The sequence below is a fragment of the Micromys minutus genome, assembly GCF_963924665.1.
Source record: "Micromys minutus genome assembly, chromosome: 18".
In the NCBI taxonomy this organism is placed as follows: Eukaryota; Metazoa; Chordata; class Mammalia; order Rodentia; family Muridae; genus Micromys; species Micromys minutus.
In genome coordinates this window covers 729,960-851,803 of record NC_137953.1, presented here as the reverse complement: position 1 = coordinate 851,803, position 121,844 = coordinate 729,960, and the positions used below count along the sequence as shown (strand labels likewise).

The 121,844-nt window shown below is 46.5% G+C and overlaps 4 protein-coding genes and 2 pseudogenes across 6 annotated transcripts in view; 4 read left to right on the top strand and 2 right to left on the bottom strand.

The window, feature by feature from the left end:
* Positions 1-3,277: 3,277 nt before the first annotated feature.
* On the bottom strand, positions 3,278-45,949 carry CFAP92 (cilia and flagella associated protein 92 (putative); the record flags this gene model as incomplete). The annotated part of the gene is made up of 15 exons (XM_080932116.1): positions 3,278-3,498; positions 7,152-7,308; positions 7,390-7,596; positions 9,129-9,293; positions 16,233-16,530; positions 20,496-20,690; positions 22,986-23,890; positions 25,920-26,104; positions 30,807-30,953; positions 34,954-35,075; positions 36,128-36,200; positions 37,097-37,240; positions 40,732-40,936; positions 41,780-41,967; positions 45,685-45,949. The coding sequence occupies 15 exons, from the start codon at positions 45,947-45,949 to the stop codon at positions 3,278-3,280; spliced, it is 3,477 nt and encodes a 1,158-aa protein (XP_080788242.1).
* LOC308432265 (heterogeneous nuclear ribonucleoprotein A3-like) lies at positions 12,396-13,533 on the top strand (annotated as a pseudogene). Its single transcript has one exon. The product of its transcript is annotated as a heterogeneous nuclear ribonucleoprotein A3-like (transcript).
* Positions 45,950-55,372: 9,423 nt separating the features above from the next.
* On the top strand, positions 55,373-84,648 carry EFCC1 (EF-hand and coiled-coil domain containing 1; the record flags this gene model as incomplete). The annotated part of the gene is made up of 8 exons (XM_080932052.1): positions 55,373-56,020; positions 57,053-57,315; positions 76,301-76,458; positions 77,753-77,891; positions 78,862-79,027; positions 81,035-81,172; positions 83,562-83,625; positions 84,512-84,648. The coding sequence occupies 8 exons, from the start codon at positions 55,373-55,375 to the stop codon at positions 84,646-84,648; spliced, it is 1,713 nt and encodes a 570-aa protein (XP_080788178.1).
* Positions 62,534-62,786, top strand: LOC308432276 (cytochrome c oxidase subunit 7A2, mitochondrial-like; annotated as a pseudogene). Its single transcript has one exon. The product of its transcript is annotated as a cytochrome c oxidase subunit 7A2, mitochondrial-like (transcript).
* Positions 84,649-104,246: 19,598 nt separating the features above from the next.
* GP9 (glycoprotein IX platelet) lies at positions 104,247-104,780 on the top strand (the record flags this gene model as incomplete). Its single annotated transcript, XM_080931833.1, has 1 exon — positions 104,247-104,780. One exon carries the CDS (start codon positions 104,247-104,249, stop codon positions 104,778-104,780), a length of 534 nt encoding a protein of 177 aa, XP_080787959.1.
* A 7,029-nt stretch (positions 104,781-111,809) lies between these two features.
* RAB43 (RAB43, member RAS oncogene family) overlaps positions 111,810-121,844 on the bottom strand; it is a 21,291-nt gene continuing 11,256 nt past the window's right edge. Inside the window, exons 2-3 of the mRNA XM_080932179.1 lie at positions 117,107-117,290; positions 111,810-115,410 (exon numbers count right to left, since the gene is read on the bottom strand). Coding sequence (XP_080788305.1) covers positions 115,160-115,410; positions 117,107-117,290 — 435 coding nt within the window. The 3' untranslated portion in view covers positions 111,810-115,159. The remainder of the gene's footprint in view (positions 115,411-117,106; positions 117,291-121,844) is intronic.

Here is a 121,844-nt window from a genome sequence, read left to right as displayed (position 1 = left end):
GACCTATCAAGACAAGAGACTTCCCCCAGAGAGACTTCACAGTCCTATCATCTTACTGAAGCAACTAGAGCCTCAGCAGTAATGGGCAGGGCCACACCTTGACTGGAGATGGCTCAGATATTCAAACGCTGGCCCCCTCTTTAAACCTTAAAGTTACTTTAGGAGGCTGAGGGTGGACTTGAGGGTCCCTGGTGCCCTTTGTCCCTCTTCCTAATCAAAACTCCCATGAAATCCGATACAGAACCAATAAACCAAAATTAACTTGGGCTTGCATTTGTAGCCCATCATGAGGGGAAGTCGGGGCCAAGAACTCCAGGCAGGAACTGATGCAGAGGCTGTGAAGGAATGTTGCTTTTTCTTACAACACCAAAGACCAGTTAGTTGCCCAGAAGTAACACCACTCCCAGTGGGTGGGTGGGGCCCTCCCGCAACAGCAACAACTGTTAATCAAGAAAATGCCCCGCACAGTTGCCTATTTTCTCTATGTAATTCCCTTTTCCTCCACAACCCCAACTTGTGTTATGCTGACAAAAAGTCTAACTAGGGCCCTAACCCTAATCTCTCATTCTTATCCCTGATCCTGTCCGTGACTCAAACATTTCCCATAACTATGGAGATAGTTTTGGGGCCACTTACTTCTAGACACTTGATGGAAATTTGACAGGCCAGGACAAAGAAGTAAGCTCAAGGCAGGAATCTGGTTTTGGGCCAGGACTCAGGAAATAGGCCCAGATTAAGAACATTTACATTTGAGTTAATGCAAAGCTCAGAGCTGTCTCTGGAGGCAATTGTCTTTTGTCTTTGTCATCCAGATTAGCTCCTAGGAAGGTGTTTATGAGATTTTGTTTATTACCTTGCTTGTTCCTTGACCCAGAATAGATCTTATTATTTTGCATGTAATTAAAGTGGTATAAAAGCAGACTGGAAAATAATAAACCTGCTTCAGCCTCAGAACCAGCTGAGGTCTTGCTACAGTGTTGTCTAATTGTCTTTTTCTTTTTAATCCTCATTCTGACCCCCGAGAACTTGTTGACTGAGCTGGCTTGTTCACATAACCATGATGGGCAGTCGGTGAGTGGTAGACTGCAGACAGTGGTCAGCACTAGGTCGATATGAAGTGAGAAATTTTTTCTGCGTTTGTTAATCTGTCCTGCTTGTGGACTGGTTCATTTAGTGGGAAAGAGTAAGAAAGGGGATTCAAAGGGTGGATGGGATGGTTAGGAAAACAAGCAGCCCGGGGAAGAGCTCTGCTGACATAGGACTTCTGGAAGCCATAGGTGGTGCTGAGCATGAAATGGCTTGGGCCCTCCTGTTGGAGGCAGGAACTGAAAACAAGGTGGATTCACAGTAATCATGTGTAGGTTTATGTTAAGGTGATACATGATTGGACGTGAGAGAGGTAGGCGGGGAAAGGTCTAGGAAAGCAGAAGTGGAGGCAGTAGGCAGAGATTCCAGGAGGAACGAAGATGGAGGCACATGTGTATGATTCTCTCTGCGCATCTCCTCATAAATAAGGTTGTTATGAATGTTATAAGGGATGCAATTGTACAAGATCATTTGACTTATCTAGGTTGGCAAATTATATTATACCTTTTGGATCAGAGTAGTTTGGTGTGACTACTTAATTGAGTTCAAAGGGTATAGTGGTAGAACTCATAAGGCCCACCACAGAGTTGGGATGTGTGTGTCTAAAGATTGGCAATAACACGCCAAGGGGAAGTGAGTGAAAACAACACTCCAGGGCAGATGTTTCCACCCAGGACAGAAGCAGCAGGGGCAGTGGAGTGAACCGCACCTGGGTTCTTAGAGGCGGCCTGGAGCGCCAAGACAGAGATCCCCATAGTGGTCCTGAGGGAGCCGGCACTAGTGTGGGATAAAAGGTTAAACCGTCATTTAATATCTACCACAACAGTCATGGAGTATGCTGCAGTCAGTGAGAAGGTTGAGCCGCACAGCTAGTCAAGAATGACAAAAATCCCTCCTGCTTTAGGTTTGTCCCAAGGCCATTTCCCCAGTGGAAAGCCTACACCACACACACACACACACACACACACACACACAGAGAGAGAGAGAGAGCATATATTCCATATGGCTGTATCTCTCTGATAGGCTGAGAGAAGTGTGTTATACAGAAGGAGCCCACACGCCCAACATAGGTGAACACAGAGCTCCATGCTTCGGTCACAACACTGTGAACTTCCTGCGGAGAGCTTAGAGGAGGCTTGGTGAATGAAGACATCATTGCCGGAGCTTCGAGATTTACTCAGCTGAATGTTAGACTTGGGGGTGAGAGGCACTCTTGGTGTTTGTACACCTCATATTTGGATTCCCTTCTCATATTCCTAGTACAAGTAGGCTTCTCCAGGGATATTGGAAGAGCACTTCAGTGCCTGACTCCATCTCTGTCCTGTCTCTCTGGAAACCCCTGGCTGTGTCAAGTGGGTCAAGTAGGGTATGGTTGGAAGAGGTACTGAGTAACTGTTTTCTGCCCTGTTAGGACAGTGTGAGCAAGCTAGAAGTGAACGTGTATTAATTTAGCCAAACTGTTCAGGTGCTATTTGATTGTGGAAGATAAGTATGCCCCACTGGCCTGGGACACCGCATTCACCATCACTTAGCAGCCAGCAAACATGGGATTATTTTGTGCCTACTCTCCACCTTTGTGACCATGAACAGAAACCGTGATCGCCATGGGCTGGGGCAGCTGGCCTGCAGTACCTGCACGTTGAGGGTTCTAGAGTCTCCTTCTGGAGTCTCCAGGTGGGGAAAAGCTCCCTGAAATGAAGAGGAGCTGCCCAGCGAGGGTTAGATTCAGGGACTGCTGTATGGAGCTCTTGTTACCAAAAGCAGCATTGAGCCCATTGAATGCTGGCCTAGGGTCTTAGACAAATTCCTGGGTCTTGGTGTTGCATTGACAGATCACCTGACAGCAGACTCCCATGATACTAAGGGAGAGTCATCATAGGTCTCAGTTGCTGAAGAGCAAAACGTGATTAAGACAGCAGAGGTGCCGTTCAGAAAGGGCCGTGGCAGTAGCAGGGGTCTACTCTGAGCATCTGCTCCAGACCTCTGTGAGAAACAGTAGTTGTTAAAGTGACTAACCTTCTCATTCACCTATAGGATACGAAAGCCACGCTATCGAGTGCCAGCTGCTCCATCCACACTGGGCTCTGGGATCATAATCACCAGGTGAGTCCCACATCCCCCACATTAAAACACAAAACAAAACAGGCCAGACACACAGAACAGCTTGCATTTGGAACAGGGTTATGGGTGCCTAGCTAAGCCCCTTGGTTATACTAGTGAATCCAGCGGCTGTGGAAAGTGGACTTGAAGATTCATGAGACACGGAGGCCAGGTGAGACAGAGTCTTTTGTATCAGATGGTCACTGAGAGAGAATAAGTCTTGGGGTTGCATCGAGAAACTGTCACGGGAACTAGGTGGCTTTGGTGTGACTTGTCGTTCAGAAGACCGGGTGTTTGCCTTTCGCCTCCTACCTGAGAGAAGACAGGTGGGTGAGCAATGAGCCCATGAACCAACCACCCTTACCCATCGTTTGCCTGTATGTTCCTCACCCTGCCCAGGGAGCAACATGGTCACTTAACACCTACTGTGTAGTAAGCTGTTCACATAGCATCCCAGAGCAGCCAACAGGCATCCACCGCACAGAGGAGGACATGGCCTCACAAATGTTAAGCAACCTGTTCCTCGAGACAGAGGAAGCTTGGTCAGGGTATTATGTACCCTTTAAGTCAGGCATTCTGACCCCGCCCAGTGTTCAGAGGTCACTTTAGAGCTCTCGGTGGTCTCTGACCTCAGCTCTGCTGTTTCTGCTGGACGGTGTGTTCTACATGGAAGGCTATGTCCAGAGTTTCTTCACTGTGTTCCAGCTGGACAAACCTGGTTGAGACAATGCTTGAGAGGGTAAAGTTCAGGCACTGTCTGTGAGGCCATTTTAGCTCTGCTTCCAGAGCTCGCTACCAAAAGAGCAGTGGTGATCACAACACCAAGGCCCAGGAGCTCAAGTTCACCTCTCTAGATGGAAGCACCCTCAGTAGGCCCTGCTGATGTCGCCCAGGGAAGGTCAGTAGGGCAGAATACGGGCCTTTTACCTGTGTTGTTAACCTGAATTCCAGTTAATATGAATTTGCTATTTTCTGCAGCAGCTACAGGTCTGGCTCCTGGGGAATATGGGATCTGGAACCATGTTTCTAGCTGAAATGTTCTTCCTCTTCCATAGCTCCTGGCCATATTTCGTAATATGTATCTAGGGTCTGCTTGGCCTAGTGGCCTGTATTGCTCAGCCTTATCACCAGTAATAACGGGAGGGCATTGGTCCCTACTGAGAAGAGAGACACACATGGTTTACTGATACTCTGCAATCCAGATAAGGTAAGAACGTGGCCTGCGGGTCTCTGACAATCCACAGATGTTAACAAAATGACTTTTCCCTCCAGGATTCAATTACTGATCTCTTCTTCTCTTCTTTTGTAAAATCTTAGGGTTTTGAAGAGAGTTCAGCTGGAGGCAGCTTCCTGGGATGGGAACTGTGAGACTGTTAAGAAACCCCCTCCTTCAGCCCATGTGTGTGATCACAGTGCAGACATGTCACCCATGCTCCTCTCCTTGCAGAAGAAAGTGTCCTAGATGATCTTTTACAAGTGCACATCTGCCTGTGTCTATCTCTAAACAGAACCTTTCGAGGAAGGGAGGGGGGTCCCTGTACCCTGTTCCGGGCCGTGGCAGCATATGTTAACCTCTTCAGAAAACAGAAAACTCAGCCAGGCATGTAGCTTACATCTGTAATCCCAGCGTTTGAGAGGTAGAGGAATGAGGCTCATGTGTATACAAAATTGGCCTCACCAACACAGTGAGTTCAAGGCCAGCCCAAACTACCTGAGATCCTGGCTGAAAAATCAAAAGAAAAAAATTGGAGTGCTTGGCGTCATTAGGGAGACTGTCTCTCACCTGCACGTTCTGAAGGGCTTTCTCCTTCCTTAAGAACCCACAGCTCACTTTGAGCTGAGGCCCTGCAACTATGAAGACCACAGATTCTGAACAGAGCATGCAATTGCTTCTGTCTGCTGTGTGAGGCTGCACCAGTCCTTCAGATGGTACCAGAGTGGAAACTGAGGCTCATCCTGTCATTTCTAAGGCTCCCAGGGGAATTGAGGTGTGGGCAGCCATGTCTACTAGTTCACACAATCATAAATAGTTATGAAGCTCTGTCCATATTACTCGTAGAAACTAAAACCAAACTGCACCTGCAACATATGTCAGAAGCCCTTATCACCAAAAGAGTATAAAATATCAAAATTTGTGTCCCCTTTAGTCTTCATGGTCTGGTCCTATATTACCTCTCTAAACCAGCTTTTCATGCATGACCCTTTGTCGATAGCCTCTAGGCCTCTTTTTCTCACTGTGTGAGATGAGGTCCTAGAGCCAAGGAGTGTTACCATCCCCACAGCCCTAACGCTCTCAGTGGTGCCTCCTCGTTATGGGAAAATGGCACCACCTTGAACTGTGACTATGTGTGTGTGTGTTCCCATATAAGGTTTCTCTTTTCTTTGTGAGGACTGGCCTTGCCAGTTGCAGAAGACAGTATAGCTAGCCCTGGCAAGCTGCTCTTCTTTGGGCTCTTTCTCTGCTGCTGCTCAGGGCACTCAGGGTCCTGATATACACTGTTTGACAGACAAACCTCTGCCTGGTTTTAGAGCTCTCAGAGAGCAAAGGAGATCAGACTCTTCTCTGCTTAGCTTGGCTTCCTGAAATCGACAGAGGGGAGGTTGGAACTGTGGGAGCTGGGCTGTCCCAAGCATCCTGCCAAGGCTGTGACTTAGAAATCGACTTTGCAAAGATTTAGTTGGCTGGGGGGAGGACTAACAAATTAACAAAGAAGAAACTTTGTACAAGTGGACAGTATATACCTTGAAAGTTCCACATCAAAGAGGCTACCTAGAAAAATACTCTGCATGAAGGAAGCTTAGGAAGAGCCATTAAACCCTGTTTCCAGCAGTCCCATGGGATGTGTTGGCCTGTAGGGTGGTGGCACCAGACTCTCCATCCATCTGGATTTCAGAGGCTTAGATTTTAGTTTGGTTCTCCTCTGTGTTGCTTGAACTTGAAGTGGGTAAGTGCCCACTTGAACTTCTCTCTTGTCTTCACAGGCAAACATGCCAGGGAGGTTGAGCTGAAATGGCCAGCAGTGGAGTCCAGTGGCCAGCCTGGCATTCCGTGCTGCACACTGCTCACTCACCAGAGCCCTGGCTACAGCAGCACCGACTCTGAACTGGGGCAGCAGCACACAGTTCTCTCCAGACTCAGAAAAACAAGGGCCTGCCCGGAAGTGCAGGAGCAGCATCCACACTTGGGAAGAGAGCACCTGTCAGCCAGGTTATCACTGCTTCCGGTTTTCTGGAACCATTCCAACATATAGCCAGGTTCCTCCGGAGTCAAGAAGAGAGATCCCTTTGTTTACTGAATCTTGCATTCTCTAATTTTTTTTTCTGGCAAATCTCACTGATAGATAAATGCATATGCTCTCCCTGAACAAGGTTTCAGCTTCTTTTAGAGAAAAAAAAAAAAAAAAAAAAAAAAAAAAAAAAAAAAAAAAAATATATATATATATATATATATATATATATGTTCTCCATAAACAGACTGTGTAAGGGAAGAGAAAAGGACATGGGAGACTGATTAAGCAAGACCTATGTCTCTTATACTATTCACGTTTCCCCAGTAATTCCAGCAGCTTCTAGGACTAGAATGGAGTTAAAAATCCCCCATGAGGTCCAGGGTATCTGCTGTGAGCTTGTGAGGTTTCCAGAGGCCAATCCCATGTCATAATGTTGAAACTTCATAAGCCACAATATGCCTTCTCATCTCCCATTTCATAGCCAAGAAATCAGGCCCAAAGAGATTTGTCCAAAAGCATCCAATCAGCATCCCACACACAGACATATGGCACAGGTACCTGAGTTTCAGCCCTCCATTTAACTCTTTCTACCAGACCCATTCTGAATCCTGGTTTCCTAACCTGGAAAGTATGACCAAGAATGCAAAACCAGCACACAGTGCTAAAGATGCCCAGTGGGCCACAGCTCCATCGGCCAGCAGTTCCTCCAGGCTCAGCTCAGAAGCATTATCTTACCAGAGGCAGGCTTTGAAGCCAGAAGAGGGGGCAACTGAAAGTAAAGTGGTGGTTTCTTGTACAGGTCAAAATCCACATGGCGCTGGCTCCAGCTCCACCTATCCCGATCCAACACCGGCTTCAACACGTTAGTAAACTGTGCGTTTTCCTGCCACTCCTAAACAAGAGCAGCAAGTAAGTGAGGTGGAAGGACATCCTTAAGCACCCCCGACTTAAGGCCCTGCTCCTCCCTGAAGACCTCATTTAGCTCTCTGATGGGTGGCAGTTTAAGATCCTGCTGGTTGCTTCCAATGGTGCTGTGAAGACCCCATACTTGGAACCCACCGGCTGTGAGCCAGGCCTGGCGGGACTTCTCCTGGGCTTTCTTCTCCTCTTCCTTTGGGTCCTGAAGATCCACCATAGCAGAGAGGTAATTCTGTGAGTATGTGAATCTCTTCCTTGGCTCCTAGAAGTGAGGGGACAACTTCATGTAAGAGTAGCATTACATAGGGATTAGTAACAATCAAACTCCCAAGCAGGTATCAGAAACACCTGAAGACATACAGACACCAGGTCCTGACACTCTGTTCTCTAACTAACCTGTTAAGGCAGACCTGTGATAGTCACACCATTGACTCCTCTGACAGAGAAATCCATTTTCTACAGGGAGTGGGCGCTAAAAAACCTGAATGTGTTTTTTTCTTATGGCTGACAGCTGTCTCCAAAGCAACACAGTGCTTTCCCCCAGAAGAACAGCTTCTGTTCTGTTTTCAACCATGAGCATCTGAGCATGTGCTGAGCACCTCTCCAGCTCTCTCTAAAGCATGAAGAGTAGCACACTTCTCCCATCACCTGATTTTTTTGTCCACTGTCCCCAAATGGTTGACTTTACTCACCCTTCGTCAGAGAAAGAAAAGCTTATATGTATTGTGGTTTGAATGAAAATGTCCCCCCATTGTAGAAAATATTAAAATTAATAATGGTTTATCTCTTTATCAGCCCCGCGCCTGACTCTATGGGCACCACTTCTAGTATGGAGCTGTGCACACCTCTGTCGCCTGGTCCCAGCTGCTCCCATGGTCTAACTTTGTCCATGAGACTCCCTTCCTTTAGAGGTTTTACTCCTCCTGTTACTGCCTCCGGCCTGGGGTGTTTCCTTACCCCAAAACTCAACACAAACACAACTCTATAGCCCAATAGCCTTTTATACAGGTTTATGTATTCAATTCTCAATCTACAAACCCTCTACACAACAAGATTTCATCAAATAGACAAAGATACAGACTGCCCCTCTATATGAGATATTAGACCTATAAAATCCTTAAATGGCCATAGCTATTTAATGCCAATTAAGCCCACCTAGATGTAGCTCATCTTTCTAGAGGTTTATCTTGGAATTTCTCTCCTATGACCTCTCCTCCCTGATCTTCTCTCTCCACCTCCCTTACCCCACCCAGTCACTGGCTTTCCTTTATTTTACTGATTAAAAAAGGAAGGCTCAGAAGAAGTCACCTCATGAATATGTGCCTAGGCAGCCCCTCTTGGGGAAGAATTAACATTAAAATACAAACAGCTTCAAGACAATCTACGCCCCCCCATTCATATATATGTGTGTGTGTGTGTGTGTGTGTGTGTGTATGAATGAGATATATGGGCTCATATATCTAAATGCTTAGTCGCCAGGGAATGGAACTATTTGAGAAGAAGTAGGAGATGTGGTTTTGTTGGAGGAGGTGTGCCAATGGGAGGTGCACTTGGAGGTTTCAAAAGCATACACCAGCCCCTGTGTCTCTTTCCCTCTTTCTGTTGCTGCCTTGGATAAGGAAGTAAAGTTCTCAGTTTCTGCTCCAGCATCATACCTGCTTCCCACCATGATGATCATAGCCTAACTCTAACCCCCAGTTAAACGCTTTCTTGTAAGAGTTACCTTGGTCATGGTGTCTCTTCATAACAACAAAGCAGTAAAACAACATGGTAGCCAGCTGCCAGGTCACTCACCTTGGCCATCTCCTTAAACATCTGCTTCTTAGCAAGCTCTGTGGAATTTATGGTCTGGGTGCTGTAGTTGTGGACAGTTTTGGTCTCAGGAATGGCAATTCTAATTACCTTCCCCATTGACTTCTGAGACTTCTTGGCGAACTGGTAGACTTCTGTGATATTCTTCTGAAGAGAGAGACCAGTTGTTACCCCTACCTGACCCTTCTCATCTGCAGTAAATGTTCTCTGACACAGAGTCATGGTGCAGAAACTTCTTGAGTACCAATGGGGTTTACAGTCACACAGGCATGACAAAAGGCCATCTAGTCCAACATGTCACTGTCCAAAGTGAAATTTGGAGGAGTATAATCTTGAGATGATGTAGATAGAGGACCCTGTGTCCTGAGGCCACAGGGATGGACATTATTAGCCATGGCTGACTCAGTACTGTGCTTCATGGGGTACGTCAGAAACAAGGGGATTCTCCAGAAAGCCTGGTAAGGAAAGGAGAAGGATTCCCCTTCAGAGAGGATGCTGAAGAAATACGGTGGCTTTAACCTGTGAGCTTCCTAGGAAATCATAAACAAAATACATGGACACAGTACATACACCAGTAAAGTCAGCACCTGAAGGGGCCAAGGTGAGAGGACCATGTGTTTGAAGCCTGATGAGCTACAAGGTCTGGGTGTAGCAGCTCAGGGGTAGAGCCATTGCCTAAGGTGAGGAGAAAAAGTGAAAAAGGAATAGAAAAAAAGATATGAGGTTGTCTGAGCAACGGAAACACAAGATACAACAGAAAGCAAGTCAGGAGAATGTAGGTGGACAGCAAATTGGGGCCGTCGACTTTCTCACCTTGCCTGTTGTTTGACTCCAGAATTTGGAAAAAAATAACTACCCTGCTCAAAAAAAAAAAAAAAAAAAAAAAAAAACATTTAAGGTCCAGATGGTTACCTAAACATAAGTGGATGGCTTGGCTAGAGTCCCAAGGAGGACCTCAATGCGGTCATAAGAAAGGCTACAATTGTTATTCACGTACAAGGAAAGCACCCACGCAGGCAAGATGTGGCTGCTTAGCTTTTAGCAGCACAGCCAAGGCAGGTCAAGGGTCAGTGCACAGCGAGAACACTAGCTAGAAGTGGCGCTGAATCTGGTCATGGCCAGAATGGACCACAGGTAAGAACATTTCATTTTTCTATGTTCCTCAATTCTTCCAGCCCTGAGCTGGAGGTAGATGTTTCTCCCGTGCTATTTCTATTACATTAAAGTCAAGGCTTGGGTCTAAAGAGCCACCTGGTGAAAGAAATCAAGAATCAGTCACTAGGTGCTCTGGGTACCAGGTGTTCTCTGACACATGAGAGAATTTGAGCCACAACTAAAGCAGCCTGAGAAACACATGACGCAAAAGAAAAGATCTGCACTGGTCATCTGGGGGTAAAAATTGGAAGATATAGCTTAGGTTTAGGTAGATACAAAAAATTATTAAAAGAAGTAAGTAGAGATACCAAAATATATGAAACAAAAACAAATATAAAGAAAAATACTGGGTATATAAGTATTTGAAATAAGTCAAGTGCATGAAATTCATTGCAGGAGTAACAAAGCTTCTACAAAGTTTCTGAATGGATGCACAGGGAAACCAGCCTGTGATGTACTCCTAGCAGGCAGCCTGGATACAAGGAATGTGTATGAGAACTGGAGAGAGAAAATAGGGAGGCAGAAATAGCAACATCCAAATAGCACAGTTTCCAGTCAAGGGGAGAAGGGATACATCCTGAGGGAATAATGCAGGTCAGAAAGATCATAGGAATTCTACATCATCCTCAGTAAAACTAGAGAGAGCAAAGCCCCCGGTGCAGCCACCTCCTCAGAACTGAAGCATCCCCTACCAAAGGAGGAGAAACGTAACAAGGTCAGAAATGTTGAACGTTTAAAGGACCCAGCCTATTTAAACAGCAGTAGCTGCGGGTTTGATAGGCTGGCTGGCCAGTGGCCTACAACCACAAAAAATAAGTGTTTGTGGTTCCCCCGGAAAAGTCACACAATGGAGATGAAATAAAATTTTAAAACATTCAGAGGGAAACAGTAGGCCATCTGTAAAAGAAGCCATGTCACACTGACAGCTCATTCCACAGCAGAAGCAGGTGAACAAAATACATGCAAAAAAGAAAAAACTTCAGTCAAGACAAGCGGAGATGTCACGTGTGTCTAGTTCCAGCACTCGGGAGGCACAGATAGGCCAGTCTTGTCTACAGAGAATTCCAGGACAGCTAGAACTACACAGAGAGAAACCCTGGCTCAAAGAACCTGGGGGTCAGGGAGACATCCGATTATGAGATCCAGGTGAAGGGTGCATTCAGTTGTGTGGGCACATACATCTAAGAAATGTACCCCCCAAAAAAATCTAGAGACAAAGAATTAGCACCTGCTAATATTACACCTTCTCTGAATAACGCAGCATTAGACAATGATAATACACACCACAGAGAAAAGAAATATTTAATGTCTGAGAAAGAACCCAAACCTAACTAAAGATAAGAAAACATTTCTGGGGGCTGGAGACATGGCTCAGTGGTTAAGAGCACTGACGGCTCTTCCAAAGATCCTGAGTTCAATTCCCAGCAACCACATGATGGCTCAAAACCATATGTAATGGGATCAGATGCCCCCTTCTGGTCTATCTGAAAACAGCTACAGTGTACTCATAAAATAAACAGATAAATCTTAAAAGAAAGAAAAAGAAAACATTTCTGGGGGAAAAAAAAAACCTTATATTTCTCAAAAAGAAAAAAGGCATAAATTTGAACAAGCATGTCACAAAAGATATCACAGGTACTCCATAGGACACAGGCTAAGAATACATACAGGTGGAGCAAATCATCCCTGGGGGAAATGGAAGAAGATTCCACCCTCATACAGTGATAAACCCCAACTGAGTGCGGTGGCTCAGCCAGTCTGACCTACACAGTGAGGTGCAAGTCACCCAGAACTTAATCGCAGGACCCCGTTTCAAAGAACAAGAATGTCCAGATTGATTTGAGTTAAAATATGATAACATTTGAACCTGGATTGTGAATGTCCTTCAGTGGTAGAATACTTGTCTGCCGTGTATAAGATCCTGGGGCACCCCAGCCTCAAAATAAACAAGTAAACAAACATCTCAAAGAAGAAAATAGATTTATAATAGAGTAGAAAATGGTTCCTGAAGTAAAGCAAAAGAAAATGAGAAAATATGAAAAAACACTACATTTAAAAAGACTTCTGCTGGGAAGAGGCGAGTCCGGTCTCAAAATGGAGGTAAAACCGCCGCCCGGTTGCCCCCAGCCTGACTCCGGCCGTCGTCGCTGCCGCCGGGGGGAGGAGGGCCATGATCCAAAGGACCCAGAGCAGCTGAGGAAGCTGTTCATTGGTGGGCTGAGCTTTGAAACCACAGATGACAGTTTAAGAGAACATTTTGAGAAGTGGGGCACACTTACAGACTGTGTGGTTCTGAGAGATCCTCAAACAAAACGTTCCAGAGGCTTTGGTTTTGTGACCTACTCTTGTGTTGAAGAGGTGGACGCTGCAATGTGTGCTCAGCCACACAAGGTTGATGGGCGTGTGGTGGAACCAAAGAGAGCTGTTTCTAGAGAGGATTCTGTGAAGCCTGGTGCCCATTTAACGATGAAGAAAATTTTTGTTGGTGGTATTAAAGAGGATACGGAAGAATATAATCTGAGAGACTACTTTGAAAAGTATGGCAAGATTGAAACCATAGAAGTTATGGAAGACAGGCAGAGTGGGAAAAAGAGAGGATTTGCTTTTGTAACTTTTGATGATCATGACACAGTTGATAAAATTGTTGTTCAGAAATACCACACTATTAATGGGCATAATTGTGAAGTGAAAAAGGCCCTTTCTAAACAGGAGATGCAGTCAGCTGGATCTCAGAGAGGTCGTGGAGGTGGATCTGGCAACTTTATGGGTGTGGAGGAAACTTTGGAGGTGGTGGAGGAAACTTTGTTCATGGAGGAAACTTTGGTGGAAGAGGAGGCTATGGTGGTGGAGATGGAGGCAGCAGAGGTAGTTATGGAGGTGGTGATGGTGGATATAATGGATTTGGAGGTGATGGTGGCAACTATGGTGGTGGCCCTGGTTACAGCAGTAGAGGAGGCTATGGAGGTGGTGGACCAGGATATGGAAACCAAGGCGGTGGATATAGTGGTGGAGGAGGAGGATATGATGGTTACAATGAAGGAGGGAATTTTGGTGGAAGTAACTATGCTGGTGGTGGAAACTATAATGACTTTGGAAATTATAGTGGACAGCAACAATCAAATTATGGACCCATGAAAGGGGGCAGTTTTGGTGGCAGAAGCCCAGGCAGTCCCTATGGCGTGGCTATGGATCTGGAGGTGGAAGTGGTGGATATGGAAGCAGAAGGTTTTAAAATAAAACAGAAACGACTACAGTTCTTAGCAGGAGAGAGAGTGAGGAGTTGTCAGGAAAGCTGCAGGTTACTTTGAGACAGTCGTCCTAAATGCATTAGAGGAACTGTAACAATCTGCCACAGGAGGAACGAGGATTCACAGTCAGAAAAGTTACTGCAGCTTAAACAGGAAACCTTCTTGTTCAGGACGGTCACAGCCACAGTTTGTAAAAATGCAGCTATGATTAATGCAATGTAGTGTCAGTTAGATCGACATTCCTGAGGTCTTTTATCTGTTGTAGCTTTGTCTTTTTCTTTTCCTTTTCATTACATCAGGTATATTGCCCTATAAATTGTGGTAGTGGTACCAGGAATAAAAAATTAAGGAATTTTTAACTTTTCAATATTTGTGTAGTTCAGTTTTTCTACATTTTAGTACAGAAACTAATAAAATGCAGTTTTAAAGGTGTTTCCTTGTGAGTTAACAAGTAAAGAAGATCATTGTTAATTACTATTTTGTATGAATTTTGCTAAAGTTAACTGTAAAGAAACACCTACTGACTTGCAATTTAAGGGGAATCTATTCTCCCCACTTCCAAAACCGTGGTGAGTGGGCACTGACATGTGGAGAGAACAGATATTTGTATGTTTGCAATGTGTGTTTTAAATAATTAGGATTGGGTAATAAAAATAGCATTTGTGAATTTAATAGCATTAAGATTACCTTCAAATGAAAAAGATCTCAAAAAAAAAAAAAAAAAAAAAAAAGGACTTCTGCTAAAGACGCCATTCATTGAAAGGGTGAAAAGGAGCCAAATATAGTGGTGTGCACCTTTAATCCCAGCACTTAGGCGACAGAGAGAGGTGGGTTTCTGTGAGCTAGAGGCCAGCCTGGTCTACAGAGTGAGTTCCAGGCCAGCCATGGCCACACGGTTAACTCTGTCTCAAAATAAAATAAAATAAAAATCAAAGAATAATGCTACTGAGTTGTTTTTTTAGGGTTTCAAAATAGAATGTTATCTAAACATGAGCAAAGTAACCAAGAAATGTGTGAAGAGATATTAGGCTTTGTCAGGAAACAGTGCAACTAAAACCTCTTCTGAACCCTGCTCAACAACAGAAATTAAACATCTCAACATCTGACTTGTAGCACACAGCATAGATGTACAAAATGGGACTTCCCACACAAGAGAAGGGTGAGCATGTAGTGATGCTTTTGGAGTTTTAGTTTCTCTTTATAAAACACAGAAATATTACAAGAATGTGCTTTCATTTTAATCCCAGGTGTGGAGACACGGGACTGCTTTAAACTGGCTGCAGCAGCTGACTATGATTTGCCTCATTCTGTAACAAGCTCATGATTTTGCCAGGTGCAGATAGTTTCTGCGATTGTCGGATGTTTGGAATTCTGGGGACTTTACAGAAAGTATATAAATGCTGGGACACCAATAGTCGGGGGTTTGTTGTTCATTTAGGAAGGTTGCTTATAGTGTGTTAGTAGTCATGGGTCAAAGAAGAAACAAAAGGAAAGAAAGTAGAGTCAGGGGTTTTCCTAGTTCCTTTCTCTCCTCTCTCCTTGCTTCTCCCCTATCTAGTGTTAGGGGGTGAAACTGGAGGGATAAAGGATGGGAGAAAGAAGAACCTTCAAAGTAGCAAAGACTGGCTGGATGTATATTGACTTAATTACTATTTTGAAAAATAATGTGTGATCTAGGCAATGAATCTAGCATTCAGCAATTCTAATCCTATGTGCATATCCTAAGAAAACAATTCATTCAGCAATTCTAATCCTATGTGCATATCCTAAGAAAACAATTGCACAATTCCAGCAGAAAACGTATTGGCATCTAGTTAGAGGGCCTTTAAATTGCTAAAGAAATGGCCACCACTAAGTAAACAACAGCAGATGCACAGAAGAGACCCTTGAAGACTAGAAGTGGAACATGAAGGCAGAGGGTGGAGAAGGTCTCACGAAGAGAGATCATGAGCAGACAGAGTCAAGTCACACTTGATGCTTGCACTTCTAAGATGTTGGAGCTAGTGTGGGCTAAGACAATATCCTTGGCCATCCAGGCCACACACCACTGGTCTTCCGTCACCCACCAGCATCTCCACCTTCTATTATCTCCTTTTCATGTTTTCTCCTTCTTTACTGCATATGCTTTATTACTATTATATAATTATTACATATATTTATTATCTACAATTCATTATATGTACTATGTTTATATACTATATATCAATTATATATTTTTATTATACATTATTATACATGTATTATGTAATATGTAATGTGTAATATGTGATACGTAATATATGATACATACTATTATATATTATGTTTATATATTATATACTATGTATTATACTATGTTATATAGTTTGCTTCTATGCTGCTTAAACAACTTATGACACCCATAGCCTTAGCGGCTTAAGCCTTGTGTTATACCCATGACAGTTCTAAAATAAACACTGGCACTGTGGTAAGTGTTCTATGTCTACATTCACTCTCATACTCAAGAACAGCTAAGATAAATGGAACTGGAAGCGAATGCTCTGGCATAATTTAGCCTTGCCTTCCATACCACTGCCTGTCCAGCCCGGTGTCCCAAAGCAGGAGAGAGAGCAGAGGCCAGAGGCATCCAGCTTGTATCTCTTACTTGGCCCCAACCCCCTTGAAATCTGGGTGCCCCAGCACGGAGGGAAGAGAGACCGCCCACCTGAACAAGGCTATTCCTATGGGCTTGGTGTTTCAGTAACATGTTGTTCCGCCATTGCAGGTACTTCTCCTGGTGGACTTGGATCTCCAGCGGGAGATTAGAAGTCCGGTGTTGAAAGTCCTCATCATTGGCTTCTGGCTGGGGCGATGCAGGTGATAGCTTTCCATCTGTGAGCTCTTCCTGAGAAATGGGTATCCCAAACTCTTGGCTCAGGTCTTTAATCATGGAGGAGGAAGGCAGCAGATCTCTCATAACTACCTCCTTGAGCCTAGTGCTGCTGTGGCAGATGTCATGGATCCTGAAATGAAGAACGGGCAGCCGCTCAGCCTCACCCGTATAAACACCCTCACTTCACAGCATAAATGAAGGGTCAAGCTGACTAGTGGCGCCAGGTCAGAGCTGGTTTAGTTAGCTAGGACTCCTGATGTATGCCTCTTAACCCCGAGCCTGCTAAAATTAGGGGCCGCCCATAATATGCACTGAGTGTTTTTTCTGATTGTGGCTTTATTCATGGTCTTCATCAACACCATGCCCCACTAGGGAACCACCCCAATATGCTAGTTGACCCCCAGTAGGTAGATCTCAGAGTCCTCCTGCAGTAGAGAGGGTGATGTAATCACAGCTCTTTCCAGCACAGAGCTTGAGGGCTGAGTGGTGGTGCTACCTCCTGAACCCCATGGGTAACAATGGGTCACACCTAAGCTGGCCTGAAGTGGACCCAGGATCCATACTGACAGCATCTGGGAACTTCTGGGTGCTACTCACTACCCCTACTATTTCCCAAGACTGAGGAAATAGATATAGATAACTGAGATATGTTCCTGGATTAGCAGACTCTTTCCTGACTGTGGCTGTAGCAGTCAGTACAGCAGTCAATTTCCTTGTGGCTGTCATCAAATACCTAACAAGAAGCAACCTGAGAGCAGAGGGTTCATTTTTGGCCTTCGGTTGGAGGGGATACAGTCCCTCAAGGCTGAGAAGTCATGGGTAGTCAAAGCAATAGGGTAGCTGGTCACGCTGCATCCACAAGCAGGAAGCAGAAAAGACATGAACTCTGGTGCAAGCTCTCTCTCTACTCAGCCCATGACCCCAACCTAAGGGGTGGTGCCATGCATATTCAGGGCAAACCTTTGCTCAGTGAATTCTTTTTAGGAAGACCCTCATAAGCACACTGAAAAATAGTTCCCTGATGAATCTAAATATCATTACATTGACAATCAAAATCATGCATCACAAGTCCAACCCCTTGTAAACTTGACTGCTAAAGGCACTACCTAGAAATTATAATATCCCACCCCTTAATCCTAAAGTCTTATTTTTGTATCATAATCTAAAATGAATTTGTTTAGTCAAACTCTAAAAGTCCCCATAGTGTTTAGCAGTCCTAGAATTATTCAAAAGTCCAAAATCCAAAGCCTTTTCTGAGACTTGAGGCAATCTCTTAATTGTGAGCACCTTTAAAAACAAACCACCACCACCACCACAAACAACAACAATAACAACAACAAAGTTTCTGATTCAATTGTATTATTATATATTAATATATATAATATATATATTATAATATAATTGTATTATTATATATATATATAAACTAATATTCCCATCCCAAAAGGATGGGACCAGACCAAAGCAAGCCCAAACCCAATAGGACAAACATCAACTCCTGAAGCTCCATGTCTAGCATCTTGGCCTTGTGACAGAATTATCTGGGCTCCACACCTTCCAACTCCACCTCCAGCAGCACTCAAGCAGATTAGAGTTCCTGGACAGATTCCACTCTGCACCTGTCTTTCTTAGCTGATGTCCTATGGTCTTGACATCTCCCACATCCTGAGATCTCACTGAAACTTGCTCTTTACCTTCACAGCTTCATGCAGTGGCCATTTAGGAACTTCTTGTAGACACTCCAGCCCTGCCACATATCGCCTGGCCTCATTGGCTTTAAAGAATCTTTGTACAACTCTCCATGACTCCATTATTCTTGCATTTTTTTACCGCCTACAAATCCAGTACCATGTGGACAATGCTGCCAACTTCTGCCAGCTCAAGATATAGCCTGGTGCAATCTGACCACAATTGCATCAGCTCCCTTTTGCTGACTCTGGTAGGCATCACTACCCTGATGCCCTTCACTGGTGTTCTCAGATTAGGACCTTACCCTCTAAATGACTCTACATTTCCACAAGATGGACCTTCCACAGGTTGACCTGGCCCTCTGGGTATCTTTCCTGTTGAACACAGGGTTTCTCTGAAATGGGGCTAATCTTTAAGAATCATCTGCTTTCTCAGCCACACTGCCCACCATTTAAAATGTATCCCTTCCCCAGACCAAAGAGCACATTGTCACCTTTCTGTTCCCACTTGCTGCTTTCCCTGCACCCCTCTCGGTGTTGACCTGAATCAGAGCAGAAAGCAGTAACTATGACAGTGCCTGGATGCTATCCCATCTTGGGTTTTCTTCTGCCTAACAAGATAGCCTATCATGTTTTTATTCAGCCGCATTCAGGCTCTCTGGATATTGCCATAACACTGCCAGATTCCTTACCTACATAAAACACAAGTGGTCATTGGATTCCTTGTTTCTGAAACCTCACCAGCCCAGCATTTCTCTCAACTTTCTGGACTTTCAAATTCCTAGACTTACTAATGTCTGCTATGGCATTCTGTGGTTCTCTAACCCCAACTCCAAGCTCTTCCACAATCTTCTCTTGAACCAATTACAAGGACACGTGCACCATACCTTCATGCTTATCACAGCAACAGCCTCACTTCTCAGAAACCAATTTTCTGTATTACTTTACTTTGCCCTTTGCTGTGATCAATCCCTAACAAGAATGAATTTGAGGAAGGAAGGCTTGCTTCGCTTACACTTCAAGGGGACAGAGTCCATCCTAGAGAGGATGTGGCCATGTCATGTCCACAGTCAAGAAGCAGTGGATTTAAAATGCTGGTACTCGGCCCACTGCCTTCTTCCTATTCAGGCCAAAACTTCAACCCATGAGGTGGTACAGGCCACATTCAGGATGTGTCTTCCCTGATCATTTAACCTATCTGGAATAACCTTAATAGGCACACCCAGAGGTATGTTTCCATGGTGATTATAAATGCCATCAAGTTGATAATTAAGATCAACCATCACATGGCAAATGTCTTTAATCCCAGCACTTAGAAGGCAGGGACAAGAGGATCTCTGTGAATTCTAGGTCAGCCTGGTCTACAGAGAGAATTCCAGGACTACACAAAGAAATCCTGTCTCAAAAGGAAAAAAATATCAACCATCACAAGCACCTAATACAAAATTATATTATGAACACTGGTTCCCCCATATAGATTTCCCAACTCCCAATTCTATTGCATCATCTATCAAAATAGAAGGTCTAGCTAGCCTTTGCCTCTTACACCCAAATGCTGGAGCACCCATCCCAGGCTCATCCCTGACTGTAAAGAGAAATCAGGAAGCAAACAAAAGCCTTCTCCCTGAGCCTTTCACCATTTCTCTTCCTCCTGGACTTGTGCTTCCTTAACTCCTTACTCTCCTTCTGCTTCACCAATTCAACAGCACTAGCTGAGGTCAAAGCTTCCTAAAAACAGGAAGATAGGGGCTACAACCTATCCCATACTTGGGAGAGGCCATCAGAGTAACAATGTCTAGTGGCTCGTTCTGTCCTGCCTCCCAGATGCCCTGATGCTCTCTTGTGTACATGGACTGCCCATGTAGCACCTCTGCATTTCTTGTGCCTCGTGCCCAGCTCCATATAAACTGGGACTTCAAGGTTCCAGTACCCCTCAAGGTTCCGAGGCTGGTTGGTCTGCAGAGGGATAGTGAACCCCTCGGGACACCTGGTACAAAGGCAAGTCTGATGGGCAGGGCATAGCAAAGGGGGCACTTACTTCGAGAGCTGGCTGTTTGGCAACTAGAGAGGGTCTGTGGGACTGGCCTTAGGGCAGAAGTGAAGGGAAATGCTAGGTCAAAGGAAAGTCTGCAGCTGGTGTTGCAGTCTGTATCACCAGATCTCCCTAAAAATTATACAGCAGCTTTATCCTCAGATTCTTCTAGAATGATCCCCACAGGAGCAGCCTAGGTAGAGTTGCTCGTCCTAATGGCCAGTCCTCTTTTAGCTAACATGCTTTCGGTACGTTTCAGGAGAACCTGCATCTGTTTCTCCTGCAGCCTGGGAAGTGTAGGACACTCCTGTCTGCTGTCCCTATGGCCCACCTGGCCTCCAGATAATGGGATGTGCCTCCTGCTCCCACACTCACCTGGACAGTGCCTGAAAAGCCATGCGTGACACAGCCCCGCGAACATAGAGTGCAGGGTACTGCAGGAGCACCGACACAGGCCTGAATAAGTGTACATGGTATAGAATGGTCTCCAGGTCAGCATACAGGCGGTGGCCAAAGAACAACCTGGAGTCATAGAGCACCTTGCATGCTGCACGGTTGGAGGTGGTAACACTAGAAAGAAGGATTAGCATTGTCCGTGAGTGCTGAAAACACCTGATGGCTTTGCTCTGTCCAGCAGGGGATTTCTTTTGTTCGTTTAAAAGCAATGTGGGGAATGTAATGGCAGTAAATTTACTGGGTAGACCCAGCTTGGAACTCTGAAAACAGTGGTGACTGAGGCCAGATGTCCCCATTCCTGTTCCTCTGTCCCCCTTGATCGGGGATCACCCTTGGTACTCTAGCAGTAGCAACCTGGCCATGTTCCTAAATGCAACCACCCTATAAGAGCCCCAGGTGATGGTCCTGTAAGTGAAACCTGGTAAGATCTGTGCCCACCTTCCTGTTCCCTCAGAAACCTCTCCTTGGACACTGTAGTTCCCCTTGTGTGAAGTATTTGGGTCATCCACCAAGCTTCCACTGTTTTATTGCTGCCATGCTGATTCTAAATGAACTTTCATTTACATTCTCTCTGGCAGCCCAGGACAGCCTAGCTATGATCCCTTCTTACATCTCCCTCCCAAGTGCTGGACCACAGGCCATGTACACAGCACACTCAACGCGTGTTTCCGTTGTTGTTTTGTCTATTTGTTTTTTTTAATTCAGTCAAAACTGCCAACTTTGTTCCATACATTGCAAATAAATATTTTCAACTTGTTGTTTTCTGTTTTTTAAAATGTGTGGTATTTTATTGAACTAAAATTACTCCTTTGAATGTAGCCAAAAGTTGTATCATTCTCTCTTATATTCATTGTATCTTACTGGAGAAATTTTTCTCTAGTCGGATATCATGAGTGTGTTTTCTTGCCATCTAAAATTTTGATATTTTTGCCTCTCAAAAATAGATTCCTAAAAATATGAGCATGGTGGTTCACCTCTGCAACCCCAGGACTCAGAAAGTTGAGGCAGGGAAATTGATGCAGATTTAAAAACAAACTAAGCTACTGGACAGCCTAGGTTACAAAGTGAAACTTTCTATAACCCCAGTTCTAAGGGACCTTATGCCCTCCTCTGTCTTCTATGGCATGGCACACACAAGACACACAGACAAACATGCATGTAAAACACTCACACACATAAAACGAACTCAAGAAAAATATTAAGTCTTTTTTTTAAAAAAAACACATAGGTTTTAATCAACTTAAATTGGTTTTTATGAATGTTCTAAAAGAAACTTGTTTTTTTCTCTTTCTTTCTTTTGTGTGTGTGTGTGTGTGTGTGTGTGTGTGTGTGTGTGTGTTTGTCGAAAAAAAATTGTCCAAACACCATTTACTGAAAAAGATCCTTCTCTCCGACTTTTGTCTACCATTGACCCACCTGTTTGTCTGTCTGGGTTTTTAACATCAGATTACTCTGTGACCACATTACATGTGTCACTGCGTGTCCCATTGTACCACACACTGCATACCGACTGCACCACGTGCTACATTTTGATGATCAGCTGAGAGACACTTGTTTCCTATTTTTTTGTTTGTTTTCTGGGTTTTGGTTGGTTTTGGGAGCACAGGGTTTTTCTCTGTAACAGTCCTGGCTGTCTTAGGACTCACTTTGTAGACCAGGCTGGCCTCTAACTCAGAGAGATCCACCTGCCTCTGCTTTTATGGTGCTGAAAATGTGCACCACCATGCTAGGCTGCTTTCTACCTGTTGACTGTACTATACGTTCATTTACAGATTTTGATGTGGATACACATTTTTGGTTATCTCAGGTATACATCTAAAGAGAGGTCATGCTTCTCTCTCCCATCTCTCAGCTTGTCAGCACGTCAGGACAGACCCATAGTAGTACAACACCCTCTTGGATAGCTAAAAAACTTCTGAGCTCTTGCTATTACCAAATGAGGTCTGAGGCCCTGAAATCAGCCTTCCCACTGAAGAAGGAGCCTGTGCCTCAGACAAGTTAAACCTAATGTACATGGAGTATGTTCTAAATCACCCTAAATTTTGTTCTATTTAAAATGCTATTTTATTATTATTATTATTATTATTATTATTATTATTATTTGCACCGTGGCATGGTAGGTGCACGGAGATCAGATGACAACCTTGTAGAACTCAGTTCTTTCCTTTCACCTTTTGTGAGTTCTGCAGATTTAACTGGGGGCACTAGGATCACACAGAAAGCACCTACATCCACTAAGCCATCTCACTAGCTCATTCCTGCATTTCCCCTTCCAGCTGAAACAGCCAGGTCTGCCTGTTGTCAGTGTCTAGAGGACACTGAACCTGCCGGTGGCTTTGAAAGAACTGTTCTGTTTACCCTGTATCCAGACTGCCCAGCTTTCCTCTGAACAGGGTAGAGTCAACCTACCTTCTCTGGTAACTCTCCCACAGCTGCCTCAAGCCACGGTCTGCCAAGCCTTCCAGGATAAAAAGATGGATCTTTCCATCCAGCAGATGGAAGCCAGTGAGCACATCCAGGTTCTGCTGCTCATGGATCTTCACACGCACCTTGAAGGCCGACAGGATCTGCTGGTTGTTCTGGAGGGGGTAACTGTCCAGATTCAGGGCTTTAGCATTGATCATGGTGATGTCGTGCAGCAGGCTCTGTAGGAGAGACAGCTTCTTGCTGCTGAACACAAAAATGATGCGACCAAAATGGGTGCCCAGTAGGTCAAACTCGGGAACTCTGGACCAACTACTAAACGGCACTGCAATGTCCACTCGGAGCTTGAGTAAAGAGTTGGCCTCCAGGTAGTTGCCTATGGGAATTAAGCTGTGCTGGAGGACATCTGCAGGGGCCTGGAATCCTACAGTCCTTCTGTTCCTGCTATCCTGGCTCCAGTTGGGAGACTTTGGCTCACAGTTGTGGATGGGAACAATCAGGTTCAAGTATTTATAACCAAGGAGGAGGTCAGCAAAACTGACCCGGGCAACCCCATAAGGATCCCAAATCTTGTTCTGTGACTCGAAGGGGTTATTCTCCGTGTCTTTGGAAGAGATGAAAGCTTGCACATTGTAGTAGGAATCTATAAGGTCCTCTCCAAACAGGGCAGGTTTCCGGGAATACTCCTCTGACTTCCGGTCCCTGTCATGGACTTCGACTACCATGGGGGGGCCCTCCAAGTATTCCCTCACGTCACTGGGGTGCATGGCCCCAAGGAAGATGACATTGATGTCATGAAAAAATACATGAGTCCCATGGGGCTCTCCCTTGGTCTCGTGAACTGGCGTCCTGTGGAACTGGTATCTGCAGTACACGGGGTTGCACAGCCTCTGCAAGAGAGAGGGACAGCAGGTCATCTGTGTGACCAGCATAGCACACTCAATGCCCAAAGTCCTGAAGCCCGAGTTTCCTCCTTCGTCAGACACATGCTATGAGACAAGCACAGGCATCCAGGCTGTGTATGAACAAGACAGGAGCATCACAAGACACAGGACACAGGCTTAAGGATAACTGATCCCTTCCCCCCTTTTCCCAAACAGCAAGTGGCATGAAGACATAGGTTTATATCTGTTGCTAATTCCAGTCTTAATGCTGGGCACAGACAAGGTAATGAGCAGTGTATTTTACCAAAGGCAACCCTACTGGGGTGTGACTAAGTGGTGGAACAGGCTGCTGTAGTCAAGTAGACGTAGGAATGGGGGGAAACTATAAAATATAGCAGAAGCGCATCTTCAGTGTAATGGGGCATGCTCTAACTGGAGTGCAATGATAGTTCCGCTCATTTACATGTGATGAGATTCTAAGCCTATGCCCTCACTTTGATACTGTGCTCTAGGTGTGTACTGGGGAGATGAGGTGACGATACATGGGCCTTCCCAAGACTCCTCACAACTTCTTTTAAACAAATATTTCTAAATAAATAAATAACAAATAGAGGTTTCTTTCCTAGAAAAGTATACCATATACATGCGAATATACTCACACTAAGCTACGTAATATATTAATTTTCTGTTGCTGTGATAAAGCAGCTTCTAGAAGAAATGATTTATTTGGGATTTCAGATCCAGAAGGATAGGAGCCAATCACAATGACAGGGAAGCTTAGCATCAGGCAGGCATGCTGACAGAAGCAGCAAGCTCACACTCAAACCACAAATAGAAAGCAGAAAGGGTGACCAGAGAATAGCATGGAGCCCACCCCCAGTGACGCACTTCCTCCAACAAGGTGACATCTCCTAATTACTGCTGCCAGCTGAGAACCAAGTATTTGATTTCTTCAAATCACCAAATATAATAGTTTCTGAAGACAAAAAGAGATCCTATAATCTCTGAGAGAAGTAACAATGCCTTCAAAACAACCAAGAAGTCTAAACCCTACTGTGCTGGTTGGCTGTTTTACTTTGGTTGGTTGGTTAATTGCTTGCTTGCTTGCTTGATTGATTAGTTGGTTTGGTTTTTTCTGGTTTTGGTTAATTCAGCACAACCTGGAGTCACCTAGGGAGGCAGAATAGCAGTTGAGAAATTGCCTCAATCAGATTAGCCTGTAGGAACAACTTAGAGCATTTTTCTTGATTAGGGATTGATGTGGAAAGCCCAACTTAAGCCTACTGTGGGCGGCCCTACCCTAGAACAGGTGGCCCTGTTTTATACAAGAAAGCAGGCTAAGATATCCTACTCTACAAAGAGTTTTTAGGACAGCCAGGGCTCAAAAAAGGAAGAGAGAAGAAAGAGAGGGGGAGAGGAGGAGTAGGAGAGCAGGACTCTAACCTGTAAGATGTAATAAACCCTTTCCTCCCCAAGTTGATTTCACTCAAAGTTTTATCAGGAGACTAGAAAGCAAACTACAACACCAGCCAAACTATTTTCCAAGTAGGAGAGTAGGAAATACAAAGAAAATATAAAGGCACTTTTAGAATATGAATTCTAAGATATACATTAAAGGACATATGTACTCAGCAGAACCAACGAGCACAAACAGGGGAAGAGGAAAGCGGTCTTCCAGATGATGGTCCAGAGAAGAGGGAATTCCTGGATGCACACGGGCATTGAGCCTGGCTGGTTTCCAACAGTCAGTGCCCGTCTGTGTGCTGTGGCCGTGACAGGGAAACCCGCACACTGCTGACCAGGCCAGAGATTTCCATTTGTAGCACACGTAGGAAGAAGTGGGAAAAGCTCAGATCTGGTGGCTCCAGCTCTTGGGGACTTTGTCTCTTTCATGTCTCCCTACAGAATCCTAAGTGGTAAGCTATGGATGATATTTCTCACATCAAGTGCATGAAAGATTAAAGGTGCCACATGACAGTCACCTGGATGGGATAAGGAGATGCTCCTAGTGAGAAAAGCAGGGGTTCATTCTTACCTCCAGATCATGAATGGACACCGGCTGGATTGGAAGGCAAGAGGCACACCTGATCTTTATGGTCAGGGGGTTCAAGTCTTGTTTTTGCTGTTCAGTCATGATAGGAACTTCCGTTTTTAAAGTCAGAAAGCAATCTAAAATGTTGGCAGACTTCTCGCTGCCACGGCAGATGACTGTTTGCCAGCCTAGAAGAAAACGTACAGTGTCAGCCCCCAATAGCCACGGCAAGTCAGAAGCAGTTTCTACTCCCAAACCTGATGGTAATAAATTCTTATCACTAGAGCTAATAATAAATTCGTAACCACAAAGGGTGCTAGCAACTTTGGTACAAGAAGTTACTCTGCAGACTACCAAAGGAGAACTGTAACACCAACCCAGCAGTTGGCACTAAAACTTGTGGAAATAACCATCCAACATCTGAGTTGGTATATAGCCCACTCCATGAGATGGAACTTATACCCAATGCCAGGAACCTGAGGTGGATAACCCAGGGATCCTGAGAAGAGGACATCAAATCCCATTACAGATGGTGTGAGCCACCATGTGGTTGCTGGGAATTGAACTCAGGACCTCTGAAAGAACAGTCAGTACTCTTAACCGCTAAGCCACCTCCTCAGCCCAAGACCCACTTCTAATCCTGATTGAACTGGGAATAACATGGACCACACTTTTTATTAGCATCCTATATAAACAACATGGAAGAAGGAAGCTTGCTCTCTCTTTGCCCGTTCTCTCCCTCTCTGTGTCTCTCTCTGTGTGTATCTGCCTCTGTCCCTCTCTGTGTGTCTCTCTGTCTCTCTCTCTCTCTCTCTCTCTGCCTGTGAATCAGGATGTATCTCAGCTACTTCTCCAGCCCCACACCTGCCTACCACCACTTCCCCTGCCATGATTAGAATGAACTAAACCTCTGAAACCATGAGCAAGTCCCCAATTAAATGCTTTCCTTTATAAAAGTTGCCTTGTTCATGGTGTCTCTTCACAGCAATAGGACCGTGACTTAGACAGAAGTTGGGACCAGGGACTGCTGTGGCCAGTCTGGTTATACTGCTTGTTGGCAGAATGTGAACTTTGGAAGTTTAGCTTAGGAAAACAGTTGAATGCTTTTAAGTGGGACTTAACGGGCCATACTAGTAAGAGCATGGAAGACAATGGTGCTGGCTCAAGGAAAAGAATATTAGGAGTTGACATAGAAGCCATTCATGTTATATTTTGGCAAAGAATATGGCTGATTTTTTTTTTTTTTTTTTTTTTTACCCTTGACCTAAAAATTCTACCTGAAGCTAGATTGAAGAGTTTTGGATTCATGGTTTTGGGAGAGGAGATTTTAAGACAGCCTTGTATTTATTGCTGTGTTTTGTCATTGCTTAATGAAGACTTACATACAATGAAGAAACAACAACAACAAACCAGGAGAGGAGAAATTCAACTGGCACAGTTTGAAGAGATAAAAAGCACTGGGAAATGTTATGAAGCAAAGTCCTGTGATCAAGGTGGGGGAAAGCTGTGAAGAAGCCTGATGCTAAATAGAATAAAAGAAATGGTGGCCTCAGGGCAAATCACTCAGCTAAGCGCCCAGCTGTGACAAGGAATTAAAGATAAAGTAAGCCATCAACAACAGAAAGCTGATACAACCAGATTCCCTCCCCATCAAGCAGCAGAACTTCAGGTGCCTGATTCAAGCACACGGGAAAAGAGATTGTACAATTTCCCTCCTCAGCTATTGAAAGCCACTGAGGTCCGGTATGTATCAGGGATGGCCCTGTATGGAGGCCCAAAGATGTCCTTGTATGAAGCTGTGAGGGTAAGGCCTGGATTGTAATAAATACTCTAAGATGTTTGAGATGCCAAAGTAATGGGAAACCTGCCAAGGAAAGCAGCAAAGTGAGTGTGGAATCTACCCAAGAGAAAGAAATGCAGTCAACAAGGCTGGGAGGAGCTGGAGAAGAGAGAGCTTTGACCTCAGACATGGAGATGCAGTTTCAAGTGTGCCTGTTGGTTTTCAGTATTTCCTCGAAATGCTCTTTCTTCTCTCTATTGGAATGGTAATGTATATTCTACGCCACTGTATCTTGGCAGTATATGATCTGCTTTTTTGATTTTACAGGGGGTTAGAGTTAATAGATTACAGGAGTCTCAAAGAATTTGAACTTTGGACTTTTAAATAGTGTTTAGACTGTGATAGACTATAGGGACTTTTGAAGTTAGACTAAATGCATTTTGAATTATGATACAACTACAAGCCAGGGGACCAGGGAGTGAAATATGGTGGTTTGAATAAGAATGGCCCCCAAGGGTGCATATATTTGAACACTTAGTCATCAAGGTGGGCACCTATTTGAGAAGAATTTGGAGGTGTGGCATTGTTAGAGAAAGTGTGACACTGGGGAAGGGCTTTGAGGCTTTAAAAGCCCAGCTCAGTCTCTCTGTCTCTGTCTCTCTCCCTCTTTTTTCTCTCTCTTTATCTGTCTCTGTCTCTTCTATATCTGTCTCTCTCTGTCTGTGTGCCGCACCCCGCCTTCTGCCTATGGATCAGGATATAGTTTGTAGCTACTTCTCCAGCTGCTTTTCTTTGTAAGGGTTGCCTTAGACATGGTCTCTTTTCACAGCAACAAAACACTAAGGCAGAAGAACTTGGAAGAACAGAGAGGGAGGGGAAAGCATAATCAGGATATATGAGAGGAAAAATGTATTTTCAATAAAAGAAAAGATAAAATTTTTAAATTTAATACAACAAGGGAAACCCTTTAAAAAGAATTGAAACACTGGGCATAGTGGCAATTACTTAACCAAGGGCTGGGATATAGCTCAGTGGTCGGGGACTTGCCTAGTCTAACCAAGCCATGGGGATCCATTCTCAGAACCGTAAAAACTGGGAAATACTTACAGGTAGAATTGTCAAAGGCCAATATCAAAAAAAAAAAAAAAAAAAAAAACAAGGCTTAAGCAGCTCCCTAAGAGGACTGAAGTTTTACTATTTTATCTTGACCATCTAAAGTCGAGATGTGTATTTTCTGAACCACTCTGAGTAAAGTAAAAAAAAAAAAAAAAAAAAAAAAATTGCTGCACAGGTGCCACCCAAACAGAGATAACTAGTACAATGTATAGGTTCTACACAACTAGGTGACTACACAGTCACTGTTCTAGACCTGAGTCACCATGGTGGTATCCACTGTCCATTTGGGGCTATTTCAGCTTTAGTAAAATTTTCAGGCAGTTCCTTCTCCATACTGGCCACATTTCTAAGATTTAGTGGCTGTGGCTGTGAGCTAACAAACATAGAGCCTGGCCTTCACTGCAGGCAGTAGGTACCTGGAGCTCACGGGCAGGCATCTCTTTAATTGTAGCCATTAAACAGGTATCTACAGAGAACATGGCCAACACCCATGGCGTATGCTCTACTTCCCCTCCTGTGCTGTGTGCATGACAGAATGTAGCAGGGTCCTGCTGGGTGTCAACACCTCCCTGCTCCCAGTTTGTGGTGACCAAAAATGCCCCCTGCCCTTGTCAAGCCGTCAGTCCCAGTGAGATACAGTTGCCCAAAAGAAAAAGGCTTGGTGCTACGTGGAAGGAAGACAGGTGAGCTTCTCTGAGTGCTCGCCTAAACAGATGTCACTGTCACTCGATCCTGGAGACACTGCTCCAGGTTAGTGGTCATTTCACTTATACAGAAGAGAAACTGAGCGTCAGGTGTTTAGTGATCACCCAAGGTCTCTGAACACTTTACACTGTGGAGCCTGAAGCCTGGTCTGGCTGCTCACTCACCCCAGCCTTTTGCACACGACCCCTCCTTTAATTCGAGAGTTCACTCCTAAGCTCAGGATCTTCCAAAAGCCCCACTGGGATACAAGCCAACTAATGTCTCCTATGACAGTACAGAAAACCTGAAAGGGAAGACTTGTACCAAACAAAATGGTACACATTTTGGAATGGATAATCTCGGGCTGTGATTTTTATGGTGAAAGCAGCCGGCCCTGAGTCAAGGTCATTCTAACTGACTGCCACCTGCAGTTGTTGTAAGGGTTGGGGTTCAACTCCACTTTCCTCAAACCACCAGCATCAAATATCTGCTTTCCCAGTGGTCCAGTTTGTCAGCTCCCTGCCAGCCACTCCAAGTTGGCAAGATCCTACACTGAGCGGTTCATATACATTGTCTTCTGTGACACTTTGACTTGACAGCTGTGTACCTATGTTGTTGCCTGGCAGAATGGAGCCTGCAACTCTACAAAATAGCCAGTGGAGGGCGGAAAATGTTTGAAATTATTTTCTCTAAATAGGAATATATATTTACTCTTAATTTAAATTAAAAATGTATCCTTAAGTTGCAACGAAGTATTTAAATATAATAAACCTCTCTTCATTGTTTGCCAGGAGGTAGAAGCATAATTTTAAAAAATAGGGAAACTTTTACAAGTCAAAACCATCTAACCATTGCTCAACTACTGACCTGTGAACACTGGGTAAGTTACCTAACATGGTTTGTCCTCCCTATAAAACAATGGTGGTGATTTAAAAACCCTTGCCTGCAACCTGCTCATGTGCCAATGGACAGGACATGACCCGAATGGTCCATATACACTGTATCCCTCTGTTCCCTTTCCTAGATACTTCAACACCTGTAGGGAGAAGTCACTAAAAGGAAGCACCTTATTTGCCAAACAAAACTGACGGTTTCGTTTTCACTGGGTTCCTTGTACTTTGGAGTCAAATCCTGAGGCTACACAGGTAAGCTGTGTGATCCTGCAGGGTAGGTAGCCTCCCTGGGCCAGCATTTCTTTCTCTGTACACTTGAGACATTCCTGAGGTATCAGTGAGAATGAAATGAGGGCAGACCAAGATCTCAGGCACCGAGAGTGTCTCGTGTGAGCGTTCTAAGAACATGGTAGTTACCGGCAAGAAGAGGCATGATGGGCAGTTGGATGGAGAAGGTGCTCTGCCTCCCGGTGGCTCCTTCCTGCCTCTGGTCCCCTTCTTCATCTGTTTGATACTTCTTTACTTTCTTTGTTTTCTTCTTCACTTCTGTTTCTTTCCCTTTAACTTCAGAACCAAACAAAATGCAGGTTAAGAGGGGATTCACCAGGCTTTGATGTGTGTGTTTACAAATGCTATCGAGATCAGGAAGGTTCTGGAAGCTCCTAGAAACCATGAGTGTTAAAAGCAACTTTATAAGTAGCAGTTTCTTATTCATTGTGGCTAGCTCCCAAATAAAAGAAACAGAGACGACAAATTTATTTAATAAGCTTTACAGTTGCAATAACTGGGCAATTATTAATCTATTCTAAAATAATCTGGCTGCCTCCCAGCCAAAATCCCCAAGATACTTTTGCATAATTAGTATTGAACTGGCTCTCTCTGTTCCTAGTGTTTTCCCATGGCATCTTCCTGACCCTCTCCTCGTGGCTGACTCTGATGCGTAAATATATTTACAAATCCCTTGACCAAATGCTTTGGATCATTCCCTGACTATTAAGATAACATAACTTAATCATGTTATTCTCTTCCTATGTTCTTCCACATGGCTGGTTCCCTGGTCCTCAGTTACATGCAACCATCTTCCTCTGTGTTTGGTCCAAATCCTCTTTCCTGCACCTGACTCTCTGCCAGAATCCCCTCTCTGTACAGGAACTCCCACCTCATTTCCTGCCTAAACTAATAGGTCAACAGCATTTTTATGGACAGGTGATTCTTCCATACAATACAAGAGATCCTCTCTACTCTAGGGTTTTATCTTTTGTACTGCTGTCTCTTCCTAACTACCAGAGAGTTGACTAGGCTTAGGTGACAAGTGATTGTCAGCTATAAGCAAGTATATGGTGAAGGTGTCCCCAACTCCTTTGAGACTGAAGTCACCATGAGACTGTGTCCCAACTGCTTAAGTCACTCAGTCATGGAGTAGCGCTGAGGTTGAGCTATGGGGCTGAGCTAAGTTCTAAACCCTGCTCCACCCAGGGAGAGGGTAGTGCAGGATGGATCTTTTGAACCTGAGATACCTCATCTGTGTAATGACAGCAGGGTGTTGAGGAGAGTGCAATGTTCAGCCGGGTATGGTGGTGTACACCTTTACCCCTAGTGCTTGGGAGGCAGAAGCAAGTAGATTCACAGCAGCGAACTCAAGGCCAGCCAGGGGTACATAATGAGACCTTGCCTTTAAAAAACAAAAGGTGCTTGCCTTGATCCCAGGCAACAGCATGAGCTGCTTGCTTGAGGAGAGTGAAAACCAGTGGAACTGCCTACAAAGTCCAGCTCAGGTACACACATGGGAGAGTTGATTTAGAGACAGAGGTGACATTTCAAAGCAGCAGGAAAACAGGAACTTTCGGCAAACTACAGAATGGCCACTGGAAGCAAATGAAATCACAGGGCTATCCCAACCTTATCCTGTCTCTGAAGTAAACTCCAGAACAGGTTTTAGAATCACCAAATAGACCTTCTCTACCTGCACTGTGGTCATCTAAGGAAGTGTTTTCTCAGGTGGTAAGCAGAGTGTGAACCAGGAAGAGGCAGCGAAATGTGATACACAAAGCAAGACGCCTCAGAGGAAACCAAAGGATGCCATAGCCCTCTCTGGGAGCATCATCTACCACTAGCATCCATAATTAGCAGAGGTTGAGAAGCAGATCCTGCACAGTTGGAAGTACAGAAGCCTCTGGAATGCTGTACAGCCTCACTGGAAGCCGAGGTTGCAGATCCAGTGTTCCTGAGCACTGGAAATGGGCCAAAGGAAAGACTCTCAATGCCAATCACTGGGGAGTTGGTTAGAGCCCAACCTACACAAGGAAAAACAAAACCAGCTGCAGGCAACTGTCTTACCCATGAGTCCTCCAAGCAATGGGAACACAGTGTTTATGGCGTCAGGGGCAGGAAGCCATAGGGACGTTCAAGTGTCTTCTGACAGGATGGGATGAAGGACAATAGTCTTACAGGCTGCTAGGCAAACAGAATAAATGTAGTATCCTTACACATGCAGACATGAGTGAACCTCAGAAATGAAGTTGAGCCCAAAGAGCAAGCTGAAGGTGCAGGGAAGCACTGAGCAATCTCCACACATCACGAGAATAAAAACCAGCATGTTGTTTGAACGGGTGAAAATGAATGGGATGGAGGAAGGAAACAAGAAAGGTGTGTCCTTCAAAGAGCAGGATTCCACGACCACTTCTACTGCATCTGTTATCTTGTGTTCCTCGGGAAAGGGGGAGGGGCTAGGGAGATGGCTCTGTGGGTGAAGGACTGCCCCACACGCACAAGGACCTGAGTTCAGATCTACAGAACTCACATAAAAACCACACACAGTAGTACATAGCTATGGTTCTGGTGCTCCCAGGAAGAGATGGCAAGGAGAGACAGGAGAATCTCCAGAAACCACATAGCTTGGTATATGTAGCCACAAAGAAAAAGAGAGACCCTGTCTCAAACAAAGTGGAGGCAAAGGACCAACATCCAGGGTTGGCTTCTGACCTTGAAATGTACACTGTGACACTGTGGCATTCATGAAACCACATGCTCATGCACACTCATGCACGCACACGCACAGCAGCAGCAGTAGCAAGGCGAGGGAGCCTGTCACTAGATATCCACTGCTTTCCAGTGTCTTAGATTTCTATTGCTGCAATAAGACACTTCAACCAAGAGCAGCTTAGGGGGAAAGGAGTCATTTACAGGTCATCGCCTATTAATAGAGCAAGCCAAAGCAAGACCCCAGGCTGGCAAGAGCCATGGAGGATTGCTTGACTTCCTGGCAGAACCACCAGCCCAGGGATGGCATCACCCTCAGTGAGCTGGGTGCTCCCACATACATCATTAGTCAAGCCAATGCCATACAGTCTTGCCTGCAGGCAAGCAGACAGATGCAGTTTGCCAGCTGTGTTGAATGAATAACAAGAAAAGGAGGAGGGGGAAGAGGAAGAAGAGGGAAGGGAGGAAGGAAGGAAGGAAGGAGGGAGGGAGGGAGGGAAGGAAGGAGGGAGGGAGGGAGGGAAGGAAGGAAGAGAGGGAAGGAGGAAATTTCAACCAGGACAAGTATAACCAGAAAGTCTCTGAAGTGCCAGTTCCCAAATAATGACACAGAGACCCTAATTATGGAAGCTTCAGGCCTTGGCTTTACTTGTCCCCATATAACCTAAATTAACCTATTTATACTAATCTCTGTTTTCCTGCACAGCTCCTTACTGCTCCTCAGTTTCAGTTTCATACATCCAACTTCCTCAGTGTCTGGCTGGCAAGCCCTCCAGTGCCTGACTTTCCCAGAGTCCACTCTGCCTGGAAGTCCCACTTTTCCTCTCCTGCCTCAGCTACTGGCTGTTCAGCTCTTTATTAAACCAACCAGAAGGTGACGGTGGGAGGGTTTATAAGATGTGATGCAGCCTTATGAATAACAATACCAAAGTCCTGTCTGCTCTCAACTCTCAGCCTGCACAGAAATCAGCATTTGAATAATAAAATACCATCTTTACTTGGGGCATAGAAAGACTCCCCACTACACACTCCCAACAAGTGGCTTTTGATGATTCTTGTTGCTCTGCAGGGTAAGATTTTATGCTTTGTTTGAGACAGTCCTGTGACCTACTATGCTGTGCCCTCCATCTCCCCAAGATGCAAACCATCCCTTGTCTATCATGGAGAGTCTTTCCATAACCCCCAACAACCCTGAACCTACCCCCACACACCACTGCCATGCAGAGTTACAACCTTTCATCGGAAATTTAGGTTACATTTTTATGTTCTGCATTTATGCAACTCATGGACCAGGAATCCCAAACCACTGTTGAAATGGAAGGGAACAAAACTCTGTGGATAAGTGGATGGACAGATAGGTGGACAGATGGACAGACAGGCAGCTGGATAGCTGGATGGATGAGTAGGTGGGTGGATGGATGGACAGATGAATGTGTTGATGAACAAGTGAACATGTATATAGTACTGCATAGTATCTCATTTAATCCAATTCCAACTGATCTTATTGTAGCACCTTAAATTTAAATATTTCATAACTTTTCGAGTCTAGTTATGTCAGAAAAGCACAAACGCCCTGCTGACTCACGTTGAGACTTTTGTTTTTCGATCATGTTCGTTAAGCTGCTCAACGATGGTTTCTCAATGAGCTCCTTGATCTCTGTCACGGTTGCTCCAGTCAGAGAAATGGGTGTCTTTGAAGTGGTCCGTCTAGAAAACACTCACAGAGAAGGAGAGTAAGGAGAAAACATACAGGTGCCATATCTTGAGAATCTACTCACGGGTCTGTCCTTACTTCTGAAAACCATATGCATGGGAATGACCTAAGGCTTTTGTCAGGTGTGGGTTACGCCTCAGGAGCCTGGAGCTGCCTGAGACTCCTTAGATCTGCCAGTCTCTCCAGTGACAGTGATTCAGTGGGCTGACCAAGGTTCAAACCAAATAGAAAACATGAAAAAAAAAATATATATATATATCCCTAAAGTGGCTAAAACTATGAATCATCTAAAAACTCACAAGACTTCTCCACATTTCCAAGGGGTGATTATCTCCACTGAAGTCTATAAAGAACAGTGCCTGTTAAGTAAAAATGATAGGCCAAGGAGATCTCGGGAGGTGGGTAATGACAGATAAAGGTCAAATTTTCAAATTAAAATGCAAATTCAACTAAAAACCAATATGTAAAAGTCAATATTGTGAGCCAGGCACACTCACGTACACACTCGGAGGATTGGGCACACTCAAGTACACACTCGGAGGATTAAGCAGGAGAATGGCTTGAGCTAGAAACCTGAGCTAAGAAGAAACCTACAGCTTGGGCTCTAGGCTTTCAACCTGCCCCAGATCCACAACTGGGTTTCCACTTCCACTGCTATTCCTCCAGAACCAACCGGCTGAGTTCCAGAGCCTTGACTTTCTGGAAGCTCTCCACCGAGGCTCCCCAAGCTGAGGCTCTGGGCTGGAATCCTAACCCTAATCCCCAGATTCCAGCTTTCTGACTCTGTGAAACTCGTGAAACGATTCATCGCCTTGTGCCTACAGTGGCGCTTGGTAGTCAAACCACCTAATGTTTGCGCAGTCGAGGTATATAGCGCTTCCTGCAGAGATCGGGTGCCTCCTGTATCCCACAGAAAGCAGGAGCCTGATGTACCTCAAAGCACCACCTCCCTTTCTTTTTCCTTGGTTGTCTCAGCTCCACCTCAGGGCCAGTGGAGGAGGGGGCCTTCCTCCAATGCCAGGGCATGTAAGCAGCTAGTCCTTACCTAGACGAAGTAGGCTCCTCCATCTTCAGTAACTTCTCACACTCCTCGGCGTTCTTAGAAGGAGTTTCCGGCTCTGCTTGGTGAGAACCAAACATTACCAAGAGTCTGCAAGCTTCAGTCACTCACAGCAAATGATCTCCCTGTCCATTTCAGTGACACATCTCCTGGCAAAGTCCTAATACAGCAGCATCACTCAGAAAGAAAGGTGTGTTCATGAATGAAATATACATACCAAATTCAGTCCAAGTATTGGGCAAATGGAGGCCAGCAGGACCCTACCGGCCAGGGAGGAGGAAGAGGGTCTGCTATATGTGAACGTGTCCACTTCAGTCCTGCTGTGGATATGTCACAGAGTATTGAAAGCACTGTGAGAGTCTTGAGTTCCCAACTACAGGGAACATTAGATGAAATACTACATAATACTACATAGCCACCACCAGCCAAGATGCTTGTGATGATATACAAACCCTCCCAGAAGACAGGCACGCCGTGTGTACAGGACAACCAAAATGTCTCCTTAACTGCATTTGGTGATGACCTTCTCACTGTCCCAAGCTTTTCTACAGAGGCTGGGTTTTCTTTTAAAATTAACTTCCAAAGTTTGTGGTGTGTGTGTGTGTGTGTGTGTGTGTGTGTGTGTGTGTGTGTTTGAAATCATGAAACAAATACCCATTAAATCTGCCACACACTGGCTCACATTTGCAATTCCAACATTTAGGAGGCTAAGACAGGGGGGCTACTTCAAACTCAAGGCCAGGCCTTCATAGTGAGTTCTAGGCCAATCAGGCCTACTTAGGGAAACCCTGACTCAAAAGGGGAGGGGTGAGAGAGAAGGGGGAGAGAAGAGAACAGGGGCAAATAGGGCAGAGCAAGTGCCCAGGGGCACAGGAGCGATGACCAGATGGGCTCAGGCTGCTGGGGGTGCACACTGAGCTGAGCTCAGGTGTCCGCAGCCCTTGCTCCTCTCACCTTGTGGAGACTTCAAGTGTTTTTCCACCTTTTCTTGGTCACCTGGTGGATTCTCCTCTTTCAACTCTTCGGGAACAGTGTTGGTTTTACCATTGGCAATTATAGACAACTTTTTCTGATTCAAAACCAAATGTTTCACTTCATCTGGAATGAGGAAATTTGGTCAATATGCTCAGTGAACACCTGCCACACCCAGTCTTCTGACACCCCCTGGGGACATACAGTGGAAGACCAGAGGGTAAGCTATGGCACTGTCAGCAGGTACAAGAACACCTGGTCACACACCTGTTGGGCCCAGGTGCTTATACCTCACCTTGCCCTAAGCACCTGTATGTGCCACACCACTGGGTCTCTGCATCTCTGCAAGGAAGGAGTTGCCCTCTATACATGGAACATTGATGGGTAACTTCTCTATCACAACCTTTAGAACAGTGGTTCTCAACCCTAGGGTCACAACCCCTTTGGAGGGGTCACATATCAGATATTTACACTATGATCTGTAACAGTGGCAACATTACAGTCATGCAGTAACAATAAATTTTATGACTGGGGGTCCCCACAACCTGAGGAAACTATATTAAAGGGTTAAGAATATTGAGAACCACTACCCTAGAAGAACCGGGCCTACACGCACTCCTTTTTCCTGTACCCCGTGCAAGTTTCTCTCTCAGCATGGAGTCTCCCTTGTATGACTTCGAGCATTCCATGAACACATGGAATAAGTGAAGATCACAGAAACCTCAAGAAAGAAGGGATCGGGGAGAGAAGTTAACTTTGACTCATTGTTGAAGGGCAGATAAAATTTTCGGAGAAAGCAATAGACAGAGAGCTCCCCACCCCCACCCCCAAGATGTAGTCAGCTGCCGGAAGGCAGCCCTATCAGGAGCCCAGTATCCTAGTGGGTGCTTCAGCCAGAATGGAACCTGAGGGAGTGAGTCCTAAAAGGCCTTCAGTGAAACACCGGGATCAATGGAGAGACAGGGGTGGGTTGAGAGATTCTGAGAGAAACTGAGGCAGATAGCCACAGGACAAAGCTCTGGAGACTTTAGTCAAGTGGGAAGAGCAAGCAGGCGCGGGGGGGGGGGGGTCAAGAATAAGAGCACAGGTGGAGCAGTACAAGGACGACATCATCGTCACCCAGCACTCAGCACCCATGGAGCAGAACATGAGGAGCCACGGGTGTCCCATTCAGACCACAAGCACATGGCCTCTAGCCCATGGCCTGCCAAACAAGCATCCTTCCTTCTACAATACTGAGCCATCTTAGTGCACCCAGGAAATGGGGTGTCTATGAGGTATCTTTAAGTGACAAGAGACAGACTCACAGAAAGGCTATTAATAATGACCATCTCTGGACCAAACACTGTGTGGTTTGAGGTTTTCCTCCTTTTTCCTAGACATTTCTAAATGGTTTTTATATACTGAATAGACATTGTTTCTAGAGCCAGGTACACTAGGCTTGGGACAGAACTTAAGAAAACGCTGTTGCTGTGACTCCAAAGCAGATTCCATGGGCCCTCCCTACAGGGCCCAGACCTCCTTCTTCTGGCCCACTGGATATCAGTGCCCTTTCACCAGGTAGAGCAGAAGCCACTGCTCCAACACCTACTCCAATGGCAGGCAGACATGCACCAGAAATTCAGAAGAGACCAGGCCCTGGAACCCACAGTAGGTATCTTTTTTCCTTTGATCTGAGAGACAAACAATTATATATTGGTCCCATTTTCTCCTATAGAAACTCTGCTTGTTAGTTTAGATTTGAATCAGTGATTCCCAGTAAGTGGTGACTTGAACTGCTAAGGACATCTTGCAATACATGAAGGAATTCTTGAGTCTAGGATGCTGCTAATTTTATCCTCAGGAAAGCCCACAGCCAGAAAGCACCTAGCCTAAAATATCAACAATACTCAGGGTACCAAGAAAAAAAAAAAAAAAACCGATAAGTAAGTCTGATGAAAATAGCAGTAGTGGGCTAGCAGAGTGGCTATAATTTCACTTTTTTGCATCTGAGAGGAATGTGTAAGAACACGCCCACATCCTGCAGCTAGGATGAAGGAAGGGTGAGACCAGATAGCTGTGACATCACATCATAAGTGGAGTTATCCTTCCTCCTTCCTGCTTCAGGGAAGTTCAGAAGAACCTGAGACTGGCATCCTCACACAAGTAGGAGTCTTTGTTGTTAGGAATAGCCCGTAATCACAGCACTAGGGAAGCTAAGGCAGAAGGGTCAAAGATTCCAGGACAGCCTGGGCGACTTAGTAAGGTCTTGTCTCAAATTAACAACAACAATAAAAAACCCTCTAAAATGGGATACATATGAATGTTAGCCTGTTGACCTGAAAGAGGTAGGATTGTGCATAAGCATGCATGTTTGGAGGGGAGGGTGCATGCAGAGGCCAGAGACTGAAGTTGATCAGCTTCCTCAGTCACTCTCTCCCTTAGTTTTTGAAGCAAACTTTCACTAAACCTAAAGATCACTGTTTTTGGCTAAACTTGTGGTCTCAAGTTCCAGGGACCACTTATCTCTCTGCCTCCCACAAACCTTGGTTACAGATTAGTGTCAACACCCCCATCCTTGTCACATGAGCTTTGGAAGGTCAGATTTGGGTCCTCATATTAGCATTGCAGGTATTTCCAACCCATTGTCCCAGCCAGAGGACGTTTGATTTTTTTTTTTTAACAGTCTGTTTCTTTTTCTAGTACTATAGAAGAAACTCAGACATGTAACATGCTTGCCCATTACCACTGAGCTTACATACAAGCCAAACCTTTCTTTTGTTTCTTGGCTCCCTATTTACTTTTGAGTAAACACACAACTTGGTGGGACAACCCAGTAGTAGCAATTCATGTCAGAGCTGCTCTGGACCAAAGGTCACCAAAGATAAAAGAGGTGCATAGACACTGCCCAAGTACAGAGACACACGGTGACTCTCCCAGTGTGCCCTGGGTGGATATAACACCCCTATCAACACAGAAAGCTGTGTGTGCATCAGGCTAATCCATGGGGACACAAGGGAACACTGGCTTTTACTCTGATGTTACAAATTTAAAATCCCTCATCTCAAACGCTTGGGGCTTGGAGCTTTCTTCAGATTTTGGAATATTTTCATATGCAAATGAGGCAACTTACAGGAGGAAGCTCCACTCTAAATAGGAGATTCCTTCAAGGTATGTGAACACTCCATTCACAGTCCTGAAGAGATGCTATGGTTCTCAACCTGTAGATCGAGACCCCTTTGGTGAGGACCAAATGACCCGCTCACAGAGGTCACCAAAGACCCTTAGAAAACACATACTTACCTTACAATCCATAACATTAGCAAAATTTTAGTTATGGAGTAGCAATGAAAATAATTTTCTGATTGGGAGGTCACCAGAGCTTGAGGAACTTTAGTAAAGGGTCCCAGCCTTAGGAAGGTTGAGAACCACTGTGCCATAGGTACTTCAATGACCCTTCTCTGTCACGTGAATTCAGCTATGGAGTTTTCCACTTAAGCCATTCTGTCAGCACTCAGAAAGCATCAAACTCGAGGCCGAGTCAGACTTTGGATTTCTGAACTAGATATGTCTGGCTCATAGTGAGAAAATACGCGTTGCCGGGAACCTTTAAACTATAAGCAGAAGCACCGACTCACCAAAAGACTCCGAGTCCTCCAAATATGCCGATGTCTTCACCCGGTGGAACCTGACTTTTTTTGAGACTCTGTCCTTGGTGTCCCAGAGCCTCAGAGTGATCTTGTGGAAATTCATTTTCTTTAACAATTCCTTTGTCATGTTGACATGAAATGTTTGGCTCCATGACACCCAGACTTTGTCGTCATCTCTCCATGGCTTTACCGTCTGTGTAAAACACCATTCGGAGACTGTGGGAAATGAAGGACCAACCTACAAATTTAGGCATTTTCCACTGGCCTAGCCTCCGCAGCACAATAGGCATGGCACCCTCTCTGTCTAGCTGGCTTCTGTGCTTGCCTCTCTCCTAACTCCCAACCACAGGAAAGTAGGTCCTGTGCACTGAACCCCTGTCGAGTTACCTGTTCCTCATAAGTGAAAATCTATGTGAGTGCATGCATAGTCACTGCCAAGCATGACTCTGAGCCAAACCATTCCAGGAGTCTTCATGTGTGCACGCATGTTGGTATAAGCCTTGCACATGAAAAGTCACACACCTGTATATACACATAGTAGGAAAGAACCTTCAGGGCCTACAGTGAATGCTCGGTACTTAAAAAATTAAAATAAGGGGCTGGAGAGATAGCTCAGTGTCTAAGAGCACCGACTGCTCTTCCAAAGGACCTGAGTTCAAGTCTCAGCAACCACATGGTAGCTCACAATCATCTGAAATAGAATCCAATGCCCTCTTCTGGTATGTCTGAAGCAACAGTGTACTTGTATACATAAAAATAAAGCTTTTAAAAAATTAAAATAAAACTAAAACACTGGTGAAACATTTAAGAACCTAGAGAGTAAGATGTCTAAAAAGACCATGTAATCTCATTTGTAGGCCCATTCTGCTAGTCTCCTCCTCATTGCTTAGTTCTGAGGTGGCTGCACTGTCCCACATATCTAGAAAACTCTACTCCTGAGCCTGCTACATGTCAGTGGGAAAGACTTTGCATCCTGAATGTGACACTCCCTGAAAACACACACACACACACACACACACACACACACACCACTCACCTTTATTCCTGACTCCAGAAACACTTTGGCTATGCTAGGAAACATCACAACATCAACTATTTTGGGTTCTATGTCATCGGGCAGGAAAAAATATTCAATGTGGTAGAACTGACGAGCCTTTCCAGACCGAGTTTCTGATTTAGCAGCCTTCTTTTTTTCAGGTACATTTGTGGGTTTTCCCTTATTACCTAGAAGACACAGGTTTAATGAGCCTTGTCTTAACCTAGGGAAAGAAGGCCTAGCCCCACTGCTCCCTGAAGGCAAGAAACATTACTATGGTTTGGAAACGTCTCATTTTATACACACACACACACACACACACACACACACACACCCAACAAAGCTATAACCATTTTGTTCCATGCCTGTCACTGTTTCATATAGTTGCTGTAACATGCCTGCCAGTCACTGACAGAAAAATAACTTGACTCAGAGCAAGGTCATGCTGACCACATCCCCTGTTATGTTCTGTATGTTCTGAGGTTTGTTAATCTTAAGGAATTCCTCTATTCACAGGAGGAAATGTGGAGACAAAGTTTGAAGCAGAGACTGAAGCAAAGGCCATCCAGAGACTGCCCCACCTGGGGATCCAGCCCATATTCAGTCACCAAACCCAAACAATATGGCTGATGCCAAGAAGTGCATGCTGACAGGAACCTGATATAGCTGTGTCCTGAGAGGCTCTGCCAGAGCCTGACAAATACAGAGGCTCACAAACAAACATTGAACTGAGAACGAGGTTCCCCAATGGAGGAGTTAGAGAAAAGACTGAAGGAGCTGAAGGGGTTTGCAACCCCATAAGAACATTAACAACCAACCAGAGCTCCTAGGGATTAAACAACTATTCAAAGTGTACAACTGGACGGACCCATGGCTCCAGCAGCACATGTAGCAGAGGATGAAGTTGTTGGGCATCACTGGGAAGAGCAGCCCTTGATCCTGCCAATGCTCGATGCCCCAGTGTAGGGGAATGTCAGGGTGTGGAGGTGGGAGGGGTGGTTGGGTGGGGGAAGCACCCTCATAGAAGTAGGGGGAGGGGGGATGGGATGGGGGTTTATGAAGGGGAATCCAGGAAAGAGGATTACATTTGAAATGTAAATAAAATATATCCAATGAAAAAAAAATACGGTTTAAAGAAAAAAGAAAGAAAGAAGAAGAAAGAAAGAAAGAAAGAAAAAAAAGAAAGAAAGAAAGAAAGAAAGAAAGAAAGAAAGAAAGAAAGAAAGAAAGAAAGAAACTCCACAACCGTAAGTTCCACTTAGGACCAATCAGAATAAAGGTCAGTTAGAGCGGTTCTGTCTAGCTAGCCAAGATAGCCTGAGTCAGAGCTGACCACTGGGCAGCATTTTCCTACACCTGCACATGAGGTCATTGTGGTTTTTTCCCCTTATAATCCTGCCCTGAAAAATGTTTATAAGCTCAGCCCTGAATTCTGAGCTACAGCTCTGATCGATCAGCATTAAAACGTGTGTTCAATAAGCCATTCTGTCTGACTGAGATGGGTGTTTGTATGGTTTATTGGCAACTCTTGGACCCCCCAACATATATATACATATATACACATGTTCATATAAATGCTTAGATATCAAGGATATTGTGATGGCTGATCTTGCTTGCAAGCTTAATTACTGAGCACTCCTATAAAGGGTTTTCTTTATTAGATTATTTGAAACAGGAAAATACACCCCAAATCTGAGCCGCACTTTCTGGTAGCAGCCCAGATAAAAGGACAGAGAAGAAAACTTTGTTTTTTGCTCTCATTCTCCCTGGTAAAGTTCGTCTTTCTGATACTGTGGCATTACTTCACCAATATTAGAGCCCAACCTCTTCAGAATTCTAACAGAAACTAAAGACCAGCAGCTCTCCCAGAATCCTCCAGGCCTTCAACATCCAGTTAGGACTGCTCAGATACACAGCCCTATGGACCAAACAACTACCAGATTCTCAGTCTCTCAAGCATAAAACAGCCACCATTAGAGTACTCAGACCATATCCTGAAGACCAATCTAATAAATATCCTTTTAATCTTTGTATTATAACACCTGGAAGATGAGCTTCTGTGCATATATAATTGAAATGGAAAGGCATGCCCACTATGGGCGACACTATTCCCTAACTGGGATGCCTGGCTGAAGAAATAGGAAAGGAGACTTAGCAACAGCAATCATTCATCTCTCTCCTCCCTGCTTCTGACTATGAATGTGATGTGACTGGCTCTCCCAGGCTCTTCCCACTGGGACTTGCCTAATGGGCTGTGTGCCCTTAAACTGTGAGTCAGAGGTGGGAGGTGGGAAGAAAGTTGCTTTTGTCAGGAAATTTATCACAGCAACAGAAAAAGAAACCAAGACAAAGGAGAGAGTAATGGATCTAGAAATGTTTTCCAGCTAGAGGTAGTCAAGGGTTCTGTGAAGTTCTGAAGATGTGTTCTGCAAATGCCCTTGGTGGGAATGATAAGATCAACATGCCTAAGATGCTCACACACCAAAGGTTGCTCCACTGAACACCAGTTGCCATGTGGCTGCTTTCAGCTGGATAAGTTTTTCCAGCTTCTTTTGTTTGATATTAATAGGCCCAAGATTTAGAAGCACTGGGGGGGGGGGGTCGTCTATAGAAAGAGGAGGTCACTGAGCAAGGACAAAGTTTGAATCACCAAGCAGATAGAGCGATTATAAGTCAAATACCTAACAAGACAGAATACAAGGAGAGGCAGTAGCCAATCAAATGGGATACTTCAGTAGCAAGAGGGAGGGATGAAGAATCATAAGCAAAAGCACTGTTTTCTGCCCCCTGCTGAGCCGTGTGGCTCTCTCTAGCAAGAAAGAGACTCATGGGAGGCAGCCAGAGACTTTGCACCGTGTATCACTCACTGTTTCCACTGTGTGAGCTGCTCACAAAGCAGCATACAGAAGTGAGTCCTCATTTATGCTACAGTTCCCAAGGATGTGCTTCACCATGATGGGGAAGCTGTGATCACAGGGGCCACAAAAGAGGGATGAAGATGCTCAGCTCACATTCTCCTCTTTGTTCACTTCCTGCCTGCAACTCACAGACTAGTGCTGCCCACATTTAGAGTTAGCCTTCCCACTCCAACCTAATCTAGACGATCCCTCCCTGGAGTAGTAAGTACATCTAACAAGAAGTAAAACTAAAAGCTTGGGACAGAGGAAGGACAGCCACTTGTCCAGAGTCCAGCCTAGACTGTCAACCTGATGAGGAAACCATGGCTCCTGCTTGCACTCAGTGTGGGTGGAGCCCCTGTTGTGTCTGCTACACTATTAAATTGGTATACCTCTTGACTCGAGATTTTGGTCTGGGGTTGGGGAAATGGCTCAGCGGTTAAGAGCACTGACTGCTCTTCCAGAGGTCCTGAGTTCAATTCCCAGCAACCACATGGTGGTTCACAACCATCTGTAATGGGATCTGATGCCCGTTTCTGGTGTACATGAAGACAGCTACAGTGTACTCACATACATAAAATAAATAAAAGAGTTTTTTAAAAAGCGAAAGAGAGAGATTTTGGCCAATGAGCCTGGGACATATTTTAAGCAAGGCATTGGGTACTAGTTTATGAGAACCAAGTGGTAACTTTTGCAGGGTTAGTTGAGCTGGGGTGGGGAAGGGGAGAGGAGAGGAAAGGAGAAGACAAGAGGAGGGAAGAGAGAGGAAATGGGAGAGGGAGAGAAGGGGAGGGATGTGACCTGCTTCTTGTGGCCTCAGAGTGGGCTTAGCGAAAGCCCCACAATCACTTCCATGCCTAGTCAATAGCTGGGCCCAAATTTTCTGTCCTTTTTCTGACCTCTGCCTAGATCTGTGCCCACCACTGTAGTGGAGGAAAGAGGCACGGAAAGAGGAAAGCCAGCCACGTCCCACCTTGCTCAGAGGCAAAGCCCTTCCTTAATATCTACCTATCAGAGTCGGGAAGGCCAGTGAAATCACAAATTTGCAGGGGACAACCTGGGGCGAATCAGAGTTAGAGGCGCAGGCAGGCCCCTCTGAGGAATGCAAGCTGCTGCTGAACTGGTCCTCTGAGTCCCACTCTTGGGCTGGGGTCCTGGACTTCAGGTATTCCTCCATCTCAGATTCGCTTGCTGAATGGTAAGCACTGGCCACAGAGAGGGGCCCCATGCTTGTTCTTTCATCTTCCTCCCAGCTCCAGTCCTGCAGGGACATGTTGCACAGCACTAGAATGGTCCTGGTGGGAGACAGCAAAGATCCCAGGAGTAAATCTGCTGCGTGCAGGAAGGCCCACCCCCCAAGCCCCATCTCTGTCTTATCTCCAATGTCCCAGGCTTTGGTAAAGACAGTGAGTACTCCACAGATGGAGAGAAGGAATAGGTGAAGGACCCACAACCGAATTGCAGCTGGTAGTGAAGGTTCAGTGATGTTTCTTCAACCTGAGCTCAGCTACTCCTCTCCCAGAAATCAGGAGTTGGTTAGGGGGTGCTCCTGGCATACGGATCCAGGTGAGCCTAGCTCACCATTGACCCAGGAGGCACCGGAAGATGGGAGATCAGACTCCTTCCAAGAGCTATGCGGCAGAGTCCCAGCGGCAACAGCACAGGAGTGGCAGCTCCCACTTGCTGAAGGGGAAAGCATATACTGGGACCCAGGGAAGCTGACCTGAAGCAAGATACAGAGTTCTGGCTTGGACATCACTCAGGTTTCAAGACAGAACCCTAGCTGCCAGGAAGTTGGTGCCTGGGGACCTGGGGCCCCTGGGGTGAAATAGAGGCTGAACCCAAGGCTCGAGGATTACCTGTGAGTAGGCTCCTGCACCTGCTGCCCTGTTGCAGCCACTCTAATCAGGGGAGCTAGGCGCAGGCGCTAAGGGAACAGAGTCCCAAAGGGACTTTGTTAGGCGGTTGCCAGGAGACCTCAGTCCAAGGCTGGGGGCGGGACTTCCTGCCTCCAGCTGAGTTCGGCTCCGGGCTGTAGGCTCTGGTGGGAACCTGCTTCTTCTAGAAATCCACCGGGGGGGGGGGGGGGGGGGCAGTATAAACTTTTCAATAAGGAGCTCACTGTGGGGAGGGCAATGTGGGGGGGGGGCGAATAGGAGAGGATGGGCTTCTCACAACACAGCTTCTGCTGTGCCTTTGGTGCACCAGACCTGTCAAAAGGGTGGAAGGCAGATTCGGATAGTTACCCAATATTGTAAAAGCTCTCTAAGCTGGATACCTCCTAGATGCTCTCTATGTCTCTATCCACACCCATCTTTCACACTTAGATAAAGCTAAAGGAAGAGATGTTCTCTACATACCCAGACCTCAAATGTCATGAGAATTCTGTTCCCCTAAAATGAGGCTACAGACTCAAAAGGGTGAAGCAGCCACCGCAAGTATGTTGCAACACTGGACTGAAATCTAGACTCCTGGCCAGCAATGTCTGCTCCACAGCAAAGCCTACCCACACTGAAGCACCCTGTCTAAGCACCCCAACTGCTGCCCCTGGTCCAGAAAGCCACTGCACACCAAGTGGCCTGAGCCAGAAAGGAACAGCCCACAGTGGACTGACCAGATGGTACAGGGATGGACTTCAAGCGGTGATGAAAACCAGACAGAGCTGTGGAAGCAGGAAATAGCCTACAAAGAGGAAATGGCATATACACGGGTTAGAGAGTGAAAACTCATGACAAGTTCATAGAAAACTAACACATGGCAAGATGGTTTTTGATACACAGCCCCAAAAGGAAGCCATGAGCTAGCACTATGCCCAGTGGGGAATGTAGAGGGTTGGTGGGATGGTCGGTAGGTTTTCTAGTGAGGGAGTGTTCCATCAGCCAGTTTAGTAAAGAAAAGGGAACACAATGCTTAACATACATTTGGTTGCTGAGAGAAGTAAAGTTGAAGTCGAACTATGACCTACTTTTAATGTCCGAGCAGAACTTCAGCAGAGTTGGAGCTGGAAGCAAGTCCCAAGCTTCCCAGTGCATACTTTTCTAGGTCATCAGATGAAATAGAACATTCCAGAATAGTGCATAGGAAATGGAACCCTTGGGTTCAATCAAGATAAAACCGGAACCTCAAGGAAAACTATAAAAAGGGTTGTCACTGAAAAGCAGCAAGTCCCTTTGTACTTCATAAACCAAGATGTGCTGAAAACACACCAGGGATAGGGGTGAGGGGATGGAGTTATAGCAGCTCCTAAAGCCAACAGACAACAGGAGCAGGTCAGCAGCTCCATCCCTTGGGAGCAAACACTGGTCCTTTGGGTTCCACTTACAACCTTGACTCTGATTTCCCGCTAAAGCGTCCTTTCATATCTAATTTAAACCACGGTTTTTATTAAGTGCACAGATACATACTACTTGTGTGGAGTTCTGGGTGACTCATATTTCCAAGATCCCACCTAATAATGAGCCAGCTGGCAAATTCAGCTCTGTGTCAGGATTAAACATCCTTATCCTTTCTTTTCATCTCAAGATACTTGTGAAAAGCAACTTCCTCCCTAGCTAAAGAGTAGAACACCTGAAGAACACCAAGAACAAGTCTTTCTGGGTGTCAAGATTGTATTTCCCATGAAACCTACATGAAGTCTGGCTTGACTCCTTCACATCATCAGATATCAGCTTCAGCTGAGTAGAGGCATCTCAGCAGTAAGGCACAGCCAACTTGGACAAATCCTTCCCAGTAACAGAGAGGGGAGATGAGGGGAGAGGAGGGGAGAGGAGGGGAAGGGGGAGAGGAGGGGAGAGGAGGGGAAGGGGGAGAGGAGGGGAAGGGGGAGAGGAGGGGAGAGGAGGGGAGGGGAAGAGGAGGGGAGAGGAGGGAAGAGGAGGGGAGGGGAAGGGAGAGAGGAGGGGAGAGGAGGGGAGGGGAAGGGAGAGAGGAGGGGAGAGGAGGGGAGAGGAGGGGAGGGGAAGGGGGAAAGGAGGGGAGAGGAGGGAAGAGGAGGGGAGAGGAGGGGAAGGGGGGAGAGGAGGAGAGGGGGAGAGGAGGGGAGAGGAGGGGAGAGGAAGGGAGAGGAGGGGAGAGGAGGGGAGAGGAGGGGAGAGGAGGGGAGAGGAAAGGAGAGGAGGGGAGAGGAGGGGAGAGGAGGGGAGAGGAGGGGAGAGGAAGGGAGAGGAGGGGAGAGGAGGGGAGGGGGAAAAGGAGGGGAGGGGAGAGGAGGGAAGAGGAGGGGAGAAGAGAGGAAGGGAGGGGGGCAGATGGAGACAGACAGAGACACAGACACAGAGACATACAAAGATCCAGTGATCATGGTGACCTGGCAACAGAGTTCAAAGTGTCTTTGATGACTTTACCTAAGGACAGCAGTCATAATCCCCAGGCTCAGAGTGAAAGGCCATAGGTCTAGGTCAAAGGACCAAAGCCCATCCTAAATGCACATTGATATTACCCAGAATGCATCAAAAATAAGATTTTGCTGGGACCAATGGTATAGGCCTGTCATCTATGTTATTCAAGAGACCGAGGCAGAAGAATCACAAGTTCAAGACTATCTTGGACCACAACACGAGTTCAAGACCACCCTGGGCAGCTTAGGGAGAACCAGTCCCAAAATAACAAGTAGAAAGAAGATGTAGCTCCGTGGTAAAGACCTTGCTCAGCATGTGCCAGGCTCGAAAGTCCCAGCATAATAGTAATGCTAATAACAACAATAATGTTCTGAGGCTTTGTTCCAGGCCCTCAGGGATAACTCTCCAGGAATCAGACTTAGGGACCAGTGGCATCATGTTTTCCAAGGATATATCACTTCTCAAATATCCTCTCATGTTCTTCCTTTGCGTGGTCAATACCCCTTCCATCCAGTGGTTCAGCCAATAAAGTTCATAAATGTAATGCCATGCGACTTCTGACGTCAGCTCCGACAACCGCTGTTGCTGTCTTGCTTGGGGCCTCATCTGCAAATATAGCCTCTATGTTGTCTACATGTTCAGATAGCCACACGGGGATAATGTGGAGCTGCTTTGAAAGCTCCTCACTAATGTCAGTTCCCAGGCCTATAAGCATACTGGCTGCCACTACATAAAGCAGAAACAGTCTCCATCAAACCCTCTCTATATCAGAGTCCTGAGCGAATTGCTATCCTCTTCATTTACAAAGCACAGGCTTTGCCCTTGTGAAGTGTCAGATGTGCTGTGAGCCCCATCTCAAAGCAGTTCGAGGTTTGAGCAGCAACCCCCCCCCACTCTCATGCCCCAATACATGGAAAAATTCAGAATAAATACATCATGAATACAATGTAGGCTGGATGGTTGCAGGATCGTGGGTGACCTTTGCTTCTTAATGTATTTCTAGACTTCGTAATGACACTTTGAACAGTGCACTATTGGAAGCAGCTCAAACAATACTGAAGTGACTTCAAAAGTAACTTCTTTGCCAGGACTTCAACTCTTCCCCCACAGACATCCCACCCCCCAGCACGTACAAAGGAACCCACAAACCTTCAGAGTTTACATGCTTTGAACCTCCAACAAAAGCCTTCTGGATCCAAGTGGGATTGTTTCAGGGGTGCCTAGTAACACAGCCCACAGATAGACAGGCCTAACAACACGCCATTATAAACCCTCCCCCCACTAAGCTGCAGGAGGCTGGGGAACAGCCCATGGGAAGATACTGCAACGCTTTGTTTTCAATACTATCTGGCCCAGGAAAGCCTCTGTCTGAAGGAGTTCTTCAGCAAAGATGGGCCTGGGAAGTGTGTTTGTGGCATCTTAGGCTGAGCCTTCTAAACTGACATAGGATAAAACCAGGTTCATCTGCAAAGACAGGACTTTATCACAGCCCAGATATTTGCTTTAAATGGCTACATTAAGGTCCAGGCCAGGACTTCATGGCCCATCAGGAGGTACATTCCAGTACCAACACCTGGAACCTTAGGGGCTCCAACATCACTAAACTAGAAAACATTCAAATCCACTGATGACTGCCAAAAATAGTTTTTCCTTTTGGTGCTCTGAATTCATATTCACAAATATAAATTGGTGGGAAGCAAAGCAACCAAGTACCTACTTAGTGATGATCGTTGGAGCACCAGGTCTCCAGCCTAGCGTGGCTTAGGCCGTGTATGAAGCTCATACGGGATGTAGTGTAAGGGTTGCTTTTAAGCTCACACACCAATAAAAGACATATTACTATTTGTGAATATAGACAACAACAGCAAGAGCAGAAGCAAAGCAACATGCTGCAATGTTACTTGCTGTGACAACCGGGGAAGGAGCTAAGATAGAAGCCATAGGTCTGTTCCTTCTAGTGTGTTAAATACTAACTACTCCAGGTGAGCAGATCAGTCAGTGCTCCTCCCACATGGTCTGGTGTTTCCTGATCTGCCAGGGCTGATAGGATCCATAGTTGGTAAGGTGAAGGAGCTATGGCTAGATGAACAGATGCTGAGGCCTGAGGCAGGAAGCACAGATGGTGGGGGTTAAAGAAGCAGTAGGTACTGATGTGCCATCCTTGGGGTCAAGATGGTGAGTTTGTCTTTCACCCCTAGTGAGTTCTGAGCAGAGGAGAAGGATCATAGTATAACTTAAGATTTAACCACATCTATCAAGGACCAGACATAGGCATTCAAGGGCATGAATATATATATAACATAAAACTCAAGCCTTTGGAGCAGATAAAACAATCACACAGAAGAGAGTTGCTAGGAGCTTGGCCTAGTGTGATCACAGTACACTAGGGGGAAGGCAAATTCAGGACAAGTTACAAAGGCAGTTCCATGGAACAGGCTTACAGTAGAATCTAGGACATGCCTCAGGGGAACCTTGTTATAATTCAAAACTGCAATGTCTTCCAAAGGTACATATGTGAAAACCTTGGTCCTTTGGAGCTGCTATTGGTAGGTGGTAAAAAGTTCAAGAGATGAGACCCAGGAGCCTGCCACTTGGGTTGTGTCGGTAAGGACAACAGGACACCTAGTCCCGTCCTCTTCCTCTTTTTCTTTCCACCTTTCTTAGTTAGGGTTTCATTGCTATGAAGAGACAGCATGACCACAGCAACTCTTATAAAGGAAAACATTTAGTTTAGGCTGGCTTACAGTTTCAGAGGGTTAGTCCTTTACCATCACGGCGAGAAGTATGGCAGCATGCAGGCAGACATGATGCTGGAGAAGGAGCTGAGAGTTTTACTTCTTAATCCAAGGGCAGCAGAACAAGACTGCGAGCTACACTGGGCATAGCTTAAGTACACAAAGGCATATCTACTCCAAAACCACATTTCTAATAGTGCTGCTTCCTATGGGCCTACGGGGGCCATTTTATTCAAACCACACCACCCATGAAGTGTATCGCATTTTAACCACCATGCATTCATATATGTCACCAAAAAGCCCCAAAGCAAACCGTGAGCCAAAATAAATCTCTCTCCTCCTACAAAGCTAGTCACCTGGGGTACCTGTTACGGTGATGGTACCAGCTGACTGGTACAGGCCTGAAGAAAGAATTTGGCACCAGGCACTGCAATGGAGAAAGTGCAGGCTGGGCATCTCTGTATCACTCAACAGGCTGGAGAACACATGGAATGCACTGTCAGTGTCAGTGAGAATGGGGGCAACAAAGGTCATTCCTCAATGCATCTGTCCTAGTAAACTTCCTATTGCTGTGATACCAAAAGCAACTTGAGGAAGAATGGGTCTATTCGCCTTACAGATCACACTGTAGCACCGGGGGAGGCCAAGGCAGGAACTGAAGGAAAGGCCACAGAGAAACCACGCTCACTGGCTTGTTCTACATGGTTTTTTCAGTCTGCTTCCTCATATAATACAGAATTATCTGCCCCAGCTTGGTTCCACAAACAGTGGGATGGGCCCTCATCCCATATCAATCATCAATCAAGGGAAATGGCCTCACAGACATTTGTCCACAGTCCAGTCTGATGGAAACAATTCCTCAATTGACACTCCCTCTTCCTAGGTGATTCCAGCTTTGCCAAGTTGAAAAAAAACCTAGCCAGCACAGCAACTAATCCACTCTTAAGTATAGACCCAAAGGGAGTGAATTACATGAACTCAAAAACAAACAAACAAACAAAAATCCCTATCAGGGTTACTCACAACATTTAAACATTATTACCCATTAGTTGTGGTCTGTCCACACAGTGGAGCGTCCTTCAGAAGTAAGCCAGAATTCGAGTGTATGTTACAATACCTTTCCTTAGAAAGCCAGTACACAACTGTGTGACACACTGCAGCTGTCAGGAGATGTTTTTTGGGGGTTCTTTTGCTTGTTTGCTTTTTATTTCTATGTTTATTTTCTTCTCTTTTGGGGGGAGGTTGCAAGGGCAGAGGTGGACATGAAGGGACGAGGAGATAAGTGGGATTGGAGTGCATGATGTGAAATTCACAAAGAATCAATGAATATAATGTTAAAGAAGAAAGGAAGAGAGAAAGCCTAAGGTGTTGCTGAAGTGACTCACTGTACTTTGCCAAGTAAGGAAGTATTGAATTCACTGCATTTAGATGTCTACCAGTGCAGCAGAGGGCATGATGTTGGGTAGTGTGAGCATGCCAGTCTTTTTCTGTGTGGGCTCCTGAGTAGCTTAGCTAGAAATGTCTTTGGTGTCAAAAGTACTTTTGTCTCAAAAAGTAATGTAAATTTTATATTCTACTCAATATCATCCCCACCTGTTTAATATAAAAAGCGTTTTACATTACCTACATCCCCCCCCCGCAAAAACATTAAGTAAAAATTTATCTAGGAATACAAAATAATTACAAGCAAACACACAAACAAAAATTTACACAAGAGGCTACCTTAAATTTCCCCCTTTTTAAAATCTCACACTTATGGGCGATTTGTTTCTGTTTGTCTGTGTGTCATGCACATGTGGTGCTCATGGAGGTCAGATGAGGGAGGACATCAGGTTCTCTGGGACCAAAGTTACAGGTGGTTGTGAGTTGTTGGATATACAGCTGGTCGGGGAGGCCCAATTCTGCTCTGCCATAGGGCTCTAGTAAAAGGGGAGTTGTGGGACCCTGAAAGGTATCCTGGTTACCCAGGAGTTTTAGAGAAGTAGCTACTGTCCCTCAGGGTCACCAGGGCTTCAACCTCTCTCAACCAGGAACCAGGTACCTTTCAAGGTCCCACAATGAGTCACCTTGTGGGAACCAGAATTGAACCCAGGACCTCTGGAAGAGCAGACAGTGCTCCTAACCACTGAGCCATCTCTCCATCCCTAGAAGGTCACCTTCTGTACAATTCCAGCTGTATCAATATCCAGAATAGGCAGACTATGGATTCAGAAGTAGCAGTTGCCCATAACAGGAGGATGAGAGTTAGAGACTAAGCAGTGTTGGGGGCACATGGCGAGGGCAGGGTGCAAATGAAGTACTAGATTGTCCTTGTGGTTAGACAGCTGTAACATACTAAAAACTGTTAATCTGTACATCTTACAATGCAATCTCTCATTTAAGCAAAAGAGCCATTGTGCTGATAGCAAAAGGTTCGCCATCACCAGAAATAGCAACCAGATGTTTTTCTTTCCTTATGTGCAACTTTGTAGAAAATGTCCTGTAGTGTTCTGTGTAGTGTTGCTATTATCATATATGCATTAACGTTCCCAAAACCTGCTGCAACTGTTTGCTCATTCATCCTAGTTCGGCCATCTGTCCTCATTGGGACCTTGCTGAATATCGACTTCTAGCCATTTTAATCAATAATATGGTAAATGAACAAGCTGCAATGTGGTTATCTAAGGTAGAATCCAAGATACGGAATTGTAAACTATTCCACTAAATTGCCATTAAGACATATATGAATGTTTGGGATGTTGGTCGGGGGCTGCTATAATGGAAAAAAATGATAATGCTTTTCAACTGGGATTTAACATTTAAAATCAGAGATGTACACAAAAAAAGATCTGCCTATCTAATAGTCAAGGGCCGTTGAGTTTGCCTTTTGCTCCAGTACGGCTGGGTAAGGTTTCCTCGGTAAGTAACAGATGGGGTCAACACATCTCTGTGGAAGAGAAAAGAAAAGGCCAGTTAGCACTCAAGAGCATGCGGGTCTGCCCAGCGTCTTCCAGAATCCAGTTCTAGGGCACCAGAGAAAATGGTGGCCAAACTATCTTGTTTACCTTATCCCAGCCCACGGAAGGGACTCAGGCCAAGTCACCACCTGAAGCCCAAAGTTGGCAGCGATAGACAACCACTATCCTCTCACTATAACTCTAACTTCATCCACTTCCAAGTTTGTTTCCTCCTCGGTTCTAGCTAGGTGGGGGGGGGGGGGGAAGAGCTTAGGGAGCAGTCTGGAGGGGAGGCTTCTCAACTGGGGCAGAGGACTCTAGGCAGGCTGCGGGACAGGGCTGGGAATTGAACACAACCGCCAGCCAGGGCAGGCCGTTCCAGCCTCCGGTGACAATAGCGGAAAGGCCTGGAGAGGGCAAAAGAACTGAGTCAGGGACTCATTACAGTGATGGGGACAGAGATGGGGAGAGATGGGGAGCGCAGGTCAAGGCCATTACTAGAGTGAGCAGCTCCAGCGCCTCCCACTGGGACAAACACAGACATTCTGCACGGCCCACGCAGCTGCCTGGACACGGTCCCGCATCTCTCTGGCCTGGCGGTGGCCGCCCAGCCCCTCCCTCCGCGGACCCGGGCGGCTGTCTGAAGGCTACGATCTGATCGGCCGAGAGAAGCGGCCAGGGTCTGGGCATGGAGAGCTCGGCGGGCGACCCATATCGGCGGCCCGCGCGGCGCACTCAGTGGTTGCTGAGCGCTTTGGCTCACCACTACGGGCTGGACCGCGGCGTGGAGAACGAGATCGTGGTGCTGGCTACCGGTCTGGACCAGTATCTGCAGGAGGTCTTCCACCACTTGGACTGCCGGGGCGCGGGCCGCCTGCCGCGCGCCGACTTCCGTGCGCTCTGTGCTGTACTGGGGCTGAATGCGGACGGGGAGGCGGCCACGGAAGATGCAAACTCCGGGGAGGGGGCCGCCAAGAACCCGGCTACTGGGATGACCGCTGGCGGGGACGCGGACGTCAGGGAAGAGGCGCGCCTGGCTCTGCGCGCCGATCCTCCTGAGCTCACCTTCCGCCAGTTCCACGCGCGCCTCTGCGGCTACTTCAGTAGCCGAGCGGGGCCCCGGCTGCCTCGCGGAGCTCTCAGCGAGCACATCGAGACGCAGATCCGCCTCCGCCGCCCGCGCCGCCGCCGCCGGCCCGGCTCACCGAGCCTGCACGGTGGAGCCTATGGCGAGCGCGTGGCACATCTAGAGGAGGAAAACAGTAGCCTACGCGAGTTGGTGGAGGACCTACGCGCTGCGCTGCAGAGCAGTGACGCGCGCTGCCTGGCCCTTCAGGTGCGCGGGACACTGGGGGTGGAGATACAGGCACCCCATCGTGGCCCACCCCCTCCTCAGCTTGCCCTCTCCCTTCCCCCACTCCACGCCCTTCACTCCAACTTTCACCCCAATGTATCATCTCTTAAGGCCCCAGCTTCCTACCCGAGTCCCTCAGGAACGTTTAAAGAAAACAGAGAAAAGGACCACCCTTCCCCAACTCAGAAAGACCTGTAGATTCCCTCACTGCCAGGCCCAGTGAGAAAGACACCGGATGGTTAGCATTGAAGGCCAAGCTCACTCTAAGCTACTGAGGTGGAGCCACTGAGGGAGCTACAGATTCAGCCTGGCCTCTGGGATCAGTTAAGGAACACTTGAGCCCCACACACAGCTCTGTGTTGAGTGCAGCTCAGGTGACCAGCCAAGGGAGAAAGGGGGCCCTTATGGGAAGAGAACCTGAAGAAATCGATGTTACATTGGTGTTTCCTGCCTCCTAGATAGTGCAGAGTATAAGGTACAGAATAAGTGTCAAAGTGGATCATAGGTGTGTCGGGAGCATTAGATGGGGCAGCGGAAATCCTCGAAGTGCACAGTCTTGTGTGAGGTGCCTGAGACTGGCTAAAAGGGTCTTTCTGTCTTTCACGCTCAAATGTCTACTGGGCTTCCTTTGGAACATTACACTACCATAAATAAAACAGATGACTCCCATTTCCAAGGATAGTCCAGAGCACAGATCTCAGGAAGGGTGGAAACTTCAGTCTGCTCTTTAATCTGTGCCTTGAGTCCAGTGAAATAGGAGCAGCGCACATTGGATACAGGAATTGAGCCTAGAAGACGACTCTATGGAATTACTGTCACCACAAAAACAAAACAAACCCCAGAGTGTGGACTTCCTGCACCACCTTCCCTCGTTGAAGGGCGGGGGGAGGGGGGCTGCACACACGTGCATTAGCCGCTTGGGCTCGCTGCTCCATGTGAGCAAGCTTTGTGCTGTGCGGGTATGTTCCCCGTAGGCTCCTGCAGTGGTAATTCACTGTGGCTTCCCGCGGGCAGGTTGGCCTCTGGAAAAGCCAGTCGGACATCCCGGAAGCGGCGGAGCACGAGCTGCAGCGAGCACAGGGTGCGCTGGCAGAGGCGGAGGCGCGCGCTCGGCGGCTGCAGCGCGGACAGGTGGAGGTGCGGCTGCGCACCGAGGAGGCCCGGCAGGCGGTGCGGCGCAGCTTGCACCGAGTGAGGGAGCTGGAGGCGCTCGCGGGGCGTGTCCCCCGCTTGCAGCGCCAGGTACAGCGACTGGAGGCAGAGCTTAGACGTTACAGGTGAGCGGAGCAGCAACTGGCGGGGAGCAGATGGGGCGGGGTCCTGTTTCCCAAACCTAGCGAGCTTCCGAGCTGTGCGCTCTAAAGTTCATTCCCGTCTCCGACTGTTCGTACGTATGATTCTTCCGTTACTTAAATTATTATGGACTCCACTACCATCCATCGGTCCACCCATCTGTTCACCCTCCTGTTCATCCACGAAATCCTTTCACTTGTTACTAGTGGATTGCAATCAATAATACCCATTCTTGGCTCTTCAGTTTAATCCTGCTTGTCACTGGCTGCGCACTGTGTCTGGGCAGGCCCCAAGCAAAAACACTGTATGGGCTTGCTTCAGTTAATCCGTAGGACAGGCCAGCAAAGAGAGTCCTGTTATGATTCCATTTTTCAGATGAGGAAACAGATTTAGAGTGACCTTTTGCGCTAGCTGGACAGGGGCAGGAAACTAGACTCAGGACCAGGCTCCAATTCTTGCAAGGCTGCTGACAGATGTGTACGTTTGGCAAGTCACCAGCTGTCCTCGACCCTGTTGCTCCTGTGTGGAGCAGCCTGGAGTCTTCACAGAGCAGAACAGCTATAAAGCTCTGCCTGGCTGTGGCAGGTGCTCATTTTTTTCACATGGCAGAGCAGGGCCCACCTCCCTGACCTGCACAGCAGCTGAAACTTTCTGGGCCACTGTCTACCTGGCAAGGAATGTGACGGTGAAGAGAACAGAGCAAAATCCCTAACCTAGGCTGCAATCACAGAGCATAAGACTTCCACAGGAACAGATGTGAGGTGGGACAAATGCTAGAGCAGGAGGGAAAGGTGTGTTCCTGCTTCAGGCTCAGCCTGTCCCCTGCCCCAGAAGTAGGAGCTAAAAGCTGAGAAAATAGGAACAGTATGGGCAAAGCCTCAGGGCTACCATAGCACACTCCAGAAACTAAACAGAAGTCAGCATGGCTGAAGAAGAACAGATGGAAAAGAGATGAAAAGGGCCAGACATCTAGAACCTGGAAGGCAGCATAGCCTTTATCTAATCCTTAGAGACCACGAAGACAGGCGACCCAAGCAGATTGCATCTCAGAAAGAAAAAAGGGGGGAAAAAAGCAAGCAAAGAAACAATAACTACCCCATTCCTACTGTGATGGGGCAGAGAGGCAAAGAACAGGAGACGGCTTAGAGGAGCCAGTGAAGACAGCTCTCCCTTGACAGAGAGTGATCTGACCAAGGCCAGGGGAGGACAGCCCAAAGGATGACTTTGAACTTATGTCCTCAGAGAAGGGGCCTCATCCTTGACTTCTGAGGCACTCAGCAGAGAGAGGCTGACCCTGGCCAGCCTCCTACAGCTCCAAATGTTTGTGTAGTTGCTTCCTGTTTGCATAGCTGACGGGCTACAGATCAAAGCTGGTTGACAGAGGGTCCAAGTCCATGAGGAGAAACAAATGGTCTCTTTTATTTTGCCTTAAAGTCACAATTACTTATTTATGCCTTAAAACAACTGCAACACAGGAGAGGGCTTTACAAAAGAGAACACGGATTCCTATCCATCAAAGCACCAGATCCATGAAATGGGTCTCAGTCCCCATTTTACAGATACCATTTTAAACACACCTGAGATTATGCAGCCACAAAGTAGAAAAGTATGGTCTGCCTGCCTCTCAGCTATTGTCCTCCCTTCTACCCTACATGTTTGTTGTTGCCCCTGTTCCATTCATTTTTACGGGATGGCTACAGTGCCTACAGGTCTTGCATCTACCATTCATGTACAAGAAGGACACACTCTTTGTCTTGGCTAGGATTCCCACTGCTGTGAAGAGACACCATGACTAAGGCAACTCTTACAAAGGACAGCATTTAATTGGGGCTGGTTTACAGGTTCAGAGGTTCAGAACATTATCATGAAGGCAGAAGCATGGCAGCATCCAGGCAGGTATGGTACAGGAGGAGCTGAGAGGTCTACAAGTTCATCTGAAGGCTGCTAAGAGCAGAGTTTCCTTGGGCAGCTAGGAGGAAGGTCTCAAAGCCCACCTTCACAGTGATAAACTTCTTCCCACAAGGCCATGCCACCTAATAGTGCCACTCCCTGGGCCAAGCATATTCAAACCACCACATTCTCTCAGGGAGCCTGTGCCTTTGAATTCAGAACTTGAATTTGGATCTCACTGGCATGGCCTGTCATTTTCTGCTGCCAACCACAGTGGTGACTGGTGGGACTGATGAGCTCCAGATACAATCAGAATTCCATCCTCTTTTTTTGTTTGTTTGTTTTTAAGATTTGTTTATTATATATGAGTACACTGCAGCTGTCTTCAACCACCAGAAGAGGACATCAGATTTCGTTAAAGATGGTTGTGAGTCACCATGTAGTTGCTGGGATTTGAATTCAGGACCTCTGGAAGAGCAGTTGGTGCTCTTAACCACTGAGCCATCTCTCCAGCCCCAGAGTTCCATTCTTAAGGAAGAGGAAATGGCAGCTGTAGAGAGCTCAGATGAAATGCCAAGTGTCTGTAGAGAGTAGGAAAGGTAGTCCTAGTCAGGCAACCTAGACTCTGGAACTAACGGGCAAATGACACCATGTGAAAGCCACATGTGAGCAAGTGAATGAATGACTCAGGAGGCAGACCCCTGCTCGTCTCCTAAGGCTGAAGCTATCAGGCTACAGATGTGAATCCCCCTCTTCATGATAGCGCATGGGAGCTCAAAGCCAACCTGAAGATCATTTTCTTCTTGTATCACAGACAGAAAAACCAGGCCCATGCTATGCAAGCAGGACCCAGTAAGTAACAGGCACCTTGCACGGCCCAATACCACAAGGCTTAATTGGCTCTGAGAAGATGCACCTGGGTTTCCCCGCTGCTCTGGTCCCCACCAAACATCCACAGGATGTTACAAACCGGAGGGTATGTTACTCAGATTCTGTGTGGAAAGCCTGGTTTTGGATCATGATTTCAAGAGTTTTTGTCATAGTACTTTGGGTTTTCTGATTCTAGGCAACAGCAGCATATAGCAAAAGCTTGTGACCTTGTGACCGCCAAGGAGCACAGAGAAAGAGTGTGCAGGATCCAGGGTCAGCTATAGTTCGCAGGGTCCTTCCTGTTCTAGTGTCCTTTTAACTTGAACCAGGCCCTGCCACATCCCTTTCACCGCTTCTCAATAATGCCACCATGCTATAGATCCACCAAGGGGCTATGATATTGTTTATGTCAGCACTCTCAAGACCCTCACTATCTCCCCAAAGCCCACCACCAAGCTACTCAGACCCCACAACAGATAAGCCTGTGGTAGGGGGCAGGGGGGGAACTACACACTATCTCTGCCTATGCGTTGTCTGTCCACATTCAGATGTCCCTAGGGGTTAAACTGACCTTCTCTCCTCTGTGCTAGACTGGGGTCTACATCCAGGAGGAAAAACGGGTGCCCCCCCCCCGCCCTCCTAGGTGACAACATGCTAATGCTTCCAAATGTCTGTGGGGCAGCTGACCTGGCTTCTAACTTTCATAGAACCTTCCACTCTGATGCTAAGTAAGGATGCTCTAAGGTTGGAACCTTATTGACTAAGGTCCCTGATGGCTTTATTAAAATCACAGAGGAAGGACCCAAGCTGAGCCAGAGCCCAGATGTCCCCAGCTGTAAATTAACCTCTGCCACTTCTCTTTGGTAACATTTCCCATTTCTGGAACTTGCGTTCAGTCCTTTTCCAAACCAAGCTTCTTTTTCTCATCCTGCTCTGTCCTGTGTTGTAGGCTCCATCCAACCCTCTATAATTTTTAGACAGAGTTTGTCTTCTGCTAAACAAGGCCTCTGTATGCCATAGTCAGCCCATGGAGGTCTGATGATGCTAGGAAAGGCTGTGTCTCTGCTGAACACACTTCTGTAGAGTTGCTGTTTCTACACAACATAGTGTTACAGCCACACACGCAGCATTAACATCATCCCAAGTGTTTAAGCTCTGGAGAGATGATTTAAAGTATGTGATGCATGACTGTTTGTGCAAATACAGTGCCAATGTAAACAAGAGGCTGAGCTTCCAAGGGTTTTGGGCATCCATGGGAGGCTCAAGAACCATTCTTCTGCAGACCCTGACAGGCAACCAGACTTGCTTTTTGGATTGCTATAGTATCTGAGTTTCCACAAGTGTTTTACGTCTACTGTCTCTCTTGTGATGATGAGTTCCTGATACATTGGGCAATTTCTTGCTCTAAGTCTATCTATGACAGAGCTTAGGCCCTTGAGAGTCTTTGAGAAGCAGGGCTTTGACGTTCTCACCCGTGTCTTCACCACAGCCTAGTTCCATCTTAACCCCTTGAAAATAAGTTTCTTAGAACTTAGTTTCCCAACTTTACTCTGAGAGCCTCATACCTCGCGATAAAATCCCCAGGCCTGGAGTGGAATTTTTATTTTCTCTTCTGTCACTTGAACTCAGGAGCTTCTTGCTGACTTCAGCAACTTATCTTTTGTATTCCACCTTTGTGAGCATCTCCTGCTCCTCACATGAACTAGAGGTCTCTTCTTGCTTCTGACTTGTTTTCCTTGTTCTTTTACATGTTATATTCCCCCCGCCCCGGATATGTTTGTTTGTAGATGAAGGGAGTGTTCCATAGTGCTTCAGGCCACCACCTTGCCCACCAACCTACAAAACTATGGTGGATACTTACACACTTGGAGACATTCATTTATTAATGAAACCATACCTTACAAGCATGCTCCATGGGCCGAGACCTGTGCTAAACCCCTCGAGGATACAGAAACGGAATATAATCACTCATACTCAGAAGATCTCCTGGCTGAGGAGCCACAAAGCTGCCGCTGGTAACGTCAGATGTGTAAAGTCCAAAGTCAGAAGTCCCAACGTATAATAAGCTCTCCTTGGGGTGTAGAAGCATCCAGGAGCGTAACTGGCCCACCTGCCTGCTACTGAGACCAGGAGTCCCAAGGGGATGCTATCATGGCTATACAATTTCAGTCCCTCTCTCCCGCGGTGCCTCACGTGAGCTGAGGCCTTAGCTGCTTTCTCCAATCCCACGACGCAGTGCACTTGGGCCTAGCAAAGGCTTTGCCTCCAAGACTATCTTTAGATGTGGTGAGGAAGAGAGAGAATGCATTGCAGCAAGAAGCAGCTACGGAATCTTCCTTGCCGCACGTGCAGCGCCAGAAGGGAGTTCCGTTACCGGTCTGGTGGATTTTGATTTTATATAGCGTTCAGTAGTCGCAGTTGGCGGGCAACAACTGAACCAAGATGTTGCGGAATCTGCTGGCCCTTGGTCAGATTGCCCAGAGGACCATCAGCACCACTTCACCGAAGGCATTTTGAAAACAAAGTTTCAGAGAAACAAAAGCTGTTTCAGGAGGATAATGGAATGCCAGTTCATCTGAAAGGCGGGGCATCTGACGCTCTCCACTACAGAGCCACAATGGTTCTGACAGTTGGTGGAACAGCCTATGCCATCTATCAGTTAGCTGTGGCTGCGTTTCCCAAGAAGCAGAACTGATGTCATCATCCCATGGTTCAGTTTCATTCAAATGTTCGTTGGACCAGAAATCTGATGAATAACTGAGATCTTCTTTGTGGATCAATATTTATTGATGTGTATTAACTACCACCAATAAAGCAGTCCTTGACCATTAAAAAAAAAAAAAGAAGAAAGAAAAAGAGCAGCTACAGAAGGAGCATCTGCAACCACCAATTGTAATTGCCCCAACTGATCCATGTGCTTTCCATGTGCTTCACCGGCACCTCACCCAGCTAGACACACCCATACAGACCCACTGAGGCTCATTCCCGTTCTCTCTCTTCATTCCTTTCTACCAAGCAGTTCTCTCGCATAGATGCAGGAAAGCTGAACTCAGACTAGCAGAAGCAAAGTCAATTCTTTTTTTATTTTTTGATTTTAAAGAGGACCAGCCTCTTTTTTTTTTTTAATTTTATTTATTTCATGTGTATATGTTGCTGTCTTCAGACACATCAGAAGAGGGCATCTCATGCCCATTACAGATGGCTGTGAGCCACCATGTGGTTGCTGGGATTTGAACTCAGGACCTCAGGAAGAGCAGTCAGTGCTCTTAACCACTGAGCCATCTCTCCAGCCTGCAAAGTCAATTCTTAGAGCCAAAAAAGCCTAGGCCTGTGCAGCATCCGGTGTGGCAGGATTCAGGAACCCAAGCAGTGTCACCGGTCTCCCGAGGGCTGCCTTCACTGTCAGGCAAGCCCTCCGCCCCCACCCTGCAGAGTACCACAGTCTGACCCCTTGCCTTGGCATCCTGTAGAAGTCCAGATCGGAACCTCTGCGCCACCTTGGAAGCATGTCCCACCTTGAATCCACCTTACAGACCAGGACAATTTGGTGCTCTCACTAGCTGTGCCTTGGTCATGTGCTCACTATAGCAAGGTTCCCTTCTCTGAGCTAGGACCTTTTACAAAGAGTACTGAGAGGCTGCGTGGACCCACACAAACGCTACATAGCCTCATCGGCTCATGGTCTCAGAACAAATCCTCATCCTCATCTCGGGAGCAGCCGGCCTGTGTTTCGGTAAATATTAAAAGGATGGTTCAACCTTCTACCAGCCTCCACAGTCTCACTCCACAGAGGCCGCTCTAGTGTGGAGCCGAACGCATGGACTCTGTCACTCTGTCTGCAAGTCGCCCTCTCCATGTGGTTCCCAGGCGGGTCACTCTGCCCTCCCTGTTGCTTCTGTCCCAGGTGGATGGGACCACCCCGACGTGTTTCGTTCCCCCACCACCCGGCACAAACATGACTCCAGAGCCCAGTAGCTTATCAAGTAGGTTTATATATCAAATTCTCAATCCACAAACCCTCTACACAATAAGCTTATATCCAATGGACAAAGATATAAACTGCCCTGCTATATGAGATAAAAAGACCTATAAAAACTCTTAAAAACTATCGCCAACTAAGACTACCTGGATCTAGATTCTCCTTCTCCAGCTCCATCTTGATTCCTCTCAGAATCTCCCTTCCCCCTCCTCTTCTGTTTTCCTAGCCTCTCCCTGCCTACCTCTGTACTGTCCAATCATGTATCACCTTAACATAAATCTACTTACCTGGGACTCCTTCTTAAGGCTTGGGCAGTGAGTTCCAGAGAGGAACCTGGTCTGATGTAACCCAGGCTTGTGCCCCTGCCAGGGTTTCCTGCCTACAAATGCACTGAGGGTAGTTCAGAGGACTCTGACGCCAACGGCCTGTGCTGCTTGGACACTCAGTGCTTGACAGCAAGGGGCCACAGACACATCAGTATCCCTTCCCCTAACTGTTCCCTCCAAGGAAAACAGCTGACTTGGTGTTCTGTGACCCAGACCCAACCCCCAGGAAGGATCACTCTTGCCCTGGGTGTGAGAAGTCTCTGGTGTATTAGTAGCTTTTCTGCCCTCTTGAGGCCTCCCCTGCCCGGAAGCCAGGTGTCAGAACACTAGGCTAGGAAGTTAGAGCCAGCAAATACAGACAGAGCTTCCCTTTCTCTTCCTAACCACTGAGTGGGGCCCCAGGGGCTGCCTGGCCTCTGTGCCTTTGTTGTCAGGAGGATGAAAAGGCCAGGAAAGGAGGGAGACAGACTACTGCTCAGTCTGCAGACCACCATGAGAGACACACAAAGATGTGGGCATTCAAGGGTTACCTCCTTTCTTCTCACCCACAGCAGCAGGCCTGCCTGACCTGAAGGCCACAGTCAGAAGGACAGAGAAAAGAACAAGGCAGGGGCCCAAGTCATCTGTCCCATTGTCCTTTGAGGCCATGTGGGTGGCTGCTGGTAGGAACAGAGGCTCTTCTTTCAGGGACAATGGAACAGGCCTAGGCTCAGATATCCCAAATTCAAATTCCAGCTTTTTCTATGTGCTATGCAGTACCCAGAGGTGTATTCCCCTCTGTGAGACCAAATTCTTCATCTACTAAGTGGGGGAAACTTCTGCTCCTCCATCTTGGTATATATACTGTTTGGGGAGGGCAGAGGGAGGGCTAAGCTGTAAAGCGTGACCCTCAGCAAGACCTTCTTGTGTGCAGGAGCCTCAGTTTCCTGCAAAATGAGACAAGAACAATATTAACACTCACTTCTGGATGTTTGCCAGGACACTGGACAAACTGGACGGCAGAGCACCCTAAAACCTCGTTTTACCTGTTTACCCATATACAGCCCCGGTCTCCAGCAGCCACGATACGGTTTTCCAATCTGGAGACACCTTGCCCACTGTAGGTGGCTTTTCTCTGAGGTAATGCTGACATTCAGACCAGTCACTTGGGTCTATTGAGTCCGAGCCAGGGAGACCCACTGCAGAACACAGGACTGGCATGAACTCAGACTATCATACGCAGAGGGACCCTGACCTAGATGAGAACAAGCCATACAGATTGGAGAGGGGAGTAGGCAGCCCCAGATGCTGCCTTGTGGTGCCCCTAAATCCAGCTTTCAGCCCTATCTCGGCTCTGCTTGTCCCTACTCTGTCCGTCCCAACCCTGAACTGCCCCTGGGTGACTATCCTGGCTCCTACTCTGTTCCTAGCTCTCTTCCAGTCACTGATCACACACTCAGGGCCAGGGTGGCCTTCTGAGCACCCAAGAGAACTGGGCGACTTCCCTCATCACAGCCTCTGGGGCCATGGCATTCATAGCTCCAGGTGACCTGGCCTCTGACCGTAGCTTTGACAAGGCCCCGCTGCCGTGAATCTTGAGTCCCTTGAATCTTGCTCATCCCTTGAGTCCGCCACAGCCCTCTATAGCACCTAGGTAGCCATCCCAGATCTCAGCCAGATACCTTCTGCCACTAAAGCAGGAGGTCCCTAAAGTCTGTCCTTCCCATCATCCCTTTCTCTTTCTGTGACAATTTCCCTAAGTCTACCTCCCTAATGTCAGCCAAGCCATGGGGTCTGGGCCCATTCTTGCTAATGACAGAGCTGCCCCACAATATGTCATTGAGGATCAAAGGACAGTATCAACAGTGGGCTGATCAGCTGGAGGGCCACAGGCCCTCACAGAACCAGAGACTGCACAGCAGAGACCCCTGGGCTACCCCATCCCGTCTGACTGGCTTCTTTTCCATTTCCCTCTGGTGGCAGCTCTGGCCCTCCTTCCTGCTGTTGTTCTCTTGTTTTCACATGGAGTCTCAACTTCCGGGAGGCCTCTCAGCTCAGGAAATATCTTACAGCAGAGGAAGCCACAGTGTAAAACCCCCAGGACCTCCAGGAAGGCTGTGATCTGGATGGCTACATCCGTCTGGGCACCTCTTAGCTGAGGGTCTTATCAGTCTTATGGCTTCATGAAGTTCCCAAGATTCAGAGTAGCTTAAAGGGCTGGATGCTGAGACTCACCATTGACACTATTTATAAAGAGGCCAAGATCAAAAGTGGGAAGGTCTCTATGCCTCTCCTTGGCTTTGGCATGGCACAGTAATGTGTCCCTAGATTCCAGCCACGGGTTTGCAGTGGTTGCTGTGGGGAACCCTGCAGACATTTTAGGCCAGTCTTTATTTGCTTTTAGATAGAAGACATGATGCTGAGCCCAGAGGACCTCAGAAGCAAGGTCAAGGCTTCTGAACAACAGGGGGCTCTGCCTATGGACATGGCCACCTGTGCACCATGCTGTGAACTCCAGGCTGCCTTCACCCCTCCCTTTCAGTAAGTCTCAGCCTTGACTGGCAGGTCCCCATACTCTCAAGACTCCCTGCTGGAGAGAAAACCTTGCTGGAGCTCGCTCTAGGCATGGTATGAGTAAATGGCAAATTGCAAGAGGTAGCCTATTACCTCTGGCTGGAATCTAGTTCTGTTGGGGCTGGAGTGGAGGTGACAGGGACACAGGACAGGAGCCTGTGTTTTTTAGCATCTGCTGTGCATAAGTCAGTGTTCCAGAGTTCTTACCCACACGACCTCATTTGATGCCCTAAATATCGCTGTAAGTAGTTTAGTAATGATAATACTTCCAGCCACAAGTCACATAAATACAACTCAAAACAGCTTAAGAAATAGCATGTATGGAGGCTGGAGAGATGGCTCAGTGGTTAAGAGAACTGATTGCTCTTCCAGAGGACCCAGGTTCAGTTCCTAGCAACCTCATTTCAATGTCACCTCACAACTGTCTGTAATTCCACGATCCAACATCCTCAGACATACATGCAGGCAAATCACCAATGAACATAAAATTAAATAAATTATTATGGCTAAACAGTGGTGGCATATACATCTTTAATCCTAGCACTTGGATGGGGTAGGAACCGTCTTTCTGCTTCTCTTCCCAGTCCCCTTTCTCCTGTGATGTCAGAATTCACTAGTCTCTCTCTCTCTCTCTCTCTCTCTCTCTCTCTCTCTCTCTCTCTCTCACACACACACACACACACACACACACCCTCAGTTTCACTGTCCCTAGATTCAGTCACCAGTGGGCACTTACAATCTGAACATGGCTCTCTCTCTCTCTCTCTCTCTCTCTCTCTCTCTCTCTCTCTCTCTCTCTCTCTCTCTCACACACACACACACACACACACACACACACACCCTCAGTTTCACTGTCCCTGGATTCAGTCACCAGTAGGCATTCACAATCTGAACATGGGAAATGCTGTTCTGGAAGGTGTGATAAAACCCCACAGCATCCAGCTCTGAGCCCTTTTTAGATCTCCAGTGCATGTGTGACCCACACGAGTTGCTGCACAGCCATCTTTATTGGTTGATGTTAGCTAATTTTACATCAACTTGACACAGTATCATCTGGGAGGGAGAAATCTCAATTAAGGAAATGCGCTCACCAGATGCTTGTATGGCATCTTCCTTTACATAGCGCCAACTCCTGGGCAGGTGACTCTGGGGTGTCTAAGAAAACAGGTTAAGCATGGGGAAAGTAAGTTGTGTTGCTCCATGCTCTCTGCTTCAGTTCCTGCCCTGACTTCCCTCAGTGATGTACAGTAAGAAGAAATAAACCCCTTTAGTCCCATCTTGCTTTTGGTCACCGTCTTTATCAAAAACTGAGGATGGGGCTCATTTTACCCAATGCAGTGACTGTTCCAGGGCAGTGTGAATTGATGTTCTTGACTTCTCACTATACCTGGTTTATAAACTCTACCTTCTCACAGGTCTGCAGAGGAGGAAAATGCCCACTGAGCTAGCAGTTGCAGGCATCTAAGAGTCATAATGAGGAATCCCCCCACCCCGAAATGAAGGGCTCTACCTCTCCTTTGTGTGTGTTTTTGCAAAGCATGTGTTTTCTACTTGCAGAGATGGTACTGTGTGCTCTTATGTTCCCTCTTCTTCCTCCTCACCTTCCTCTTCCTCCTCCTGTACTCTTCAGCTGCTCAGTGCTGGGTGTCCGACCATGTTTTCAGGTCCCTCTGTTCACCACTTCTCCCTAACACAGACCTCCACCGATCAGAGCGAGCCACCCCCTCCTGAGATGACATTAAATGAGCATCATCCCGTGTGCCCCAGGAAGCCTGATATGACATCACCCAAGAGGATCTGCCAGATCATGGGTGGGGAGGATGCTCATACCCTCTGACCAAAAGGGCAACCCATGGTGTGCTATGGACTATATCAAGTCCTTTTGCCTTGTGACTTCTGCTTTTGAAACGAGTTCTTCACCATGGGTCACAAACCCGTTCAGCTGTGTGTTGTTCTGTTTACTTTTCCTTCATGCATAGATCTTGAGTCCGCCCTGGCCGTTCCCTTTGAGGGGTGTGACCAGGGCTCATTCCAGTTTGCTCTTCCTGGCAGGGGTGCTGTCTTCAATCTAACTTGACCCATGGGGCTTTTCATCAGTTCCTCCTGTTGGTTTCCTCATCAGTCAGATAATTCTTCCCAAAATTTGGAGCTTTCTTAGTTTGTTTTCTGTTGTCATAACAAAACCTAAGGCTGGGTAGTTTATAGAGAACAGAGGCTCACTCAGCTTGGGAATCCCCAGAGTATGACTTCAGCATCTGGAAAGACCCTCACATTGCAGCAAGGTGACCCTGGCCTCACATGGTAAGCTCAGAGACACTGACTGTTCTAACAAAGCACTAACACCCCCATGGAGACCCAACCACACAATGTCACCTAATCCTAACCTCTTCCCAAAGACTCTGTCTCCAAACACCCATCAGCATCTTGATTTGGGGATTAAGTTCTCAAAACACAGTGCTGTAAAGAATCTTAATTGTGGTGTAGTTTATGTTTGTATGAAGAGCAGAGTCCAATTCTAGGCTCGGGTTATTGCAGAAAAACAAAACAAAACAAACAAACAAAAAAAAAAAAAAAAAAAAAAAAAAAAAACAGGCTTTTCACCACACCACTGTCTCAAAAAACAAACAAAACGAAAAAAAGAAAAGAAAAGAAAAAGAAACGGGTTTGTAGCTTTACTTAATTTTGATTATTCTAAATTCAAATAGCTCTCTTTGACTGGTGACTGACATACTGAACAGCATAGATCAGATTTAAACTGCACGGCCAAACTAAGGAAACAAAATAAGAGATGGACAAGACCCAGGAAACAGGAAGGAAACAGTGAGCAAGCGTGGGAACTGGCAGCTACTTAGTACCAACTGTGTGTCAAGTTCATATAGCTCCTTCCTAGTTCCAGCCCTTACCTCATAAGCTGAGGTGACCTTCTTCCTCTAAAGAATGGCAAGCCATCCCTAACACTGACCCACAGTAAAACAGATACAAGCCAAAACCACTCTCATGAGGGATCCCAGAGGAAAAGGCAGACTGCAGGGACCTTAGGTGGCACCCTTCTAAGATAATGACAGCACACCCCTCGTGCCTGCACACAAGCCATAGGGAGCATGAAAGTGTATGACCAGGCCAAGGTTGGCCAGGAAGCATTCAGGAACGAGGAGAAGCTGTCACCTCAAGGACTTGTTGGAGAATGAGTAGAGACAGAGTCCTGCCAAGAAAACAAGCCTCTGGTCCACACTCCTACACAGATTCTTGCACGGCCAGCTGGACATCTGTGCACTAAACCCCTCTAATGTAAGTGTAGTGATAATTTCAGAGTTTTCTTTGAAAGATACAGAAATATTACATGACTATGTTTTCCCTTTAATCTCAGGTGTGGCATATGAGGCTGCTTCAGCTTGTTCAGAGCAGCTGACTATGATTTGCCTCGTGCTCTAGCAGGGGCGTGATTTTCCCAGCTGCAGATAGTTTCCGTAATCATATGACATTTCAAATTCTGGAGACTTATTAGAGGGTAAACAAACAGGGGCCTGAGAGCTGGTGGTTGGTAGGTTGTTGGTGGTTGTGGTATGTTAAGTAGTCATGCACAAAGAAGAAACAAGTAGAAGAGGAAAGGAGATATCCTGATGGCCAAGATCAAACTTGCCCGTAAGCAGCGGCAAGTAGTCTAATGATAATGTTGCTCCATTTCCTTTCTATCCTTTATTCTCTCCTACCTAGTGTTAGGGGGTTGTAAGGATGGAAAAGGGGTGGAGAAGGGTGGAAGAAGAACCCACAAAGTAGCAAAGAGACAGCTACAGTAATGATCTAAAATCAGAGTTGCTTGATGACTAAACAACTTTCTGCACAGTTATAATATGCAAAGAATTTTTCCATGAGCACAAGGCGATGTGAGTTGAGGCATTATACTTTGTTTTGTTTGGAATTCCCCAAGAGTTGCTCAACATTCCCCAAGCACATCACAGATGGTTGAAGCTGAGTCACTGAGGGACGCTGTAACTGCTGACACTTATGCCCTGTGCATCTGTGTGTCTACCTGACTATCTATCCGAATATATGTTCTTATCCTGTATTTCAAACTGTCAGATATATGAAGGATACCAACGGCAACCACGTAAATATTACCCTGGCCCTTTTAAATACAGACTCATCTATTATGTGTAGTTTCAAGTATCTGAAAACTGTATTAGATCTGAATATTTCATACCGACTTGTAATATAAAATTTCTTTTCCCCATTCAAGTTACTGTTCAGTATCATTTTATTAATTTTTCAAAATAAAAAGTGTACTATTTATTCAGCTTGCTTTTAGATTCAAGCAGAGGTATGCTCTACAATGTCTGCCTTAGTCAACTTTCTGTCATAATAACAAAGTATCTAAGAAACAGTTGAGGTTGGGCTGGGTCAGAGGTAGAGCATGAGTTCAGCATTCATGAGGCCCCTCTGTCCAATCCCAGGCACAGCGAGATGAGGGAGGGGCATTTGGCTCATGGGTATGGTTGTTCCCGTTCATGGCTGGTTAGCCATGCTGTATGGGATCTGTGGTGAGGATCTTGTCACTTACCTGTTAGCCTTTGTTTTAGACCACCACCCATGATTGGACTGTGCTGTCCTGACTAAGATGAGCTAGAAGCTTCCTCTCTTTCTCTGTGTGCTTTTCAAAGTTGTGCCAGAGCCATGAGTTCCTACTGAGCACTTGGAATGTGGCCAGTGTGGTAGAGTGGCTAAGGAAATGGACCTGTGGCTTTGCTTGTGGGTCGAGAGAAAGAACTACTCCCCTCCTGGACCAAGAAGCAAAGAAAGAAGAAAGGGTGAGGAGCCCAATAATACCACCCCCAGGAGGACACCCAAGTTACTTTATCTCATGAGGCCCTACCTCCTAAAAAGCTCCATCACTGCCTAGTAAGACCAAGCTGACACCAAATGTTCAACACACTGGCTTCCAGGAAACAGTCCAGATCTCCATGGCTCCAGACGGTTAGAGTCTGGATACTCTGCCTTTTGTGCAAAGGAAGCATGTCTGGGAGGAACCCTGCTCTGATGATGCCCCAAACTACTGCCTATTAACTGGTATTTGGCATTTGTTAACCTCCCGACTGCCCAGGCCTCAGCCCTGTTTGCCATGTGTAAAGCCTGTTACTTAATTACTGTTTTCCCTTAAGTCGACACCCTCCTTTTACATATTCTCTCTCTCTCTCTCTCTCTCTCTCTCTCTCTCTCTCTCTCTCTCTCTCTCTCTCTCTCTCTCTCCAGTGCAACAGATCTTTACACATGCTGGACAAACTTTGCCCCTGGCTATACTTCCAGCCCAGTTTAAATCATCTTAAAAGGAAGTTGTATTAGTCAGGGTTCTCTAAAGTCACAGAACTTATGGGAAGTCTCTATAGTAAAGGGAATTGTTGGTGACTTATGGTCTGTATTTCAGCTCCCCAGCCATGGTCAGCAGCAGCTGTGAATGGAAGTCCAGGGATCTAGCAGATGCTCAGTCCCACAGGGCAGGCAGGCAAAGAGGGAGAGAGGGAGAGAGAGACTTCTTCCAATGTCCTTATGTAGGTCTCCAGCAGAAGGTGTGGTCCAGATTAAAGGTGTGTACCACCTCACCTGGATCTGGGACTTGCTTTGTCCCAGATGACCTTGAACTCAGAAATCCCCTTGACTTCGTGTCCTGGGATCCATAGCCACTATGCCTCAAGATCCAGGTCAGAAACTTGTGTCTCCCAGCCTCACGATCAGGGTCACAGGTGAACCTTCCAATTCTGGATTGTGGTTCATTCCAGATATAGTCAAATCGACAACCTGAAATAGCCCCTACAGAAGTCATATCACTATTATAAAGCTTAAGAGACAATAAATAAAACTAATGTGCTCACTATTTTTAGAAGACATTTGGAATAAAATGCTTAGCTGGATTCACAGTCTCCTCATTCATCTGGTTTCCCCACCCCAAACATCAGTGACAGCAGGCACTCCATTGTTTTATCTCATCATAGGACCCCCAAATGCCCAACCCAGGGTAGAGCCCCATTATTGTTCACTGGTAAACAAGTGGGAAATGAAATGAGACAGCTCAGAGGAAGGCAAGGGAGCTGTAGGGGGTCACACAGCAAAAATGTGGTCTGCCAGGCTGGTGGCAGCTTCTGAGACCCCTTGGCATCACTGAACTAAGAAGGGAGTCTCTCAGAGGAAGCTAGGAGTCTCTGGGATGGGAAGAAAATTCAACATCTGGCCCCTGTCAGACTGTTTACGCCCCTGGGCTGGCAGCCAGATGTGGCCATGGACTGCAATGTGGAAGCTATGAGAGGCTCACTAGAGTTCCAGGAGGGTGTGGCTGTGGCCAGCTGGAAGAAACACCCAGCCACACAGAGGACTTGACTTGGGTCTAAGAAAGAGTGGGAGTCACCAGAGTTCATTTCTCCAGGTTCATCTAGCCACTGGTGAGACTCCAACAAGGCCTTCTGGATCATGGTCATCCTGACATCTCCCAGAAATACCCTTACTCCACTAAGGAGTCCAAAAGAGAATGGTACCTGGTGAAGTAGGGCCCCCCTAGAGAACATAGGACAAGAAGTACAGCATGTCTCCTGGTGACTTAACAAGGGGAGGGGCTGCAGCTCTGTCAACCATGGGGATCTCAGAGACAACCCATTTCGAAGGCAAGAGCCACATGGGACCCTCAAAAAATGGTTCCAAAGTTTGTCCTTACCTTACTTCCTTACCATGATCCTGCCTCAGGGGTTTCCTCTTCCCAAACCCACATATGTGACCCGCAGTCTCCTGGAGCTGACAGTAGCTATGCTGTGTCCCTCCAGGGGCTTCCTTTCCCTTTGATGAGGCCTTCTCTGTGAAATAGGGAGACAGTGGTATTACTTATTGCTACGTGGAATGCCCCCACAGGCTCATGTTTGGACATGTAGTCCCAAGATGTCTGAGGATGTTATAGAATCTCAGAGAGATGAAGTTAAGGTGAAAGACGTTGGGAGGGGAGGGCCACAGTTCAGGAATGCTAGCAAATTGTATGTCAGTTTGATATGGCTAGAGTCATTTGGGAAGAGGGAGAACCTAGGCGAGAAAATGTCCCTACCATATTTGCCCGTTACAAGCCTTTGCTGTATATTCTGATTTAGTGACTGATGTGGGAGGGTCCAAACCACTGTCCTCTATGGCCCCTGCACAGGTGGTCCATGGTGGTGGAAGAAAACAGGCTGAACAAGCCATGGTGAGCAAGCCAGTGAGCAGAGCTCCTCCATGGCCTCGGCATCAGCTCCTGCCTTCGGGTGTGTATGCCTTGAGTTCCTGCCCTGACGTCCCCAGATGAGGGACTATAAGCTGTCAGATGACATAAACCCTTTCCCATCCAAGTTGCTTTTGGTCATGGTGTTGGTCATAGCAGTAGGGACCCTGACTAAGAGACAGGACTTTTGGGGTATAGCCCCATTTCCTTCTGAGACTCTGCTTCCTGGTTCAAGAGACACAAGACAAAGTTGCCTCACACCCCCACCAACACAGTGGCACCACCACGCCCTCCCCTCCAGGACGGACTATAGATTCTCAACCCCTGAGCCGGAATGCATCCTATAAGTTGTTCCTCTAGCTGTTCTGCCACAGTAACAGGAGAAGAATCTAACGGCTGCACTCACAGGCGGGACAGAAATGGTGGATGCTGAAGAAGCTGGTGGGGACAGGAGCAAGGGCAACAGACAAGAGCTTAATGAGTTTCCAGTTCATTAATAAATATGTTGATTTTATGTCATAATTTTTCTCCATTATCTGACCTTGTAAACCACAAGGCCATGGAAAACAAATATTCAAAACATAGGGACCTTGGAGTATCTGGTAGACTGATTGAGAATAAAGTGGATTTTCCAAACCCAGAGAGGGGAGACTCCTCCATTAAAGGCTTTTGGGGAGCCAAGCAGTAGAACTTAATTAAAATTGAGAGTGTGTTAGGGAAGAAGGAGGAGGAGGAGGAAGAGGAAGAGGAAGAGGAAGAAGAAGAAGAAGAAGAAGAAGAAGAAGAAGAAGAAGAAGAAGAAGAAGAAGAAGAAGAAGAAGAAGAAGAAGTCTGTCACATAGAGCTATAGAATTTGAGAGACATCTCAACCTTTGAAAGCAATCAGCTCTTCCAGAGGAACCAGGATCAATTCCCAGTACCTGCACATTTTTGCCCACCCATACTAAAGAGATGGCACAGTGGGAACCCTCACTGCTCTTGCCAAGGATCCAGGTTCTGATCCCAGCCCCCACATGCTAGCTCACAATTATTTGTAATTCCTGTTTCAGTGGCTCCTATACCCTCTTCTGGCTTCCATGGATACCAGGCACTCATGTGGTACATAGGTATGTATGTAGGCAAAACATAAAATTGTATACAAAAAATAAAAAATATTATTTTGAATGCCAACATATTAGGTCCAGAATTAGGTAGCTGCAGGACTGGTTAGCTCAGTTTCTAAAGATGTCAGGGCCCTTACCCAACTACAAGGTAATTCTTTCAGACTCTTGCACATGATCACAATATGACTGACACAGCCCCAAACCAAGTACAGCATCACCACGTGACCGTGCCAAAAGCAAAACCCAATTTCTTTTACTGGACCAATGAAAATCTGTCCTGAAGTATCTGCAGAAGACTTTGCCCTGCATTCCTGTTGCCTTTTTCAACAAAATCTCAATCATTTAATTTTACCAGAGAGGACTCTGGAGCTGCTGAGATGAAAGGCTGCTGGTCAGAGAGGCAGAGAAAGCACCCAGCTGACCTTTCTCCTCAGCCCAACGATGTCCCAGAAACAATGCCCCTCTCTCGTGCTGCCATCCCAAAAGTCAAAAACAAAAATCAAAAACAAACAAACAAAAAAAAACCCTCCTTCCAACTGAATGTCCCTCCCTTCTACTTCCTGTGTGTCTCTCTATCCTGACTAACTCCCTCTCTCTATGATTTTTTCTTAATAATCCTCTGTATACTTCCTGTCAACTAATTGCTTACTCCACCTCTTGACCTATGGTTGACTTTATTTGATCCTGTTTACAGTATTGAAGCAAAGCTCTTGAATTCAAGGTGTGTGCTAGGGCTGAGCCGCACTTCAACTACAAGTGGATTATTTTTTCCGGTAAATAACACAATCTCAGGATTCCCAGTGTGATCAAATATCCTGCAACACATCCCATTCTCTAAAATTGGGTTTCGTGTCTGTTCCCTATCGGCAAAGAAAAGTGGGGACATATCTCAACAGTCTTTCTGACCTACGGAAGGTTGACTTTGCCAGCACAGTGGCATAGTCCATGGGTGGCTTACCTGTGCAACATAAGAGACAGATGAGGGTGTCCCACCCCTCAAAACATGTCTCTCCCTACCTACAGGTCAGAAGGGCCTCAGCTCCTAACGCCCCCACAAGCCAGTCCAAGGCCAGGAAACAAGAATGGTGAACCTACGGCTAGAGGAACCGGGGATTCGGACATCACTCCAGAAGGAGTCCAGCAGTCAGATACCAGCTTAAGGAGCAGAGACACAGATGAAGGTCAGTCTCCACATGCCCAGCCTGCTGCCAGACCCGTGGTCAATGAACCCATGCCCCATCCCTGCTCTCAAGGGTTGGAGTATCAGCCTCCACAGACAAAACGTGCCACCCTGCCCCTCAGGCTGGCTTCCAGTAGCTTCAAAGGATTATCTTCTGATGTCTTCAACTGAACCTGAACCTCAGTAACTAGGGTGCTCACCCCCACGGTGTGCCAGGCCCTAGATCTCCCTTGCCCACTCCCAGTCTCAGAGTCCTTCCATTTGCCCCTGCCTTCAGCACCAGGACAATGCAGATGAATGCCCGGGGGCAGTCAGGGGAGGGAAATAATTCTGTCAGTATTAGCAATGTTGTCATGAAAGTCCTCACTTTGGGTCTGTGTGGCCCAACCATACAGTGGATCCCTGAGAGCAGATAAAGCCATGGGAGGGCAATGGGTGTCCAGAGCCAGGGATCCTTGATGCCTGTGTCAACAGGCTTCCTGGGTCTCCTGTGAGGTAAGGTCTCGTTTTTCTTTTTAAATACTGTTTTGGGTAGGGAAATCTGAGTGGCCCATCAATCAGAACAAACTGTTCAGGTTAAAAGGAAAGTATGGGCTCCTATAACTGAGTCCATAAATTTGGGGTCACTCCCAATGCCTGGCCTGCTCCCCCTGATCCTGAGATCAGTCGCTGTCAGCAGACATACCTCATTGACTCTGGCCCATATCCTCGCTGCTAAGCCCAGAGCAGAAAGATCAGCCCTCATCTGAGTTCATTTTGACCATGTTCTTCACTGACTTGCACCATGCCCGAGCTCTTCCGGAACCTCCACCACAGCTGGAGAGGGATGCCTCTTTTTGGCACAGTCTGACAGTTACCCAGAATTGGGATACAAAAGGGTTGGGGCCTCTAGGAGTCTCTAGTCTGCAAATGAGGACAAGGACTTTGGCTGAGCAATAGTACAGGGCAGCTGCTATCACCTGCACCAGTCAGGTTGGAGTTCATCAAAGCTCAGCAGTTGGGGGCTCTTTGTGACTCTTTGTGACAAAATACCAGTACCCCACAGAGCCCTTTCTAGTTCCCCAATCCAGGTCACATGTCCTGCAGTAGAGCTGATGCTCAACCATGACACCAGAGAGGCGTCCTCATGCGTCACCTAAGGAAACGGGCTGTTTCTCAGGGACTCCCATGCAGTTCCCCAGGGGCTGATCCAGTGTCATGGTGTCACCATGCCTCATTTCACACATGTTCCCAAGGAGGGCCGGATGGTCCTCATGCTAGGTCTCCAGTCCCTAGATGTTATGTTTCCCCGGCAGAGGATGAGCAGCTATTCCGCTCTGTGGAAGGCCAGGCCGCCTCTGAGGAGGAAGAGGAAGAACGGTGGCAGGAAAAGCCAGGGCGCCCACAGGCCCACAGTGAGGTACCTGTGGTGCAACCCTCAGGCCGTGTGAGTAGGTAAGTGCCTGGATAGCCCCGGGGCTGCCCAAAAGCACAGAGTAGCAAAAAGGCAGCTTCACCTCCCAGGGCCCTTCACATAGCTTCATGATGGGAAGCTGACATCTCTGGTGCATGGCCTCACTTGACCCCTGACAGCTCTTTCTGGTAGTCATGGCTTAGAAGTGAGAATACATCCCACCAAGTAGCCATCACTCCCTCCATCACTGTCCCCAAGACCCGCCCCTTCCTGGGTTTTTTTTTTTTTTTTTTTTTTTAAGCTAACCATCACTTCCTGCAGCACCATTCAAAGCCCTCTTCTCCCCCAGCCTGGCCCTGGGCTGGTTCTTTCTCAGCTACTCCCTGGCATAATCCCTGCACCATCTTAGAGGATAGTAAAAATGGACATGGTATCCATGAGATATCTCGGCTTGCCTGGGTTTCCTGAGCTTTGGTCTCTGTACAGATAGATCTGTAACACTGTCTTCATGAGGACTTGAGGCCAGGGTCTAAGATGCCTTGGGGGACAGCTCGGCTGTTACATTGTAAAGCACTACTGGTTTTCTGGGGCAGTGGTATCACCCATTATTTCTGTTCATACAAAGTACTTGTTAAGTAACTGCTTGTGTACCAGGAAATATTAGCGACACTGAGAAAATAATAGCAGATGGTTGTCCTGCTGTCCGAGAGCCTGTACTTGTGTTGGGAGGTAGGTAAGAAGAGAGAAGACAAGGGAGGTGGGAGGAGACCCATAGGCAGGGAAGGAAGAGCAGGCAAAGGCTATGGGGCATGCTAGAGGGCCTGGGGAATCCATTGGCTGGGGCAGGCTGAGTGAGGTGGGTGAGTGAGAGGGTGTTAGGCAGGCTGTAGGGGACACCTCTGGCTGTTCTTCTGAGAAGCCCAGGAGTCACAGGAAATGCTGAGTGGACAGGCTCTGTGACATCTGTCTGCAAAGGCTGGAACACCAGTGCTGACCTCTCCCTTCCCACAGGTGTGACGACCAGACAGCTGAGACCTTCAAGGCTTCCTTTGGTCACTGTGATGGTGCTGAGCACATCTGCACCTCAGAGCTGGAAACTCACGTCACCAGACTTGGGGAACAGCTGCAGACCCTGGGCTGCAGCAGAGAAACTCTGGGGACACCGGAGGAGGAGGAGGTCAGCAGGGCCCTAAGATGCCAGGTCTTACAGCTGGAGACACTTGAAGTCCTATAGCCTTTACAGAGATATGACCAGAACTCAGGAGGTGTGATTCCCTCTGATTTCACTTAATGGAGACTTTGATAGCCAGTTACAGAATCCCATCCCAGATAAGCTAGGTTATGAAGCAGGAGCTTATAAGAACTGAGAGAGTCATGGGCTGCAGGCATAGCTGGCCAGACATGCAATAAACACAGTTGTTTCCTTTCTGTGACTTTCTGAGGCCTCAGCTTTGAGTCACAGACTGAAAAATAATCTAGAGATCATCAAGGATGGAGTCTCTTTTAAAGAATTATTTATTCATTGTGTGTGTGTGTGTGTGTGTGTGTGTGTGTGTGTGTGTGTACAGTGTGTATAGCCACACACTGTAGCTGTCTTCAGACACACCAGAAGATGGCATCTCATCCCATTACAGATGGTTGTGATCCACCATGTGGTTGCTGGGAATTGAACTTGGGACCTCTGGAAAAAGTCAGTGGTCTTATCTGCTGCACCATCCCTTCAGCCCCCAAGTATGGAGTTTTAACACTTCAGCCCATTGAGCAATAAACCAGGACTAGCCGTGTCCCGGTGAGGAAGGACCACAGGGTGATTTATAGATAACAGAAAATGCCAGGTTCCTACAGGGTCATACATTTTTGGTAAGGTTGAAGGTAGACAAATATCACACCAGGCCCATTGTCGAAGTCCCTCCCAACTTCTCCTGGGACACATGACAGCCAGGCCTTCCTGTCAGTGTTAGAGTCTTCTCTCAGGATCTTCATCCTGAACTCTGTCCCCTACCCCCATAGGGAAGCTAAGACATGAGCAATGAAAAGATACAGGTCAGAGCAGAGCTCCACAGTATACACTAGAGCAGGCTGCCTGCCTTCAGTCCCAACTCCAGTACCTGTGTGACCATGTTAGGATTCTTCAGCATCTCCATGCCTTGGCTTCCACACTTGTAGCATGCCTCCACGAATGTGCCAAGTGTGTACAGATGTGGGTAGTGAGCTCTTGGCAGTTCAGCTCTGACTGTCACTACCTGGTGAAGACCCTGAGATTCTAGGTTCATCTGCTGATTTAGGAGGGGAACGTAAGACATTTCCTCTGTTGTCAACCCTGGGATCCTGGTAGCACTCCCAGCCACACTTCATAGAAAGTGGACAGCTTCCTGGGATGTCCTTTTTAGCCAGCGCCTCTGGACAAGATGGAATGGGAACAGTCCACAAGACTGCAGTATGTTCCTTCTGTGTGCACCAATCACATTGGTTTCTACTGGTTGCCACCAACACAAATTCATGGAAAAGAAAAGAAACCAAGATAGAAGAAGAGAGAGAATGGAGTCATTAGACTAGAGAACAGAATATGTGTGTTCCTGTGTGTGTGCATGTGTGTGCAAATAAATGTGTGTATGTGCATTGTGTGAGCATAAGTTTGTGTGTATGTATGTGTGTACATTAGTGTGTGTGAGTGTGTGTATATATGTATGTGTGTGCACATAAGTGTGTGTGAATGTTTATGTGTAAGTATGTGTGTGTGTTTGTAAGTGTATGAGTGTGTGTATGTGCATGTGTGTATGCATATAAGTGTGTGTGTAAATGTGTGTGTATGTGTGTTCACATAAGTGTGTGTGAATGTGTGTTTGTAAGTGTATATATGTCTGTGTGTGCATAAGTGTGTCTGTATATGTATGCACATAAGTGTGTGTGTATGTTTGTAAGTGTGTGTGTGTGTGTGTGTGTGTGTGAGAGAGAGAGAGAGAGCGAGAGAGAGAGAGAGACTGTCATCCTACTCGTGCAGTTTTGAGCAGGCATTTTGCTTTTCTGGTTTTAAGGTGGTTTATCTATATGTCTGTCTTATATATAGGCCAGACTAGGTGATCTCTGCAAAAGTGTCTGGGAGGCAGGCAGCCTTGCTGGGGATCTGTGGACGTCCATCATGGGGAAGGGGGTACAGGGAATGCACTGAGACCCTTTCTCCCAGGCAGCACTTCAGCAGATGGTGGAGACTGAGCATCTGAGGCTGGAACTGCAGATGGTGGAAACAGAGAGGGTCCGACTGTCACTGCTGGAAGAGAAGCTGGTGGATGTGCTACAACTCCTGCAAAGGCTCCGGGACCTGGTGGGAACTTGGGGGATCCTAGAGGGAAATGGGTGCCAGCGGTTAGCTGGGAGAGCCAGAGCAAGGTGATGCTAAGACAGGCCAAGGAGAGTCTGCAGGGGACACTGTAGGGAGCAGGGGAGAGGAGGCTGAGGCAGAAGCTGATGGGAAGCTTGCCACGTAAGCCTGGCCACCTGAGTTCTCTCCCTAGAACCAGTGAAAAGGTGGAAGAAAACCAGCCACATACGACTGTTCTCTGACTTCCATGTATGTATGTATTCCAGGATAGCCAGGGCTATAGAGAGAGACTTTGTTTCAAAAAAGCAAAACAACAACAAAAGAGAAATTACTGCTCTTGAAAAGGACCAGGACTCAATTCCCAGCACCCTCACAACCATCTATATCCTCAGTTCCAAGGGATCCAGTGCCCTCTTGTGGCTGCTACAGTCACCCAGCACACACATGGTTCACAGACACACACGCAAACAAAACACCATACTCATAAAAATTAAACAAAATCTATTTTAAAAATAAGCATGGCTACCAATTATTAAAGATCTTGAACAAACTTGGCACAGTGGTGCCTGTAATCTCAGCACTGGAGAAATTGAGACAGGAGGATTGCCCCAAGTTTGAGTCAAGCCTGGCACATTCTACCTCAAAAAAAAAAAAAAAAAAAAAAAAAAAAAAAAATTTTTTTTTAAACTAGCCCGGCATGATAGCACACACTTTTAATCTCAGCACTTGAGAGGCAGAGACAGGTGAACCTCTAGGAATTCAAAATCAGCCTGTTTTATACAGTGAATTCCAAGCCAGCCAGGACTATACTGTGAGACCCTGTCTCAATAATAATAAACTAACTAAAATAAACCTACAAGCAAGCAAATCCAGTATTTAAAGAACGTCAAGTTGGCTGTGGATTACCATAAAATTAAAGGTGATTTCACAGCCTTGCAATCTGTCACCATAACCCACCCCACTACAGACCACAGAAGAAACACTGACCCAACAACAGAACAGGTCAGCCACCCAGGACGGTGCAGCATTGAGGTACAAACTGGCTACGAGCCCTTGTCCCCGGGGCTCTGAGTGTCTATCTGGGACCCTGGCTGACCAGGTCTGGCCCATCATCACAGAGGCAGGCAGACTGTGATAGGTGGGGATGGGAACAGCTGACTCAGGCAAGCCCTGGAAGCAGCAGGGCTGGCCGTTCTCTTTGTGTCTGGTCATTTGTTTTTGAGAAAGGATCTCACTTAATAGCTCAGGCTAGCCTGGACATCTTGGTCTTGCTTCCGCCTCCTAAGTGCTAGGATTACAGGTGTAGCCTCCTCTTTCTTTCTGCCTCTTCCTTTCTCTACTGCTTCCCCGCTGCTTAGATGCACAAAATAAAAGATTTGTTCTGGGGTTTAGATGAGCAAATGCCAAAGAATACTTAGTCGCCATCCTAACCAGGTGCATCTGCTTTGGTCACTAGTGGAATGGAGCCTACACACCCCAACCCTACCTGTTGAGAGTCTCTGAAAAGCCATTGTGTCCAGCAGGGAAGCAGGGAGGGTGTACAAGGTAGGAAGGCAAGATGGAAGATAGGAATGGAGGGCAGGGCCAGAAGAGATTACAGAGAGGCAGTAAGGGAAAACAGGAGAGACAAAAAGAGGGGATTGGGACAGGAGGGGATGAGGGAGCCAGAAAGGGAGGGATGATGGGGCAGGAAGGGAGGGAGGGATGATGGAGCAGGAAGGAAAGGAGGGATGATGGAGCAGAGAGGAAAGGAGGGATGATGGAGCAGGAAGGAAAGGAGGGATGATAGGGCAAAAAGGAAAGGAGGGGTGATGGAGCAGGAAGGAAAGGAGGGATGATAGAGCAGGAAGGAAAGGAGGGATGATGGAGCAGGAAGGAAGGGAGGGATGATGGAGCAGGAAGGGAGGGAGGAATGATGGGCCAGGAAGAGAGGGAGGGATGATGGGGCAGGAACGGAGGGAGGGATGATGGAGCAGGAAGGAAAGGAGGGATGATAGAGCAGGAAGGAAGGGAGGGATGATGGAGCAGGAAGGAAAAGAGGGATGATGGGGCAGCAAGGGAGGGAGGGATAATGGAGCAGGAAGGGAGGGAGGGATGATGGAGCAGGAAGGAAAGGAGGGATGATGGGGCAGAAAGGAAAGGAGGGGTGATGGGGCAGGAAGGGATGAATGATGGGGAAGGAATGGAGGAATGGTGGAGCAGGAAGAGAGGATGAGAGCAGGTGGTGAGGATCAGGGCAGGAGTGGATAAAGAGGAGCACGGAGAGCAGCTGTGTGGCTACTGTACCAGCTCAAAGAGCTGCACAGAAGCCTCTAGGAGTCTCCAAGCTCCACATGCTGAGGGGAGACATGAAAGCCACAATCTGACCCAGCCTCTCTCATCTCTCTTGAAGAACATATCGAGAAAAGCCCTGGGGAAGATGCTGCTGAATGCTCTGGACCAGAACCCCTCACAGGGTAAGCAAGCAAGGGTACCTCACAGAGAATGGAAGCAGCTTAAGAGCATCCCAACCAGGAACTCTAGCTCTGCTCCAAGCTCTCATCTGCAGACTGGTCACTCTGTTCCAACCCCAAATGCCTACAGGCTATAGTCAAAACTATTTTCAGAAAGCAGACAATACTGTTTAACCAGAGCAGAGCTGCAGTGGCCACATGCAGATGTGACAACTAGAAGCCAGCATGGGAACAGCAGACAAGGGTAGGTTTGCCTGTTGGCCAGTCAGACTGGTGCTGCTCACTGAACTTACTATGAGCAGAACCAGGGAAGCACCTCAATGCCCAGCTCTGACCTCTAAGAAAGGCTTATCCCCATCACACAGTCAAGAAATATCTCACCCAAGTGCCTGGGATTCACCTAAAGCTCCAGGCCCTGTGGCCTCTGATGCTCTGGCAAAGCTGAGAATAGCAGAACTTCATCAGCTGTAAGTCCCACCTCTGGATGCTGACCCTGTGTCACAGGTCCTCATGGGGAGACAGATATATGAGCCTTCACTTGCTGGCGGGAACTTAAGCCACCCATTTTCAGTGGAAACAAGGAATAACCAGAAGATAGCTCTCAACCCTACACACATCCTCATGCTGCCGGGACCCCCCCCCACCATAAAATCGTTTCATTGCTACTTCATAGCTGTAACTTTGCTACCGTTGTGGATCTCTATGTGGCTATCTGATGTGCAGGATGAACTGCTTGCTGCTCTAGGAGTTAAGCAAGCACATAAGGGGCAGAGCTGGGCAGGGCTGGGAAGTGGAATAGGGCAGGTGGTAGACAAACAGGGAAAAAGAGAAGAGACTGTGGATAAGATACAGAAATCCACCCTGGCTCCTGCCTTTTGTTTCTCTCTAGAGGGTACACATGGCACCTTGGCCATCCTGGACACCTTGCACCAAGCCTTAGCTGGCTGTGAGCTCCTACAGAGAAATCCCTCAGCTCCAGCATCCACGGCTCCTGCAAACACGAACACCTTTCTCATCTCCTGCTGAGATCACTGGCCCAGCCTTGGGCTACCATGGTCATTCTCACCATCATCAGACCAGATGACCACAACAAGACTAGCTAACCTGACCACTATGGGACTAGCACTGGCCATCACCCTAACAACCACTATGGTCATCCTGACTATCATCAGTCCAGCCTTCATGGTCAGCCTGGCCACTGTTGGACTGTCTTCTGCCATCTGAACACTCTTCACAAATGGTCTGACTGTTGTCACTCCCTCGAAACTCTGGCAGCCAAGGCTTCTTCCAGCACTGGGTCTGGCAGCTACCCCTTTCTTGGGTCTCTCACATTCTCTCAAAAACCCCTCCCCCGACACTGAAAGCCTGAAGTTGCTAGATCAGCCTGCACCTGAGGCTGTTGCCCTCATCCTGGGCACAGAACACAGTACATTCCAGAATCTCTGTCCTAGAGTCCTGAGATCACCACTGCTGCACCACCACCCCCAGCCCCAGCACTGTCCTCTTCCACCAGAATGTCTGCTGAGTAAACCCAAGCCCAGCCTCCAGGACACACCTAATCACTGGGGAATTCCCCACATCCGAGGAATGCTGAGACTAGGAACAGCAGAGAGTTCTAAGGAGAAAGTGAAGTCTGTAGGCACATGGATGAAAGCTAGGTTGTCACCTCATCCAAGAAGAGAGGTGGAGTGTGGGTAGGCACAGAGAGGAAAGGCACAACCAGATCAGAGGAGGATGCTACCAAGAACCCATCCCCCTCAAGAGTCAGTGCCCAAAGCCAGGCACCAAACAGGCAGGTCCGAGCAGAGGGGCTGCCCCCTTTTGATCCTCCCTGCTCAGCCTGAGCCCACAAGGCCCTGCTTGCCCCAGTTGAAGAGCCAGTCATTCCTGACTGTATCAGAGAGTCACAAACCATCAGACTAGGAGTTTGAAACGTCTAGTTACCAGGCAGTTCTAAAGGAAGAGACCAGCTGCATGCAAGACCAAGCAGAGGATGCATATCCCAAGGAAGAGCCAAGAATTGCTCAGAGTCGTACAAATGAACAGAATAAAGAACTCTCCCGTAGGCTCAGGGACAATGGTACAAATGAGGAAGGACCCCAGAGCCTAAGGGACACATCCTAGAAAATTCTAGAACTGAACAGCAGAGATGAAAAATCTAGGGACAGGGAGCAGAAAAACCCAAGAAGTGCTGGACAACTATAGCATGTGTAATGGGGTGGGGGGTGGGGGGAGACACAGACAACCATTAAAGCAGTGATGGTTTGAATTTTCCCCCACACTCCTCTCAGACACTGAAATACAGATCCAGAGACTAAAAGAGCACAAACAGGATTAATGCAAAACAAAATAAAAATTTTAATGATGATTAAATTAAATGGTGATGCATACCTGTAATCACATCACTCAGGAGGCTGAGGCAGGAGAATCAGTTTACGGCCAGCCCAAGCTAGATATCAGAAAGAGATATCAGAAAGAGATCTCAGTCTCAGAAAGGACAACAGGAAAGGAGAGAAAGTGAGACTCTGGGGTAGGGAGAAAACAACCTAACATTCATTGTGTCTTGCAAAATTACCGTACCGATTGGAAGAGTGAAGATCCTCAGACAAACAAAACTCATCTAGGCTTGCAAGAAATAAAGGAAGTGAGGTTTTTTGGGGGGAGGGGAGAAGAGGAATTATACAAACAAACATTTTGGATTCATATAAAGAAAGAAAAACAACAGAAGAAAGAATAAGTGAAGGTAGAAAAAAAATCTTTATTTCTCTTATTCTTTCTTACCTAACAAAGAGCAGTGTGTGGACGATCTGAGAACATTTGGCTTTTGTGAGGGAAATGCCCTGTACAGTCACAGGGCAGCAAAAGAACCGGGAACGTCCGGGAAGCTTTGCAGCCCATGAGGAAGTACAGCCGTTGAAATGGACTTAGATTATAGTGGATGGGGTTTCGATGTTAGAACAGCCACCAGCAAAGGGAGGGAGGGAGGGCCAGCAAAGGAGAGAGGTGGGGTTGCAGAAAACACTGAATCGGAACCACAAATGTCAGAATATGAGCTGAAGACAGAACAACAGAAGTTAGAAGTGAGCAGTCATGGAAGACATCAGTACCCTGTCAGCATCACCCCCAGATATTAATGGTCTCATTATATAACCAAAAGACAGAGATTCTCAGACCAGCTAGCTACATGTTGTCTGTAAAAATCCACTTTAGGAGGCTGGAGAGACAGTTCAGCACTTACTGCTCTTGCAGAGGACCTGGGTTCAATTCCTAGCACCCACAAGGCCACTCACAGCTTCCTGTAACTCCTGTTCCACGTGATCTGATTGCCCTCTTGTGACTCTTTGGACATGCATGTGATACACAAACATACTTTCCAGCACATACACATAAAGAGATAACATAAACTTCTTCAAATAAAAGAAATCTACTTTAGATTTAGACACATGGATTATATGAAGTTGGTCAAATACTACTGTATCGATGGTGATCAAAAGAAAGCCTAAGTCACTGTACTCATTTCAGACAGATCAGACTTCAAGGAAAGAAGTATTAGGTGGGGAAGGGGGAATCACGTGGTGTCAAAGGGTAAGCTCACTAAGAAAATAATGTGTCTACCTAGCAACAGCCACAAACTGTCCCAGACAGAATTAACACAAAGCCAGGCATGGTGATACCTGCCTCCAACCACAACACTCAGGAAGCAGAGGCAGGCAGATCTCTGTGAGTTCAGAGCCAGCCCGTTCTACATAGACCTTGTCTCAAAAATAATAATAATACACTAATAGAATTTTTAAGAAACTAATGAGCCCACTATTATAGTAGCCAACTTCAACAGTTCTGTAAGAAATGGATACATCCAGCAGGTATGGCATGAGTAAATCTGAACACACCAGAAACACCAAGCAAATGGAACCAGTGGACAGAGACTGCTCCTCCCACAACTGTGGCATTGCACTGTCTTCAAGCTCCACATCCTGGCACAAACACTCTTAACTAATTAAACTATGGGGACCATGCAGTACCCTCAAGTAACAGCAAAATTAAACGGAAGTCTCGTAACAGAAAGACAACTTGGAAATCCATAAATGCTTAGAGACTGAAATGCATTATTTCTACATTAAATAGATACCAAAGAAGAAATTTCTAGAGTAATTTTCGAACACTCTCAGCTAAGTGAATATGGAAATACGCCCCAGTCAGAATGAATGGGACACACAAGGGGAGTGCTTAGGGAGAGATGCACAGTATAGAAGTGGGGATGTTCGTAAGAATGAGACGTCCAAAAACCAACATTCCTCCACCTCAGGAGGCTATAAAATGAAAAGCAAATTGTAAGACCAACTTGATCAGTACACCCAATTCGGTGTATAGAATCAACGTGAAGTGTACAGACAAAGAGAATAAAAATCACAGCAGAGGGGGCTGCAGAGATGGCTCAGTGGTTAGAGCACTGACTGCTCTTCCAGAGGTCCTGAGTTCAACTTCCAGCAACCACATGGTGGCTCACAACCATCTGTAATGGGGTCTGATGCCCTCTTCTGGTGTGTCTGAAGACAGCTATATTGTCTTTATATATATAAATAATAAATATATAATATATTATTATTACTTATATATAATAAATAAATATTTTTTAAAATTGCAGAAGAAATCAAACTCAGAAGACCTCAGAAAAGCCAAAGTTGGTCCTTTGAAAGAATTAACAGAATTGGTTAATAGAAGCTTCTCACCAAGCTAATTAAAGAAAAACCAGAGGAAACAACTTACTAATACCAGAGGTGAGAGAGGGGCTGTCACTTCAGGGCAGCTCTTAACAGCACCAGAAATATTTCAAGTGTGACTGTGAATAAGCCTGTGTGCAAAATAAAAGGGGCCGATTCCTTGCAAAGCACATAAAAGCCACACACAAGAAACAATCTGATATGTATTAGGTAATATAGTTAATAATTAACAAAACAGAAAAATAACAGGGCCCAGGACAATTTCTCCAGCACCACTGAACTGAAGGGAAAAGCGTATACAGTTCATCTACAGTCTCTTCCAGAAAATAGAAGCAGCCTTCTTTCTATCCCCTTCTGGAAGGTCAGGATTGCTGGTGTGCTAGCAAATATCTCAAACAAGACAGAGCAAAATGTCTCAGAGGTACCGTTACAAAGATCATCCGCCTCTACATTCAACAATGTGAGCTGGAGACATGGCTCACTGGCAGATGACAGCTCTTCACTCGGGACTGGGTTCAGTTTCCAGCACCGAGGAAGGAAGGAAGGAAGGAAGAATTGCTCACCTTACCCAAGTGGAACTAACATACTTTTGTATGGGAAGGAAGCAGGACACTATGGCCTCATAAGTGAGGCTGGTACAAAACCGCTCCTGGAGCCTTCAGAGCATTACTGGCCTACAGCCTAGGGCACCGTTTCCCTCACCCAGTGTACAGAGACCTTGAATTTGGATGGGATCTGAGAAAATGCCTAATACCCTGGATACTTGCTTCTCCTAGCCAAGCACAACACTCAGGGTGAGACAACCTCAGAAGACTGTGGGCTTCTCTGGACGAAGACAGGGCCAGTGCATCATATATGGTTGTCTGGAAGCTGTGGAATTACCTGTCATCCACACTTCAGTGACAAGGACTGATGCCCTATTTGCAATTCTCCCTGGGAGGGTTAGGGTGAGAATAGCCAGGGTGATTACACACCAAGCTGGGCTGGAGGGAGGGAAACTTAGATGGGCAAGTGTGGGTACATTGTAGGATATCATGCAAGTAATAAACACACTAGGGAACAGCTTTGACAAACTGGTTCAATTCTTGGGGGGAGGGGTATTTATGCCCCCAGGAAGGTGGCCAGGGTCACTAGAGCAAGATTTGTGTGGCTGTTTACCATTGGCCAGGTTAGGGGTGTTGGAAGATACTTTATCCATATACTCAGGGACTTGGTTGTGGGGGGGGGGGCTTACGAGGAGTAAAGCCTGATAACTGTTAGGGCAATCAATTTCTGCTAGGGCTGGAGAGATGGCTCAGCTCTTCAAAGGTCCTAAGTTCAATTCCCAGCAACCACATGGTGGCTCACAACCATCTATAATGGGATCCAATGCCCTCTTCTGCTGTGTCTGAAGAGAGCTACTCATATACATGAAATAAATAAATCTTTGAAATAAATAAATAAGTTCCTGCTAGGATTAATGGTGGGGGAAGCCAGATTTATGGCGTCAGGTTGGGAATGGGGAGGTAGCCAACTACTGAGGTCCTCAAGTTTGAGGTATCCGGGGTTGACACTCCCTGGACCCTTCTTCTGTAACCCTGGGCTATTACAGTCCCACAAAGGACCCTACTCACTTCCATAGAACTCAGCAGCAGACCCCAGCATGCCTGACTAAAGACCCGATCCAACCACTTGATCAGCCAGCCCTCAGACCTTTACAGGCCTGAGAGGCCTAGACAGGAAGAGTAAAGGAAAGTACTTCACAGGGAGATGACACTGTGCAGCTGAAGCCACATCTCCAAAGAGCTATTGTCAAGGAAACTGTGTCTCCTTGAGTCAAAAGCAGTTATACATGAACAATTCTACCCAAACAGAGCTTCCCCTGACATTTAAACCCCCAAAATGGTGGGGGAAAAAAACTAGTTGGATAGTGAGTCCCAGAACCCTGACCCAAACTTGCCTTTACTTCCTCTGAGTCCCTGGAGTCACACCGCTCACCAAACTCCTTGATCTGTACTGCTCAATAAAAACTGTCATCTTTTTTATTTAATTGAAAATCATCTGACCTTAATGGGCTGGAGAGATGGCTCAGTGGTTAAGAACACTGGCTGCTCTTGGGGAGATCCTAAGTTCAAATCCTAGTAACCACATGGTGGCTCACAACCATCTGTAATGCCATCTTCTGGTGTGTCTGAAGACAACTACAATGTACATATATATACTGAATAAATAAATCTTTAAAAAAAGAAAAACATTTAAATTGAGCCATTTTGTTTTAAACCCATATTAACAAGGTTTTCTCTGTATAGATGATAATTCACCTTATAGCCAAAGACTAATTTATGTTCCCATTATTTTGTATATTGTATATTGCTGAGAGCAATATACAACATACAATATACCTGAGGTGTGATAAGTGAATAAGTAGACATCTCTGTGTAGTCAACAAATGACTACAGTTTCAAAGCAGGTGAGATTAAACTACTGTATTTGCACATTTACATTTCTATATTGGGCCAATAAATAATACCAAAGAATGTAGATAGTCTTTAAAAAATTCAACAATAATAACACCAAAATAATGTCACCTGTATAAGCAAGCAGATACAGATGAACTTCGCATTCAGTAACTCAGAAAAGTAAAAACATTTTTTCTATTATTTTTTCACACACAAAAACAAAGCTTGCAAACATACCTTAGAAAAGGAAGTAAATCAATTTATTATTAATCTTTTCACATGAAATATGTAAATATATTAACTCAAACTCATTGCATCCTTTTATAGTACCCTTGTCTAAACTAGTTTTGTCAGCCAAAATTAAGCATTTTAAAATTTGTTTTCTTTTTTTAAAGATTTACTTATTTTATGTATATAAGTACATGGTAGCTGTCTTCAGACACACCAGAAGAGGGCATCAGATCCCATTACAGATGGCTGTGAGCCACCATGTGGTTGTTGGAATTGAACTCAGGACCTCTGGAATAGCCGAAAGAGCTCTTAACCACTGAGCCGTCTCTCCAGCCCTTAAAATTCTTCTTCAGTGTGAAAATCTAGGATTACTTTTTTTAAAAAAAAAAAAACTGTATACAATATATTCTGATCATGTTTTTCTCCTCCCTCAAGTCTTCGAAGATCCTTCCTACCCATCCAATGGCACAGCCTTTCTTTCTCTCTCTTTCTTTCTCTCAGTTCAAATAAAACAAAGAAACAACAGCAACAAAAAAATATTAAGAAACATACACACACAAACCCCACAAAAATAGAAATCAAAATATGCAAGCAAAACAAACAAAAGCAAAGCAAAGACACAAAAAGTCTGCAAGGATTTTGTGGAGTTTGTTCTGTTCCGGCATCTCCTGCTGCGCAGGGGCCTCCCTGGAAGTGTGGTTAATAGCCCTTGAGAGTCCAAGGGGAAAATTGGGTGTTGATGGCAGATAGCTTCTTGCTTAGGGTGGGAACCTGTATCTACTTCCCTCCTCTCACCTCTGGGGCCCCATCTGGGAACTGCTGTGTTCTTAATAAAGGCCTCATAATTATTTGATTAGAGTTCTTAATAAGTGAAGTCCTAAGTTTCATCCTAGCAATGGGGGTGGGGGGAGACTCTTTTTAACATATCCACTCTTCCTCCTGAATGAAATACCTAATTCCTTCCTTCGAAGGTGAGCAAGACTGTCAAGTATGAGCCATATGTGAAAGCGGAGTGAGGCAGGAGTTGGTGGTGAGCACAGACTCAGCCACAGGCTTGGCGGTATCTTCCTTGCTCTCTTGGCCCTTGTGTGCTGCGTACAACCAATCAACCCTGTCCAGAGGGCCTTGAGTCCTCTCCATTGACAACAGCTAGCAAGAAACAGAAGACGCCAGCCATCCACTCAGGCATACATCTCTGGAGTGATCCCACCAGCCCCAGTCCAAACTTTCACTGACCATTAGCTAGGCAATTCCACTAGGCTTCCCCCAGGGTCCAAGCAATGACTTATGTTGTCATCTGCCACCGCCAGGTGCTTCAGGTGTGAGCTGCATATAAAAGGACTGCCCACCACTTCAGCTCACTCTCTCTGTTCCAACATATTCCCACCAGTCTCTCTCTACCCCTTTCTGTCCTCTTCTCTGCCTTCATGCCTCTGCTCCTATCTGCCTGCCCATCTATTTGTCTGCCTCTACCCCTCCTCCAAATCCTCACTCCCCTCCCATCAACTAACTACACCCCTTATACCAGATCTGTTGTATGGCATAATTTCTCAGGGAGGCACCTGGGCATGGGCCTTCCAGGTACTCCCTTGCCACATTGTATTTCCTAACAGTGATCCGAAGCCCTGCTTCGACCTGCAATGTCTAGGACTCTCCAGCAAAGCATTTCTGACCTGCAAAAAACACCAATAAAAACAAACAGTGAAGCTACTGTTTTGCAGGGTGGTGTGTTACGGTGCAGTAAATAACAAACATGTTCCCTACAGTAAACTCACATGTTTCATTAACATACATGATGGGGTTCGAGGCCTGGCCAATGATCCCTTAACAAGTTAAAAGCAGGAAGCCAGCTAGCTGAAGGGCGCTCATAAGCAAAAAGGTATTGAGAGAAGAGCATTCCTGCTGAGGCCTGATGCTTCTAGTCCTCATCAAATACAGTGCACCGGAGCCAGAGGCTAAGCTAAGGTAGGACTAGGAAGCAGGGGGCAGGCAGCAGCATGGCCTGAAGGTAATCAAAGAGGGCAAGCCTGTGTGCTCTGAGGTTCCAGAGGCCCACCCAATGCATACCCAGTGCCCTGCCACTTAAAAAACATAATTCAAAGATGAATTCAAAGTTTCAAAATTAAAAATAATAGTATCCAGAACTTGAGACATGCAGTGTCGGGCCCTTGAATGGAAGGGAGAGAGCGATGCATTGGACATCGAGTTGAGGAACAAGGCAGGGAGCGCAGGGATTGCACAACAGGTCAGGGAAACACAACAGTGTGTGAGAACAGGCGTTTGCCCGTTCTGACTCTTTTTCTAGCAGTGCTTCTCTGGAATTCCGGAATTGTACTAAGTGTCTGTAACTTGTTAAAAATGTTTTCTGGGAAATTCTAACCAACGTCCTTCTTTTACCTTCTGGCAAAAATATTCCATTGACCTTAAATTGCTTTCCTCCCCTGACACCCAACTGAGAGGCAGTAATTCTACATTGTCACCACTAGGTGGGGAACTCATTCACTGGTTGGAAGCACAGAGGGTGAAGTTTTCAGGTCTCCAAGGCCTGAAGTGGGAGTTCAAGTTCAACTCCAGAGGGCCTTAGGACAGCCCTCCCCCCCTCCCCCCCCCCCCCCCCCGCCTAGAATCTGCTCTATTTTTAAACTTATAAATGTATAAGTTTGTAAAATTATATGTTTTACTGTTTTTGATTTGTTTTGTTTTTGTTTTGTTTGGCTTACAGACTCAGAGATTTAGTCCATCATCATCAATGCACGAACATGGCAGCATCCAGGCAGGCATGGTACAGAAAGAGCTGAAAGTTCTACATCTTCATCCGAAGGCTGCTAGCAGAATACTGACTTCTAGGCAGCAAAGAGCTGTCAGGGCCACACCCACTCCAACAAGGCCACAACTCCAAATAGTGCTACTCCCTGGGCCAAGCATACACAAACCATTACAAGGTGGGTCTCCCTATGTAATTCAGATGGCCTTCAACTCCCAACCCTGAGTTTGATGATTATAGATATACCTAATATAGCAGTTCCCTCTGAATTGAACACATTCCCTTCAGAGACAGAGACTTGTGAGACTCTGGAGGCATGCAAACATTACACCCCTGAGAAAGCAAAAAAGTGAGACTCAGAGAGGTTTGTTTGAGACTAGATCTCCCAGTGTTGGTCAGGCTGGCTTCCAACTCACAGAGATCTGTCTGTTTCTGCCTCCCAATTGCTGAGATCATCCATTCCAGCTTTCCTGAGGCAGAAAAAAACTGCTAAGGAAGGACATTGGCAGCCAGAGTCCTAGGACTTGGCTTGGCCTAAAAAGCTAGGAAACAGGAAGTGGATAAGCTCCTGAACACAGCCAGAAGAGTCAAGAAGACACAGAGCATCCAAGCAGGCCAAAGATGAGCACAGAAAACACCACATGAAGCAAACGTCTAAGCAACATTTAGACAAGGTTAATCCCAATTCTTCTAATGGAGATAGTCTCCCAAGATGGAAACAAAATGAATTCTACTATTCTTACAAAGCCAGCATTACACTGCTACCACAACCCAATGACTGTTTTTTTTTTTTAAAGAAAGAAAATAAAACCTATAGCACCATATCCCTAAAGAACAAAGATGCAAATATTTCTCAATAAAACATGCACAAAATGATTAGACAGCCTACTATGGTATCAGACACCTGTAACCTCAGTAGCAGGTAAGATGAAGAGTTTGAGGCTAACCTGAGTTCTATACCAGAGATGCAATGATGATTTGCACAAATCACGGGGCTGGAGAGATGGCTCAGCAGTTAAAAGCACTGATTGCTCTTCCAGAGGTCCTGAGTTCAATTCCCAGCAACCACATGGTGGCTCACAGCCATCTGTAATGGGATCTGATGCCCTCTTCTGGTGTGTCTGAAGACAGCAACAACAGTGTACTCATGTACATAAAATAAACAAATAGATCTTTATTTAAAAAATCACAAATCATGATACAACTCAACACAATAAAGCACAAAACTATATACAGACCATCTCAATGGATACAGCAAAAATATCTAATACAATTCAACACAGCTTCGTGAGAAAAGCTCTTAATGAGTCAAGTACAGAAGAAACACACCTCATAATGCCAAAAGCTATTTGTGAAAAACAGTGTCACACCAACAGGGACAAGCTGGATCATTTGCTCTAGGGTCTGAAGTCTGTCTGTGTGGTCTGTCTTCTTTTCCTCTTATTTAATGTAGTACAGGAAGTCTTACCACAAGTATTTAGGCCAGAGGAAGAAAGAAAGGACATTTAAATCAGTCAGGAAGAAGTTAAGTTATCCACGTAGATAATGTGGCTTTACACATAGATTGTTGAGGTAAATATTCCAGCTTGTCACCACTCCATGTTGGTCCTGGGTACTCTCTGACCCAGGCAGTCGCTCCCTGGCATAAGTGCCAGCACCATAGGGCCATAAGGAACTAACATTAATTCATCTCAGTGGCAGCCTCTCTCTGGTTAGTATCCCTCCCAGCTGCCCCTCTGCTAGCCGGGAGCTCTGCTCACGTTCTATGCTGCCACTTCCTGGTTCCAGCAGTGGCAGTTGGAACAGTTCCCTTGGCATTGAGTTGCTTCATAAAGGAGAACACCACACAATAGGCTCTGATCCAACTGGTAAGATATAATTTGCCCACCTAGACAAGTCAAATCATCCTGTACACATCCATCCCTTATAAAATATTCATGACAACTTGTTTCTATGCAGAGATGCACAGAGAAGAATGTCTACATCTGCCTCCATCTTGACTCCTCTCTTGTTCCTCCTCTTTCTAAAACTTTATTCCTGCCTATCCTTCCTTCCTGTCCTCTTATAATTCCAACCACAATAGATAGTACTAACTATTGCATTTTAAAAAATTTTTACAACTCAGAAATAAACTCAGTAAAGTTCTAGTTAAGCATGGTGGCTCACTCTTTTATTCCCAACACTCCAGAGACAGAAGCAGACAAATCTCTGTGAGTTAGAGACCAGCCTGGTCTACACAGAGAGTTCCAGGACAGCCAGAGCTATGTATAGAAACCCTGTCTCAAAAAAAAGATTTTATAAAGTATAGTTGCAGATTTAAAACACACACACACACACACACACACACACACACACACCTGGCACTGCTCAAGACCAACTAAGTATTCTTGGAATACGTTTGAAGGAATTGGTGTGGTTTAAGTAAAGGGTTCTATATTACTTAGGGTTCTCTAGAGGAACAAGACAAAAAAGAGGGATGACTAGTTAAATAGATAGATGATAGATAGATAGATAGATAGATAGATAGATAGATAGATGGATAGATGGATATAGATGGATAGATGGATGGATGGATGAATGAATGGACAGATAGATAGAATTAATGAATATATATTATATATAAAAGAGAAAAATTATTAAATGAGCTTAGTTTAAAACAATAACAATTGAAACTGAGAACATGCTTAACAGCTCCCAAAACCACAGCAGGTTCCTGAAGATTCACTGGTCCTCAGCCAATGATGGAGCTGGCTATGGTAGCATACAACTTTTATCTCTGTCCTTGGAAAGGCCAGGACAGATTTCTATGAGTTTGAGGGCAGTCAGGGCTACATAGTGAGACCTTGGAGGAAATGACCAAGCAATAACTGGCCCAACAAAAGAACCATCCCATGGGCAAGCACCAATCCCTGACATTATTAATGATACTCTGTTATGCTTGCAGACAAAAGTCTAGCTTAACTGTCCTCTGAGAGGCTCCATCAAGCAGTCAACTCAGACAAATGCAGAAACCCACAACCAAACAGTGGATGGAGCTTGGGGACGCTTATGGAAGAGTTGGGAGAAGGGTTGAGGGCTTCGAAAAGGATAGAAACTCTATAGGAAGACTAACAGAGTCAACTAACCTGGACCCTTGGGTCTCTCAGAGACTGAACCACTAACCAAAGAACATAACTGGGCTGGACCTAGGCCTCCTGAACATATGTAGCAGACGTGCAGCTCAGTCTCCATGTGGGTCCTGAACAACTGGAGTGGGGGCTGTGCCAAAAGCTGTTGCTTGTCTGTGACATATGTTCTTCTAGCTGGGCTGCCCTGTCTGGGAGAGGATGTGCCTGTCCCCACAGAGACTTGATGTCCCAGGATTGGGAGATACCCAGGGGGTCTCCCCTCTTTCAGAGAAGGGGAGGGGAGGTGGGGGAGTGACTGTGGGGGAGGGGAGGTGGGGGGGACAGTGATCAGGACGTAAAGTGAATAAAAATAAATGAATTAATTGATTAATTAAAAACCTGTCCTTAGTGGAAGTCTGGTGAAGCTGATTCTAATATCAATGGAGGACCCTGCAACAGCAACAACTGGGGAAATTAACTCAGCATCCAGAACAAAGGTCAAATGAGCAGTGTCTTAGAGTAATCACAGCACCTGAGTTCAGCAGTGGGTGGGGTGCCCTCAGGCATCCTGTCAGCTTAGCTCTGAGTTCAGTAAGAGATCCAGTGTTAAAGGAATAAGGCAGAAAGGCAGGGCACCCAGGATCCTTCTCAGGCCTCTGAGTGTGTGCACAGGCACTCACACCCACATACATGTGTGCATGTACCAGACCACACACACACTTTAAAAACAACCTTTGAATTTCAATATCTGTTTAAACTCACTCCGCATGAAGTAATAAAAGCTTTGGTGATCAAGAACCGAGTTTTTGCAATGGTTTGAGGCAAGTGGCTGCTAGGGTCCCTCTCACACGTTGCTTACTTTGGTAGTATACACAGCAAATTGCAGCATGTGGCGCTAGTGGTCTTGTCTTGCTCTCAGTGCCTCCTGGTGGAGCACACAGAAAGTAAAAGCACTATGCTCATTGCAACCAGCTTTAACTGTGGCTGCAAACCCAACATTCTCACCACCACCCCTCCTGCACTGGCTGAACAAACCCACTGTACACTTCAGCTGTGAAAAATTCATCAACTTCAAGACAATCACTCACACACACACACACACACACACACACACACACACACCAGTGTTCCAAGCAAACAGCAATAAGACAACAATTCTTTATGTGTGCCCTTTATAGACATATCTTACATAAAATAAAAAATACCAGTTGTTCAGTTATTCAACTTAATGCTCACCTAGAATCTCAGCACTTTGAAGGTGGAGGCAGGAGAATCAGAAATTCAAGGTCATCTTTGGCTATATAACAAGTTCAGGACCCGCGTGAGTTACCTGAAACCTTGTCTCTCGAGAAATAAATCTAACAAACTGGTGCTGGGGAGATGGCTCAAAAGTCAAGGGCACATGTTGGCAAACACACAGGACCAAGCATAAGCCATTCATCCCAGCACTTGGGTTCTGTATGTTCCAGGACAGCCAGGATTACCCGTGAAACCCTGCCTTGGATAGAAAAAGACAAATAGGAGGGAGGAAGGGAGAGAGGGAGGGGGAGGGAGGGGGAGGGAGGGGGAGGGAGGGAGGGGGAGGGAGGGAGGGAGGGAACAGTAGAGCAGAACACTCGTTACTCTTGGAGAGGACCTAGGTTCCAGTGGCCCATATTCCCCCGTAACTCTGTACTAGTTGGATTTGTGTCAACTTGACACAGGCTGGAGTTATCACAGAGAAAGGAGCCTCAGTTGAGAAAATGCCTCCATGAGATCCAGCTGTAAGGCATTTTCTCAACTAATGATCAACCTGGGAGGGCCCAGCCCATTGTGGGTGGTGCCATTCCTGGGCTGTTAGACCTGGGTTCTATAAGAAAGCAGGCTGAGCAAGCCAGGGGAAGCAAGCCAGTAAGTGACATCCCTCTATGGCCTCTGCATCGGCTCCTGCCTCCTGACCTGCTTGAGTTCCAGTCCTGATTTTCTCTGGTGATGAACATCGATATGGAAGTGTACGCTGAATAAACCCTTTCCTCCCCAACTTGCTTCTTGGTCATGATGTTTTGTGCAGGAATAGAAACCCTGACTAAGACAAACTCCACCTTCACAGCACCTGACACCCCTCTGGCCTCCACGGACCCTTGTACTCTCGTGTGTACCTGCTGACCACACAATACACAGATACACATAAACAAGTCCTATTAAATGAACAAGTAAGTAAATAAATTAAAGAGTTGTTTCATCTACCAGAAGTACAGACTTGGAAGTACCCGTATCTGCTAATACACGGTTAGAACTGTTGGTTACTAATTTCAGAAATTCTCTTAGAAGCAGCATCATTTGAAGAAGGTGATTTTTTTATATATATAATTTCCTTCCCATGCTTGTCCCCGTGAACTATTTCTACATTTCAACGGCAGCAAGTAACATGAAATCTCCTAACTGGTGGGGCTTTTTTTTTCTTTTTTTGGTAGAAGTTGTATTTATGCTACCCTGAGCAGCACAATCCTTTTTTTTACTAATTTTATTGGATATATTTTATTTACATTTCAAATGTTATCTCCTTTCCCTGATTCCCCTCCATATCCCCTATCCCATTCCCCCTTCACCTGCTTCTATAAGGGCACTCACCCACCCACTTACCCCTCCCTTCTCCCCACCCTGACATTCCCATACACTGCAGCATCAAGCCTTGGCCGAAGGGCTTCTCCTCCCACTGATGCCAACAAGGCCAACTTCTGCTACATGTGCAGCTGGAGCCATGGGTTCATGCATTTGTACTCTTTGAATAGTGGTTTAGTCCCTGAGAGCTCAGGTTGGTTGGTATTGTTGTTCTTATAGGGTTACAAACCCCTTCAGTTCCTTCTATTCTTCCTCTAACTCCTCCATTAAGGACCGAGTTCCCAGTTCTATGGTTGGCTTTGAGCATCCGCCTCTGTATTTGTCATGCTCTGGCAAAGCCTCTCAGGAGACAGCTATATCTGGCTCCTGTCAGCATGCACTTCTTGGTATTAGCCATACTATCCTTAGGTAGTACCATGCCCAATTTTTTGAGTTTCCATAGTGATTTATACCAGCTTGCAATCCCACCAACAATGGAGGAGTGTTTCTCTTTCTTCGAATCCTCCCAACATCTGTCATCACCCAAGTTTTTGATCTTAGCCATTCTGACTGGTGTGAGGTGAAATCTCAGGGTTGTTTTAATTTGCATTTCTCTAATGACTAAGAATGATGAACATTGCTTTAGGTGATTCTCAACCATTCAATATTCCTCAGTTGAGAATTCTTTGTGTAGCTCTGTACCCCATTTTTAATAGGATTATCTGATTCTCTGGAGTCTTAACTCCTTGTGTTCTTTGTATATATTGGATAGAGCCTCTATCGGATGTAGAATTGGTAAAGATCTTTTACCAATCTGTTGGTTGCCTTTTTGTCCTAATGACAGTGTCCGTTGCCTATCAGAAAGTTTGCAATGTTATGAGGTCCCATTTGTCAATTTTTGATCTTAGAGCTTAAGCCACTAGTGTTCAAGCTGATGTGTTCAAGGTTCTTCCCCACTTTCTCTTCTATTAGTTTGAGTGTATCTGGAGTTATGTGGAGGTCCTTGGTCCATTTGTACTTGAGTTTTGTACAGGGTGATAAGTATGGATTGATTTGCATTCTTCTGCATGCTGACTGCCAGTTGAATCAGCACCATTTGTTGAAAATTCTATTTTCCCACTGAGTGGTTTTAGCTCCTTTGTCAAAGATCAAGTGATCATAGGTGTGTGGGTTCATTTCTAGATCTTCAATTCTATTCCATTGATCTACTTGTCTGTCTCTGTACCAATACCAAATAGTTTTTATGACTATTGCTCTATAATACAGCTTGAGGTTAGGGATGGTGATTCCCCCAGAAGTTCTTCTATTGTTGAGAATAGTTTTCGCTATCCTGGGTTTTTTGTTATTCCAAATAAATTTGCAAATTGCTCTTTCTAACTCTATGAAGAATTGAGTTGAAATTTTGATGGGGACTGCATTGAATCTATAGATAACTTTTGGCAAGGTGGCCATTTGTACTATATTAATCCTGACAATCCACGAGCATGGGAGATCTTTCCATCTTCTGAGATCTTCTTCAATTTCTTTCTTCAGAGAATTGAAGTTCTTGTCATACAGATCTCTCACTTGCTTGGTTAGAGTCACACCAAGGTATTTTATATTATTTGGGATTATTGTGAAGGGTGTCATTTCCCTAATTTCTTTCTCAGCCTGTTTATCCTTTGAGTAGAGGAAGACTACTAATTTGTTTAAGTTAATTTTATATCCAGCCACTTTGCTGAAGTTGATTATCAGCTTTAGGAGTTCTCTGGTGGAATTTTTGGGGTCACTTAAGTATACTATTATATCACCTGCAAATAGTAATATTTTGATTTCTTCCTTTCCAATTTGTATCCCTTTGACCTCCTTTTGTTGTCTAATTGCTCTGTCTAGGATTTTCAGTACTATACTGAATAGGTAAGGAGAGAGTGGGCATCTGTATCTAGTCCCTGATTTTAGTGGGATTGCTTTGTTTCTCTCCATTTAGTTTGATGTTGGTTACTGGTTTGCTGTATATTGCTTTTACTATATTTAGGTATGGGCTTTGAGTTTCTGATCTTTTTGAGACTTTTAACATGAAGAGGTATTGAATTTTATTAAGTGCTTTCTCAGCATCTAATGAGATGATCATGTGGTTTTTTTTCTTTGAGTTTCTTTATATAGTGGATTGTGTTGATGGATTTCTGTTTATTGGATATTCCTAGGTTGAAGCCTGCTTGATTGTGATGGATGATTGTTTTAATGTGTTCTTGGATTCAGTTTGTGAGAATTTTATTGAGTATTTTTGCAATGATATTCATAAGGAAAATTGGTCTGAAGTTTTCTTTCTTTGTTGGGTCTTTGTAATACATAATAAGAACTATCTCTTTGAGAGGGACATAGTGGCACACGCCTGTAATCCTAGCAAGTTGGTCAGTAGAGGCAGGAAGACCCAGAATTAGAGATCTTCCTCAATTACACGGGAAGTTTGAGGCCAGTTCTCCATCTGGTCTGGATAAAACCAGCTACTAAAGTTCATGGGGACTAGCGAAAGCTGGAGTTGTGTTTTGGCAGCTGTGGTCTGTGGAGCTCCCTTAAGGCAGCTATCCAATCAGTCAGTGTCAGGCTTATTAGGACCACTGTGAGAACAGCCCAAGCCAACCACAAGAGAAGGGCTGAGCCACTGGGTTGACATTCCTCAGCCCAGGGCTGTCAAGATTAATCCCAGAACTCCAGAGGCAGAGGCAAGCAGATCTCTAAATCCACGCCCAGCCTAGTTTACAGAGTAAGATCCAGGCAGCCAGGGAAACACAGAGGAAACCCTGTCTCCAAGGGAGTCAGGGGGAGAGGAAGGGCCTGTCTAACAGCTCTTGGCAGTTTTTATAATCTTTAAATAGCATTAAAAGAATATTTACTATGGTATCTTATGATAGTGAAACTACAATTCTAACATGACAGATGCCATAGATATGGGTTTAGTCACAGTGGAAACCAGAGAGTCCAAGAGAGAATGGGCTCTGGTGACCTATTTTGCCAAGAAAAAAATACTTATGTATGGCTACCCATATGGCTCCATTAAGAAAAATAAATTATTTGTGGAGTATTTTGTTGGGTTTTGCTGCTGCTGCTGCTGCAACTGTTACCTACTATAAATAAATAAATAAATAAATAAATAAATAAATAAATAAATAAATAAATAAGGAGGTCTTAGGAACCTGAACAGGCCTGGCTAGAAGCACTGGGGGCTGTGGGATTCCCACTCACCCAGGGACTCTGACCCCACCTTGAAGAAAAACCAGCTGCCCTGAAGATGGGGCAGGACAGTAAAGATCCATGATGCCCAAGGCTTTACCATAAAGGGAGAAAAAGGTCACAGAGGCTGAGGCCAACCAGGTCTTCATGAGAGCATGAAAGTAAATGTGAGATAGATATTGGTCTTCCTTTGCAGTTGGGCCCAACTCTCCGAGAGACTCAGCCCTGCACACCTGCATCCCAATAGGTGCAAAAGACACCATGGAGTGAAAGGAGCCTTCCTCACCATCTTCAGAGAGGGAGTACTATGAATAGACATTCACACCACATTTCAGGGATGTAAGAAGCTCCAGGGCTATCACCCACATCTATAAAGGAAAACTACAGCTAGCCATCACTCTTCTCCTCTAGGAAGCCCTCCCAACTACTAGCACCAGGCAAAGGGCACCTTGATTGGCCCACAGACCCATACACAAAACCACAGGCTGCTTGTGGTACAGAGGTACCCCTCCCTTAAGGTAGGGGTGGCCTACAGTTCTATGTCCAATACCTTAGGACCCTGGGTGCCTCCTGGCCCTGACAGGCCCTCCAGGCTGTCCTTAGGGGATAAGCCAGGCTATTTTCATCATTTCCTTCCTCCTGTCAGGCAGCAGCCACCACGGCTGGCTCCCACAGCTCCCACAGCTCCCACACACCACCATAGCCTTGACCAGAATGGCACCAGCCCACAAAAGATGCGTCCCAGCCAAAGACTCACAGGTAAGTGGTCTTCTTATTCTCAGCATGAGCTCCTGCCTGGTGTCCACTCCAGCTGAGCTGGCAGAAAGAAAGGAGACACTTCTGTCTCTCCCTGGACCCTCTCTGCTAAAAGACAGAATGTGGGGGAGCAGTTGCTCTAAGTTGATAACCAACAACTTGGCTGGATCAAAATTCACAAGTCATTCAATGAACACCCCCAGAAGCCTGCTGGGAGTTGGACTCTGGCAGGAGAGCAAATAAAAGAGACAGCTCCTAGTCCTAAGCCAGGGGAAAAGGCTGCAAACCAGGCAGAACCAGATGATCATGAGACATTTTTCTGACTCCGGGCTTTGCCATGAACTTCTGGGTGACCCTGGGCAAATGCTTTTCCTCTCTGAGCCTCCCTCTCGGCACAGCTCTGGGCATTAGCCTAGATGTGTGGCTTTGAGCTCCCCTGTGAGCTGCCACCCTGCAAGCCCTGCAGGTTTTTTGAATCAGGCATCAAGGTAGAGTGGTGAAGATGTTGACACATTCCTTGGCCTGACTCCCGGCTCAGGCAAAGGACTAGGTACAGTCCAGAAAGACCTTTCCCATTCTCTGTGGCCAGGGACTAAGACTGGATTCCCTTAGCTGTCACCTGGTCCCCTATCTGAGCAAAAGCTAGGATCTCGGCCAGAAACCAGGAAGAACCTGTTCCTCTCTACCACACTTCCTGGACTGTACCAAACCCCCTGCAGAGGCCTGGAGAAAAGGTACCTATCCTGTCCAGATTAGGCATCCTGCTACAGGCTGACAAGCATTAATCTCATTGCTCTGCCCACAGCCTGCCTGCTGGATGACTACCTGGGGGCTCCTGTTTCTGCTCTGGCCTGTGACCGCAGACACTCAGGCTTGTCCCAGGCCCTGTACCTGTCAGTCCTTGGAAACCATGGGGTTAAAGGTGAACTGTGAGGGCCAAGGCCTCACAGTCCTGCCTGTGCTTCCATCTCATACCCGCCAGCTCCTGCTGGCCAACAATAGCCTACGTTCAGTGCCACCAGGTGCCTTTGACCACATGCCTCAGCTATGGGACCTCGACGTGACACACAACCCCTGGCACTGTGACTGCAGCCTCACTTACCTACGCCTCTGGCTGGAGGACCACATGCCCGAGGCCCTTCTACATGTGTACTGTGCCAGCCCTGACATAGCCACCAGGAGCCCGCTGGGCCAGCTGACAGGCTATGAACTGGGCAACTGTGGCTGGAAACTGCCACCGTCATGGGCCTATTCAGGAGTCTGGTGGGATGTGTTACTAGTGGCTATAGCTGTTCTGAGCCTGATTCTGCTGGCTGGTCTATTGAACACATTTACAGAGTCCAGAAACTGAACTCTAGCCCTTAAAGTCAGGAAGAGTCCAGACCTAAGCCAGGTCCCCAGAAGCATCATCCCCATTTCAGCCCATGCTATCAAAAGCCCACAAGGGACAGGCTGAGGCCACCTAGTGGGCAAAGACACTTGCTGCCCAATCTAAAGACTAGGGTTTGATCCCCAGAAGAGAACCAAATCTCACCTCCACAGCCTTGCCCCCACAACAAATAAATAAATGTAATCTTAAAAGATAGCAATAAACCCTCTGCACAGCCTTTTTGTATAATCCCAAAATAGTTAAGTCTGACTTCTTCTGGAAACATGGGTTTCTTTTGTTTGAGCCTGGCACCAAGGCTACTGTCTCCCAGAGACTTCCCACTCAGTCATACCAATTCCATAATCTCTGAACATCCCAAGCCAGGTCCTGGAACAGCTCTCATGGCCTCCACCAACAGTCTCTTCACACAGGCCTTCAGCTCCCACCCAGGCTCCACAGAGCATAGCAGGGAGTGGGGCAGAGTGAACGGCAGATCCAGGGAAGGGGGGCATCTTCATGACACTTTACCCAGCTGGTCTCTGAGCTTCTTTCCAGCATGGTAGGCATAGGGGATCACTGCTTCTCTCGTATCCTGGATCCCCCCACTTGGAACTTGTAGAAGTAGGGTGGCATGTGAATCAGAGGCTTCACCAGGAAGGCCAAGAGGGCAAAGTATACAATAGGACCTTGACTCACAGGACTCAGTAAAGAGCTTGAGCCAGAAGCTCAGGGAGGAGAAAAAGGGGAATGGTGGGGGCTGTGGCATCTAGACAACCTGGGTTCACTCAAAGGGGTTTAGGGAAAATACCGCTGAATAGAAAGTACCCCCTAACCCCGAGCTCCAGCGGTCCTATTGGCGATCAAATCAGACTTTAAAACGAGCAGGATGTGGGGGCTCTACCTGTAATCCCAGCACTATGGAAACCAAAGCAAGATGATCGCTGTAAATTCAGGGCCAGCCTAGGCTACGTAGTGAATTCCAGCCTAGCACAGAGCACAGTGTGAGTCCTTGCCTGTGTTAGAAATCAGCCATTACATCTACTCCTGGGCTGAAGGTCTGTGTGAAACTCCTTGCATGTTCTCAAGTATCTTGTCAGCAAGGAGTCTTCCCTAGCATAAAGGGGGATATGGATCCCAAGCCACTGACAGACAGACCACCATGACCCTGTCAGTTGCCAGAAGTGGTTCATTAAGAGCTCCCAGCATTCAGAAAACTGAAGCAGGTGGTTCCCTGTGAGTACTTGGCAGTCAGGGTTACATAGTGAGACTGTCCCAGTGAATATCTGAGTGGATACCAGGAACCCACAGTCCCCGGCTCCGTCACTGGAGGACAATTTGAAGTTTATAAAGACACAGTCTTACTAGTTAAGCTAGGGACCCTTTATGGTCATGGAACAAGGACAATGGCAGCACTGGCTGATGTGACCTTCGCTGAGGCTGGACTGGTGATGATTGGTTTCTCACACCCATTTTTGCCCTCAGCTTCCTTAATGATTTATCAAGAATTGCTAATGAGTAGATATGCATTCTGAGGATTTAAGGTAGTATGACTGATTTGTATATAAAGGTTGAGATCTGTGATTTTTTTTTAAACATATGAGTACACGGTAGCTGTCTTCAGACATATGGGAAGAGGGCATCAGATCCCATTACAGATGGTTGTGAGCCACCATGTGGTTGCTGGGAATTGAACTCAGGACCTCTGGAAGAACAGTCAGTGCTCTTACCACTGAGCCATCTCTCCAACCCCACAAGATTACTTTTAAAGATAAATATCAAGATAATTACTTCTTTCTTTGTAATGGCAAATTGCTGCCTGCCAGTAAGAGGGAACTGGCTGAGAAAACTGCCTTGCTTGCTTACACTTTGTTAATCTCTAACAAGTTGCTTAGTTATGAATGTATGTGGGATTTGAAGAATAATTTTTTTCTTTACCTGTACAATGTAAACATATTCTAAACATATTTCTTGTAAAGGTACTGTGGAAAATACTGGTTTTTTTATAATAATTTACTAGAAGAAAGCTAAGTGTACATTATATACACATTGTAACTGTATATAACTATAGCTGCTTGAAAGATTTTGACTGGAGATATAAGCTATGGAAGAAAGAATGAAGAATGGGGTTGGAGGATCCATCAACTGTGTGCACGTATGTATATATGTAAAGCTTGTCTGGGCGTGTGTTGGAGAGGCTCCACCTATCAGTTGTATATAGTATATGTATGTTTATACATAAAATGGTTGGAGCCTGCTTGTTGGAGCTTTGCTCTAACCATTTAACGTGTGAATGTGTATATGTCTGTAGGTCTGCATGTATGATGTATGTGTGTGTATGTGTGTGTTTATGTGTATGAAGTTATTGGACCCTGACTTTTGGTTTATCCAGTTGTGTGTGTGTGTGTTTAATAATCCTCTCAGCCTTAACAGTACTGAAGGAGCACTGGCACAGTAACCACACTGAAGAAAGATGATTCCCGCTCCCTCAGCAATTGTCAGTAAGCTTGTGAGCTCTTTAGTTATCTGTGATAGAGTGACTGACTTGATCTTGTGGGGAACTCTAGGTGTTGGAAGTACAAAGACTACATCACATCCGGCGACAGCTTTTCATAGACTCTCTCCTTGCCGATCACTGGCTTTCGTATCTGTGTGGTAAACCTTGGCAGGCAACTGATGAGGGTCAGTGTTGAGAGCCGCTGATGGGGGTGGATCCAGACACCTATAGGGGCTGCTGCCAATGGCAGCCACCGATTAAAAATGTTATTCAAAAACTTTTTCACACACACACACACACACACACACACACCAAAGACGGGAGAGTGTACGTTAGTGGGCTCTCTAGGGAAGGAGAATTTAGAAAGGATATGATCAAAATATAATATACATATGAATGTACCAAATGAAAAACTAAAAATAATCTTGTAAAAATCTGAGGATCTAAGGGTAAATGGTACAGGCCATTGATCCCAGCATTCAGGAGGCAGAGGCAGGTGGATCTCTGCGAGTTTCAGGCTAACCCAGTCTACACATGAGTTTCAGGACAGACAAGGCAATGTCTCAAAATGAACAAAAACCTGAGGGGCTAGCCAGTTGGCTTAGTAGTTAAGAGTATATGGGGAGGGCCATTTGAGGGGTCGCATGGAAGCCTAATATAGGTCCATGTATACATGAAAGAGAAGTAACTTGGAACCACCAAATAATGGGGGAGACAAAACCCTGAATAGACATCTCTGGCCATCAAAAGAAACCTCCAGAGCTGGGAATGGGTTGCATCAAATTGAGTTGTTGACAAAGGGACATCAAGGAAACCCTCAAACAACCCAAGCTGTTGCCAAAGCTATTGGTAAGGTCCTATTGGTGAAGACATCATGTACATAATTCAGTGAACACAGGGAAGGCCAGCAGGTACCTTCCTTGAGTCTGCAACTACTGACTAGTGTTCAGGTTACTGATGGTGCTCTGCTCAGTATCAAAGGAGAAACACAAAATCAACCCAGATACAAACCCTTTGATTTGCAATGATGTCCTCCTTGCAAGATATGCTAGTGTGAGCTTGAGAGTAACCAATCAATACCTGATTGGAATTAAAGCCCATCCCACAAGAGATGGGACCCATACACGACACTGCCACAGTGGTCAAGAACCCAAGTCTAAGGTAGCCATGGACTGAAGGAAAAACCAAAAACTGCTGTACTTAGAAAAGAAAAAAGAAAGTACCAATAAGAATTCTGCAGAAAAGGTAAAGATTGTAAGAGCCAGAGGGGATGGAAGACACCTAAGAAGACCTTCTAGACACAAGAGGACTGATGCACACATGAATTCACAGAGACTGGGGCCCATGCACAGGATCTGCACAGGTCTAAGCCCGATGGGTCCCAGTTCTAAGATGGCAAGTGGACACAAGCTCCCATCTCTAACTCAGAAGCCATCTCTAACTGATAACTACTCAAAAAGGAAAAATTAGTTTTTTCCAGTGGAGTCTCACTGGGTACACAAAGCCATTAAGGGCACATTCCAGGCCCAGTAGTGGATGGCCAATACAACCTGAGCTCAGAAGTATCTTGTTTCACAAGGCTTATCTGAACAGCTTTCTTTTTTAACCTTACAGACTGTTTCTGCTTATATGTTATTTCCTGCTTTGTTTTTCTGGGAGTCTCTCAGCATCTGTATGTTTCTTGTGCTTTTTCGTTGTCTCTTTTCTTCTGTTTGTCTTGTCCTGTTCTAGTTTTTATTTATTATTGTTGTTATTTAAGTTCCTATTTGTATTCTAATGAGAGAGAAAGAGTGTGGATTTGGGTGGGTGGAGAAGTGAAGAGGGTCTGGAGGAGGAGAACTGTAATCAGAATATATTGTATGAAAAAATATATTCAGTGAGAGTGAGAGAGAGAGAGAGAGAGAGAGAGAGAGAGAGAGAGAGAGCAAACACCTGATGCTCTTCCAGAGAACCCAAGTTCCAGCAGTTCCAGTGGCTCACAACTGTCTGTAACACCGGTCCCAGGAGATCCTATGCCCTCTTTGGCCTCCATGGATACTCTATGTACATTTTGCATGGAGGTACATGCAGACAAAATACCCAAATAAAAAAATAAACCAGGAGGATCGAGAGATGGTTCAGCACGTTGGAGTACTTGTTGCTCTTGCAGAACCTGGATTCAGTTCCCTGTAAAACATGGACACTGACCACATAAAGACAGAATAAACAAACCTTTTAAAAGTAATAAAAGCAAAGAAAACAAATGAAGAAAAATTAAAAATGAATCTGAGGTGGAGACTGAGAGTCCACATTTTGAACAAGTTTCTGATTGATTACAACTGCAAGCCTTAGGCCTGAGGCCACGTGAGCATGGCTGAAGCAAATTAGTCCCATTCCCGTGTCCCACAGCCAGCCTTGCCCCCTCTTTACCAACCATCTCTCTCATGGCTCCCTGATAAACAGGACCCTGGCACTTCCTCTAATTCAGCAAACATACTAATGATCATAAAAAACAAACTTCTCCCTGGCATAGTGGCACATGCTTTTAATCCCAGCATCTGGGAGGTAGAGACAGGTAGATCTCTGTGGGTTCAAGGCCATCCTGGCCTACATGGTGAGTTCCAGAGCAGCCAGAGTTATACAGTGAGATCCCACCTCAGAGATAGAGAGATGATTGATTCTTCTTTGAATCTACTATGGAAACCCTTTGTGTGAGAGAAATCACAGAAGGGCACCATGTGCAAAGAGAGCTCTCCAAGCACAAGACAGGGTGTGGCAGGAAGCAGACAGATCCATCTGGAATTGAGACAGGGCAGAGCACCCCAGAGCCTATGTCTCAGCTGAGGACAGTTATCAAGGGCCTGTGTGGACACTTAGTGACTAAGTCCAAAGCACCACTTTAAGCTGAGTCTTTGCTATGTATTCGGAACCTCCTGAGACCACAACCCGGGAAACACAGGACCCGGCCTCCTATCCTGAAGTTAGTGGGAACATCTGAAAGGTCAGTGGTTATGCCTGGGGCACAGGGATCCAGCTCAGGCTTGGAACAGGAGCTCCTGGCTTGGAGAAGCCCATCCTACATCAAGAGCATGAGCTGTTCACCAGTTAGGGAGGGTGTGTGGGAACAACATCATGGAGGATGGTAGAGCCACATGGCTGCAGATAGCAGCCATGTCAGAGGTAATAGAGCCAGTAGCAGAGCCAGCATCTGCCAATTCTCTAAAGCGCCTGACAGTGAGATCTAGTAACTGTCTAACATGCTCTCAGATGCTAAGAGAAAGCTGGCAGGACCCACTGTGCCAAGGCCACTGTATCCAAAGGGCAGGTCCCAAGTGAAGTTTGGTTACCATCAGAGGCGGGCAGGTGCATACTCTGGGCCCAGAAATCAGCCCAGACCTAGCTCAAGCCATGCTCAGGAGAAAACTCAGAGTTTAGAAAAGGTTCTTATGGGCTCTGACCTGTTTCCTCCACTCCAAAGTTCAGAACTACACCTGCTATTCTTCAAGTTTCTTCCATAATCTTAGTGTTCCTGTGGTATGGCCAGAGGTATCAGAGAATCCTGAGGACAGACAAGTTTACATCTGAGCCCTTGATGGGGGTGTGGGTATTTAAGTGGCCAGTATCAGGCAGACCTAACTCTGTGTTTGGCATCTAGTGGGCTCAGCAGGCTATGTCACTCCTTGCCCTAAGCAGGTATTACTTCTCCCTGAGATGTGTTCCTTCTGAAAGCCAGGGACTCTTGGCCTCCAGGGTCCTATGCCTTTGTCTAGGGCTTTCGGGGATACCACTGGACCAATCAGATCCTACATTTTTGGAAACTGGAGCCTTGAGAAAAGTAGTAATTGCCCCAAGCCACACTATCAGATAGACTGTCCCACAGTTGGTTTGGAAGGACAAGTGGGTCCTCTCAGCCTCTTGGTCCTTGGAAGACAGTCTAACAGCCAGTTGTTTGAGAACTGCATTGGCAAAGAATCCCCATGGTGACTAGAAATGACCTTGGGTCATGTTGGTGAGCTACCAGTTCATGGGCCCACAGTAAGGCAGCTGATTCTGATACTCATCACCTGGGCATCTGCCACGTTATGGAACAAAGCAGCAAGCAATCTTGGCCCACTAAGAACCACAAAGCTGCTTCTTCCTGTCTTCCTCCAGCAAGAGAGTTAACCAGAAGGCCTTCCATATTCAGTGAAAGGCAGGGTGAGTCCTCCCTCCTAGACTGGTCATCACTCTCCAGGAACACTCCCTGACATGATCCCTGTGGGGTCCAGGACAGAGTCCCAATGTTGCCCTTGGCAGAGATGTGGTCCAACCTCCGAATGCTTCTACTTCAGAGGGTCCACAACCAAAAGAAAGGTCTTAGTCAGGCTCCTTTCTACAGACCAGGTTGGACAGTGAGGGGCACCCACCTACCCAGCCTGAAAACCGGTCTAAAGACTCCATAAGGCATTGCAGGTAAGACCCCTGGACAGGTTCTACGCCCAGAGGTGATAGAACCAAGCTTGAGCATGAAGTCAGTACAGCAATGTTTAATGGTTGAATTGTACACTGGCTCTGACATATCCAGAAAGGCAACTTTTCATGTTTCAAAAATAGATTTGATAGAAAGACTTACATATTCATAAATAGGTAATGCGAAAGTTTCCCCTATGTGCATGGCATCCTTGGGCTGGCAGTTCTGCCCCTGCCCAGACCCTGCAGGGGTGAGTTTGGCTAGAGGCCCACTGCTGGCAGTATCGTGGGACAGGGTAACCCTTTCAATGTGAACCAGGGGCTTCGGGTAGATCCCCTCCATTTGGGGCCTGTGTCCTTGAGAACAGACTTCCACACAAAGAGACATGAAGCCCTCCTCTAGCACCTTTAGTGGACAAGACCTCTACACCTGGGGCAGCCACCCCAGCCCTACCAGCCCTTCTGTGGGAACTTCCTCCCCAACAGCATCTACCTCCACCTGTTCCTGCTGTTCAGTAACTTTTCAAACAAGGGAAGAGATTAAACTTCTGTTGCCCCAGAGGCCCAGGGCTGCTGCTGCTGGCTGCCAGCCAAGCCTGCCCAGGGGAAGGGAAACAGCTGGCTTTGTTTTTCTACTCTCACACTTGCCTATTTACTGGTCCTCAAGCCCTGAGCACCTTCTGGCAAAGGTCCGAAGGTCTCTCTGAACACTTTGGTGGGACAGGCACCTCAGCAGAGGGCCAGAGCCTTGGCCCTACTATTAGAAATGATGCCTGCAGCTTCTCCATAGAAGCCAGCTTCAATCCAGGACTGGGGCACTCCCAGACCACAGAATCAGGGGATAAACATTGGGAGTAAGGCCTGTGGCTGGGGAGGGGTGGGCTCCCTTCATAGATGTGTGCTTTGGGTCACTTGTAGGATTCTATGCTGTAAGAAGGCAGGCTGGCTAAGAGATCTAGGAGAGGGAGTCACGTTGGCCCCAAATGGTGGGCAGAGAGGTGGGCAGGCTGTGGAGGCCATGGTCATTCCCACTGGTGAGGGCTCTAGGCCTGGCCTTCCAGACCTGCACCTGGCAGTAGAACGGGAACCTGGAAATTGAGACAACAGGGTGGTTACAGGGCAGGGCTGGGGGAGTGCAGGACTCAAGGAGACTGGAGTTTGGGCTAAACTCTTAGACCAGGGCTGCTCCTAGTTAAGGGCACAGGGCAGGGCCACATCCACACTCCACACCCAGGGATTGTGAAAGTGAGGTTATCTTCTTGTGAATGGAGAAAGAAATAATCCTCCTGGTTGCTGGGTGAGCCAAGGAGCCACCAGTGAAGAAGGCTCCCTGGCCAAGCAGGGCTTACTGAATTCTGTTCCATTCCAAGTTAGGCCTAAGGCAGTCCTCAACTTTCCTAACACCGCCACTTTAATAGTGACCCCACAACCATAAAATTATTTTCGTACTTACTTAACTATAATTTTGCTAGTTATGAATCATAATGTAAGTATCTGTTCTCAGGTAGGTGACCGCTGTGATAAGGTTATTTCAGTCCCCTAAAGCAATCATGACTCACAGGTTAAGAAACGCTGCTTTATGGGATTCATGGCCTCCAACCTTGGAGGCTGGGAAGTGAGCTCATGGCCCAGGGTGGCAAGTGAGCCCCATCACCAGTCAGTTGCCATCTTGTGAAAGAAAGGGTAAAGTCCTGTTTAGAGCAAAAGGCCTCTGACCTCTTTCCTCTAGGCGCTAAGTACAGAAGAACCCTAGTGTCCTGCTGGGCTCAGCACTGGTATTGCTAAAGAGCAAGAGTCGTCGGTAGCTATGGCAGGGTCAGTATCTAAACTCAGACAGACACATCCTAAAATTGGGACAGACCAAAGACCTGGCAAACTCCCCACCACCCAGCAAAAGAGCAGGGCTGTAAGAGGACGGGGCTGCCTTCCTGACTGGCCCTGGAAACATCAACCCCACAGGATCTACTCATGGAACCATGGATGCCAGATGGCTCCGAAGACCACGAGCAGTGCAAAGGGCACTGTCAGTGTTGGGTACTTATCCACCCATGGCTGGGGCCAGGTTCTGCAGTGGAGGGGTCAGGGAAGAAGCCAGATCTCCCGAGAGGAGTTTGAGCCAACTGAAACCAGCAAGCAGGACCTTCTCAACTGCATTGGGCCCAGGAAAGGCAGGCTGTTTTCTGATAGGTGATCCCTGTGAAAAGACCATTGCCCCCCTCAAAAGGATCGTGACTTATGGGTTAAGAAAGACTTATGGGCTTCATGGCCTTCAGCCCTTGGAGCCTTGCAGCTTCAACCCAGTACAGCCACATGATCCCCACCTGAGAAACCCTTAGAGCAGGCTCTGATTCACTCAGACCACCTTCCGTCCCACCAGAGCCAGGCTCAGCTAACACACAGGCTGCTCCTACCTGCATGGGGCCCAGTGAGGGTAGACCCGTCTATCTAGTTCACCACAGTTATCTCCCTCGGCTGCTGGGTAATTGTTGCAAAGCCTTGCTTCAGCCCTGTGGCCATATCTCCGTAGGAAAGGTGCTGACAGGCCAGAATGCTTGAGGTGGGAGGCAAGGGTAGGACGCCAGCAGGAGGGGACAACTCCTCCTGACCCCAGCAGGAAGCACCCGTTAAGGCAGTGTGTGTTCTGCCTTCAAGCTGTCCCTTTCAAGCTGCTCCTTTTCCCTTAAACCTTCACTTTCCTATCTCACCCCTAAACCACACTGAAAGATCTTTTTTTCAAACTGACTGGCAATATTTTGGGCCTTAAGCCCGAAAACAGTTCCCAGTTGGCCCCTGGCCATGACCCTACAATTGGGTCAGTGAAAATGAGATGCTACATGGAAAAGCAGAAACATCTGAGAGGTCTTGGTAAGGCAACGAGCCAGGCCCAAGGAGCTAAGAGCTCCAAGCTGGCAGTGAGGACAGAGACACTGACTGATTCCACCTGATGAGCTCAGGCTTCCCCGGAACAAGGCTCGACACCAGTCTGTTAGCCTAATTGATGTGCTTTTTACACTTTGGTAAGAGGCAGGAGAATGACCTGGAAGAACCTTGGGTACCAGCCACATCCTTGGAGAGCAGCAACCCACTGCATGTCTGCAGCAGTCAAGGCAGGAGAAAGTCAGAACCAACATGAGGAGGCTGGGCAGCACAGCCATCCCATTCCTCACCATAGTCTGCTGGACGGCTCAGGCTAGTCCTGGAATGTGAAGAACATAGAGGGAGCAGATGCTGGCTGGTAGGATGGTCCACATCCTGCCCTGGGCCAATAGCCTTCTGCACAGGACACCCTGCTTCACATTTCTCTACCCAGCATCCAGGCCAGGGATGCAGAATCCCTCTGGAGAAGCCAGTGCCCTGGAGGGCAGACTCTGAAGGGTGGGGCTTGACAGGCTGGAGACAAAAAAGGGGGTGTCTTAGCCTGCCTGCCCCGCCCCCCGAGTCAGCACCCACAGCCCCAGCTCTCCACAATGTCCTTGCTGTCCAGCTGGATGTGGTCTGTGTTCTTCTCACTGAACATGGGGCCTCCGTGCCTCATGATGAGTTCAGTGGCTACTCTGATGAAGGCCTCCTCCACATTGCTGGAGTCCTTGGCAGAGGTCTCGATGGCACAGAGGATGTCATAATGCTCGGCCAGGCTCTGTGCCTCTGCCAGTGAGACCTCCCGGAAATCAGCAAGGTCTGACTTGTTCCCTGTGGAGAAAAGCCAAGTAAAGCATAGTAAGACCCACAGGTGCGAGACTTGCAGGATCCTACCCAGCAAAGCCACACCAAAAGTCTCCAGGCATGCCCCACCTGGGCTCCAGGGAAACACTATGCGGTGTGGTGATTGACCTAAAATAGTCCGCTTTAACCTTTTGAAAGATGTTATGTACATGGGTGTCTTGTTGGAGTGTGTGTCTGTGAACCATATGTATTCCTGGCAGCCACAGAGACCAGAAGATATATCCTCTGGAAGTGGAGTTATAGATGGTTTGAGCCAAAATGTAGGTGCTTCGGGGGAACTCAGGACATGAGGAAGGGAGTGCTCAAACACTGAGCCATCTCTCCAGCTACTACTTTAATCTTTTTTAATTTATTTCTTTGAGACAGGTACGGCTGTGGCTGACAGAACACCCTCTGTAGACCCTGTCTGGCCTTGAACTCAGATCTTTGCTTCTGCCTCCTGAATGCTAGGATGAAAGGAGAACACCACCACACTCAGCACTTTTTAACCATTTGTAACAAGAGTTTTCCAGGCCAGTGGCGGTATGCACCTTTAATCCCAACACTCAAAGAGGATTAAAGAGGCAGGTGGGTCTCTGAGTTTAAGGCCAACCTGGTCAACTGAGCAAGTTCCAGTATATCCAAGGTTACCTGGAGAAACCTTGTCTTGAAAAAAAAACCTAAAAAATAAATAAACAGATTAATTAATTAAGAGTTCTCATTGGGTTGCCTAGGCTAGACTGGAAGCTGTTGACTATAGCAATCCTCCTGCCTCTCAGGCTCTTGAGTAACCACCCAATCAGGCTGCCTTTAATTTTAAAGCTCCTATTATCAGCTGACAGGATGGCTCAGTGGGTTGAGATGCTTGTGACCCAGTCCAATCCCCAGTACCTACATGGTGGAAAACTGACTCTAAGTCGTCCTTTAACCTCCACGCACATATACCAGACAGACGGTAGACAGACAGACAGATGCAGGTAGGCAGGCAGATAGACTGAGACAGATTTTCTTTTTAATGTTTAAAACTCTTATTCTAGGCCAGCAGAATAGCTCAGCAGATACAGGCACTGTTGCCAAGTCAACTGATCTGATTTCAGTTCCCAGGACCCACTTAGGAAAAGGGGAGAACTGACTCTAGCAAGTCTTCTGATTTCTACATGTGCACTGCAGTGTATGCCTGCATGTTCAGACTACACGCTAAATGTAATTTTTAAATGTAAATAAATAAATCAATAAAGTTCTTATTCTATGATGTCTCACCTTGTTTCCTTTTTACTGCTTTTTTCCTCCTCTGCAGTTCTGGAGATGAAACCTATAGCCTCTTCCACACTAGCTAAGTGTTCAACCACTGAGCAGCAAATTAGACAGACACATTGCTTCCTTTGAGCATGAGAAGCTGCACTGTCTGCAGAAACACCATGCCTTAGAACTAGGTGATCTGGCACACAGAGACTGCAGAACCAACCCCAGCACCCTTTATGCCTTCCAATCTCAACCCTGAGTCTAACTTTGGAACTGACAAGGGGAAATGAGGATTTGAAAGCTCCTGGTTCAACTTCCATTTCCTTCCCTGTCCAAGATCAGCCCCTCTCTAGGCAGGCTTACTCTATACTGGAAAAAGAAAAAAGGGAAAGGCAGAGATAAGGCTTGCTCCAGACCCCTCCAGTCACCATCCCTGACTCACCAATCAGCAGCTGCACGATGTTGGAGCCCGCGTACTTCCTCACATCCTCGATCCAGTGAGGCACTGACAAGAAGGTACTCCTCTTGCTGATGTCATATGCAAGGATGGCCCCATTGGCACTTCGGTAGTAGCTCTGGGTGATGGTCCGGAACCGCTCCTGGCCAGCTGTGTCCCAAATCTGTAGCTGAAGGGGTTGACCCAACGACTCGTGTCAAAGGGACAGGAAGTGCAGTACCACAGACCCATGCCCAGAACCGCATGCCCACTGGCCTAAAGATAGCTCACAGCAATAGCCCTCTGCCAGCCTTGGGAAGACTGGACTTAGAAAGATCCAGACTGGAGAGATGGCTTCTGTGCAATCCCAAGGACCAGAGTTTAGGTCCCAGCTCTCACCTACAAACCAGCCTCCTCACACAGTTGGAACCTCAGCTCTAAGTGGGGCAGGGGCAGGATCACTGAAGCTTGCTGGTTTCTAGCGTAGTCAAAAAACAAAAACCTTAAGCCCCAGGTTCAGGAAGAGACTCTGCCATAAAAGGAATAGATGGGAAGTGATAGGCAGGTACCCAACTCTTCTGACCTCTGGATGTGCACAGATAAATAAAAAAATAAAATACATATAAATAAAATATAAAGAAGAAAATGGGATGGGGGCAGGGAGGAAGCAGCCTACCTCAAAACTCTAAGGTCCCTCAAGACAAGAAAGAGGCAATTCTGAACTGTGGCTCTCCCCTTAACCCTGATTACAGCTGCAGATGCTGACTGCCCTAGTCTGGAGGTGAGGAACTGGTTCCAAGGCTGCACTGAGGCTATGTCGTTTCTCCTGCAAACTCACTGAGTCCTGATTGTACAGCTTTGGGCCTGATAATTCTACAGTTGGTGGTGAGGAAGCACCTTGGCCAAAGCACAGGACCAAGGGCCTTTCTCCACCATCTTCATTTAACAAATGCCAATGCCCTACGGTAGGCACCCTGCTGGACTGGGCAGTAGGGAGGTGGCACCTGCATGTGATGATCCCTGCCAGGAACAGCTAAAGAACAAATGACCACGAAATCTCTATAGTTGATGAGAAATAAGTCTTTTTTTAAAAAATCCAAGGAGACCGACAAATCCTAAGCAGAAGAAACACAATAAATTGTAGTGGATCACAGCCAAACTGATGGGGATTGGGGCAGAGAACAGAAAACAAAAAAACAAAATAATTAAATCTACACTTCCTCCTGAGTTACTGGGTCACAGCAGCAAGGCTTTTGTCCTGGATGGTCACTTCCTTTTTCATTCTAATGAACGCTCAGTTGACACCTTCACAGAGTAGAACCATCTACTCCCTCACCCAAATTTCTTCTTCTTTCTTTTTGGACAGTGTTGGGAACTCGGGATCATGCACACTGATCACTGCACACTGATCATGCACACTTATCACTGAGCTATATAGTTCCAGGACACACCCTTCTCCACACTTTACAGTCTGACATAACATAGACTCACACATACAGACACAGACAGACAGACAGACGGACAGACGGGGACACACACACACACTCACTGCCCCATCCTTCATGTGAGTCCTTTAAGGACAGGGCTATGTCTATCTGATTTGCTATTCTCGGCCCCTAGCACAGTGCCTAGCATGAGGCGTTCAATACCAATAAAAACAGAAGGAATGGGTACTATGTCTGTCCTAGGAAGCCTGGCCTGATCAGACTCAAAGCCCCAGTTTCTGACAGCTAACTGCTGATCAATTTAGTGTTATGAAAGCTGAGAGCCTTTTTCACTGCCAAGATGAACCTCAAACTGACACCACCCCAGTCCCGACTACTACATGGAGGCCGGCAGGGTCTGGTTCTGCACCCTCTCCCTGCCACACCCTGCTTCTCAATCCTTCCCAGCAGAGACTTCTCAGCCCACACTTGACCTTTAGGAGAAATTCTCCGGGATGCTGATATCTAGAGTTATGTCCATGAGCAACTGTGGGACCAGAGAACACTTTGAGTTCTAGTGAGGACAAAAAAAGGACTACCAGAGCATATGTGCAAATTAAAAAAACAAAACAAAAAGCATTGCCTCTCTGCTGCCACTGAGTACCTTCTTTGGCCCTGTAATGGGAAGACTGAGAACCACCATCCTCTATGGAAGTGGGACTCCTGATCAATTTTAATTTCCACACTTAATGACTCTTAAGCCAATGCTGGCCCACAAGTCCCTGATGAAGCAATGTTATCTATATCTTCTGGTCCTACCTTCTTAGTATTGGGCTCTTTTATCCATCCTTTATTGCCTTGGGGTAGCTCTCCCTGACACTCATGCTCCAGCCCTAAGCAGAAGTAACTCCTGTTCCCTTCATGTTCTTGTCTAACAACCTATACCATAAAAAGCATTATCTATTTACCAAGTATCCATCAAGATGACTTTAGGAGCTAGGCAAGGAACATCAGCCAAGGAACAACACACACACACACACACACACACACACACACACACACACACAGAAGCAGGAGCTGCAAGCTGCTTTCCAGGGATTCATGGTTCACAGTCCCACTGAGTAAGTCACATGGCTTCAGTAAATCAACCCTGTTTATTAGGTTAAAAACATCACTGAAGTTCGGTTCCAAGACCTGTGTCCTGTCCTGTCCCTCCCAATGGAAAAGGAGCCTGTCCTGAGTAAGCAGACAGTGGAAAGTTCCAGCCTTCTTCGCTTTAGAAGAGAACCTTGGAAAAGTTAGTTCTCAGGGCAAAAATCGAGATGGTCAGGCTGACCCAAATACACGTTCCTGAGCTATTTTTTATGATGTCTTGGGACATGAGTCAAACCAGGAGGTAGTGTCTGAGGGCTCCTCCTCTGCCAGCCTCTGCTGTGCTTTGTCCTCTAGGGAAGAGCTGAGCTGCGGGTTCTCCAATGCTGCAAAACCCCCAGTGTGTTATACTAATTGTCAAAAGGCAAGAGTCACTCTAAGGGAAGTACAGTAGGTAGGCAAGTTCAACCTGCTGTCTGGTGCCCTGCTTTGGAAGAAGGAGTGAATGGGTGATAAATGTTCCCTGGGGATGGCATGGCAGCCTCACAGCTTGAGCTAGTGACCTGTTGCTCAGGCTTCAGTATCCAAAGACTTGTGTCTCCAGGTCCTGAGGCTGGAGGCTCACTGCTCTGGGTTTTAATTAGCAGCCACTGTAACCCTCATCTCCCACAGCTTGCTTTACACTCCTTAATGAACCTCAGAATTGGGAGCCTTAGCTCCTACAGTAGTTGGTGTCACAGCTTTCAGGCTTAATGTGTCCAGTACCCCCGCCTGGCCCCTTAAGGCCTGGCAGCTCCTTGGAACTCTTCAAGCAACTGAAGCTAGCAGTTTCTCGTCCCTGGTTCCTCAAAGCCTTCTCTCTCTCTTCTCCTTTGGATCTCTGAATGCTTTGTCTGCCATCTCTATCCCCGTGTTTCTAACCCGACATTCTCGGGAACTCTTTCACCGCCCTCTCCTGCTCCTGCGTTCGCTGCTACCATAGCTTCCGGTTCTGCCCTCACCTCATCACATCACCACCTCAGCCTACTTTACTAATAATAATGGCCAAAAGAAGGCAAGAAAAGTGCCTTCAGGAGAAACCTTGCATTTGACCTGATGCTGCAACCCCAGGTTCAGTACAAGAGAGTCCTGCAGCTGAGTGTGAAATGAACTGAGCTGACTGCCGATACAGCCAGAAAGGTGCTGTGCCAAGGGTATCTACACCATCACAGTGTGGTCCTTCAAACAAATCAAGGGCTGTGTGTGCCTCAATCACAGCTCTGTTGAGCTACCCGTGGTGTGCTCCCCACTTCTGTCCTGTGGAAGTGGCTGCTAGAGTTCATAAGGCTCGTGATGGCAAAAGTTTAGCACAAGCTGTTTGAAGCAGTCAAGATGGGGGTGATGACTCTGTAGTTAGAAGGCTTCTTGGTCAGCCAGCAGCTTCAAGAAATCCAAGAGGCCAATCAGAGCCAGCTACTTGGTTGATAATCCTCTGCTCAAGGCAAAAGGATATCAAGAAAAGTTTAATAGCTATCAAGTTATGTTTGCCCCCCCCCCCCCCCGTGGTGGTTTGAATAGCTTTGGCCTCCAAATTTGGTGTCTGAATGCCTGGTCCATAGGAACCGGCCTTGTTGGAGTGTGTGGTCTCACTGTTACTGTAGGACTGGGATTAGAGGTCTCCTGTGCTTGACCTAACCCAGTGTGGAACACCCCCTTCTACTACCTGTGGATCAAGATGTAGAACTCTCAGCTCCTTCTCCAGCGCCATCTCTGCCTGCATGCTGTCATGACATGCACCATGACAATAATGGGTTAAACCTTTGAAACTGTAAGCCAGCCCCAATTAAATGTTGTCTTTTGTAAGAGCTACTGTGGTCATGATATCTCTTCACAGTAATAGAGACCCTAAGATAGTCCCCAAGGCTTAACTTATTTAAAGGAATTCTGCACCAAGAATAACCCCAAGTCCCTCAACATGTTTTGTCAAGGCTCAACATCAGGAAGTACTTTAGTCCCTTGCAGTAATGTGGCTCCTACATGGGGGTTTGTGGCAATGCAAAGAAGAATGTGGCCATGTGACTAAGGGGTCTTCCAGCCATGCTAAGAGATCAGGTCCGTGGTGCCTTGTGCTCACACAAGCAGAACTCAGCAGCGTGCCTAGAGCTGATAGCATTTCCAATCTGTCACACCAGAATTGATTTGGGTTTTTTGTCTTATTTTGTTTTTGTTTTTGAGATCTCATATATCCA